Raw genomic sequence first — 144,179 nt, forward strand, 5'->3', positions numbered from 1 at the left:
CTAAAAGCAGGGAGGGAGCAGGCAAGTCACTTGGCAAAAGGCTGAGGCTGCAAAGACTGGGGCACAGATGGGCTTCAGCATTCGGTGCAGCCTGGGGAGAAAGCCACTGTTGGCTATCCACTCAACAAGGAGCTGGGAGAGACTTCCCTGGTGGTCCAGACTCCAAGTTCCCAATGCAGGGGGCCAGGGTTCGATCCTTGGTCAGGGAACCAGATCCCACATGCTGCAAGTAAAGATCTTTCATGCCCCAACAAAGATGGGAGGTCCTGCGACTAAGGCCTGTGCAGCCAAATAAATAAAAATATTTTTTAAAAAAGAGAGACACCTAGTTACTACCTTAAGAAAAGTAAGACAAGGAATGGGGAGAGACTTCCCTGGAAGTCCAGTGGCTAAGACTCTGCGCTCTCAATGCAAGGGGCCCATGTTCACTCCCTGGTCAGAGAACTAGATCCCACATTCAATAACTAAGACCCAGTGCAGCCAAATAAATATATAAAATTTAAACACACACACACACTCTTTTGAGAAAGAGAGAGACCTACTTGCTACCTTAAAAAAATAAAAGAAAAAAAGGAACTGGAATGCAGGGATTTGAGACGGTCTCAGAGATGAACCTCAAATAAAGTCCATTAGCACTTTTTTATTAACAACAGATTATGCTGCCGACACACCTCACAATGAAGACGATTCCCAGGGCACCACCACACCACACCGAGAATGTTCTCCTAGCGAACAGCACAACCAAACCAGCCCCCTCCTTGGAGAAGAGATGGAGCCCACATCCCTCACTGTCCTGTCCCCCTGCGGGACCCCCTCCAGTCTGTCTAGGTCAATCAGTCAGTCTCCATCCTTCTTTAAATCACGGCCTGCAGCTCACACCACGAACGATGGAGACAAGGCACGCTGCACTCGGTTCACACACCACTCAGGTTGCCTTAACCCAGACGCGTGACCTTCATGTTGGGGAGTCCGCGCTCGGGCCCACCCGCCCCCCCTCGCATCCACGTCACCTCCAATACCAGAAACATGGATCACTCGGATCCTTTCCTTTTTTTAAGATGTTCCCAGGAAAATCTGTATTTAATTTATGGGCAATTTATAATGGAAATAGACCATATAAAATGTATACAAATGTGTAGGGCTGTATATAGGACTTGGAAGGAGACAGCTGAGCTTAGCAATAATTAACGTGAAGGGTCTCTCCCCTGCTGCCAGGTAGACGTTTGGATTGCCCACACTTTCATTAAACTTAAACCAGAAAGGGCTCGGGGGCCGAGGTCCAAACATTCCTCAACCCTACAGAGGACGTCAGGACATGGAGCCGACGACAATACATTTCACCAGGATTGCCAGAGCCTTGTTTAAGTTTAGAAGATGCCTGTATTGCGTTACGTGGACAGAGGGAGCCAGCTTGAGCACCACAATCAATTTTCCCGAGACACAGAACCATTTCCAACCAAACCAACCCCAAACCAACGTGAGACCGCGAGGGTCTGCAGGGCGGTCAACAGACACGCAGGACACCTGTCCATCCCCACCCTGGGGCTCCTCAGCCTCCAAAGGCAAGATGGCTGCTGCTCCCTGCCCAGGGCCGCCCTGCTCGAGTCAAAGAAGAGTTGCAGAGAACCTCGGAGTTGCCAAAAGCTATTTCCAAGGGACTTTGATCAACTGATGCTGTAATCTCTGAAGGAAAACATACTTCATTTAGAAGGTATTCTTTGGTGTCATTCCCAAGGAGAAGGCATACTTGTTTTTGGAAAAACAGAACACTTTCTCTCTCTTCTTCTTGTTCTCTCTCTCTGCCCCCCACCCTTCTCTCTCCCAGCCACGAGCACTCTAATTACAATGGTGCACAAACAACCTTGCTGAACACAGGGAGAGATCACAGAATGCGCTGTCGGCCAGAAAAGCGTCTTTTCAACAATACCCCATTAGCAGCCAAAAGCCTAGATGGCAGCCACGCCATAGCCTAAGGGCCAAATCCCAGGCTCCAGCCTTTCCCACCTCCCCTCACTGGCTTCCCCCAGCCCCCACCCACTGAGGAACCCTCCTGTCTGACCCCATCCAGAGTGAGACCCCAATGTCATAGAGGCGGGCCCCCTAACACACAGATGGGTCCCTCGAATCCTCTGGGTGTCATGGTGGGGGGGGGGGGTGGGTACATTTAAATAAGTTTTTCCTGGCATATTCTGACATGGCTTAGATCAACTACCTCATTTTTCAACAATGAAAAGATTAAACAGTTGTTAAGAGTTATAAAATGATTTAATATGCTATTAAGCAGAGATGTAAACTATCAACGTTTAAGTTTCCAGAGAGAGACTTAAATATCAATTATATTCGAATCCAATTTGCAGCTCCCCCCATGCCCCCTCCCAGAAGCCCACATCAGGGGCAGCTCCTCAACACCACCATGGAGACACACAGCCCCTCCGAAAACAGCTTTAAGAAATCCAGTTCCCGTGCGCTGGTTTCCTGAGAATTTGTCGCTGCCGGGGAAACTAGGTTCAGGCTGTTCACCATGCTTTTTCCCCCCGAAATGGAGAATGAAATCAAATTCTGGAGACCTTTGGGGGCTATGTCTCCGTGCTGAATGATGAGAAAGGAGCGTTAAGTACCTGATTTGAAACCAGAGTAGGACTCTATAACTTCTGAACTCTCACTGTTTCAGTGCTGGCAGCTTTTCAAAGGCTTTTTCCCCCAAAATTAACTTGTAAGGCAAAATGGAAAAAAAAAAAAAAAACACCAAAATTCTTTTCTTCATCTGTTTCCTCTCCTCGCGTTCACATTTTAAAATATGGGTTCTTCCGTCTCCCTTTACTCCCCCAAACAACTCAGCCTGAAAACCCACAGCCCCTGCTAATTGACATCCCCTCCATCTGCAGAGCCCAGGTCAGAGCATCCGTTGCTCAAAACCAAATATGCATCCTGCCTCAGTTCACCTCTGGGCCCCTGGACAGGTTCCAACACCCTGAGCCCCATCACGAGGATGATTCAATAACCTGTTTTATCAATTCTGACCTCAAGAAGGAAGGGAAGGCAGACCAGCTTTGTAAGGAGTCCTAGGTCAATTTTCATAGAACACAGATGTGTTCTATGTGTTTCATAGAACACCTTCTGACTGTCTATCCCCTTGTTCCCTCCAACTACTGGAAGTCAGAGCAGAGCCACCACCAGGAAGGCAGGCTCTGAGACCTGCCCTGTGGTCCATGCAAGCTCCCTGTCCCAGCACCTGTCTTCCTCCACCAGACCCCAGGAAGCCTTTAAAGATGATGAAGGAATCTGGGGGTGAGAGGCAGCACCACTCTGCTCTTGACAAGAGCCTGGGGGAATGGGCTGAAAAGAACATTCAAGAACATGTCTTACAGGGTGACTATCTCCTGACCCAGGTGGTGCTAGTGGTAAAAGAATCCTCCTGCCAATGGAAGAGATGCAAGAGACACCCGTTCGATCCCTGGGTTGGGAAGATCCCCTGGAGGAAGAAATGGCAACCCACTCCAGTATTCTTGCCTGGGAAATCCCATGGACAGAAGCGCCTGGCGGGCTGCAGTCCATGGGGTTGCAAAGAGTCAGACACGACTGAAATGTCTAACGCACACATCTCCTGACCCCAAATGGCTGCTGTCCAAAGTCCAGGAAATCAGAAAGTCCTTATCAGAGCAAGATTTTGATTGCAATTATTTAAAAACGCACATTCCATGTTTTTCCAGGAGAAGCCAGACTCCCCAGATTAACAGTAAATCAAAACAGCCCGAGCACGGACTGATGTCTTCAGAAACAACACTGTTTCTCCTGCTGCTGAACTGTACCACGTATTTCACCCCTTCCAGGAAGAGTCTGCCTCGCCAGCCTCTGCAGCGCTCAGCACAGCAGGCCTCGCCGTGGAATGAAGTGGTTTTCAGAGTCCTGCACACAGTTACTCAGGAGAAAAATGAAGCCAGCTTCACGGTCAGTTTGGCCTTTTTTTCTTCCTCGGAGAAAGCTATGCCTGTGCTCCGGGTGAGCACTGAGCCGCTGGTGCGTCTTAGAGAGACTTTCCACACCCGCCGTGTCTGCTGTCAGTGCAACGACTCACCCCCGTGGCCAAGTGTGAAGCCCTCCAGGCTGGCGACATGCAGATGGTGCCTTCGAGGCTTCTCTCCTTCTCTTGCCAGTCTACTGTGGAAGAAGAGACTCGGGGTCCAACTCCTTTATGACTTGTTTGGTTTTCCAGTTGTGCTCCTAGACATCTTGTGATGAGCAGGGAGGGGGGTCTCTGATCCCCTCCTCATCTACCCCCGCTGGCTGCACCTGTCAGGCCTCTGGCTGCAAAAGAGGGCCTGCATCAGGGTGAGAAGGAACCATGGGGTATCAATCACGGGTGTCCCCAGCACCGTCGCCGGAGGCCAAGGAGGATTCTTGCCCTGAGAAGCTCTCCTCTCCTGTTTTTGAAGTGTCGGGTCCCCTGGGCTGCATCTGGAGCAGAAAGAGCCTCTACCCAAGGCAGGGGCACAGCATGGGGACAGCCGCAGTGTGGACAGAAGCTGTCATCTGGAACAACAAGATCTGGCCTCCCTGAAAGGGGCCCTGCATGCATCTCCACTGAGGAAGGCAGACTTGCGTTCTGTTAAGTGAGAGCAAAATTTATTAATACATTAAATGATCCAAATAATGATTTTTCAGTGCTTCAGTCAGTTTCTGCCACTTGAAACCCTTGTTTGGGTCTGAAAAGACGACCCCAGCAGTGACAGGTGATCTGCAGACTCTGCACCTGGGGAGGGGCCCCGGCCAGGCACCCCCAAGCCTCACCGCCACCTGCCCAGAGCTGCCCTACAGCAGAGCACACAGCCCTGCCCAGGGCCTGGCAGGTACCACAGGCTGCAGACGCCCGGGCTCCTGGAACTGCTTCTAGAAGTGGTTGCTTGTCTCTCTCCTTACAGAGACCATCCAGCAAGGCTGAGCAATGAGCTGAGCAAATGCAGATTGTACATGATGGAGCATCGTGTAAAAAGACGGGATAAAACTGATGTTCTGCTCAAACCTGAGGGGATAAAAACTGACCTGGGGGGAGTTTTCCCCTATAGTCCATCTCACGCCAGAAGCACAGATGACAGGAGGGTCCCATTCCCAGCCTGACCATTGTGCACACAGAGCAGCTTTCCCAAAATCCAGGGGAGGGAACAGAGGTGGGCACAGTAACCCCTGAATCCACAGGCCTTTGGCAAGACCCAAGGACACACCTCGGCCCCAACACAGGCGCACCTCCCGGGAAGCGTCTAGAAACCCCAGCAGGCAGGGGAGCCCTTCTCTCCACTCTTCATACACAGATTTCATGAAACGCTCGGTGGCCTTTGAGGTCGGCGCTGCCACCCCCAGGTTAGAGGTGTGGACACTGAGGTGAGAGGTCACGCTGGCAGCAACTGGTGGAGCACACTGGAGCCAACTCTCCTGCCTCAGCCACGCTCTTTTCACACTGACCTCACACACATTCAGGGGCACACCCACACTTTCACACACTCATTCACACACATACACATACACAGCCCTCAGCACTCACACCACACTCTCACACACTCATTCACATACATGCACACACATAGCCCTCAGCACTCACACCCACGCTCTCACACACACTCATTCACACACATACACACACACACAGCCATCACCACTCACACTCACACCCTCACTCGCACTCATTCGCACACATACACACAGCCCTCAGCACTCACACTACACTCTCACATACTCATTCACATACATGCACACACATAGCCCTCAGCACTCACACCCATGCCCTCACACACACTCATTCACACACATACATACACACACAGCCCTCAGCACTCACACCACACTCTCACACACTCATTCACATACATGCACACACACAGCCCTTAGCATTCACATCACACTGTCACACACACTCATTCACACACATACACACAGCCCACAGCAGTCACACCCACACATACACTCACTCACACCCTCTCTCACACCTGCTCACACTCACACACACACCAGAACACACACTATGTGCAAGCTCTCTGAGTGACAGACCCTGGCATGTCTGGAGGCGGCAGGTTACCTGCAGCCTCGTCTTCCAGAAGCACCCCACAACTCCCTGGGTTTATTCCTGGGGAGGGGCTGTGAGGGCAGGACGCGGATCTGGATAATATAAATAACGGACCGCCACGTTCAGATCATCTTGTTTCCGTGCAACCACAATCCCGTGACCCTCCATTACTCTCCAAACCCTTCTTGTCATATAATATATGAACTATGCATAAACAATTCTGGGTTATGATGGGTTTCCTAAAACTAAGAGAATTTCAGCCATAACACTGACATTTTGTTTCTGGAAATTAAAGCCTGGGAACAGTGGAAATAAAGTCCATCGATTTATGAATTGTATTTCCGCACATAGTTCAATTCCCAGCGCTGGTGGGGAGACAGAAACACGATCTGGTTTCTGACGGCGCTGCCACGAGGCCAGCAGGTCTGAGTCTGCTCAGCTTTCCACTTTGTCCCAGGAAGCCGGGCTCTCCAAATAAGGGCCCTGCTAAACCCTGAGTGAAGTAATATCAGGAAAAGACAAGCAAGCAAGGCAAGCAATGACCCAAGCAAGAGGGCCTGTTCACTGCGCCGGGGACCCAGGTGTCCCGGCCACTGCCTGGGTGCGATAGGAAGGGGACCACACTTCAGAGATGCCTGGAGAGGCAGCTGGGGCTTCAGCTAGGACATTCCTCAGACACCAGGTCTGCACCCTGTTATGAACCAGGCCTGGACGCGTGGCGCAGGGATGGGTTGGTGAGTCAGCCTGCCCCCCGGCTGTGACTTTCTGCAGGCTGGGGACACGACTTTCCGATGATGCCCAACAAGATGGAGGCCCGACCAGTGTTCACAGAATGATAACACAGGGAGATTTGAAAATTATTTCAGGAAGGCAAAGAGTGAGTGGTGCCTGGTGTGGAGGGAGGGCTGAGCGAAGCCAGGGAAGCTCAACACACAAGGTGGGATTGGGTCTGGACATGATCGTAGGATACCAGCAACGAGGGCCGGAAAACAGACAAGACGGAGGGAATTCAGGGCAAAGCGGAAGGGCGGGGCCAGGGGTGCTGAGGGAAGGTCACCATGGTGAGCACTTTGAGAAGAGAAGGGAATCGAGAATACAGCAGTTGGGATAAAGAGACCCCTGATAATAGCCAACAGATGTCCATTATAAGATTAAGGAAGTTTTGTTATATTTCTTATATGCTAAGGGATTTTTTAGTAATAATCATAAATGATACTTAATTTTATTATATTATTATTAATTTATCAACATTGTACTGAAGTTACTCGCTAATGCATTTGAGTTCAGTCAGTTCAGTTGCTCAATCGTGTCTGACTCTTTGCAACCCCATGGACTGCAGCACGCCAGGCCTCCCTGTCCATCTCCAACTCCCAGAGTTTACTCAAACTCATGTTCATCGAGTCAGTGATGCTATCCAACCATTTCATCCTCTGTCGTCCCCTTTTCCTCCCACCTTCAATCTTTCCCAGCATCAGGGTCTTTTCCAGTGAGTCATTTGAATCAAGAAATGAGTTAAGAAAAATAAATAAAATATATAATAATAAAATATGTTGAAAAAAAAAGAGAGGGGGGTGCTCCATGGTGATGCTCCCCTGCTAAGAGGCCCTGGAACAGCCTGGAGCAGCTGCCTGATGCCTACGTGTCCCACACCCGCTCCTTCCTGGATGTTCCATTTGCAGGGTCTCCTCAGCCAGGTTGGCCTCCCCGCCCCCTCCTCTAGGATAAACCCATCCATCCCTCAAGGCCCTGCTCAAATCCCACCTCCTCCAGGAAGCTTTCCCTGAATCCCTTGACAGGCAACAATGCCCTTCTTCCTCTCCTGCTCCTATTTCTACTGCACACAGTCTACTCTGCCCGACCCAGCCATCAGCTCAGGGCCGTGATCAGGCAGAGTAAGCGTGTCAGGGTTCACAGTATTGCCACCGTGAACAGCGCTCTTCCAGAAAAAGGGCCACTTCCTACACCATGAGCTGCCCCCACGGCATGGCTTAACCCAAGCCCAGTGCAGTGGACTGCAGCGAGGGATCTGCCAGTCCTGAGGGAGACTGGCTTGTGAGGGGGTGATCCAGCCAGTGTGGCCCCTCCCCGCTTCCCCATCCACCAGGGACTCTTCTCGCCTTCCCAGTCCTCGACCCAGACACCAGGACATCAAGGCTCCTGCAGAAAGAGACCACTGCACCCAGCTCAGGGGGCCACCCTGCCTTCCGCGCCTCCCCTAGTACCCCCGATGCCCCCACCCCACCAGCCCGCCACAGCCGAAGACCATAGGTCACCACTCATTAAAGCCAAGCTGTGTGGCCTGTCCGGTACCAGCACTTCCTGGGCCCCATTACATCCTGCCAGCCTGACTCCCAGGAGGCCAAGTAGGCCTGCCAGCCAGCACCACCCACCCCAGGGGCAACGCGTCTGCTTGGAGCAGCTGAAAACACCCTCACCCCTGTGAGCAATCCCGCTTTTATGAGCTGGTGGGGGAGTGGGGGAAGAAGCAGAAGGGCTGGAGGAGGTCTGATCTCCGTCCTCCCCACTAACGAGGGAGGTGGGAGGCGGCCCGGGCCTCTCCTGGCTGGGTGAGGGATGGGCCTGCTCCCGGGCCTCAGCTGTGAAGAAGCCAGAACCCGTCCTGGGTCCACAGCACTAACACAGACTCCAGGACTCCATCCTCATCCTAAGGAAGACAGCACATTTCATGGCTTACTGACAGGTCAAGCAATCACATGACAAAATTATTCTGCATTCAGTAAAGGGCCCTCTTAGAGAATTAAACTTTCTCCAACACAGATGTTCCTCTGGAAGAGCTAAGGGAGGCCTCGCCCCAAATCATACCACTGAGGTGTTAGTCACTCACACCTTAGTATGAATCTGCTGCCTCTGATAGAATTCAACTTCCTGAAAGAATGGATTCAGGGGAGGACTGATACGGGCTGGTCATTTTGGAGCAAAGTCCACAATATGAGGCTGGGGTGAAGCGGAGGAAAGAGAGGGGACTTGTTCAGTCAGAGCGTCCAGTAAGGAGATAAGAGCCGGTGACCAGTCAGAGGCCCAGAGGGAAGAATCAAGGCTCTGAAACGGCTTCTCAGGCCTGGGCACTGCATTAGTGCACTGGGGGCAGCTGTGACCAAAGACCACACACTGGGAGGCTTAAGCCACAGAAATTTATCACCTCCCAGCTCTGGAGGCCAGGGGCTGTAAGGGCTGTGGGGGAGCCTCTGGGAGCCTTCGGTGGTTTGCTGGGCATCTCCGGTGTCACTGGCACGTGGAGGCATCACCCTGACCTCCGCCTTCACCTTCACACGGCCTGCTCCCTGGGTGCTATCTGTATCCAGGTGTGTTAGCCTCTCAGTCCGGTTCTTTTTGACCCCATGGACTGTAGCCCGCCAGGCTCCTCTGATCATGGAATTCTCCAGCTAAGAGAATACTGGAGTGAGCTGGCATTCCCTTCTCCAGGGGCTCTTCCCAACTCAGGTGTCAAACCCAGGTCTCCTGCATTGCAGGCAGATGCTTTACCATCTGTGCCACCAGGGAAGAGAGGTGTCCAAATTTCCCCCTTTTATGAAAGACACCACCGTACTGGATTGGGGCTCACTCCAGTCCAGTATGCCTCATCTGCAACTGCGTATTTTTAAATAAGGTCACATTCTGAGATTCTGGGTGTCAGGACTTCAGCACATGAGTTTGGGGGCACACGGTTCAACTCATAAGGGGCACCTTTTTCTGGATGGAATTGTGGCAGGAGGGGACTCAGCCCCGACCAGCTGAGTGACCTTGAACAAGGCACTCCCCCATGTGACCCTCGGTCTTGGCATGGAGGTGGTGGATCCCTCCCACCTGCCCCCAGCATGTTGAGAGAGTCCATGAGGACAGGTCTATGTTCTGTGGGGACCAGGGCAGTGTCAAGGTCTCAGCAGTACCTCATCTGCCTGGATCTTCTAGGCCCTTCCATCCCTCAAGTAAGGTCAGGGGCCTTGTGTCCAATGTTTCCAAGCCCCTGGGATAAGGAAGCCGGGATATTGCAGGTGCAAAAACACAGCCTTGACACCAAGAGCCTGGAGATTTCTTAATTGGATAAGCCTTGGGGCCCACACAGTGGAGACTTCCACAGAAAAGTGTTCTATGAGCAATCCCAGTAAATTCCTGATGTTGCCTACAAACAGTTTGCGCTCCCTGGTGCTATCTCTGGCCAAGGCAGGCCCACTACCTTCAAAGCAAAGCCAGATAATGGAACACACTTCCTGGACCCTAAGGCCAGCACAAGCCTTAGACTAAAGAAGACCCACTTGTGGAGCGAGGGCGACACCCAGTGGTCCTTTAGAATATTACATTCTCAGGCCCAGAGGTGGGACAGAGCAGGAAGTCTCCTCTCACCATGTTTACCTAAGTGCCTGTATCAAATTTTCATCCCACATTCTCTGGACTCCAAGACGCCAGGCCCTAGGAAGGACATCAAGGCTTCCTTCACCTTCACAGGGCCATCCAACCGCTTACATAAATACTTAAAGGAATAATACCAGGCACGAGAGTGGGGCAGCTGAGCCTCATTCAGACCATGCTAGCTGTGGACAGTCAGGCTGACCCTCTAACAGGGTTCTGTTCCTCAGGGACACATGCAGCAGGGCTCCCAGGTGCCTTCCAGCAGGCCTGGCATCGGGGAGCAGAGGCCACCCAGCAATGATCGAGCTCCAAGCCTGGCTCTCCACCAGCAACCCCACCAGAACTCATGGACCCCATCTCTGAAGTGGGGGGCAGCGAGATTATAACTAAGCACTTCTGAGGGCACATTGCAGCCCAGATGCCCTCTTGGTAATTGTGAGCAACTTACTTCCAAGACCCTGAGCCTTGGCCTCAGGCAAAGCTGGGTTCAAATCCTGCCTCTGCCCTTAACCAGCTCTGTGGTCTTGAGCAAGTCACTTAATTCCTATAAGCCCATTTCCTCTTGTCTAAAATAGGCGGGGGTGCTGCAGTCTATGGGGCCTCAAAGAGTTGGACACAACTGAGCAACTGAACAGCAAAAACAGGCTTGAAAAGAACTTACCTCACAGGGTTACCAAGAAGATGCAATGATACAATGTATGGGAGAGTGCCTTTCCCATAACAGGTTCTTCAGTTATTACTTAAAATAAGGGTTTTCTACAGACTTGTGGACACAGCAGGGAAAGGAGAGGATGGGACAAACTGAGAGAGTAGCACTGAAACATAAACATTCCCATGCCTAAAACAGATCACTAGTGGGAAGTTGCTATATAACACAGGGAGCTCAGCTCAGTGCTCTTTGAGGACCTAGAGGGGTGGAGGGAGGTTCAGGAGGGAGGAGACATGTGTATACTTACGGGTGATTCACGTTGTTCTGCGGCAGAAATCAACACAACACTGTAAAGCAATTATCCTCCGATTAAAAATAAATTTTAAGAGAAGAGTTCTTTTAAAAAATAAAACAAGGGTTCCTCTTTTAGCTTCAGCTCTGCTGCACGTGTGGAAGACAGCTCAGTATGGAATAAAGTAATCATACTTCCTCTGCCCTTGCATAGAGACTCTCAACCCGGAAGTCTGACCTCCCAGCCCTGATCACTCTCCACACAAGCTGCCCGAGGGTCATGTCCACGTTGTACTGCCCAGCATTCCATCCAGGAACCTCCTTCTGCGGGGGATGGGGAAAAGAGGCCTTCCTGTTGGGCTGGGGGCTCCAACCCTGCCCAAAGCCCAGCCTCCCCATGTGACTAGAGACCACCCTCCCACCAACGTCAGCATCAACCCTCCAGCCTCAAAGTTGGCTGCAGCCTGGGATGAGTCTAGAGGGTATCAACTCAGTAATCTTAGATAAAGGAAAACAGAAGTCAGTTACCTAGAGCCACAGAACCAGTAAGTGGCAGTGTGAGTGCTCAGTTGTGTCCAACTCTTTGCAACCCCAGGGACTGTAGCCCACCAGGCTCCTCTGTCATGGAATTTTCCAGGCAGGAATACTGGAGTGGGTAGCCATTTCCTTCTCCAGGAAATCTTCCCGACCCAAGGATTGAACCTGCATCTCTTGCGTCTCCTGTGTTGGCACACGGGTTCTTTACCAGCTGAGCCACCGGGGAAGCCCAATAAGTGGCAGAAGCAGGTACCATTAAGTTTAATTGTATTTTACTTGAACTAATATATCTAAGAACTTTCCCTGGTGGCTCAGATGATAAAGAATCTGCCTGCAATGCAGGAGACCCCAGTTCAATCCCTGGCTCAGAATGATCCCCTTGAGGAGGAAACGGCTACTCACTCCAGTATTCTTGCCTGGAAAATTCCATGGATGGAGGAGCCTGGCAAGCTACAATCCAAGGGGTTGCAAATTGTCGGACACGACTGAGTGACTAACACTATCAGTATATCTTAAATATGTTATCTTTTTGATCCACAGTCAACATGAAAAATAATTTGTGAGATATTTTACATTATTTTACTGGCACTAAGCTTTTAAAATCTGGTATATATTTAACACACAACATCTCAATTTGGACACTAAATTTTCATTGATAGTACTTGAGCTATATTTAGATTTCAGAAACTTGGCAGTTGGAAAAGTAGATTCACATACTACACATCTGAATCTGTTGTTGCAAACACCCTTTAAATTTTTCCAAGAACTGAATTGAGCATTTTAAAAATTTTAATTCAAAGAAAATTAAAAATACAGTCCCTGGTCATCCAGTGGTTAAGAAAACCCATGCCGATGCAGAGGACACGGGTTCGATCCCTGGTCTGGGAAGATCCCACATGCCGTGGGGCAACTAAGCCAGTGTGCCACAATACTGAAGCCCACACACCCAGAGCCTGTGATCTGCAACAAGAGAAGCCACCGCAATGAGACGCTCATACGGTGCAACCAGAGCGTAGTTCCCGCTTGCCACAACTGGAGAAAGCCTGCGTGTGGCAGTGAAGACCCAACGAGGTCAAAAATGATTTTTTTTAAACTTTTTAAAAAATGCAATTCTTCAGCGGCGGCCATGACATTTCAGGTGTTCAGTAGCCACTCGTGTCATTCTACCAAGTTGGACAACTTAGCTTCAGATCTACTGTAACCCTCCAGGCTCCTCTGTCCATGGGATTCTTCAGGCAAGAGTACTGGAGTGGGTTGCCATTCCCCTCTCCAAGGGATCTTCCCAACCCAGTGACTGAACCTGTGTATCCTACATTGAGGCAGATTTTTTACCAGCTGAGCCACAAGGGAAGCCCCTAGGTTCTTTGAGTAATTCTTTTTTTTTTTTAACTTTACAATATTGTATTGGTTTTGCCATATATCAACATGAATCCTCCACAGGTATATACGTGTTCCCCATCTTGAACCCTCCTCCCTCCTCCCTCCCTGTACCAGCTCACACTCAGAGACATAACCCCCAGAAATCCGTATCTTTTCTTCTAGCTCTGCCCAGGAACTCAGTGAATCTGACCTTCATACATTAGTGGGCTGGCTATGTATCCCAAGCCCCTCCTGATGATCCATGGGTATGAGTGACAGTCAGAGCACCAACAGTAGTATCCATAGAATAGAAAGAAAAATACAGAGCAACTTCCGAGCAAGAAGCCAGTGCCCCAAAGAATCCACACTTGTAGAGAATCAGATGGGTTGGATTGATCTACACATCTTACAGACTTGAGGGACCAGAAAGGGGGTATCACCCAGCTGCCACTCTCTGCTATTCATAATCTAGGATGCTCTCTTCATCTCAAGCTCCTTAACTTAATTCCACCTGCCAAAAGTCTTTTTTCAAATACAGTCACATTCACAGGTGCTGAGACAGGTCATGGGCATAATGGGGGGAAGGGGAGGGGGTATCCAGACCAACAAACTCCAGGTTTCACTCAGTTCTAAACGTCTGACACAAAAATGTCAAAAAGCATTTACTCTAGTACATAAATAATGCATCCAGATAGGCAAAAGGAACATCAACATCGGAAGAGGTAAGTGGACAATTTTTACATACAGTTTGGAAGATATTCCAATTAGTAAGCAAACATAAATGGATAGTCAACTTTCCCAATGTCTGAGAGATGCAAAGTAAAACTAGTCTGAGACGCGTTTAGTCTAAGAAAACTCAAACCCAGGGTTGGCAAAGATGTGATGCAACTGGGACTTACACATGGAACTGCCATTTCTTCCCAGGGAGAGAAAGGGAGGAATGAATTAGATTAAATCGAATTGAACTGGACTGGACTGGATTGGACTGGATTGCAGGTGGGTGTGTAAATCAGCAAAACTCCTTGCAGGGAAAAAAACATGGCAACATATTACAAGAACCTTGAAAATAAAGGTGTCCGCTGTCTGAAACCTGCACAGCTGAGAATTCATCCTAAGGAAATCATGCTTATGTTTCTCACATTATTTACAAGATCTGAATGCTGCAAACAACATACATATTCAACAGAATGGGAACAGTTTTGCAAGGTCACTATAGCCACAAAAGCAACTTTAAAACCAGGAAAGCAGGTAAGGCTGAGTGAATAAATCAGGATGACTGAGGAGGATGGAGCAGGCTTCCAGGATGCAAGCCCTGTTTAGCTGTGGGTGATCAAAAGCATGAGGTGTCTGCTCTAACTATGCCTTAAATTGTGCATCTATTTTAAGCACTTTTTATACTTAAATCACATTTTAGGATGTATGGATAGTTAAACATATACGTTGTTTTTTTCCTTTTAAGAGGTAGATCCAAGAACCATTAGGAGACAAACTGCCCCAGAAGCTGAACTCCATCTGGGACAGAGCCTGGAACCTGACGGTGAAACTGCAGCGATTTCTTCGGACTTCCATGAAGCCCATGGCCACACACGGTCTTTATTGATGATGAATAGAAGGAAGTCCCTAGATTTTAGGTCTCAAGAAATAAAAATGTCATGACTGGCAAGTCTCTGTCCCCAACTACCAGGGTACATCTTCGCCTAGCCGGAAGTGTCCCCCACCCTCCCATGGGAGGCCAGACACTGGGAGCCGGGAGTCGCTCATTGGGGTCCCAGGTCCTGCCTCCCCGACCGCATCACCTCCAGATGGAGCAGAGGTCCGGGGTGGGTGGCACACGGTGCTCACCTGCCCCTCAGGGCCGCCCCCATCGATCGTCTACCACCACCCTTCTATGCCCCACACCTGCACCCTGCCACCGCCCCCACCCCCTGGTCAGTCCACCCAGTTCACCCTGCCTGCCCGGCCCTCCTGCCCCACCTCCCCCGCCCAGGTCATCATACTCCCGGGTAGGTGGTCCTCCCCCGCCCAGGTCACCGTTCTCATGGGTAGGTGGTCCTTCCCCTCCCGGGTCATCGTGCTCCCAGGTAGGTGGTCCTCCCCCACACAGGTCACCGTGCTCCCGGGTAGGTGGTCCTCCCCCATGCAGGTCACCGTGCTCCCGGGTAGGTGGTCCTCCCCATGCAGGTCACCATGCTCCTGGCTAGGTGGTCCTCCCCAGCCCAGGTCACCCTGCTCACAGGTAGGTGGTCCCAGCTCCCCTGCCCCTTTCTCCTCACAGCCCTCCCCACCATGACCCAGACCAGGGGCACCCAAACCACCAGATCTGATGGAAGTTCCCTTGGGGAGCTCCCATAGGGGTCACAGAGGCAGGGCACCTTTGCTCAGGGACCACCCCCCCCAACCGGGTCTTCCCAAGCTTCAGGAGAGCCACTCTGTCCCCAGGATCTTCTGGAGGATGCTGGCCTGGACTTTCTGAAAATCAAAGCCTCGCCCTGAATTCGTTGGTGACAGAGGAAGCGCTCTAATGGGTTCTTATGGCCCCATGTCCCCAGAGCAACCTCCTGGCCCCAACCCCAGCCTCCCTGACCACAGGGTAAGAGTGGCCTGGCTGGGGGTGGGGAGTTAGTGAATGGAGGGTCCTCCCAGTCCTCCCAGCAGAGCTGCCTTCCCCCTGAGCATCACCCGTCTTTCCATCTGTGGGTCTTCCCACCCCCAACATGGAGGTGAGCACACGTGAATGGGGACAGGGAATTGGGAGGAACGCCAGTCAGAATGCATATCTTCAGGCCAGAAACTACTTCATTCATTTCTTCACTCTGTGAATGTGAGCCAAGCTCAGTACTTACATGGAATGCAGTCCCTTAGTACCTAAGCCTTAACTGCCATGGACTAGATCCCTTCCTGGAAGCAAGCTCTGATGAGGTTAGAGGCAGAAAATCGGGTATTTACAATGTAGAAACACAGGGTTGCAGGTTGGTTGGCTGTATGCACTCAGCCAACTACGGTCAGGTGGTGCCCTGCTATTGCCTGGAGCGCAGAGGTGGGGTCAAAGCTGGTGCCCCAACTAAGCCCTCAGCTCTGAGGATGTCTCAGGAGAATCCAGGTCACTAAGATGGACCTATGGGCTTCCCTGGTGGCTCAGATGGTAAAGAATCTGCCTGCAGTGCAGGAGACCTGGGTTCGATCCTTGGGTTGAGAAGATCCCCTGGAGAAAGGAATGGCTACCCACTCCAGTATTCTTGTTTGGAGAATTCCATGGACAGAGGAGCCTGGTGGTCTACCCTCCATGGGGATGCAAAGAGTCGGACGCAACTGGTCAACTAACACACACGTACACCAGAGGGACCTATAACTTTAGGCAGATTCCCTGCTCTGCAGACATAACTGGGTGTGGGTGTTGGCTGGACCAGGTCCTGGGAATGTGTGTGGCCCGTGGAGCCCCACAGAGGAGGTGGCACATGACTGTGGGCCAGGAGGGCCCATGAGAAGCTGGGGAGCTTCTCTGAACCTTACACCCCTGTGTGTACCTGCCACATAAGAAGCCTACTTGTTGACAGGTGTCCATGAAGACGATATATTCTGTAAGGCCACCTCACATGCCAGACAGAGGCCCCTAACATGGTGTTCCCAATCTCCCAGTGGATCTTCATGTCACCTGAGCCCATCTGCAGAACTTTCCAGCCCCTCTGTGCAGTTTCTCAGTCAGGATCTTCCCCCAACTTCCAAGAAGTTTCCTCCACCCCCACACCGGCTTCCTCACATATAAGAACAGTCCAGAATGGGCTGCAGGCAGATGCTGATGGATGCAAGCTTTATCCAGAGTGCCACATGCCTTGTTTGTCTCCAGATTCTTCCTGGCAGCTGCAGAAAAGAGAGCAACCTATTGGAGGTAGACTTTTACCCTGTGTCCCAGAGTGAGGGAGTCATATATGCCCTCCCTCATTGGTCAAGAGGCTGACAGGGAAGCATGTGGTATCCTTACAGTAAGAGGTGACCTCTCCAAGAACCAGAAAGGGCCAAACATGACTCCCAGTTACAGGGACAGCTCGGGGACACTGAGCAAAGACCATGGGAGCCCCAGGCCCGAGTACTCCCTAGGTTCTTGAGAAAAGATCCAGGCTGACACACTTGGTGACTTGGCATCAATGTCCAGGCCAAATCCAACAAATGGTAGCTAGTAACTCAGATGAATCCTGGCAGGAGCAGCCTGGCTTAAGTTGCATCCTCTGATTAGCCGGTTGATAGCGTGTGACCTTGGACCAGTCATTTGTCCTTTTTATACCTCACTATGTTCTCCTGCAAAATAAGGGCTTGAACTATGAAGTCACTGGAGACTTTCAAAGTGATGGTAAAGCCTCTAATTCAAAGATGTCCTGCTAGGGAGTCTCCACTGTTCCTCACTTCTGTTCTCACACATGCCTACACTACCTGACCTGAGTCTGTCTGCACTTGAACCGTAATCGGCGTTGCCCAGACCAGTGTCCTGCGGAGGAGAGCAGAGGTGAGCACCAACCCCTACCGAGTTGTAGAGCGATGACCCTAACATGTTCTGCCCATGAAAAGCTTCATCTTTCCCTTCTGTTACCCAAGATGAGCTCAACCTTCTGAGAGCTGCCTCAAGTCCTGACCAACCTACAAAGTCGCCTTTCTGTTGAGTTCTCTGAACAGCTCTCTGTGAATCACAGCATCGTCTCAGCTGGGCCCATTTTGCTCACTCAGCCTGAGGAAGAGGCCTTGCCTGCAGATCTGCGTGAGTTCTAAAGACTTTGGCCCAAACCACCTGGCCCTCACCCATCAAGCTTGTCTAGTGTCTGTCTATGCTAATTTTCAGGCATTTTATGAGACGTTTAACAAGTGTGGTTATCCTTCTTAAGGAAGGAAGCCCTGGAAGAAAGTCCACGTGAGCCAAGAAATCTTAGTCTTCCTGCCTCAGCGACTCCCCACCTCTACATGCACCTTGAACTTGGGCCAGGAAAGTATACTTAACCATATGGCCTGAGTTCAGTGACAATGGGGCCTGTTAGCCAGAAAGCCAAGATCTGAGAGGGAACTTCAGAACACATTTGTCACCTGAGAGCCCTGCCCACCCTGAGACCCTGCCTTCTTCCTCCTCAGAGGACAGCACCTAAAGGTCCTGGCCACTGTCCTGACCTGCTTTCTGCTTCCTCGTCATGGTGGTGGTCACTGTGTTAGCTCTCTCCAGGACCACCTGTAGGGCATGCCATAAATATCAACAGATTTCAAATTTCAAACACCTTTAACCCCAGGACATGTCAGCCCTGCTGCCCTGTCAGTGGTGTTCCGATTCAGGGATCTTGACCCCTTCATTAAACAGGGAGCATTCTCACGGTTCCACAGCAAAGGCCCTCCAAGCCTGTCGCCTTAGAGTTTATGACATAAGGCGAATTACCTCAGCTTTGCTGTCTAGTCTCCAGTTAGCAAAGGAGAAACATCGGCGACAAGGATACTCGTCACATCTGGAGTCCTTCCATGGAGGAAGACGCTGCTCAGGAACTAAGTTCTCCACAAGGGCTTTCAACAGCTCCAGTTGAACTGTCCCCACTTTCTCACATGTCCTGACCTGTCAGGAACAGTCATGATCTCCATAGCAACATGTATGAAGCCCACTTCTCCAGGTGACGGTGTTTTCCAGTGATGACCAGGTAACCATCTTCACTCCCACAGGGATCAATATTAACTCTTCCGTGGAAGCTGACAGAACGCAGTCTGGCTTTGGAGGCCATCTTGGCCTGGCCCTTTCTTCCTCCACATGTGATCTAATGGCCTCAGATGTAGGCCTACAGTTGTGGGGCCCTTCCTGGCCAGTCCTGAAGCAGTCTCTGAGGAAGGTAGTAAGAATGTTCCCCCCAGGCCCAATTATGGAGCTTGTCTCCCTTCCAGAACATGCTGTAATGGACTAATCCCTCCACTCGGCCCAGTCTTCCCTTCCTAGCCCATGTAATGGTCTCAGGGGGTCAATGTATCTCACTATAAAAATGGGTGGTCCATCCTGTTAACCTAGCTGAACATCATGGTTTGGTTAGCTGTAAGGGCCAGGGTGGGCTGAGTGAGGTGTAGTTCTTGGCCTTGGTGATGAAGAGTTCTGGCCACAGAGTCCCTGTTGGGGCTGGACCCCCGTTGGGCCTCAGAGGCTAGTTCAAGATGCTGGCTTCTCCCCATTGAGGACCTCCAGCCCCTAATTCATGATCACAATTTTAGAAACACCAAGAACATCAAAGAAAAGGAAACACAAAGTTTAAGTGCAAGTATTGGCCCACATAGGAGATGCAGTTTCCATCCCTGGGTCAGGAAGATCCCCTGGAGGAGCAAATGGCAACCAACTCCACTATTCTTGCCTGGAAAATCCCATGGACAGAGAAGCCTGGCAAGCTACACTCCATGGGGTCACAAAGAGTCGGACACGACTGAGCAACTGAGCACAAATAAATACACATGCATTGGCCCACGTAAAGGAGACCCTTAAAGGGCTCCTAAGAAGACAGTATTTGCTATAACCACTGATCAAAACTTGAATTGTTTTGAAAAGCATAAGGCCCTATGTAAATGAGTATAAGCTGATGAGCACACATATTCAGAGAAGGGACAATAGCTCTGAGGAGAGTGAGAAAGACTTCAGGAGGGGTGTAGCAACTCAGAGCCTTCTTGAAAGGGGAAGGGGCTCTGAATGTAAAGAGCAGAGGCTCTAACATGCTGGTAGGATGGATGGTGGCCTGAATCAAGGCAGTTGCAGCTAGACTATTGAGAGGAGAAGAAAGACTATGTCCCCCCAGTCCATCCATGCCTACTTCCATGTGGGTGGAGCTCTAATAGCAAAGACATCTCTCCACCCCTGTACCCATCCCTCCCCAACCTGGGTTAGAGGGACTCCCCTGATAAGTGGAATGAAGAACTGAAACTGTGTAGCTGGACCACTTCCTCTCCTTCCTCTCTGGGAGCAGCCCAGGTTTCAGAGTCTGTGCTCCTCTGGGTTCCTCCCGGGCAGCAGTGGCACCATGCCCCCACGACGTGGCACAGCAGCAGTGGGCAGACAAACTGTCCTTATTCTAAGTCACTCTCTGTAAGCTCCATCCTCCAACCCAGTGCTCCGGAAGAGGTCCAGCCTCCCCCTAAACATGCCTGGCTGCACTACCAGTCGGTTCAAACCCCAGTGCTCTGTCCTGGGCTCCTCAGGACACCAGTGAGGTTGGGCTGGGGGCAGCTGGCAGGGAGCAATGGCTCTCCCCTCCCCACCACCACCACCCCACGCTCAGTCTTGGATCCCATGAAACTTGTATCCTTAAAATAAAGTCCATTTTGACTCGAGTTGAATCTGAATAAGTTTTTGACCCTTGCACCTAAATTTGTCCCAAGAACAAATTTCCGTGCAGAATCGGCAGGGATTGGCTTCCCAGTGGCTGAGGCGCTTGTCTTTTTCGTTTGTCATCCTCTCAATCTGGACTGAGGTAGGACCAGGCTATAGCCAGCCAGGCTCCTCTGTACTTGGAATTTTCCAGGCAAGAATATTGGGTAGCCATGCCCTCCTCCAGAGGATCTTCCCAACCCAGGATCGAACCCAGGTCTCCCACAATGCAGATAGGTTTTTTTTGTTTGTTTTTTTTTTTACTGTCTGAGCCACCAGGGAAGCCCCCATTAGGGTATCAGCTGCGTACCTGAGGCTGTTGATATTTCTCCCTACAATCTTGACTCCAGCTTGTGATTCATCCAGCCTGGCATTTCCACATGATGTATTCTGCATACAAGTTAAATAAGCAGAGTGACAATATACAGCCTTGATGTACTCCTTTCCCAATTTTAAACCAGTCCATTGTTCCATGTCTGGTTCTAACCGTTGCTTCTTGTCCTGTATACAGGTTTCTCAGGAGGCAGATAAGGTGGTCTGGTAGTCCCATCTCTTTATTTCACTGCCCTGAAATTTTCTCTGTGCTCCCCTGCACTGCAGGCGGATTCTTTACCACCTGAGCCACCAGGGAAACCCATATGCTAGCATACATTTGTCTAAACTCATAGGAGTTTAGGATCAACTATGGGCTTTGGCTGTTTGAGATGCATCAATGTAGGTTTATCCTTGGTAAAAATGTACCATTCTAGTGAGTGACAGTACTAGCTGGGGAGGCTATGCATGTGTGAGGGTAGAAGATATATAGGCAATCTCTGTTACTTTCTCTCTGTTTTTTTGTAAACCTAAAGCTTCTCTAAAAAAAAAATTATAATAACATCTTTTAGGGAACTCCCTGGTGATCCAGTGGTTAGGACTCGGACTCTCACTTTTGTGGGCCCGGGTTCCATCCCTAGTCAGGGAACTAAGATCCCGAGAGCCGAATGACATGGCCAAAAAAAAAAAAAAAATCTTTTAAATAAATAATAAACAAAGGAGATGATTTTTTCCAGCTCAAGTGTCATATGACTCCAATGAAAATTATATGCCCATTAAGCAATTCAAAAGTAATTATGTCTAGAAATCTGAAAGCTAGCAGCCAGGCTGAGGAGGAAGAGCACTTGAGGCCACGTTCTGGAACATTCTCCTCCCAACAGGACTGCTGGCTCTGGGGGTGATTGGTGGTGACAGGACACAGCGGTGTCTGAAAATCCTTCTCGCTGACACCACGCGCCAGAAGGGCTAGCCACTTCGACTTGCCCAGATGAGGGGCTTATTGATCCAGAGAAAGGCACACTCAGCCAGCATTGTTTTCCTTGCTCAATGGCAGTGACTTTTTCCAGGGTGGAAAACCCACATAAATCTGCTGGAAACAGAATTTTGAATCAAATCAGGCCCTGATGAGCTATTGAGTCATTATGCCAAATTCCATGACACCCACTTGGTCTCCAATTTGAGAGGAGAAGCATAAAGCCTCCCCATCCCCAATTCGAGTCCTCAGGAAACTCAGGAGAACAATGAGAAATCTCCCTGCAGAGTCCAAAGGACTGCTCTATACATCATCTGTGTCTCTTTTGCTGTCTCGCATATAGGGTTATTGTTACCATCTTTCTAAATTCCATATATATGCGTTAGTATACTGTATTGGTTTTTTTTCTTTCTGGCTTACTTCACTCTGTATAATAGGCTCCAGTTTCATCCACCTCATTAGAACTGATTCTAATGTATTCTTTTTAATGGCAAGAGGGCGAGGGTGGGATGATTTGGGAGAATGGCATTGAAACATGTATATTATCATATGTAAAACAAATCACCAGTCCAGGTTCAATGCATGAGGCAGGATGCTCGGGGCTGGTGCACTGGGATGACCCAGAGGGTTGAGATGGGGAGGGAGGTGGGAGGGGGGTTCAGGATGGGGAACACATGTACACCCATGGCAGATTCATGTCAATGTATGGCAAAACCACTAAAATATTGTAAAGTAATTAGCCTCGAATTAAAATAAATAAATTTATTTTTAAAAAAAAGAAATCTCCCTGCATCTCCCCTTTCATCCTCTCCTCTTCAGCCACCATGTGCTTGAATAGAGGCACTGGTCGGTTACTCTGGACACCAGGTGTGCCATGCCTAGACCTGGCCTTAGAGCCAGAGAGATGTACACAAACACTGATCCTGTTCTCAGGGTCCCCGGCTTGAAAGGGAAGGACAAACACACAGGAGATGAGATAGCATTCTTAGATGCTGGACTGAATGATAGAGACAAGTGGTTTGCAAATTTGAATGTCCATAGAGTACCCTGGAGAAGGGTAGGCCCCATCCTGACTCCGCTCCCAGGGAGTCAGATTCAGAGGGCCTAGGGTGGGTCCAAATGTTACCTTCTGACAAGTTCCTAGGTGATTCTGGTGCTGCAGGTCTAGAAACACTCTGAGAACCAGTGATATGGGCCAGTGCTTCCCACATCTTGGTGTGCAGATGAAGCATCTCGAGAGCTCATGAAGATATTAATTCTGGGTCAGTAAGTCTAGCTTAGGGCTGGAGTCTGCGCTTCTACCAAGCTCCCAGGTGATGCCCACCCTGCTGGCCTGTGGACTACATTCAGTGGTGAAGGTGCTCTTTTGAGGCCACAATGGAAACATGAAGAACAATGAGATGAGTTTGGGCTGATTTGGCAGGGGAGGGTTTGACAGTAGTTGTTGGGACTTGAAGAATAAACAGGATTTAAACAAATGCGGGGAAGAGGGCTTTCCAGGAGAGAACACAGGAGCAGAGGCAGGGAGGTGGGGTAGAGACGTGGCCCCTGGCCATTGTCACATGCGGGCATCAGTGACAGATGGTGGCTCGCGGCTCCATGCGCAGACGCCTTGCTCCATTCACCCAGCCCACCCTCCACATCCAAGAGGCTGTGGCTGTTCCAGTAAGTCTCCCGGCAGCTGGTCTTCATAATGGAAAGGATTATTGTTCTACAGGCCCCACAGACGGCTCCCAATCCTGCCGGCTCCGCCAACTTGGATGGCGTCTCACCTGGCTTGTTGTAATGGCTTGTTGTTTGGCAGCCTGAAGGAACTCCCACTTTTCTTTTCCATTCTCCAGCCAGTGGAGCCTCTATTCTCCAAGAGCTGAGTGTCTCTAAGGCACATGGGTGGTTGTGAACTTCTCTGCAGGCAGCCATGGCAAACCAGCCTGTTTTGTAGGGAGCTTAGTCCTGGGCCCTTTAGGGTCATGACCATACAGGAGAACAAGAGCCCTCTCTTCCCTCCCCTCCCCTCCCCGGTTCTAATGAAATGCTCACCCGTCTTCCCACAGAGCTGGGTTCTGCGGGTGCAAGAACATGAAGGCCTAAGTGTAAAAGGTTTAGAAATGGAACCGGATATATACTGTGTGCTCTTCTAGTTTCCCAGGGCTGCCAAGCGTAACAAAGTGCCACAAACTGGGTGGCTTATGAGAAACCTTTTCTCTTACGGTTCTGGACACTAAAAATCTGAAATCTAGATGTCAGTGGGGCTTCACTCCCTCCAGAGCCTCCTGGGGAGGTCCTTCCTTGACTCTTTCAGTTCTGGTGGTCCCAGACAATTCTTGGCTTGTGGCAGCATCACTCCAGTCTCTGCCTTGTCTTCACGTGGCTTTCTCCTCCATGTCTGTCTGCATCCAAATCTCCTTCTTATAAGGACACCAAACATACTGGATCTTAAAGGAAATCAACCCAGAATATTCACTGGAAGGACTGATGCTGAAGCTCCAATACTTTGGCCACCTGATGCAAAGAGCTGATTCATTGGAAAAAACCCCAATGCTGGGAAAGATTGAGAGCAGAAAAGGAAGGGAGTGACAGAGGATGAGATGGTTGCATGGCATTACCAACTCAATGGACGTGAGTCTGAGCAAATTCCGGGAGACAGTGAAGGATGGGGAAGTCTGGTGTGCCCCAGTCCATGGGGTTGCAAAGAGTTGGATAAGCCTTAGCGATTGAACAACAACATACTGGATTAAGGGCCTGCCCCTCTCCAATATGACCTCATATTATTAACTAATTACATCACAACAACCCCAAATAGGGTCCATATTCTCAAGCGCCATGCATAAGACTTCAGCATGTCAGCCCATAACAGGTCCCTATTATAAAGCCCTATTAAAACAGAAAGTCCTTGCAGAATTTAACCTTGTCTTTTAGAGAGCTTTCTTTCTCTAAATTAAACTAGAACCATGAGCTGTTTCAAATAAAATGAAAACAACTGTATATCAGGCCCTTTCTCAAGATCAGTGTTGAAATGAGATGTCAGACACTTGCTCACTCCACACCTGACAGCCAGGAATGAACCTGCATGATCTAAACAGCAAGTCAATTGACAGTTGATGATCACTAATTCACTTATCCGTTCAACATCTTTGAGGTCGTTCTGTGTGCCAGGCACTGTTTAGTGCTGATGATACAGCAGTAAACAAAACATATCAAAATCCCCACCCTGATACAGCTTACCTTCCCGGGGGGCTAAGAACACAGGGAAACTAAAAAAGCAAAAAACGCATGATGGGGTAGAAAGAGAAAAATAAAGTGAGGTGAGAATCGGGATTTGCTTTTTCTTCAAGATTTTTTTTCTTTTTGATGTGGACCATTTTTAAAGTCTTTATTGAATTTGTTACAATATTGTTTCTGTTTTATGATTTGGCTTTTTAGCCCCAGTGCAGGTGGAATCTTTGCTCCCTGACCAGGGGTGGGACCCGCATAACTACTGGACCGCCAGGGAAGTCCTGGGTTTTGCATTTTAAATGTGGTGGTCAGAGGAGGTGAGAAGGAAGCAAAGACCTGAAGGTCATGAGGGCCTGGCCTTGGGGTGAGGGTGCAGAGGAAACAGCAAGTACAAGTTTCCTCAAGGGAGCTTTTGTGAGAACTCCGCTTCTTCTGTGAGTGATGTGCCAGTGCGTGCTTTCAAACCCTCACATGACAAGTGTTTATTTAATTCAATAACCAGAGAACCACGAGGATGAAAGCCTTCCATGAGGAAGATCCCAGCTTTACTTGGGAATAAAGTTACTGGGTTAAAATCAAACCTAGGTAATGTCCTTCAGGCCAGAAAACCATAACTTTGAGAGTTATCATGTCTACCAGACTGAAATCATTTACATCTTCTCTGGGGGAAAAAAGAAAAATCTTCAAGTTACGTGTAACCTGACAGGGTCTGGGTCCTAATCAAGAATAAACGGGAGGACTTCCCTGGTGGTTCAGTGGCTGAGAATCTGTCTGCCAATGCAGGGGACATGGATTCAATCCCTGGTCCAGGAAGATTCCACATGCCATGGAGCAAGCCTGTGTACGCTAGGGACCGTGCTCTACAAAAAAAGAGACACTGCAAAAAGAAGCCCGCTCATGGCAACAAAGAGTAGCCCCCACTAGAGAAAGCTTGTGCACAGCAACGAAGACCCAGTGCAGCCAAAAGTAAAAGTAAATAAACAAAAAAAAATTTTAAGAGTAAATAGGAAATAAAAGACAGACGCAACCCTGGAGAATTTAGATACTCTGTGGGTGGGTTTGCTAGACTGTGCTCAGTATGATATTGAAAAGCTATGCAATCCTCCTTTTGCTTTCTTTACAAATGTTGGATACTTTTTCTTAACATAAGATACAAATTTACATATTGGCAGCTATGGCTTTCAATTTTCCAAATGGAGTTTCCTTTTAATATTAATCTGCTTTTCACCATCTTGTGTGTCTGTTTTCAATCAGGCAGGAAAATTACCAACAAGCAATTCTAGAATCATAATAATGCTATATAAAACCTAAGTATATTTTAATACTGTCTTGATACCCACCTTGATGGATACTAAAACATTTTATGAGTAATTTCAATTTTGTATCGGGACCAAAAAAAAAAAAAAAACACCAAATCCACATATCTGTTTCGCGTTGAAACCAGCAACAAAAAACTAATTGATATTAACAGCAGTTTTGAATTTCATATGTGTTTGGGACATAACTTTGGGCAAGTTACTGAATTTCTTAGCCTCAATTTCCTCTTGCGAAAAATGAGACGTTCGTCACCTCGCCGACGTGTGCGTGTTCGTGCTGACAGACACAGAGCTGGCATTATGCTGTAGTGCTCTTTTCACCCTGTTAAACGCATATTCACAGGTCATAATTTCTGCTTTTGCAGCTTTCCTGTAGGTTTCTTCTTTTTCATCATGTCTTTTGCAATGTGGACATGTCCTTTCATCTTCTTGTTACTTTAATAACAATTAGGTATTTTTTGTATCCTACCAATTACTTTGTTTTTCAAAAAAAGGTTGTATTTCTCATCCTTCTTTCTTTTCATAAAGGATGAAATGATGTAGTGGTTTGTTTGGTTTTTTTTTTTGAAGTCCCCTTAACATTAAATGTGAAATTCAACAAGTCTCAATCTCTCTAGGTCTTCTCTGTCTCTCCTCAAACGCCATTCTAAACTGGAATCCCTTTCCCATAATTTAATGTCATACTTTTGAGAAATATAGAAAATACGACAATGAGCATTTATCAGGAAGCTTTTAAAATTACACACTTAGCTCACGTACCAACTGTTTCATTACCTCTTCACTTGGCTCTTGGAAAGTTACACCATATGTTTGTCAGTAATTTGTTTTTTAAAATAACAACTTGTTCACCAAAACACATTAAATAAATATGCCATAAGAAGTGAAAGTTCAACATCACAGCTTCAGGCAGAGACATACCTCCTGGTTACTCCACACAAGTTTCTAGTCGGAGGACATCACATGAGCCAAATTGGAATCATGCTACTTATTTGGATGGAATCAGAAGAGACAGCAGTTTTTAAGACTCTTCCATCTGTTCTGTGTGTGTCCTGTTAGGTGTTTTGAAACACTCTCAATGCTTCGCCTTTAATTTGCCCAAAAGTGTTTTTCTGTGTTATAACTTCATGAAATGCAGTTTGCCTGCCAGAATACCATAAGACCCAAAAAGCTTGAAAAAATGTAAGAACAATGCAGAAACTCCAAACATACTTAAAAACCATTGAAGTGTACACTTTGCATCTCAATAAAATGATTTTTTTTAATGACACAGGGGCAGAGGGGGCGGAAATGAGTAAAGGAAACATAGTTTATGTAACTGTTGTAAATGTAGTTATGTAATTTCAAATTGAAACTCATATAAACTTGTCTTTACCACTCAATGGATATATTTTTCTATCTGCAAAAAGCATTTAGGTATCTGGGCTAAAATGGAATTCATAATTTTTCCAACTAAAATTAACATAATTTTTTTTCATTTCATGGCTTTTCATTTAAAAGAAGTATTTTTAAGGACAAATTAAAGTTGTTAAACAGGATGTGGGTTTAATTACTTGAAACATAGAGTTAAATGTTTAAGAGGGATTAGATTTGGCAGAGCTGGAAATACTGATTGTCAGTGTAAACGTTGGATTGATTTACACTGCATGACAGGGTTGAAATACAGTATGTCCTCTGCAACAGGCTAACGTCTGCAAAATGGCAGAAGACTAAGACTATGTATAGTGTGGTGGGTGGGGCAGGGAGAGGCCAGTGAAAGAGGAAAAAACAGGAAAAATCTGGAAATGGGCAAACAGAAAATGACTAAAAGCTGACTTGGAAATTTTGCTTGCTCATCCAGCAGGTAGGCTATGGTTTGCCAGCATAAAGGAAATTCACATGCTTCATTCAGTTCCAGATTTCAGGAAAGAAACAAACAGCTCCATGTTATTTTTTTTAATATTTATCTATTTAATTGGGTCTTAGTTGCGACATGCAGGACCTTCTTAGTTGCAGCATATGGGGTCTAGGTCCCTGACCAGGGATCAAACCTGGGGCCCCTGCATTGGGAGGACAGAGTCTAAACCTTTGGACCACCAGGGAAGTCCCATAGCTCCACGCTTTGAAGAGTTAAAAGTAATTTTCTAAGCTCAAGAGCAATATATATCCACTTATTCTCTCTTACCTTACTTTGTAAAGAACAAACTATAACAATCTACAATTTTCTGCCTTGTTTTCAAAGAGAAAAACTGGAAAACAGCATAGTTTGGGTACTTTCCTGGTTAAAAGAAAAAAAAAAAAGAGCTCAACCGATACTGAAATGTGGGAAATATAAATAATAGCAAACATAAAACAGAATATTTTTTAAAAGGCACATAACAAAGGTATTATTCACTCAATCAGAAATTTAGAATCTGAATGTGTGAGGTCTAAAGTTTTATAGAAAATAAACAAGGAAATAAATAAATGAGGAAAATTTAAAGAAAATAACTGGAAATCAGTTATTTCCAGTAACCTGAGGAAAATAAGTGCTTGGGTTCCAAATAAGCAAGTGCTGATTCTGAACTTCAGTGACTTTTTTTCTGGTAAATGATGAAGAAATGTCAAATAATAAAACCCTACAAACCAAATCAAATTTTTAAGTTTTTTTTTCTTTATATTATATCTAATCCCATTCAAGAGAAAAGAAAAGAGAATATAAGCCAAGAGAAAATAAAGTTACTGAAGCATTTTTCTAATACTTGATTTTCTGGGTAGACTGGCTTTAAACTCTCCCAAGTTCTATGGACTTTGCTTTTTTTAAAATAAGTTTTAAAATATGTTTATAAAACAAGTTTTCTTAAGAGGAATTTTTCTATATTTTAATGCAATTTTATAAATTCTTTAAAAGACATTTCCAACAAATAGAAAGATAAGTCATATTGGAAAATGTGAATCATCCCAGAAAGGGACTTTTTGTTTCCATTCTAATTTCATTTCCGTTTAATAGTCATTCACCTGCAGCCCAGGTTCTTTATGTATTTGGCCAGATAGTATTTATGAACAACAAACGAGGCAATTACGTCCTCTGCTTTATGAGATCACTTAAACTAAAAAAAAAAAAAAAACCCACAAAAAATAAAACCCTTGGAAGGCTGACAATGGCGATGGCATCTGAGAAAGTCACAGTAGTTATGACTTCGTAGTTCTGACCCTCCTCTGGGGACACTGGGCAAACATACTCTTTTCTCTTAATTAGGGCCATTTGCACCCCAGAACCATTTTTCCATAGCAATAATAAACTAGTTTGGGAGATTCACAGATGCAGGATCTGAATTTTTGAAAGCCAAAACTTCAACAATAAGACACACACACACACACAAATGTAGGTGAGACATGGCTGACTCTGGCTTGTTTTCCCTTCAAATTTTTCCCAGTTCAGGAAAGCTTCATCACAGCCTAATTGTTCCCTGGCAGCACCCAAATAGAACAGATTTTCAAAAAGCCCTCTATTTTCTAAGTGCTTTTCATCAGTTTTTCACCTCTCTAACCACCCCCATTCCACTCAGAATTTATTATTCAGAGTTTGAACAGTGCTTGGCTTATATTGAGTATTCAGTAAATGTTGATGATGGTGAACATTACTGTCATTATCCAGAGACAGAAAACTATGCTTGATATTTAAAGCTTAACTACCTTATTGATGATTACTAGAGAAAAAAAAAATTTAAGTTGAATTCTTTCAAATGGCTCTCATGAAAGATGTTTATTGTTAAGCCCAATATTATGTCTCGCTAGCCTAGCTTTATAAAATAAGAGAGCTTTACTCTCAAAGTAAATGCCACGGGGAGAAAATGAGGAGGCAACTATTGTAGATTAAAAAACACAGAGACTTAACAACAGAACGCAGTGTTAACTTGACTGACTCCAGATCCCAGAAACAAAAATCTACACAAGACATTTTGGAAACAATTGGGGAATTCAAATATGGGCTGGGCATGGATGGTATTATAGAATTATTAGTTTTATTAGGTATTATAATGGTGTTGTGGCTATAAAGAAGGCTGTCTCTATTCGTAGTGCACGTCGAAATATTTAAGGGTAAAGTATGGTGATATCTGCAACTTATTTTCAAACAGTTCAGCACAAAAGTTATATATTTAAATACAGAGAATAAGCAAATGTGATACAATGCTAACAACTGGTGAATCTCAGTTAAAAGTTTAAAAGTGTTTATTGTACCATACTTCCAATTTTCTGATGAGGTAAAAATTTTTAAATAAAAAGTTGGGAATAAAAAACAGCAAAACAGTTTTCCTGAAGAAAATACTACACATTTCTTTAAACATTGTACTGTAATAAGATACAATTATACATTATTATTAATTATTTACATTTTATAAAAAGCATACCTACTCAACATAGTTACTCAACCTAAAGTCAATTACCTCAAGTATAGCATTTAACTTTCAGTGCTGATGCATGAATCTCTTTATCTTAAATATAAATCAAAACAGTTTAACATCAGCTTTCAATTAGAGACAAGGAGATGCCAGCCATTAGGATCATGAGTTAAAATTTTCAATAATTTCTTCTTTGCTTTTCTTCTTTGTCTAGAATAGTCTGTTTTAAGCTCAAAACAGCATCTTGAAATCCAGGATTTAAGTCTAATGCTTTCTTGAAATCTTCCAAAGCATCATCAAAGTATCCTGTATAAGAACCCACAGTGGGGTGGGGGGGGATGAAAAAAGAGGAAAAAAAGCTGAGTATTTCTATATATTATTCATAGGAAAGTTTGGATACACATACTCCTGCTTTTATATTTACAAGCTTTCAACCACTCTTACTAAAGGAATTTTTTCCTCTTGATAATGATATACGGATGTGTGTACCACAGTAACTTTGCACACCCTTATAGAACAATATACTTAAAATTAGTTATGGGCTACCTACGGGGATTTAACCGGTAAATACCTTAAATCGACACAAACTTTCAATAAAATATTCCCTATTTAATGTAATAACAGTAAAATTAAGAAATAGGAAATGAATATTATTTTTAACCCTTTAAATGAGAAACAATCCTCATAGTCCCCGTAGTCCCAAAATCTAAAATCCCTTTCCTATATATCGTCTCAAGTGGTGTTCCCTGGTGGCTCAGCTGGTAAAGAATCCACCTGCAATGCAGGAGACACCGGTTTGATCCCTGGGTTGGGAAGATCCCCTGGAGAAGGGCATGGCAACCCATTCCGGTATTCTTGCCTGGAGAATCCCATGGACAGAGGAGCCTGGCGGGCTGCAGACCATGGGGTCCCAAAGAATCGGACACAAAGAGTCGGGACACGACTGAGCAACTAAGCACAAACACAGCATGAGTGCCTTCAAAGGTTGTAACTCAGAAAAGCTGCACAGTGGATCAGGAGCATTACCCTCATTTCACAGCTGGGAACGCACAGGGACAAAGTAATGGGATGGCTCTCACTCCCGTGCCCGGCTGCAATTCCCACCCCAGTGCCCTGCTGCGGTCTCTAATACCCACTGAAAGCCTAAAATAAATTCAGGTACACTTCCTTTGTTCCTGGCTCTAAAACTAAATTTCACCTAAGTTTCACCCTGGATGATTACTCCATCCGTTTTACAACATTTGACAGATCTGAATTCACAAAATACTGTCAAAGACAAAAGGGGGAAGAAAGAACTTCTTACCCAGCCTATACAATATCAAGCCTCTGTTGTAATATGGAACTTCAAAACTGGGTTGGACTTCTATAGCAGATGTGTAGTCGTCCATGGCTTCGTAAAAATCAACCCTGAAGTACTTGATTTGCCCCCTGTTGTTAAATGCAGTAGCCAAATCCTCAGGGCTGCATTTGCTTTAAACAAAAAGTTCACATTAAAAACACAGTGTTACCCCTCGTTTCCACTTTCACTCTCTTTTGGGTATTGTCAAACTTCATAGCCTGTAACATGCAGTGTCGACACTGCAAAACCAAGCGGAAGAAACAGGGTAAGGAAATAAAGCCATGGCGTCAGTTTCTGTTTAATCCTGCTGTCTACTTTTGCAGGGTTGTTTAGCACTACAATGTCAATCTAAAAAGTGCGTTCATTTTACTGTGTGGTCAAAGCCCCTGTTCATTGTCACCGTGTTTTGCTGAATGTAATATTAAAATGATTGTTTAAAGCACATGCCAGTGGGGCAAAGAAGACAATTCAGAATTGAAATGAGCAAGGGGAGAAAGCCAGCCCAAAGTCCAAGTTCACTATGGCCATGTCATAAAATGAATCATCAGTTTTATCCTCAAGTTTTTTAAGGATCTTCAAACAGTGAGATTTGAAATCATTTTCCACCAGTAAAGAAAGAAAAGTCAGCCCTGAGTGAAAATCCAAGACACTGATCCCCAGGTGTGCTGTCTGAGGATGACCTGCCCTCCCTCCAGCCTCAGCCAACATTCTCCGGAGGCCAAACCGGCTTCCTGCTAGAAAGACATCACAGCTCAGGTCCACACTGGGACTCCAGTGTGCAGAACTGGCTCTGCATCTGAGGGTTCCGGAGGCTGCCCAAGGAGCTGTGAGCAAGCAGCCTTTCCTGTGAGGGGTTAGACATCCAGGCAGCTCTGACCAACCACCAGCTCAACAGGACACATCCCGACACGGCCCCACATACTACTTGTAAAAGGGCAACCATCTACACAGAGAACTTCAATGGGCTCTGCAGAAAGATTCTGTTTTCCTTTCTTTTTTGCAAAGGGGACTCTCAAGTTTGAACCAAACAGGGAAGATGCAGGCTAAACTCATCTGTCAGTCTTCATTTAAGCTCCACAGAGCAAAATCTAGTTCTCAGAAAATATTTGTGACTGCAGTTAGTATTACAAAAAGTTACTTCTCTAAACATCCTAATCCTTGAGATCTCAGGCACTGTAACTGCTGCTGCCAGGAGGGGTACTCACAGCCTAGGGGGTCTCCTTCAAGTTGAAGTTTCCTACCAGTAGAGAGGAACCACTGCAATTTAGAAAACGCCTGTTTCTGTGAACTAGGACTGAGAGACTGGGTACACAGACACTTCAGGACGCCACAAGCACCACTGTGAAATCCTAGAGAACAAGGGGGACACTCCAATCACTGATCTCTGTTATGACACTAGCTGAACTGCTGCCCAGTAAAGAGTTTTAAGTAAAATGCAGCCTCAGGACTCAGTAAGGTTTTAATCATTAAATTTCTAAGCTTCAAAACTTTGTGATAGATGTCTTATTATCAGAGGATCATCAGATATTTAATTTAGAATTAGACCTCATTATAACAAATTCTAAAAGCCTATTCTCCATATGAAAATTGTTTCATATTTGAAAGACATGGGCTAACAGTTAAAGCCAAATTTTTTTAACATTGAGATTTTTGTAATGATAGTGTTTATTTTAATGGAATATAACCAAGTTACCTAATCCAAATGTAGTTTTTGCTTTTTTTTTTTTTGCACTTGCTAACTTTAGCAAAGAAAAAATATTTAGAAATAAAGTTGATGGCTAAGGTTGCACTTTTGGATATTAAAAGAAAATGTTATAAACCATTCAGAGTGGCAGGCATGCAAAGATTGCGAATACTGTTTCAAAATGATTCAGTGACTCATTATTTAAAAATAAACGAACTCTAAAAGATATATTTAAAGAAGAAAGTTGAAAATGATAGAATTCTGTTTAACCAGGAGCTCCTAGAAGAATTTAAAAACTATAAGAAAATGTGAAGGTTCATGCAGGCATGCTGAGCAATCTTCTACTAAACCATTGCAGATTTTCTTTCTTATGCTGGTAAGGGGCATAAATTAAATTTGCCACACAATAAATCTGTGCTCTCAGGCTGAGATGCACCAGGGAGAAGCTGTAACAATACTAGATGGCATCAATATGCTTATTGCTGATAAATCCTTTAACTTACTGCTGCTGCTGCTAAGTCGCTTCAGTCATGTCTGACTCTGTGTGACCCCGTAGACGGCAGCCACCAGGCTCCCCTGTCCCTGGGATTCTCCAGGCAAGAACACTGGAGTGGGTTGCCATTTCCTTCTCCAATGCATGAAAGTAAAAAGTGAAAGTGAAGTCGCTCGGTCGTGTCCAACCCCTAGCAACCCCATGGACTGCAGCCTAAAAAAGAAGCAGACTCATAGAGAACAAACTAGTGGTTACCGGTGGACAGACAGAAGGGGGAAGGGCAAAACAAGGAGAGGGGACTACGAGGTACAAAACATTGGGTATAAAATATGCTACAAATGTATACTGTACAACACAGGAATATAGACCATATTTTATAATAGCTATAAATGAAGTATAACCTTAAAAAATTGTAAATCACTATACTGTACACCTGTATCATATTATACTGGAGAAGGAACTGGCAACCCACTCCAGTATTCTTGCCTGGAGAATCCAATGGACAGAGGACCTGGCGGCCTCCGGTCCACAGGGTTGCAAAGTGTCAGACATGACTAAAGCAACTTAGCACAGTCCAGCTAACATATTATATAGCAGCAACTACAATGAAAATTTAAAAATAAAAAAGTGTTTTAACCTACTAGATAAGTCTATTCTTCCAGCTTGAAACAAGAACAGAAAACTAAATTTTCTGTTTAATAATTTTGGGGGGAAGGTGTGGTATCATATTACTGCTTGTTCAAAACTATTAACTATTATTCTGGTGTATTATTGAAATGAGAAAGCCACTTAATTTTTCTGATTTAATTCCATGTGAGTTTAACAAACAGGAGAAGATTCTTGAGCCTCATACACAAAACACAAGCTGGCATCTGGTCAAAAAAAAAATCAAATCCCTGAAAGGAGGAGGGTGACAGAGCAGACAACTCAAACTGTCAAGAAAAACACTGCTCATTATCCCCTTTCTGTTCTTTTTTTCTCATCCTGGACCACTAACAACAAGAACCATTAACAAGAACAACAAAGGCAAATCTTGGAGTACAACAAACGCTTCGCATTCAGGCGTAAATATAAGATGCTTTGCCAGAGCAGGTGAGGTTGAGACAGGCTGAGAGCTGGGACTTAGGACCATTTGCTGCAGTGTTTGCACCTGGACAAATGTCTTCTCCAGCATCAAAATACAAAAACTATAAGGAACTGAAAATAATTGAGTGCATTTGCAGCTGGAGCCAGTTATGGATAAGAAGATACAAACCAAATAAAATCCCAACTGCCACTTCTGAAGTGCTGGAAGCAAAGACAGGGTGCCAGGAGCAGAAACAGGGTACTTCACATGTCCCCTACATTCAAAACCTTGGTCCAAAGAGGTGGGCAAACCACCTAAGCCACCCCACCAGCCTTCAAGACCCCTGGACACAATCCCAACTTCACCCCTTGCTCCAAGCAAGCAAGGGAAACTTAGTTTTTTTGCTCTGCTCTGCTGCAGCAGAGACCTCAATAAAGCTTGCCTGAATTCCGTGTCTGGCTTATCAATTTCTCTTGTTTAGGGAAGGCCAGGAACCCTGGTCAGGATCAAGGTTGCTAATATCACAAAAAGAAAGATATTACATGCTCTCTGACAGAAGTACACAACACCTATAACAATATTCTCACCATAATTGTGGATCTGAATTCGATCAAACCTCAAGATTTAACTACCAACTCACAAGCGATGCATAAGACAGAGGACTATATTAAATGACATGGGGTGGGGGGTAAATCCAGAAGATCCAAAATATGGGAAAGTCTCAGGACATAGGACTGGATATCCTTTGGTGAGGATATCCTTCTCACCAAATAAACTGCAAGGGGAGAAAATGAAGGGGAGCCTTAAAGGCTTAGAAACTTGACGTGCATCCTGACTTGAACCAACCGCGAAAACACCAACCAGCCAAACAACTTTTATTGATCAAACAGGAAAATTCCAAATAATGACACTGGATTAATGACGTTAAGAATAATGATACTGTGGTTGCGTCTTTTTAAATCCTTTAACGGCTAGAAATGTATTCTGAGACATCCCTGGGTGAATAACCTGATCCCCTGGGTGAAGTGACAATGCTTAAGCCCAGGGATGGTCACCTGGAGGTTCATTATACTATTTCCACATATTTAAATTTCTTTTCACACGTGAAAACCCAGAGCACCTGCTGTGATGTCGTGCGGTTTGAGTCGCGACGCTGTGCGCTCACGTGGCACCCGCGCGGCAACTCGCCCTCACCAGGTCTTGTTAAAGTGACAGGTGGGAAAAGCCCTATCCGCTCTAAGACTCCGGGTCAGCTAACATAGAGTCGGGACACCGTTCTCGGAGTCCCGGAGCAACGTGCGGAGGCCTGAGCTCCAGGCACGCTCCCTCACCGCCTTTCTGTAAAGAACAAACGTCCGGCCGCTGGACGGGTGAGTGCCAGAGGCCGAGTAAAGCGGGGCCCTTGCCGTCCACCTTCCGGAGACCCCGCTGTCCCCACTTCTCGCGATACTTACCTCCCGCGTGCTGCTCCCTCCGAAGCTGCACAGGCGCACTGGCGAATGTAAGCGGAGTACAGCGCCTCGGCCTCTGCGTATTCACCTTTCTTGAAATGAGCCTGGGCTAGTGCTAGGGCTGCGGGACTTTCCTGGCCTTGCTGCCCGTCCATGGCGGTTGGGGGCCTAGCTTTCCTTGTGGAACTGGGGGTTGATTTCTGAGCGATTAGAGACGACAACCCACAGCACTTCCGCACCTTGGAATTTAACTCGGCAAAAATCCTTGGCCAGAGCAGCCGAAGAATTTTGTGTCTTCCGAGGACCCGTCGTCTCGCGAGATCGGTGACGCTCCTGGCGGAACGCTCCGGTATTTCAGGAAAGCTTAAGCAGACGCAGCCTTGGCAAGTGCGCTTCTGCTATAGCTGCTGGTCCCGCTTGCCTGATCTCCAGAAAAGCAGTAGCTTGGTAGTCCCAAACTGGTTTCTAAGGCTGTGGTCAGGTGGTGCAAGGAGCTTGCCCTTCGTTACAGCGAATGGGGGTGGGGATGGGGGTGGGGGGGATACATACACACACTGTACATGTATATTTCCAGAATATACAGAGAATTTCTAAACTTCAGTTTTTCCAGAGTGGGTGTACTACTTTGCATTTCCACCAGCTATGCATTGGCCTTTAAGTTACTCCGTATCATCACCAACATTTGTCAGTTTCGATCCTAGCTATTATAGTGGGTGTGTAGAGATACCTCCGTTTTCTTCTAAATTTTACTAACTAAATTGTGAGTAGAATAACCAAATAAATGAGTAGATAAAGTAGTAACTGTTTTAATATCTTTTTCTTTTAGAAAAAATCTTAAAAACGAGATTATGATGAAAATTTACGTAAGTTTCACCCCCGTTTTTTCTTCTAAATTCAATTAAAATGTAAATTAATGCCTTTTTTAAAAAAAAAGTTAAGACTATTTTTACTTTCTCATGTATACTCTTTATGTACTTTTGAAGTTTTCTACCATGAACATGTAAAACTAATACTCAAAAACTATTAAGTGCTCTTTTTTTTTTTTTTAATGAACTGAGAAAATGGTAAGAATAAACAGTAGGGGGCAACATAATATTGCTATTTTCATTTTAGAAGCACAGTAGTAATACTTTGGAGCTATAACATCAAATTAGGAACTCTTAATTTTTCATTAAAAGTCTGGTAACAATTTTCCCCCCATTTCTAAATGTGGACTCTAGATGACCTCTTAAGGAGTTATTCGCTGCAACCTCCAGTCACCAGACATTTGCCTAAGTTGTTTTCCTCTGGGTAGCAAAGGTGATAATCTGTACCTTTTATTGTACCTCCCGTCTCTTTCTCCCTTTATCCACTCTGGAGCCCAATGCCCATCATCCCAACCCCCACCAAAATACTTAAATCAAAAGAAGACAAATTATCATGTTATCATAAATTACAGATAAAACAGGATAAGTACAATTTTACCTCAGCATTTATTTTTATATTTTTCACTGAATGCCACATAAAATCTAAGATCTCAGCTTTTAGAATACAAAAAGATAATTGCAGATTATATGTTAGCAGAAACATATGTATATATATAATTAGCATTTGTGCATGATAGCAGGACAATAATGCTGTGTTACTTATTTGTATAGCTTTGTCAGTCAGGTCCTACCTTGCTACTTTGAAACTTAACGTAATGTTCAGGCCAAATTTTGTAATAAAAAGAAGCATTACTTAAAGGGAGTCAGTTCGTGTTTATTACAGAAAGAGAACATTCATCATAATGCCTCATTCTGTCTATACAAATTCCCTCCACATATTTGTTATATATGGCAATTTTGCTTCTCTTTGCCCCTTTCATCAGAAGAGAGTTATCTGGAAATTTCCTTCATGTTAAATATTTAAAACCAATTGAGTCAATTTGTACTGGGAGTCTTTTTCTAGCACCATTTTCAAGCAGGACAAAGATCTATCTGTCCCCAAAACATTATGACAGATCACTAAAACATTCACAGATATAAATCCCAAGTAGTCATAAGCTCTTAAAACAGATATGTCAGTATATATATATATAAATATGAAGCATGTGGGTATATGTATGTGTGTGCTGCTGCTGCTAAGTCGCTTCAGTCGTGTCCGACTCTATGTGACCCCATAGACAGCAGCCCACCAGGCCCCGCCGTCCCTGGGATTCTCCATGCAAGAACACTGGAGTGGGTTGCCATTTCCTTCTCCAGTGCGTGAAAGTGAAAAGTGAAAGTGAAGTTGCTCAGTCGTGTCCGACTCTTAGCGACCCCATGGACTACAGCCACTAGGCTCTTCCGTCCATGGGATTTTCCAGGCAAGAGTACTGGAGTGGGGTGCCATTGCCTTCTCCAATGTATGTGTGTAAGTATATATAAAAACACATACATTTACATATGTGATAATTACGTGTACAAGGTAGGAGAGGTTGTTTTTAAAGGTTTTGGTTTCTGTGTTAAACAGACCAAGAGGTAGTGACAATAACTCAGAATCTGTCTGAAATAACTAGTTGGAAGAAAAATTTTAGGGCTTAGGTAGCAAGGAATTAGTGGTAAATGAGAAGGCTCCAAAAGAAACGTTAGGAAAAGTCTGAGGAATCAATAGCTGATTTGGAATTGAAGCAAATGGGAATGTAATCAACAAGTCACAGGAAGGACTGGAGAACGACAATCTAACTTAAGAGTTCTCAGCCGATTTCTGGGATGAAAAAGGGAAAAAAGAGAGATTCAGGCAGTAGGACCAAGGACCAAAAATCACAACTCTGAACATGCAGTTCTGAAGGAATCCTTAAACCTACATCTCTGAAAATTTCTCTCTCATTGATGAAGTATAGTTTCATTCCTGAAAATGGAAAATCTTGTGGGAAGATGTAGTTACCTTTAACAGGAGATATATCCTTTAGGGCTGATGTCTTTGTTAGGATGCTGTTTTCTTTTTTTTAACCTAGGGAAGATTTGCTTTTTTAAAAAATTTTATTCTATATTATAGTTTGTTAACAATGTTGTGTTAGTTTCAGGTGTACAGCAAAGTGATCCGGTTATACATATTACATTTATTCTTTTTTTTTTTAATTCTTTTCTCCATTTAGGGCTTCCCTTGTGGCTCAGCTGGTAAAGAATCCACCTGCAATGCAGGAGACCTGGGTTTGATCCCTGGGTTGGGAAGATCCCCTGGAGAAGGGAAAGGCTACCCACTCCAGTATTCTGGCCTGGAGAATTCCATGGACTGTATAGACCATGGGGTCACAAAGAGTTGGACCCAACTGAGTGACTTTCACTTTCACTTTTCCCCATTTAGATATTACAGAATATTAAGCAGAGTTTCCTGTGCTATACATAGGTCCTTGTTGGTTATCTGTTTTAAATATAGCAGTGTGTAGGTATCAATCTCAAACTTCCAATCTATCTCTCACCTCTCCCACCCTTCCCCCGGATAACCATAAGTTTGTTCTCTAAGTCTGTGAGTCTGTTTTATAAGTAAGTTCATTTGTATCATTTTTCTAGATTCTACATATAACAATATCATACGATATTTGTCTTTCTAGGATGTTATTTTCTGATTTGGGGGAATACTATATTTTGTCATAGAAGAAAACAAATGAGATTGATGAAACACACTATGTTAAAATTAGATAAGTTAGAAACTTATAAGATATGTTATACAAAGTAAATACAGCATATTTGTGTGACTCTACCTAATATTGGGCTTCCCAGGTGGCTCAGATGACAAAGAATCTGCCTGCAATGCGGGAGACAGGGGTTCGATCCCTGAGTTGGGAAGATCCCCTGGAGGAGGACATGGCAACCCACTCCAGTATTCTTGCCTGGAGAATCCCCACGGACAGAAGAGTTTGGCGGGTTACAGCCCATGGGGTTTCAAAGAGTCAGACACGACTGAGTGACTAAGCACAGCACAGCATACTTGGTATTGATGAGGCGCTAAGATCCAAAAGGTAACCAAGGCACTAAGTATTCATGGCTCACTGGGTATGCATGAGGCTTAGAACATGCTCAGTATGTGTGAGGTCTCGATTCAGTTACCCACCGATGACACTTGTCCTCTACCCAGGAAACACAACTGAATCCATGACTGCTCAGCAGTCCCAGTGGCACCTACAGCTGGGACCAGGGAAACCTGCCTCCTCCTCAGAGCAAGTGTGCCTCACTGGCCTCAGGCACATTCTACTTGACAGAGTTCCCCAATCTCAACTGCGGTCCTCTTCCTGGCCACACCACTGGGGGAAGCTGGTGAGGAAGAGATAGAGTGAGGACATAGAACAGTACATAATTCAGGAGTCGGGAACTGGAATCCGTGTACCTGACTGGCATCCTTCACTAACAGTGTTAATCTCTCCCATCACTTTCTCCTTGTTCCTCACTGTGTATGTTAAGTTGATTCAGTAAACCATGTGACTTAAGCATCATTTTTTGGTGTGTAATCCTTTGTGTTCCGTGAATGGCTTGCCTGGTACTGTATTTGGAGGCTACCATTATATCAAGGTAACTTCCCACAAGGCACATGAACACAGAGACTTAGAAGACCTGGTCTTCTCGTTTTAACTAGGCACAGCAACCCACTATCTACATGAACTCATTTAAGCTCCAAACCTCTTCTCATAGCTCACTATTCTCTATCTGCTGCATGCCTAACTTGTCTCTAAAGGACCAAAAACATAACACATTTGGATTAACTAACTTCAGTACTGAAGCTGCTATAACAATGTTGTATATTTCTCTTTATTGCCTCTACTAAATGTCAAAGTTCAGCAAATAATCTTGATAAAATAGTGCTAAAGTCTGGTTTGCAGCCACAGAATAAAAAGATGTAAGTTCATGGGAAATAGAGAACATTATTAGCTATCTTTAACAGGTAAGAAATTATGCATGACTGATAACAGTTTTTCTTTTTAAAATTAATGACAGTAAATCAAAACAGGTACTTATTGAGAATCACTTCCCAAACCCAAGACTTGTTTAGATAAAAGGTCCAGCTTAGTGACAATGTTTCAGCTAAAACTATAACTACAAACTGGATGTTTTCTATAAATTTACATCATTATAAATAGAGACAAGTGTTCTGCACAATATTATGAAGAGTACATGCCAATTGCCATCTCTTAGATGAAACTAAGAAAGTGGGTAAAAAGGAAAAGATATAAAAAATAAGCTATTAGGGTTTCCCTGCTGGTCCAGTGGTTAAGACTTTGTCCTGAAATGCAGGGGACACCAGTTCAATCCCTGGTCCAGGAAGATCCCGCATGCTGTGGAGCAACTAAGCCTGTGTACTGAGCCTGCATTCTGGAGGCCATGAGCCACAACTACTGAGCCCACATGCAGCAACTACTGAAGCCTACAAGCCCCAGTGCCTGCGCTCTGCCAACGAAAGAAGCCGCTGCTGTGAGAAGCCTGAATACCACAGCTAGAGAGTAGCCCCCACTTTCCGCAACTAGAGAAAGCTTGGATGCAGCAACGATGACCCAGTGCAGCTATGAAAATAAAAAATAAATTTTTAAAAAGCTATTAGAAACAATTCAAATTGTAAAAACAAAAGCAAAAAGTCTTTAAATGCCTCTTTATCACTTCTGAAAGTAAAACAGAGAACACTTTCAATGCTTATTTATTTAAACATGACTAGAAATAGAGCTCATTTCAGTGTTACAATTGTTTAATCTCCCTCTGGGCTTGCCAGGTGGTGCTGGTGATAAGGAATCCACCTGCCAGTGCAGGAGACAGGGGTTCGATCCCTGGGTTGGGAAGATCCCTTGGAAGAGGGCATGGCAACCCACTTCCAGTATTCTTGCCTAGAGAATCCCATGGACAGAGGAGCCTGGCGGGCTACAGTCCATGGGGTCACAAAGAGTCAGGCACAACTGAGTGACTGAGCACACACACACACCATCTCCTACTACAGGTCATGTCAATTCCCTAAATTCAACTCTGCTCCATTCTCACGCTTCCCCATCCCTCTCCATCAAAAATGTTTAATGAATTAGTAACCTTGACACTGTGAGAAAATTTTTTTTATTTGGAATATTTCCATAGTATAATAACCAGCCACAAAAATAGATAGGCAGATAATATAGTCAATTTCTAAATATATGAAAATCAGCATCATTATTTCAGTTATATTTTTACACAAAATTATATATATACATAACATGTCTATGTGTATATATTATTGGGTTTTGTTTTTTTTCTTCCGTTCCTGATCTCTGTCTTGAACAGAGGTCAGCTTCAGTCCTTCCAACTTCCAGAGCATAGCCTTATAAGACTACTGCTCTTCCAGACCCATGTCTCACTGCCTATACCATTAGTGATCCGAGAGTAGACATCTGTGGTGCACCCTGCCCTTCCTCTTGGACCCTGGGACTGTTGCAGGGATGGGCACTGATCCCAGCCTGGCCATTGAGCAATTTTTTTCCCCTTCATTTCAAACTTGAATTAAGAGTGGGAGTCCCTTCCTATGGTGGAGATAGTAAGATGCTGTATTTCCTGATACATGAAGAAAGCCAGTCTGGTGTTTTCACATCTCACAGCTTAATTTTTATCTTACCGTTTATGAAAATCCAAAAGAATGGCCTAACAGAGTTGCCCCACCACATGCAGATGACCTTCTCTTTACTCATTCTGTCTCAATCATGGATTTCTCAACAGCTGACCCAAAGTTCAGAAGACAGTGAGGCGTAACCAGTTTCTGTCATATATATATATATACATATTTGTATAAAAATACAACTCTGAAATGATGCTGCTTTTTTTACATAAACTATATGGAATCAACCTTATTATATAAACTCTCCCGGTATATGCAGTTTGTCAGTTCTTCATCCCACTGCACTATGGCATAAGGGACAGAAGTTGTAGTTATTTATTTCCTGAGCCAGGACACAATGCTTACACACACTGCACATCCAGAATTGATATTCAGTAATTGGGCTTCCTGTGGCCACACACGTCGGCAGTTTCCCTTCACCTCTGTAAAAATAAGAGGAGAAAGAATTACACTTTAAAATGTCTAATCACTTAAGACCTTATTTATTATACTAAAAAAACCCTGAACAATGTAAAACATTTCAAGGCAAATTTCAAATAAAAACTTTTCTTGCAATGAGAAATCATTAATATACTATTAAGACTAAAGAAAATAGGCTTTGAGTACAATGTTAAGGTGGCTTGTTGTTTAGTCGCTCAGTGGTGTCAGAATCTTTGTGACCCCATGATCTGTAGTCCACCAGGTTCCTCTGTTTGTGGGATTTTCCAAGCAAGAATACTGGAACGGGCTGCCATTTCTTTTCTCCAGGGTATCTTCCCAACCCAGGAATTGAACCATTTCCTGCACTGCAGGTGGATTCTTTACTGCTGAGCCACCAGGGATTTAAGGTATGACACTTTAAAATTTAGTGATTTCATCATTATACTACACTATTTAGATATTTAGATATAAAAATCTATATAAAAATGACATCTACTAATTACAATTGGCCCTACCCTTCAAGAAGGCCGTCCAATTCGGATTTTCTGTTATCTTTCGGAGTATGTTTGGTGAAGATTTCTAGAGCAAGATCTTCATATTGCTGCTTCTGTTCCGAACTGAGGGTCTCTAAAGATTCGAGTTTAATAAAAGCTTTTGAACAAGTACCAAAAGCTCTACTGGCACACGCACAGAGTGCTAACAGAGAGTAGATCTCAACTGCAGGGATGATGTCTTCATAGTCTCTCAGGTGAAGAGCTAGGAAAGAGAAGGCAATTTGGATTGTGTAAAGCAATCACACCATCGTGAACATGCATGGGGAAGAATGTTAGGCTGGCTCAGTTTAACCCACATGAATGTTAGCAAAGTTAACGAAAACAATGGTAGGTGATCAGAGAACTAGTAGGGGAAGTAGACCACATGACCACCACGTTCTGTAACACGAGCCAACAGCTCAGGGCCTATAAAAATTACCACCACCAAATGACGCACATGGCTGCACCACTTAGAAATATACGAAAAATTATTGGTGTCAAAATACACTGCAGATATAAATATAAATATATATATTATAATTGTATAATTTTATATGTTTTATATTTATAAAACATATAAAACATTTATATGTTCCATATACATATGTTAGAAATTTCTGTGGATTCTCAAAACAATATCATGTTTCTTTTTGTTTAAAAAAAAAAAGTGAAGTATGAAATCATATGTTTTCTCTTTGTGTTTCTTTGAACAAATTATCGCTTCTCAGTCTGTCTTACTGAAAAAATAGAACTTTGAGAAAAAAGGAAGTGAAACTGAGTCTCTAAGTTATCAGCTCAGATAATTTATTTTGATTACCATATCCTATCTTCACAGGCTACAGGGCATGGCCAAAAAAGAAAAAAGTGTTATTGAAGTTAATATAAGAGTAACTTGAAGGAGTTTGCCCTTCATCTTCAATTTATGACTTCTTAGACATGTTGCATATATGAGTTAATACACCCACCTGTCTTCAGTGCAGTGTCAACATAGCCCTCGTAGAGCTGTCTTTGTGCTAGTATGAAAAAGTGGTAAGCCTCAGCCCCTCTCCAAGCATTATCAGTGAAACGACTACTTGTCGACAGAACTTCTTCTTCCAGCAAACCAGCCAAAGCAGAAGTGGCCTACAAATAAAGCAGACCCGCATCTGCTGTCAGCACAAATCTAACAACAGTCCTTCCAATAGAGATGATTTCTGAAACTGTTATACGTTAAAATATCTAGGGAAGGGGACTTCCCTAGTGTTTCAGGGGAAAAGAGTCCGTGCCCCCAATGCAGGGGGCCCAGGTTTGATTCCAAATGGCAACCCACTCCAGTGTTCTTGCCTGGAGAATCCCATGGACGGAGAAGCCTGGTAGGCTGAAGTCCATGGGGTCGCACAGAGTCGGACACGACTGAAGCGACTTAGCAGCAGCAGAGGAACTAAGATCTCACATACCACAACTAAGTCCACGAATCCTAACTACTGAACCTGTGCACTACACCACAATGAAGACCCAGCACAGCCAAAATAAATAATAATAAATGAATAAATTAGCATATTTCATCATTACAGAACTGTCACCACAGACTTCTCTATTATAATTCATACTTTGTTAAACTGACATGATCAAATTTGTTCTTCAGTTTTACTGAGGTGTAATCAACAAATCAAATTGTAAGATATTTTAAGTGTAGATTGTGGTGATTTTATATACGGATATATTGTGAAAGGATTCTCTTCCCCAAGAAATGATCAAATTTTTAAACAGAATTGATTAAATTTTATGTTAATACAACACTCATTCACAATTTAAAAAATACACATATTTCTAGGGAAGCTTTTAAAACTCCCTGATTAGAAAGGATTTACCAAGAAAGGAATTAAGCAAAGATTACAGATTAATAAAAAAAAAATCATGTTCAATATTTCCAAGTTGAGATGTCTAAATGTGAGTACTAATTCTAAATCATTTATTCTTTTTCCTCATATCATTTAAGAAAATAAATGCAAAGAAATACATTAAATGGTCTATCCATAAAGATAAGTTTGATCATTTTGGGGTTTTTTTCCCTTAAATGCTTCACATGACTTAACATTACTTAATATTGCACCTTACCTCTGAGCTCTTTCCTTTAACTTTGCCTCGTTGGGCATTCTTAATTTGCTCGTGGTACTGCTCTATAAGTAAAGCTGACAGTACATAGAGCTTCTTCACACGTAAAGGTTTAGTTCTTTTCTTTGCCTCTTCATCTGCAATCTTTAAATATTTAAAGAGTTGGGGGAAGATATTTCTTAATCTATGTTTGTACAAATGTTCTCATTTCTGAAATCTGATTCTCTAAAAAGAGGAGGAAAGTCAGTAGGGTGGAATATAAGTACTATCCGTTTATGACAAATATTTTAAAACACATTTTCTTTTCCTTAGTACTGATAAGTAATTAGTTATTTCCTTAGTATTTAGCCATTGGAATTAGACTGCAAAACAATTTTAGAAAATAACAGATGCTGATAAATAATTAAGTCAGAGTGAAGAAAGCTTTCATTGAAAGGGTAGTATTTTATATAACAGATTTTTTTTTAATAATTTTCAAGTACCTAGAGATAAGATGGCTTTACCATGGTATATCTCCAGGAATTTAAATCTGTTTAAATGATTCAGAAGGAAATTTTTCCTTTGTCATTAAATCAAATGGTAAAAGAATAGAACAGAATGTAAAATTTGCTTACGTTAATTCCAAACTAGTCATGTTCCCTCCAAATGCCTACTATGAAAAGTGTAACATCTTTAAAACTTGCACATTTAAAAGGACTTGATGCTTGGGGCTGGTGCACTGGGACGACCCAGAGGGATGGTATGGGGAGGGAGGAGGGAGGAGGGTTCAGGATGGGGAACACATGTATACGTGTGGCGGATTCATTTCGATATTTGGGAAAACTAATACAATATTTTAAAGTTTAAAAATAAAATTAAATTAAAAAAAATAAATAAATAAAAGGACTTGAAAATTTATTATCAAAGGGATTTAATTTCCAGTTACGGAAACTTGTACTTTATAGTAGCCGAAAATTCTCTAATTGTTAACTTCAGTATTAAGTAAATATACAGTTGTTTAGGAATCAGTAAGGTGCTAAAATTAATAAACAGCCTTTTTAGTAAAAGGTAATACTACTAAGATAACACATAGTTATACTATGATAGTACTAAAATGAGAGGGATCTTGCTATAACAAATATTTGTTTCCAAAGAATGGAAAATATATTCTTTAGTATATAAGAAAACATTGGTAACTAAAACAAATCAAATACTCACCAAGATTATTACATTACCTTAAACATCAGCTTGGCAGCATCATAAAAGTAATTGGCTTTCCGATAGAGTTCTATGGCATCAAGAATTTTATTCTTTTCCAATAAATGAGATGCATACCTTGCTAACAGGGAACCAATTTCTTTCATATTATGACTTTTAGCCAATTCAACAGCTTTGTTCCACTTGGGGAAAATATATACAACATACAATTACCCAAGCATTTACCGTCCGATACGTCTAAAAATACATACAATAAAGCTTTAAATTTATAATAATAAACACTATATCAAAATTTAAAACTGGTATATAAATTTTTTTAAATCAGAGGAATTATAAATTTTAGAAGTTAAACATGCAAAATAATCAAATGATCTAAGATTGATGTGCTTAAGGAGCACATCTGAAAAAGAAAGAATCAAAGTTTATAGTCATATTAATCTTATAATTCTAATTTTGCACAAACTAGGAGCAAGAAAAAGATACATTTGTTTATAGTAAAAAAATATGGAATTTCAGTTAAGAAAATATCCTATCAGATTTAACATTTATTTTTATAAAGCAAATGGAGCTTTATAAAATACTTTAAGAAAATGCTTAAAAGAATACATTGATAGTGAACAATTTCAACAATTCTGCATTTTCATTTCAGTTAAATTCCAGCTCTTAAAAATATCAAATATATGTTTTCTATAAGGAAAAGAAAATAGATTTGCCAAAATAAATATTGATAAAGTAACTCAATTCCTTCCTCTTGCAATGACCATTAACTGGTCCTTCTTTGGAAACAAAACACAACCCTAATAAAATGCAGAAAATTGTGAAATGACTTCCAGACAAAACTTGCCAGACTAAAAGCACAGGGTTTTTCTGGTTCCCATACTGAGTTAGTTATGAGGTGGTCACCCTTAATGGTAGCACTTCAAGAGGTAAATGCAAATTCTGACATTTTCTCAGTCCTCAACCAAATAAACAAATATCTGGCTCCTTTCACAAAATCTGTCTCAAGCTTTCCAACCCTTGTCCTGGCAACAGTCTTTACAACATCACTCTGGTGACTTTCAGCTCCTTACTTGGTTGAGATGCACACAGGTATCCACTGCTGCCTTAGGCTGATTACATTTCAAAAATGCAGTCACTGCTTGTTCACACATTCCAACTCTCACAAACATCTGTGCTATTTCCTGTGGACAAAACATTACCATCAGATTTCACAGACCAAGGAAATCACTTACATTTCAACTTATAAAACTCCATAAGAATATTACAATTACTGGTAGCAACAATAATTTTTCTTTTAAATGGACATAGGGGCAGAGGCTACAAACCAAAAAGGATACTAAGGCATCTGCTCAGAAAGATCCCCTGGAGAAGGAAATGACAACCCACTCCAGTATTCTTGCCTGGGAAATCCCATGGACAGAGGAGCCTGGAGGGCTACAGTCCATGGGGTCACAAAGAGTACAACACAACTTAGTGACTATACAGCAAACAGCATAGTAATATTTCTTTTAACTGGACATAGAGGCAGAGGGTACAAACTAGAAAGGATGCTAAGGCATCACCTTTTATAATATCTGTGCTTCACTGGCTCACAGCACAGATCTGATTTTCAACCAGGTTCTAAAGATACCGAACTCTTGTCTTCTTTCACTTCAGTAGCTACTTTACAGAAATGCCAAGCCCCAAAGCAAGCCCCAAGCTAGTGGGTAAAAAATACCTTTAAAGGATTGATGTGATACTCAGTGTTAGTCATTAACTAGAGGCTTACGGGAAATCTCACACTCACAGGGCTCTCAAATACCTCTATTAAGCAACGTTCCAAACAAGTTGGCTACTCATCTGTTCAGGAAACTAGGCCAAAAATGGAAGAGGGGACCAGAACAAAAATGATTATGCCCATTGGGCTACACTTGCCAATTTCAGACTATCTGGATTGCTTTTTATTTCTTAATGTCTAAATGGTCAGAGTTTTTCTCTCCCCATTAATTATGCCAGAAAGGGCAATGGCAACCCACCGCAGTACTCTAGCCTGGAAAATCCCATGGACGGAGGAGCCTGGTGGACTGCAGTCCATGGGGTCACAAAGAGTCGGACACGACTGAGCGACTTCACTTTCACTTTTCACTTTCATGTATTGGAGAAGGAAATGGCAACCCACTCCAGTGTTCTTGCCTGGAGAATCCCAGGGATGAGGGAGCCTGGTGGGCTGCCGTCTATGGGGTCGCACAGAGTTGGACATGACTGACGTGACTTAGCAGCAGCAGCATTAATTATGCAACAATTAATTTAAAGAGCCCAAAGAAAAAAATTTAGAACAAAGTTACAGAGAACTCTGCCTTTAGTTTCACTCTTTTTTTAAACGTTACATTCTTTGTTGTTAATATAATCTACTAAAGTCTAGCTATCTTTTTAAACTTTTCTTATAGTAAATTTCAAACATACATACACACGCACTACTCCCCACACCCACCTCAAATCACTCTGAAGACAATCTCTGAAAACATATTTCATCTGTAAGTATTTCATGTGTTCAGCTAATTTTTAAAGCAATGTTATGAAACTGACAAGCCCCACACAAGACGGTAATCATGTTAAAATAGTAGGAATATGATTGATTTTTTCCTTCTCCATTTTGAAGCATTCTGTAATACTGAAAATTGTTTTAATAACTAAAGAATCATTTCACATCTTAGAAACTGTGAAGTTATAATTTTTAATTTTCCATATGACAAAGTACATTTCCTCACTATAACAGAAAAGCTTTATAAAGTAACCTAACAACTCCCAAAACTGAAATGTATAATATCCTACTGGAAGCAACTTGTGGTTTTCTGGAAGTGAACTGGCAAGATTCTCCAATCCCACATAATCTTCTAACATATAATAACATTCAGCTAAGCGTTCCTGGTTCCGGCCTTGTACATAATATTGAATAGCATTCAACCTACAGAAAGAAAAGAAAAACTTTTAAACTAATGTGAATCTCCTGATAAATAAGCACTTTCACCAAAAAAGTTCTTTCATTAGAATGGCAGCACTAGTATAATATTATTCTAATCATCAGCTTTAGTTATAAAATATCTTTGAAGCACATAAATTGAAAAACCAAAAAAAGACTGCATAGCATATTTTAGTTACAATATTCTTTGAATATTCTCAAGAAATACTGCTTTACTCTGACACAGTTGTATTTTCAAACATTGACATATATAAGTAAGCATACTGATCAAAATGATAGTTTCAGAATAAAAGCCAATGATTTCTGAAAATAAGCTACTGTAACAAAACAAGCAAACAAACAGTAGAAAGCTACCTAGTGCTAAAGCATACGTCTTCTGAGTTTTGAAATTCCAAAGTCTTACAATGCTCACCTGACAACTGGAAGGATCCCTTGCTCCTCCATGGTAACTAGGGCTATGTGAATTCTGCGACCTGAAGGATGGTCTTCATTTCCCTGGCATTATTTCAGAGGGAAGTACTCTACACAGGCAGCTACAATTTCAAGTGCAGAATGAATGGATGGGGGGTCCAGATAGGTGACGTACCTCTTTTGTCGATCAGCAAAGTAGTCTCCGATGGCATTGTGGGCTTGCTCAAGGAGACTGTCATCCGCGTCACCTGATCCAGTTTTCAGGAGCTGGAGTACTCTAAACCAATCTCCCAACTTCAGCCGCAGGCTAATAGCCAGATCTCTACAAAAAAAAAAAAGATATTCATTCATTCAACAAGCATTTAGCAAGTGCCTGCTATGTGCTAGGTTCAATTCTCTGATACTGAGAATACACAGCAATGAAGAGACAGATAAGGTAACTCTAAACATTTTAGAAATTTAGCCTGACCAGGGAAGAGGCAATGGGGAGAACCTGCAACAGGAAAAAAGAAACACTTTTCTGCCTCTTATTCTCCTAGGCTTTCAATTTACTTGGCAAAATAATCTCTTCAATAATAATCATTTCTTTTCATCAGTTTCTTAGACATGATCAAGCTTATTTCATGTTTACATGTTTAATATTTCTTTTCAAAGCTTAAGTTGTATTATTAGCAATCTCCTGAAAGTACAAATAATAAAAACTAGATATAATGTTCACAGCTGAAATGAAGTTCATACAGTAGTTTATATAAAGAAAAATGACATATAAAGAGTAAAACTCAATCCCTAAATACCTTGGAATTACATTTCATGCTCCTTGACAACAGAAAATTAAATAATGACCTAAACCAAAACAGAGAACCTAAATAACAGTGGTACAATAAATGATAAAGCCCCTGGTCTCTGTAGTTACATGGGTTTTTCCCCTACCAAATGAAAAAAATCTCCCATGGCCAGTCATTAACATTACGTAAAGACAGAGAAGAAAGCTGCCCCTGAATTACAAAGCATAAATTAAGGTCATGTTGAATGTCTGGGTTGGAATCCAAACTGAAGTTATTTTTTTAAAAGAAATGGTGTGATATATTTAGTGTATTTTACAATCCTCATTTGTTTAAAAAAAAAATGCAGATTCTGGGAGCAGTCCAGACCTGCACCTTCCGCACTTACCTTCTGTCCATATCCAGATACATCCTTTCCGCCTCCTCAAACCGGCCGAAGTAGGCAGCCACCTCTGCCTGCTTCATGGGCTCGCTCTGCAGGTTGCCCAGGCGCTTCACAAACTTAATGCCCTGGTAATCTTTGCAACGCACAAACGCTTGCTCTGCAGTGTGCAAATCCAATTTCTGAAGAGCTGCTTCAGCTAGCAGGCGCCTATATTAAAAAGAGAAACAGTAAAAGCCTATGGTGAACTATAGATAAACCAGTCTTGAATCAGAATTCAATTACTACACCTATTGCTTCTAGTGAAACACAGTGGGAAGTGATTATTTTAACAAATTTATAAACTTTTTCTTTTTCTTTTTTTTGCTGCACTGAGCTGCACGCAGAACTTCCCTGACCAAGAATCAAACCCATGGCCCTTGAAGTGGAAGTGCAGAGTCTTAACCACTGGATCACCAGGGAAGTCCTAATATTATGTTGACTATTTTCACCTCTAAATTTCTGTATTTTAAAAAGAAGAGCAAGAATGAAAGTTATTCCCACTAGGAATCTAGTATCAGAGTAGTGGACAACGGCTGAGATTTTACACTTGATACTTTATGAGGTTTCATTTATTTATTTTTAAATACCAAAGTCGGGGGTGTGGATTATCCTCGATGAACTGAGATGCATCCTCTATTCCAACCTTCTCGATCAGTGCTCGACTATCTCGCAGGGACCTGATCTCAAAGTTAATGATATAATCCTTATTTGGATATTCTGGATTCTAAAAGTAAAGACGAAAAGAGAGAAATCCAAATAGTTGCCTTTAGAGTATGTATTTCTTTCTTACAGTCTAAAAAAAAAAAAAAAAAGCAAATGAACAACTGCATCATATTATGAGCAAAACTGGGAAGAAAAGAAATTCCCATGTGTGGGTCTTTTGAATTTTCTGGAAAATACCCATAATCCAGCACTACAGTTACACACACCAACTCTGAAGCTAGAGAGCCTGGAGTCAAATCATGCTTGTGCCTACTGCTAACTGGGTATCACTGGCAAGCCAGCTGATTTCTCCAGGCCTCAAATTCTTCATCTTAAAAAATGGGATGGTAATCAAATTTACCTTCTAGCATTGTGAGGATTAAATGAGATAATACCATATCGAACACTGAGCACAATGCCCAGCTGTGTTATTCACCTTATTCAGTCTCAGAACCAACCTGACACACACTTGTTTCAGACCTTTGAAGAAATATACCTGCTGACTGAACCACAGCAGCTTTAATCCTCTTCTGCTGCCAAGTCACTTCAGTCGTGTCCAACTCTGTGCGACCCCAGAGACGGCAGCCCACCAGGCTCCACTGTTCCTGGGATTCTCCAGGCAAGAACACTGGAGTGGGTTGCCATTTACTTCTCCAATGCATGAAAGTGAAAAGTGAAAGTGAAGTCGCTCAGTTGTGTCTGACTCTTCGCGACCCCATGGACCACAGCCCACCAGGCTCCTCCATCCATGGGATTTTCCAGGCAAGAGTACTGGAGTGGGGTGCCATTGCCTTCTCCATAATCCTCTTTTAGTTGCTGAATTTCTTGTCCATCTCCCCAGCTTCTCTACTGGAGGCCAGGAACTGTCTTTACTTGTTCCCAAACAATATTTGCTGAATCCATGAACAGATGAATTTTAGGTAAATAATTTTATCTACCAAGAACCTTCCTGATCTAAATATCTATCAGGTACAGTTGTAACAACAAATAAACACCTCATAAAAAGCTGTTAATTCCCTTCCTTTTTCTTCTGCACTCCTTCCTCCAAGAAATTTCTCATGTTATTTCTTTTTCCTATCTTATTGACATATAATTGGCATATAACATTCTATTATTTTTAGGTGTACCACAGTCATGTTATTCCTTAAAACTGTATGCTTGAAGGAAGCCACAGTTCAGATAAATATTTCCTGGGTCAACAAGGCCTCAGAGGGAACTATGATATGACAATATTCTTTTCTTTATGGCTTTGCATGTGGTAAGTCAGGCAGAGAACCAAATTGTCACAGAGCAGCTGGTTTCCCTCAGTTTAACAACCCCTACCAGTAAACCAGCCAATAGTACTGCAGTGATTCTTTAGCCTAGTACAAGATATACACAAACTGCCCAGTGTATCAAGAGTTTTAAAGTATACAGACTGAACTGAACTGAATTGAACCAGTTTAAATACGTGTTTTAAAAATTCTTCATAAGTGTCAATATAATCATTTTTAAGCATTCCAGAATTCAAGGCAATCAGCAACTATGAGCCTTTCTTGAAAAATGCTGTAATGATGAAATCCAGCCAACTAAAAGATTAATCAAAATTAAGAACTCATGCACAGAGAAAATACAGAAAAAGGCTGATCAGTAGCTTTCATTTAAACAAATAAAAGACTAAACACCTGGAAAAATAGGGTTAGAAAACAAAATGTAAACATTCTAAATCTTGACAAAGTAAAAATAACAATATAACTAATGAAGAAAGGCGAGAAAGAGGGAGAAAATGTAAGAACACCATCTTTTAGAGTGCACAATCAATAATATCAAACATTAAGATGCAGTTTAAAAGCAGTAGTTTTTTAATTTCACTAGTTTCTTTAGTTTTTCAGTTTTCTTTCTTAACCCAGAAAAATGGCAACATTTGTGGTGGAAAAAAAAAATTATCTGAAGTTCTACAATTTCTTCAGATTCACTGTCGCATTGTTTAAATTAAATTGAACACTAAAAAAGTAGATTGTACAATGATGCCACTTTTATAAAATTTTTCCTGTTTATTTCATCTATCATATCAAATCTATCTTTCCACATATTGGTTACAGTTTGCCAATGCAGGAGACCTAAGAGACACAGGTTCAACCCCTAAACCAGGAAGATCCCCCGGAGGAGGGCATGGCAACCCACTCCAGTATTCTTGCCTAGAGAAGCCCATGAACAGAGGAGCCTGGTAGGTTACAGTCCAAAGGGTCACAAAGAGGCGGACACAACTGAAGCAATTTAACATGCAATCGTTAAAATATCTAGATTACAACAGAATTTCAGACCTTCCTTTTTGATGTTTGATTGCTGAGAGCTTTTAAGCCTCACCCCAACTCCTTCCCCTTCTGCCTCACATCTGGACAAGGTGATAAGAAAGTGTTAAGTGTTCCATCCTTTGGTGCCACAGGAGTTTCAAACCACACATATCTCTACCTACTTATGGGAGCCCTCACTCTAGCCCCACCCTCTAATTACCCAAAAAACCCTAGCCTGTCTCCTTTCCTTGCTCGCAAATCAATTTTGAACCAGCTTAGGAAAGCTGTCCTTTCTCCCCGAAAAACCTCACTATGTAGGTAAGATCTTCTTACCATACCCTTTTGGTATGTCTGTGGTGTTAATACTCTTGACATGCAAACAAAATTTGGGGTGGGAGCCATTCCTGCTGCTTTTGTGTGGTCATCATATACAGAAAAGACTGGATCACAATAAAAGAGTTGCAATTTACATTATCAGACTAAAATATGAAAACATGCTATCAAATGGAACATTTCTGGAAATTTAAAATCTACTATCCCAATTCCAAAAAACATACATAGTACATAGGAAAATAAACACTTTGAATAAGATGAAAGTAAACTTGCAATATATTCTCAGAGTAAAAAATTCTCAAAGACTGTTCAATGAAGGTCAAAGTAGAAGTTCAAAAATTATCTGGAATTTAGAAAGATTACTTTATAAAACCTGAAAATAAAAATGGAAGGAAGGTGGACCTCCAAACAAAAAGTTACTCAAATATTCTAGAACAAGAAAAAGACTATAAAGAAAATTATCAAATATTTCTTCAGTGTTCTCTGTTATTAACATAAAATAATGACAACTAACTACCCTTTCTGAGCTCTTGGTCCTAGCACTCCACTAACTGCTTTCTACTCATTATCTTACAAAATAACAATACTGTAAGAAAGGTCCTATTACTGCCCACATTTTATAGAGATAAAAGCAGGCTCACAAGCAGGAAAGGAAAATGAAACTTTAAAAGATGAAGGAAGCTGTCTAAAGGTTGTGTGAGTGACAGAGCAGGCTGGAACTGCAACCCACACTCCTCACCAGCACCCCATACTGCCCAGGACAAAAATGAATTCCAGTCAAGCCAACAACAGAAATGTAACTGTTTTTTTAATAAGAAGTACCTTTAATATCTCATCCAAAAGAACAGATTTAATTTCTAAATCCTCAAAGTTACAGATATATCCAGAAGTCTGAATGGGTTCCTTTAAAGACAAAAACAAATGTTATGTTTAAAAGTATAAAATTTTCCTTCTTTGACTTATCATGAGTTTAAATTTTATTATAAAAATTCTCAAAACAAAAAAGTAGAGAAAATGTCATTAACACCCACATACCTATCATATAAATATTAACAGTTTGGAGATATACTTCTGTCAATTTTTTGGCTAAAGTATTTTAAAGTAAAGTAAATCTAGAGACATCATGACTTTCACTCCTATTTCAGTATGTATCTCTAAAACATAAGGATGTTCTCTTACATAGCCATATGATGATGATCACACCTCATATAAGCAGTATTAATTCCCTAATGGGGAATACCAGCATCAGCTTCTGAATTAATCCAAAGATGGTTTATACGGTTTGATAATTCTCATTCATTCCATGTAACATTAAATTTAGTTCTTAATGAAATTTGTATCTAAGTATATATATATGTGTATATATATATATTTATATATATATCAAAGAAGTCTCATACCATGAAAAGTATGTTCTCTGTAACATTAGCCCGAGGGTATTGTTGATAGATTCATTTCCTATATGAGATTTAATTTGCCAACATGGAAATACATGAACCTGCTATATGTCTCTTTCTTGTCCTAGTGCTATACAGGCTTGTAGAAATAAAGTAGAGCAAATGCATATTATAATGTAAAGTAGCTGTCCTAAACCCCTAGTGGAAAAAATAGGTATAAATATTATATTAAAAAAAAATAAACTCCCAATATACCTAATACCTCCAAGAACACTGCAAAAAGAATAGGATAATGTCTGATAATGAAAATAACTCAAGAATGAAATTTTTCAAAATATATGTGTAAAGTCATAAAGAAATAGAAAGTAACCTAAAATCCAAATGCAATAATGTATCAGATTTATAACTCTGAAAGTTAGTGCTTCATATATAATAGAAACTTAAAAACTATAATAATAGGAAGACACTAAAAAGATGAAAATAAGTAAATATTGAATCATATTTAGTTTGCACTTAATATGTCTAAGTTTAATACTGAGGCTCTTGCAGGCATATTATATATGTTTATTAGGTTTTAAAATATATATTTTCTTTAAAAAGTAGAAATTGATTAAAATTATATGAGAAAACTTTATAAAATCCCTACACTTCCTCAAAAAATCATATTACATAAAGGCAAATAGTATGCTTTTATGAACAGAAAGAATCGGAACAAAGTTTAACTCACAAAAAAGCACACATGGTGAAATATTCCTTATAGACTATAGGAACCTTTTAGAGGCTTTCTTTTGGTACTACATGTAAACCAAGTATACCTGTATAAAAAGGTTCATCACTAGAAAATTTTTTATTTCTAGCTGGATAATTCAACAAAGCAAGGCAGACAAAAGATAAAGTCATAAAAGATGATCTGTGGATAAAAAATAATACCAAAAACAAAGAGGACAGGAGAAACAGAAAGGTAAGGAGAGTGATCAGGCAGGATCAGGATGGCATAGGAAGACCCTTTGTCCCTTTAGGACAGAATACGATGTCCTAAAGGAGTTCTAGTAAGTCCAGTTTTGAAGAGTATGTCCTCATGTGCTAGAGGCATGGCAAGCAGGGTAACTGACCAAACAGGGACCACAGCCAGCCAGTGTTCTCATGAATGAAAACAACAGCTTAGCATGGTTTATAAAGAAATTCAGTCAGTGGTTAAGTCTTTAAGAAATTCACCTACCTCTGAATCTAACAGAAAACTGAAATACTTGCCAAGCCAGACAACAAACTCCAAAAATAAATAAATAAAAGGTTGTTCTTTTGAAACTACTTAAGAAACACTTTCCACTAAGCAAAGATTTGCCCTGGTCCTGGACTCACCATGTGTGCTGCACACACATCATAAACAGCCAGGCATAATCCTCTCACTTCTCCAGGCACATGATTTCAAAATCAGTGTAAGTGGGGCCAACAATGGATAAAGGACCCTCACATTCAAAAAGTATTTCACTTCCGTCCTCAAGTTTATCCCATGGTTACCTGCCAAACTTCCACACTTGTTTCTAGGAAAGGTCAAGTTTTCTTTAAACCTTTGAAAGACAGCTGGGCTTATACAGGTTAAAGGCAATGCCCTTCCTTTGAGCCACTGGTGGTGGTAACTGCTCAGTCGTGTCCGACTCTTTGTGAGCCTGCCAGGCTCCTCTGTCCTTGGAATTCTCCAGGCAAGAATACTGGAGTAGGTTGCCATTCCCTTCTCCAGGGAATCTTCTGCACCCAGGGACTGAACCTGGGTCTCCTGCATTGCAGGTGATTTCTTTACCATCTGAGCCACCAGGGAAGCCCTTTGAGCCATTACTCAGGGTCTAAAAATTACAAAGATCCATAAGACACCTGGCTTCGCTGGTGGCTCAGACAGTAAAGCGTCTGTGTGAAATGCGGGAGACTCGGGTTCAATCCCTGGGTTGCAAAGATCCCCTGGAGAAGGAAATGGAACCCACTCTAGTACTCTTGCCTAGAAAATCCCATGGTAGGAGGAGGCTGGTAGGCTACAGTCCATGGGGTCATAAAAAGTCGGTCATGACTAAGTGACTTCATAAGACACCTAAAAGCTTTAACAAAGCCTTTGAGGGCAATTTACATCAGGTCATTGGCCAACCCAAAGATCCTGAGTAGGACTCAAATAAGGATATAATTTAGGATATTAAAACTGAAAATAATGAGGGATGGTATGGGGAGGGAGGAGGGAGGAGGGTTCGGGATGGGGAACACATGTATACCTGTGGCGGATTCATTTTGATATATGGCAAAAACAATACAATATTTGTAAAGTTAAAAAATAAAATAAAAATTAAAAAAAATAAATAAAAGGGCAAATAGTTTACCACTAAATAAATTATTACAGAAGATCTTCAGTAGCTCAGAGGCCCCAGCATGTAATTTTTTCCCAAGAAGGAAACTACAGGTCCAAACAAACATCAGTTACTGCCACAAAGCACGTATCAAGTCATCTCTTATTATTTCCACTGCTGCCGCTGCTGCTAAGTCACTTCAGTAGTGTCTGACTCTGTGCGACCCCATAGGCGGCAGCCCACCAGGCTCCCCGTCCCTGGGATTCTCCAGGCAAGAACACTGGAGTGGGTTGCCATTTCCTTCTCCAATGCATGAAAGTGAAAAGTGAAAGTGAAGTCGCTCAGTCGTGTCCAACTCCTAGCGACCCCCTGGACTGCAGCCCACCAGGCTCCTCCGTCCATGGAATTTGCCAGGCAAGAGTACTGGAGTGGGGTGCCACTGCCTTCTCCAACTAGAGGAGTACAATAGGAGTACTGAAAATTTCAAATTGAAAATCCACAGATAATTCAAAAATTGTTTAAAAGATTTATCTTCTTAATTATGTTTTGTTTAGGCTACCACTTAAATTTTGAATTCCCAAACACAATAGCTAAGAATTACAGAGCAGACTGACAGGAAAGTTCAGTGCCTAAAAATCAGTTGATGTGAGTCACAAGTAGAAAACAAAAAATATAACTTTAAAAATCAGTGAGAAAGGAGCATTCTGACACACCAGAGAGAGGAGATTATTAGTCATCATCCACAAGATTATCAGGATGAGAAAAGAACATGAATTACTGGCTGATAAAGTTCATGTAAATATAAATGAGACAAAGGTAGGCACAGAACAGACAAAATAGAATGAAAGGGCAAAGGAATTTCACAACCACTTTTTGGTTAGGTTGCCTTAAGCAACTTTGGTAAATAAGACTACAGATTCTCTTTTTTTTTTTAAACTTTGGCAAGGGAAGAAATAAAGACTATACAGTTAGTGACCATGGTTCCATCTTTTAAATAGAACAGATAAATGCTTAGAAAGTACCTTTCAGTGAAAGTAGAGAATATTTAAAAGATAAACATTAATCCCACTTAAGACCAAATATTTTTAAGTTCCACAGAAATGTTCCTATTTATTTTCAGAATTCATGCAGCCAACACTAAGAAATTTCTTGAAGAAACAAAGGAGAAATGTCCAGGTTTTGGTTTTTGGCTCATTATTTATGTACCATTAATGCTTGTTTCTTGGTTTTACCTCAGGATCCAAGTTTCTGAAAACATACATTCTTGTCTTCTCCATCACTGCAAACAAATCAGGATTATCTTTGGCCCACTTCATATCCCAGACATCTTTTCGCTCCAGTTTTAACAACTCGCCAACGACTTGCTGTCCTGTGCTGTCTGTCACTCGAGCATCCAAGTCAAAGAAGGTTAGAACTCCTAAGATGTCGATGACAGCAAGGCGGCTACAAGTAATGAAATTGGAGGAGGGGGAGAAACAGTAATCTCGCATTCATGAATATAATTACCTGTCACCATTCTTCAAAACAACTTCACCAGAACCCAGGAAGAAGGTAGAAATGGCTTTAAATAATTAACTTGAAACAAACATTTCCATTTTGCTTCCTTGAGAGAAAAAAGTATCCAAGGGACTAAAGCAACTGGTATGCAAATAACCTAAAATATTACAGTAGAATTTCTATATTTTGCCCAATTAGAGAAAAACATCTTTGCCCAATTCGAGAAAAACATATAATATATATATGTGTGTGTATATATATTCCTAGTAAATATAATATTTAAATACAAATATAGCATAGTAAAACCACACTGGACTATACAAGTTGAACACAAACACACGTCTTTGCATTTGTTACATAAATACAACAATCCCAGTGGATGACAGTCTACCTATGGAAAGTTTTCAGACTTACCTAGAGTTGCAATTCAAGGATAATTGGTAGGCTTGACAATTAAGGGAGTATTTTTGAATCAAACCAACGTTAGGAAGACTGTATCTCTGAAAGGTGCCAGATTCACGACTCTACAGAAAATATTTTTGATTACTAAAGCCTATTTACCATAATAACTTTAAATTACAACTACAGGTCTCTCTATATGTTCATACATTTGCTTCAAATCCAAAGTGGTAGTGTCACAGTGAATTCTCAATTCTGATACTGATCATGTTCTGAGTACATATTTACCTCTTAATTTAATTAAAACCTTTTTAAAGTGGCCAAAGATGATCTAATGTTTTTCATGTAATATCCAAGAAAAAAAAGTCGGAAACCTAGTTCTTTTTAATACACCAAGTCTTATATCAGATGGAAGACATATCTAGGGTTATTTACAATTGTCTAGGTTAATATTCAGGGTACATTGAAAGCTAACATATACAGCACCTACTGAACTAAATTTCATATACATGAAAAATAAATATAAGACCACCATACAAATACAGTTGTCACTGAAAGTCTATGTTGTCATCCTGTAGCCATCTATATGATACCAGATCATGGCAAAAGGTGATGATCAGAAAGCAGTGATACAGTGAGTACTATTTCAATGTGTTTAAACACAGAACAGAAGGTAAGTTTCCATGCAACTCTGCAAGCCTTAAGGCTGACAAATCAACAGAGCAACAGACTGAAATCCTACCGTGCCTGGGCCATGGCAATGGGGAAAAACAGGAGGCTACCCTCAGCCCACTATTCCCTCTCCCTTTCTGCCAGGAGCAGCTGTCTCCTCTGAGCATGCTTCTGCAGAGGGCCTGTCAGGAAGACTGGGAAGGGCAAGGGACTGGTAACGAGGGCAGATATTTTTTTTAATGTGCAAAAGACAGGTACAGGCTTTAAAAGATTTAATATACTGAAGTATGCAATCAGATTTTGTTTCTGAAAAAGTAGGTCCTATGACTCTGAGTTTGAAAACGTCATGGTTTTAAAAGCTCTTTATATTTCAACAGTGGAAAGTTTTCAATGCAGAAGGTATTTTTACCACTAAAATTTTTGCTGGTATTAAAACTGTCTGAGTGTTTCTTATAGGGAGACTCTCTCATTTAGGAATTAAGTCCACTTCTATGGTTGATCTGACTTGCATTTTCTTTTTATTTTTTCCTGCAAATGTCAGAATCACAACACAACCGAAAAACGTGCTATGTAACAAAGAATATAAAAAGAAAAGACTCTCCACAGAGCTGACTGTAAGACAAACTGCTTAAAACATACACCAAATTCATTTGGTGAGAAAAATGAATACTATGTTCTTAAGATTTTCCCCCCATAAGCTTAGCTAATGTCTAAAGAATGTAACTAGAACTGGAATATACACACTCAAGGATCTATTTACATAATTCAAATTTAATGACTCTACCAGCTTGACTATATTCAGCATTTATTTCTAAAATCACTATTTTCAAATATCAGAGCTCAAGAAGAGACACTATAACATTGATACACTGATTTTATTTGAAAAATTCAGCAAAAATTTGCCACAGACTTCTTTATTTTATTGGCTAGCAAACACACTACCTCTTCATTCTAAGTCTTACGAAAACAGCTGAGCCAAAGCACTTTCTCTAGTACACAACAAAGCAGGCTACATAGAGAGGAAACTTTCCAAGACCTACTGCCACCGTCCAATCTATTGCACGTTGGCCAATCTTTACAGGGCTCATTCAACCCAGTGACAGACTCTCCCCAGCTGGCCACGAGTCTACTACTTTCACAGTTATTTTTTGCAAATGATTAACAATTTGTGAGGCAATCTTTAAAACTTTATTTCTTTTGTTGGACCTAGTAAAACTTGAGGTGCCCACAAGATGAGATTCAAATCCAAAACATATTGCTTTGCCCTGTTTTCACCACTTAAAAGATTACTGTTCATAGAATAAGTTTTTTTTAACCACTTACCACAATCAACGTCTTATCAGATGCAGTTATGGCACAAATCGGATCCCTTGTGCCCTAAAATAAATCAATGTTACTCTTTATTAAACATTTATTGAATGACTGATCTGGTATAAGGTGGTATGCAATTCACTAAGAAGAATACTTCAGCTATATATTTATTAACTTAACCACTATTTACTTACTGAGCACCTACTCTGTGACAGACATTGAAGCACTGGAGATACTCGGATGTAATCTTTGCCCTCAGGGATTACTCAAAAGTCTAGTGGGGAACACTGGACCCAGCGCCTAACAACAGTACAGTGTGATCAGAGTAGAGGTAAACACGAGAGTTACGAGAACACAGAGGGAGGAGCCTAAACTTACACCAAAATGGGAGGAGAGGCAAACACTTGAGCTTAGTCGTAAAAGATGAACGTTTAGCATGAGGACCAGCATATGCCAAAATAAAGAAGGGGTAAATGGTATGGCACTGTTACAACCTGGATGGATCTTTAAAAAGAAAAGGCCATTCTCAAAAGGTGACATGCTATATGATTCTCTTCATAAGACATTCTCAGAGTGATAAAACTATAGAGATGGAAACAGATTAGTGATTGCCAGGGGACAAGGATGGGGGTGGAGAGTGAGTATAAAAATGAAGAAGTAGCATTAGGCAAGTTCCTTTATGGTGATAAAGTTACACAAAACTACACGTAAAAACTAGTGAAAACTGAATAAGGAATTGAGTTGTAGTCTAGTTCACCGCATCATTACCAATGTCAGTTTCCTGATTTTGATATTACACTACCATTACATAAGACGTCACCACGTGGGAAGCTGGGTAAAGCGGTTTTACGTGCTATTTTTACAACTTCCTATGAGCCTAAGATTGTGTCAAAATAAAAAATTTTTTTTAATCAAAAGAAGAAAACATAGCAGATCTAGAACAAGTTGGATCAGAATAGAAGTTTTTTAAAAAATTACTCGACTAATATGCTATTCACTGGAAATAAATTTTTTCATGTCTCAAAATAAAATCACAGTATTTACAAATCTATGGATATTAACATTTGCTGGCACTAATAAAATCACCTACTTGAATGGCTTTACTATAATCAAGCACACCATCCAATGATCCAGAAGGAGTATCATCAACATGATAAATTCTGGAAAAAAAAAAATTCAAATTTCAATGACAGTGTAAGTAAGGTTTATACTATTTCATGATCTCTAGAACAATTAAAGGATTGGATGACACCAATGAATACTGTTATTTAATATTAATGTCCTGATTATTTTAAAGAGTTCTCGACACAGCTCAACCTTATAAAGGCAGAAACTACCGACCACGTGTTTACTAGTTATGCAAGTTCCATGTTCCTGGAAGCTGGGCCAAAACTATACCTGGACATAGAATCACAGATTTCCAATGAATTTCAATAAGCTGCAAAAGATATTTTCCCTTACTCTCCCAAGGAACATTTGTCAGGAACAACTTCTAAAGCACCAAGTGTCTCTGTTGTTTCTCCGTAATTTCCTTTTTATCGATATGCTTAATAAAAGTAAAACTTAAGTGTATTTGGGAAGCTCTCGTTAATGGGATTTTTGTTCTGAAGAAAAGAACCTTCCCCTGAGCTTCCTGTGTTATAAAGAGGCACCACGTCAGGTGTACTGTCTCTTGGATACCTTTACTGTAACACTTACTCACACCACAGTATCACAGCTAGCTTACTTGCTTTTCCCACTAGGCAGTGATTTTCCTAGAGGCAAAAACTACATCTCTAGTGCCTGCCACACACTGTCAGGCGCTCCATAACGTCTGCTGAAAAAAACATTAAAATGAATGGAGGAACAGAGATACCTCATCACTGAGTAGCTCTGAGGCCCTGTGCAAATTATTTAACTTCTCTGAGCCTCAATTTCTTTATCTGTAAAAGAAGGCTAACAATTTGCCCTTTGCAGGACTTTTGAGAGGCATAAATTAAATGATGTTTGTAAAGCACACATGTACAGAGCCTGATCCATAAAAAGGGGTTTGAGACATTGTAGCTGTAATATAATCACGGGAAATTAAGCCATTTTCTACTTTTAAAATATCATTAAATTTTATCACTGCTAAATTGAAGTCACATTTGTATTTTCATCAATATAATAAGGAGATTGAATGTTAAATAAATACAGGTGACAGAACTGCATGAAACACAGAAAGGTATACCAGTTTAGAGATAACCGTATTTCTACTTTTTAATACATTTCCATTAAGCACATACAGTTAATAACTCTACTTAGTTGTCACAAAGTAAAAGTCAAAGATTAGAATAGGAGGTCTCTCAAGAGATCACCTGACCCAAATCCCTTTATTAAAACAAGTAGGGTACTACAAGAAAGGCTAATCTTGAGTCAAGGGGCTCAGAGCCAGATAGACCTGGCAGGATGTCCCATCTCTGCTTACCAGCTGGGTACCTCTGTCTGTTTCCTGTGAAACAGGAATAATATGAGTACTGACAAGATGCACCAGTATCTGGCACGCAAGAAGTAACAAGAAGTACTCAATCAATGCTGGCTCTTATCACCATCGCCAGCTGTATTTTACAGATGACGAAACTGAAGTTCAGAGATAACTGGTCCAAAGTCATTAAAACTAGCAATTATATTCCAGACAGAAATATAAGGAAATGATGCCTTCTTTATTTAAACAAAAGCCGGAATCGCTTTAGCTCATTCACGGAGGACACTCACTCCGTGGAGAGGCTAGACTTTTCTTCCCCAACCTTGTCCTAAGATCTACCTTCTCCCCACAAACTGCAGGTCTCTCATTATTACCGCTATGTCTACCACGTGCTCTCCTCAAAGAGGCCAGAAGTTATTTGCATTGAGTCTCTCAGGACTACCAAGAAGACAACACGGACTCTCTTTCAACTGTTTTGGTTTTTTTTTTCTGCTTCCACATGAATTCATATATCCAAAATACTTTTACTGGGGTTGTATCGCCTACCTTAGTACACAAATGAGTCATAAAAGGAAGGGAAGACTGCATTAAGATCTCAAGTATGTTTGAAGGAAAATGATTTGAAAAAAGCAACCTGAGATTTCTGAAAAGTCTGCTCGCTGCCCACCAACAACAACACAGGCCTGTGCTTTCATTAAGAATCATCAGGTTAAAATTACTCAACCAAATGCTTTGCTTAAAGGCTCAGGATAACAACAACAGAGCAACAGACATGGAATATCACTAACAGAGACCATGTAACTTACAAAACACAGTAAATGCACTGCAATACTTAGTACAAAGAATCCCTCCATCAGGGCTCCTAATTTCTCCATGTGGTAGAGTCGTCTTTACCCCCACTTCTAAGAAATAGTTTCAACCCCCAAGCCCCTGGAATCCAGGGCAGGAGAAAGAAGGTGAGGGACCAGTTCTGCCCACCTATAGACTTTCTCCATATCTGTGTCTAAGGACCTGCCTCTCCTGTGATGATTATGACAATAGAATCATCCCACTTTCCTGGGAAAACTACCACTAACCCTAGGAATGAAGTTTTGGTTAGACATTTAGATTTCAATTGAATAATCACGTTTCACTGTAGCATTAACAACTGTAATATGACGAGAGTAGATGAGTGAGAATAGCCATTCCTTATAAAAACATAGGCTTCCGGTCTTTATCTCTAAAGGCTTTTTTTTTTATTATACCACATGCTACTTCTCTTTAAACACATAGGGCTTCCCTGGTGGTCCGGTGGTTAAGAATCTACCTGCCAATGCAGTGGACACCGGTTTGATCCCTGTTCCAGGAAGATCCCACGTACCACAGGGCAACTAAGCCCGTGAGCCACAACTACTGAGTCCGCACGTCCGAGAGCCTGTGCTCCACAACAAAAGAAGCCACCGCAATGAGAACCCATGCCCTGCAGTTAGAGTAGCCCCTGTTTGCCGCGAATAGAGAAAGCCTGAGTACAGCAACAAAGACCCAGTACAGCCAGAAGTAAAACTAATTTAAAAAATTTAAACACACAAATCTGAAAGATATTCAGATTAATGGAAAAATATTATTTCTAGTAATCAAAACAATTTATGGTTCTCAAGCATGACAATTTATAAATAGCTATGTCTGATTTAAATGTGATATGGCTGAGCCACTAAAAAATGTGCACTAAAAGATATACCTTTCTCTCCCTTCTTTTCGAGACCGGGTGATCTGATTAATTTCCAATGCTGTAAGCTTCTTTGCCACACGATATTGCCAGATATAAAATGCTTCTTTCGAAGCTGCTATCACATGGGTTTTGGTCATTGTAACAAATAATGGCACTATTAAAAAGAACAGAAAGACAATTTGGTTACAATTAGAATCACAAAAGGTTTGTGCCGCAAATGACTTCAGCAATCATGAATCCAACCCCTTATTTTACAGACGGAATATTCCAAACACAGTCTGAGAAATCAGAAGAGTCAAAAGCCTATAGGACCATATAAAAATATCAACTCAAAAGGAATCAAAGACCTAACTACAGAACTCTTAGAAGAAAACTTATGTATAAACCTTTGTGACATTGGGTTAGGCAATGATTTCTTAAATATGACACCAAAAATGCAAGCAATAAAAGAAAAAAAGGAGATAAACTGGACTTCATCAAAATTAAAATATTTGTGCTCCAAAGGACATCATCTAAAAAGCGAAAGACAATCCACAAAAGGAAGAAAATATTTGAAAATCAAATATATGATAGGGAATTAAATCTAGAATGTCCAAATAACACTTATAACAATAATATATCACAATAAATTGGATAATTTATTATTATCCAATTAAAAATTGAGCAAAGCATCTGAATAGACATTTCTCCAATGAAGATATACAAATGGCCACTAAGCAAATGAAAAGAGGCTCAACATCATTAGCCATGAGGCAAATGCAAATCAAAATCACAGTAATACTTCACATCTACTAGCATGGCTAGAATCAAAATGTCAGACAATAATGAGTATTTGCAAAAATGTGGAGAAATGGTAGGAATATAAAACAGTGCATCCACTTTGAGAAACTGCTTGGTAGTTCTGCAGAATGATAAATATAGAATTACCATATGCCCTAGCAATTCCACTCCTAGGTATACACCCATCATTAATTTAGAAAAAGATATTCTTCAAAGTTCCTTCTCACTAAGAATATATTCTCTTAAACATCTTTTCATCTGTTCCATTTCCTAGTGAATATTTAATTAAATTTCCACCGTGTACCCTTTGATGAAATAGAAAATCCATCATAAACAGATAAAGAAACAGAGAATTAAAGATATAAAATAACTTGCCCAAGGTTAGTCAAGCAAAAATAAACAAAGTAAACAATATAAAATGAAATACACACATTCACACAAAACACAGAAAAACAAAAAACTCATTAAAAGCTCATTTTAGTACCTAATTTCTAAATTCACAGTTAAAATGGTACAAAACATATTTTTCAATTCACAAACACTGTACAAAGTAATCATTAATAAAGTCAGGATAATGGGAAAGTGTTAATAACAGCTACCTTTATGGAGTTCTTATGCTGTGTACTATGCTTGGTCGCTCAGTTGTGTCCAACTCTTTGTGACCCCATGGACTGCAGCCCGCCAGGCTCCTCTGTACATCAGGGATTCTCCAGGCAAGAATACTGGAGTGGGTTGCCATGCCCTTCTCCAAGGGATCAAACCCATGTCTCCCGCATTGCAGGCAGGTTCTTTACTGTCTGAGCCACCAGGGAGTTCTTGCCACAGTCCAAATAAAGGACATTTAAGGCAGTAAGAGACATAGGAACTGAACAAAAAATTAGAAACTAGACTGATGGTATGGTGTTAATTGAATAAACAAGTTGAGATTCAAATACAAGAATTTTTATATGCTAAATACCTCAGTAAGTTGAATTATATTTAAAAAAATTTTTTCATTACAATTGTGACGATTTCTCTATTCAAAATGTGTACCAACTGCTGTCACACTCTAGAGGGAGCAAGAAGCCTTCCTTTAAAGAACAGCTGATTGGAAGGCAGTCCTGAGAATGGTGGCAGAGCCCCAATTCAGGGGGAGCCCTGAGTGAGACGAAGGAGCAGCCCACGTCCAGGTTTTGCTCAACTTTCGCTGATCCCATCTGCACTAAATCATAAGATACCTGCTAAATATTCAGTAAATTCTACCATGGATACTCTGACACAAATAACTATTATGCCTTTAGTGTGATATGAAGTAAGTTCACAAACCTTAACTGCTTTCTAATTTTATTAGAAAGCATATAAAAGCATTTTTAACCAGTGCTTAGCTACAATTAAAAATTATAGTCATGTTTCCTTTTTTTGATACAGCCTAAATAATCACAAGTTTATTATTAGCTGAATTCAAAATTTAAAAGTTAGTGGTTCACAGCAAGTCAAACTTCGGATTCAAATCACAGGCACTTGCTTTAAGTTTGTGTACATGGTCCATCGCTCAGTCATGTCTGACTCTGCGGCCCCATGGAGGCCTTAGATAAATTACTTATTCCAGCTGAACCTTGGTCTGCTTACTGTAAATTGAAGATAATAATATTACCAACCTTATAGAGCTACTTGAAGGATTAAGAGAGAAATAAATATAAGCATAGTATAGTATCTGGCACAGAATACATAATTAATAATAGTAATTTTAAATGCCAGTATTTACTGAATTTCTAAAAATTATGCCAGGTATGTTATGTAATTACATTCACATATAATTAATGTATCACATACATAATTCATACCTACCCTGTAAGGTGGGCACTATCATTATCCCCACTTAGCAGATGAAGAAACTGAAGGATGGAATGGTTAAATAACTCGCTGAAGTCACACGACTAGAAAAACAATAGAAGCTGGGACACGAACACGGCCAATCCGGTTCCAGAGTCTGTGTTCTTAACCACTATGGCAGACTGCTTCTCCTTAAGGGTTAATAACTGTTAGATGTGGTTGCTATTATTTTTGCTTTTTATAATAAAACTATATATATTCACTAGTCAATACAACAAAAAACAAAAATATATATGACATGTGTTCTTCTGAATCATTATGGCAGTAATTTTGGCAAATTCATATGCATAGATAATGCTATCTACATAAATTATGCTAGATCTTTATTTATTATCTATCCCATCCAGGTAGTTTAGTTCTTAAGTTTCCTGGAACTAAGCCTCTAGGAAAAAGTTAGACAACCACATATTATAATAGATACAATATTTTAGGAAAAAAACACAGCCAGAATAAAAGCAGTCCATGTCCTTCTCAACTATTCAATATCTGGAAAAAAAAATTTGAAATCTCTATAAAGATTACTGGAAAAAAATGTTAAAGAAAGTAATTACGCTTCCAATAATTGAACCTTGTTAACACTAACAGGTAGTAGTCAGTAGCCAAGCAACGATGTAAAATAATTTAAAACAATCTAGGAATTCACATATAAGTAAAACCTGCTTGTAACATTATATTTTAATGCCGAGACCTGAAATAAATGTCTACATCATAATGTTCCCCCACTTTCCTACCTATTCATTTCTCGGCCTTTTAAAGAGCTGGTAAAGTGAAACTGCACTGAATGACTTTGATCGTCACCTCTCGCTGAAGAGGTATACAGAAGATTTAGTGCATGAGCTACAGGCCAAGATGAGAAAGCCCTTATGTGCTCTCCCCACCATGGCTGCGGCACAGGCAGCTGGTACTTTTCAGGCACTTTTCATGCCTTCATTCCTCTGCAAATGCTATTTCCTCTTCTTTAAATGTCACGCAAAGAAATACCCACCCTTCAGAACTCAGCTCAAACGAAAGCTTCTGTAAGTAGAGGACGTGTCCCTAACGTCCTTATGCACGGATATCCACTCAGCCAGCACCTTGCACAATACCAAGCACACAGCCGGGGAGAAAGAGTCACTGTTCAATAGATGAACTATATTTTAATTCTGTCTTTAGACATCCCACAGGAAGTGTGAGAATTAACTTCTTATCACTCCTTGTACCCAGTACAGTACCTGAGACAGTATATGCTCATTGGTGGTTTGCTAAATAAATGGATTCTCTTTTAAATATTTTTATACATTCAATAAACATTTGTTACTGGGCAAGCACCGTGGTAGGCAGTGGGGATACAGAAATGAAACACTGTAGACAGATCTTTAAGAAGCTCAAAATCTTGTAGGGAAAATAGACAAGAAAATCAATAATCACAGTGCAGAGTAAGTACTTTGGACAGAAGCACACAGAAGGAATTGAGGGCTTAAAAGAAGAGGTCCCCCAAATGGTATCTGGCTCTTACATGTATAGTACAACAGAACCCTACAAACTAAACTTTATATAATATATAATAATATACAACATTCTTTTTCAAAGTTTCTGCAGAGGCTTTCAGGAAGAGTAGATGACAAAAATTATACTTCCTAGGACAATATCAGTTAAATACTTTTTTTTGCTTCAGCCTCCAGTCCTCATGAAAATTTGGCATAAAAACTTTAAAAAGGAATTTTACAGGATATGTATGAAACAAAAATGTTGAGTCTTTGGCTGGGTTTACTGCAGAGCAGTGAAAGAACTGCTTGTTAAAATTTCAGCCAGCAAGACCGCAAAATAAAAGTCTCAAGACTCAAAAATACAAATAATCATGCCCTCAAGCATTTGCCATTTTTTGAAGGTAAAAGATTTACATCTGGCTTTATTAAAACACAGACTGCCTGTGATTAAAATTACTTTGAGGCTAACCCTATCATCCTTATGATTCTATATTAACACTTTTGATATTAAAAAGAAAAAACATATAATCTGAAGATTGACATAATTTATCCTTTACATTTAAGACTCACATTTTTAATAAATAGAAGATATTCATGTGGTAAGAGTCTGCAACAATTTTAAGCTAAAGAATACTAACATTTACAAAGAATACTACCATTAATGTACATATATAAATATAGAGAAACATATAAACAAACCTAACAGTGAACATAAGACAAGAAGCTGAAAAGTTTCAATGCTTAAAAATGAGCTACCAAAAAAAAAAAAAGAAAAGAAAAATCAGCTACCAAGGCCCTAAACATAGAGTATAAAATCTTTGAGACCAGCTAAGTATTTTTCACTGGTGGCTCAGTAAGTAAAGAATCCGCTTGCATTGCAGGAGACCCCAGTACAATCCCTGGATCAGGAAGATCTTCTGGAGAAGAAAATGACAACCCACTCCAGTATTCTTGCCTGGAAAATTCCATGGACAGAGAAGCCGGTGGGCTACAGTCCATGGGGTCACAAGAGTCAGACACGACTTAGCAACAAAACCACCAAGTGTGTTTTACATTTGCTTGTATCACTCAAAGTCCTTAGCAAAATACTTAGAAGGCAGAGTTTAACAATTGATTGTTAAGGCTCAATGTGAAATCTTAAAAAAAAAAAGATTAATTCTCAGATTGAGAAAATAATTCAATAATTCAATGGGTTTTCAATTTTTGATACCTATTTTTTCTAACACCATATCCAATAAACTAGCATGCTCTTAAAAAACATTATTTTGGAAGTTATAGTGAAATGGCAATAAAATATTTGGTAACAACTTTTGACAAAATACTAAGAATAAGATTTGGAAACTTTTGTGGTTACTTCCAGAGCTATTAGAGGGCATGATAGATCTAAAGCAACAAATGTCTTCTGAAAACAAAAAGTCAGGAAAATATTTTATGTTGTTCCTATTAATAGACTGATTTCATCAGAAAAATCTGAACAGGCAAAACTCTCTTCCACAAGCAGCTAAAGTGTTCTTTATGGAAGAGAGGTATTTACAAGCAGTTTATTAGTAATAAGAGTGGTTTCATGGCAAAATTCTTTCTATAATCCTCAGTTTATTACATACTAATCATCACATTGGATCCAATCCTCATACAATTATATTTCCCATTAAAAGCAAATAATGGCAGTATAGCAGTCATGAGATTATTGTGAATTCTGGAGTAAACTTATGATTATTGTACTAAGCAGGATCCTTCTGAGAGTGAAATGGGACATTACTAATGATTTTACTATGACAACAGGCATAGACTGGTACCAAACCTGAACCAAGCACACTAGGAAGTATGCTCATCCTTGTTTTAGAGAATAACATCCTAGTTAATAATACCATTGTTACATTTTAAAATTAGTTTACAAATAAGACTTGAATAAAGATGGAGTAAACATTAACATTTCCTTACCAAGATCAATGTATTTGGGATCCAGAGGTGTGCCAATAGAATTACACAGAACTAGAACAAACTGAACAAATAAAACAGAAAGTATCAAAACTGCTGCTTATGCACAATAAAAGAAATAACGCTTAACAAAGCATGTTTATTTATTTTTCAAGTATCACTAACATAGAAAGAATTGATAAAAATTAAATACAAAGAATAGCAAAGATAATCTATAGCACAAAAGTAAAGAAATACAAACTAAAATTAAACTAAGGCTGATTTCTAGATATAGTGGAACACTGGTTTTAAAGAGACCATTTAAGAAACACAAGTACACTGACTACATTTCATTATTTATATTTCTAAAATTGCTGATCAGCTGTAACTTCAAAACTCATTTTTATCCTATAACCAGCTATATAAAGGCTAATTTAATTTGTTACCATTGCACCAAATGTTTCCATCTCGTTCTCCTCCTTTGAAGCAATATATAAATGACATGAGAAATTCAGAAAAATTCAGTTAATTCAGGAAAAAAAACATTATCCAACCCACTGAAAATAACTTAAAATGCTATTTTTAAGTTAAATATACACAAATAATTATCAATGATTCCTATTAGGAAAAATAATCAAGCATAATGTATACTTTACATAAGATAATTCTAATGATAATTTCATTTTTTGCTGTTAGCATCTTCTCCATATCTAGTACTAAGAATACTATTTTATACAGATGTTTTTCTGATTAGAATAATATTTTCAAACAAGCCCATTCTCAATGTTCTATTTATGCACAGATGCTTTCTTTTCTCAGTGTCTCAAAACTTGTTTAATTTCATAAACATAAACTAAATGGTAAAAATTATACTAAAATATCATCATTTACTCTTCCACTGCTTAAACTTATTTACTGCCACAAAATACAAGTGCTTTACATGCTTATCATTCACATGCTCAGCTCATAGTTTAAAGAACCAAATAAGACTTCTTACGAAATCCCCCCAACTTCCCATTTCTTGCTGCCAAGAGTAATTACTTTCAGCTCCTGTAATTCACTCGTTCGGTATTTACCTGCACAAGCGTAAGTGACGTGTTTACAGCGCTGCTTCTTCACTCTGTTTCACCTTGCGACACCACGCACCACACCCACCGGGAAAGCTAAGCACGCGCCCGTCTGTCACCCTTCTTGCCCAGCCTCCCATCTCACATTCTCACCCCTCCATCTTTCCACCAGAACTTCGTTATATCAGAACTTAGGGCTTACACTGGTATTATTACAGTTCAATTTTTAAACAACTTTAATTTTTTAAAAATTCAGGGACTACATTATTTTGACTCCATAAATGCTGTTCACAGCTGAGTCAGGTACAACATGATTTTATTTTCCTCTCAAGCATATTTTGCTTTCCCTGTTGTGGATAATAGCCTTTATTTTTCTTCTCTTTGCTTAGTTTTCTCTGTATTTCATACTAACTCAAGTCCCCCATTATCTCCCAGCTACGTATGTCTCCCCTCAGGAGCTCAACCACACTAAATATTGTATTAATTTCATCTTGAATTTCTTCTGGAGCTGCGTGGCCTGCTCTGCTTTGGTGATCCACTCTCTCAGCACGTGCAGAACTGTCAGCTGGTACCACTCCTCACCACGCTCGTCACGTAACCTTGTTTCTTCCTCTTTCCTGGTTTTTCATTTTGGTGAACCATATCCTGAAGTCCCTTCTGAAGTTAAGGAAGCTCAGAAGGTAAATTTTCGGTGATCTCGTACATCTAAAAGTGTCTTTATTCCACCCTTATATTTAAAGAATTGTTTACCTAAGGTATGGAATTCAAGGTCGGAAAACATTTTCCTTCAGAATTTTGAAAGCAATTCTCCAAAGTATTTTAAGTTGACAAGTCAAATGCTAGTATGATTCCTGATCCCATGAAATCTGTTCTGGAACCAAGTGGGAACAGAAGATTGGGGTAGCATCCATTTAACTGCCCTGTTTTCAGCAAGAGTCCCTCTACCCTTCCCTATGCTTAGTGCCCCTCAGTGCAGAGACTTTCTGTATCCTCTCTGGAGAGCAAACCAATCTCCCTGGGACTGAGAAGGGCAGCTGTTCAGGGGCTCAGAGAAGGAGGGAATCTAGAAATCTGCTTCTTTATACACCCTTTTTATTTTCCCCCAAAGTACTCTCCTGCTTACTCTCTTTCTCCTACCAGGTACCACCATCAAATCTCATGTCTCTGGAATTCTGTGATACAAACTGGTTGCTTTTTTCCTTTCTCCACGGATGGAGAGAGGATTCCACTTTCCTGGGTCTGCTAAGGTAATTACCACTAATCCCCCTACTCTCTAAACTCCAAAATTATGTTGCTGTTTCCTCACCCTTTCTGGTCCCTGTGGGCTTGTGGCTTTGCAAAAAATACCTTTCCCTTTGTTTCAGTGAGTTTCAGGAGAGAACAGAGCCAAGTGTGACTGTTCAAATGGCTGCTTTCAACTAAAACTTCTATGCTTTTTAGTGGGATAAAACAGTTTATCAAAGACACTGGTAGTCCTTTTTTGAAAAATGTGCATACTTCTGCAAATATTTAAATGGCTAGCAGGCTTTTTTAAAGGGCATTATTTATATTACATATTTTATGTTATGAGACATTGACTTTTAAAGCAATATAACTCCACATAAAAGTACATTTCTGAATGTCAAAACTACTCAAATTGTTATAAATGGCCATTGTTACATTTCTTGAGCCTTTGTACTAGACATCTGGTTTTTCACTTTTATTTATGGAATTTTAAATTGGAAAAGGACTGTGGTATTTTAAATATATTTCATAGATCAAAAGCTTCAGTACCAGTCAGCATAAACTGCCAATGGATTAATTGATCAGAGAAAAAAAATCAGGGGACAGAGAACCAATGGAGCCACAGAACTCTCCAAACAGAGGTCTAGACAGACCTGGCCAATAGACCCAATACTTTCTGTACCTGCCAGTAGAAAGGCTATGCTTGAGAAGATAGATAACTAGAGCCTAATTCAGCCAAGTACTAAACCCATCTAAGTTTTAAGATATCAAGGAACACCTACCTGAGGGTGATTTTCATCAGCTTTTGTTGCCAAAATGCAGAAGTCCCCACAGGTAGTAATAGAAATGAGACTCTTCACATACTTAACATATTTGTCATTGTTTTTTGTATCCCAAAAGGTAACACAGTACTCTGGACGGTCGCGTCTGGTATAAGCATAAACTACGGTGTTTGAGCAATAACCCCACTAGGAAGAAAGGAAGCAAGAAAGGGAGGGAACAGAAGGAGGGAAGTGGGAGGGAAGAGAAAGGAGAGAGAAATAGCAATTAATGTTGGGAAAGTCACATTATTATATTTTCTTCCTCTAGAAATATTGCAGGTATGTGTTTTATCAGTGCTGACAAAAGTAATCCTTTAGAAATAGAAAAGAGAGGGACTGAATATTCAGCTTCATATCTCTTCTCACTAAAATAACAAATCTAAAAGTAATAAACACAGTTTTAAAAAAAAAAGGCACTGCAAAAATAAATTGGGCTTAACTTTCCTCATTTTAATTTGTAAGATTTAAGCTTCACTGGTGAAAGTTTCAGATTTTTCAATAGTCAATAATAGCCGCGTGGGGGACTACAGCAAGAGTGATCCCTTCTGAAGTTCAATTCCAAGTCCTGAAGCCAAAACTCAAAGACAGTTGCTTTGCCTTTTTTCTCTCATCTACATTTTTATATTTGTTTTTTATCAGAGTAGCATATGCACACAGTTTATAGTCAAATAATTCTGCATGGTTTATTTAACACAAAACAAAATGCAGGACCCCCTCTGCCTAATTTCCTCCTCGGGGTAGCCATTTACAACTCTTTTAGCTGAAAACTGTTTTGGTTTTGATTTCCATATCATATGTGTATTGATTACAGAACTTAGAGCTTTCCCTCTCCCGACAAATTTATACATAATTTTGGATAAATTGATATTCAGTGTCAACATTATTATCATTGTCTTTACTACTGCTTCGGGGAGCACACGGCACGCTGACACTCTTGGTACTCTCTATATATAGTATTCCAGAAAAGTTTACTAGTTTACTAATTCTACGCTGTTCACACTGAAAAGCCTCCTTTCAGCTGCTTTCTAAAACAAAGTGGCTATGAATATATACAAAATACAGAGACTATACTTTCAACCATAATAAAATTATATAATAAAAAACATCTTTTTTTTCACAACTGCTCTTAATACTCACCTTATAATCAGGTCGAATATTTGCAAAATATATATAAGAATCAACAGTCAGTGCAATTTTCAGTCCACCTCCTTCCCAAGATAGTGCAGACATTTGCTTTCCAGGAACCATCAAAGTACCCAGATGCTGAAAAAAATAATTATATTTAACCTAAAGTATCACAATTTAAATAAAATATCACCTATCACTTCACAGAGATCAAAAGTGGTACAAAAATTATTTTATGAAAGGTTGTTACATACTTCAAATCAGTTTCCTTCCATTTTTATAATGAAAAACAAATGTATGATAGGAGAAATTAACAAACTATTGCCAAAGAATTCAGTATCAAATTTCATCAAATCTAAGATGCCAGAGATTTAAATATGCATCTTTATTTTTATGTCCAACTTAGGAAAGAAAAACACACTGCTGCAAGTTAAAATAGGACAACTTTGATTTTAAGATGCATCCCAATTTAGGGTTGGAAAGAATTGTGCTTCTTAGTAAACTCAGTCCTTAAGTCCCACCTCTTATTCGGCCTCCACCAGCCCTCAACAGCCAACCAGACGCCCAGCCTTTTGCTTTCACTCCTTTCCTTCGTCACAACTGCCTTCTTTCTTGACTGAACTATCTAGTAGCCTCCTAACTACAATTTACCTTTACTCTCTTCTTTCATTCCCACCCTTCCAATTCAATCCCTGCTACCATGATTATCATTCTGGAACACCAATCCAATCATATCCTAGTCTGCTTTTAAAAATGTTTAATACTTTTTCAAAATCAGCAGCTACCCACCATCACACTTTCTGGAGTAGTATACAATGCCTTTCCCCCATTTGCCCAAAACTCTGTGGCTCAATACTCTACGAGTTAACCATAGTTACCGTGTTCTCCTCGTGAGGGAACTACTCTGCCTCCATTCCTTTGGCCCATATAATCTCTCTTCTGCCTGAAATCCTTTCCCCCAAGCCTCTCCCATCCAACTATTCCTTGTCCTCCTGGAGTGCTCCTATTCACCCTTTAAGACACATCTTAAATACTACTTCCTGCCTTCTTGCCTCCCTCTGTGGTTCCAGAGAATTTAGACAGTGAGCTACTTGACAGCACTAACTTGCTCATATTCACTTTTATTTCCCTATCCCTTAATAGATTCTTTGGTAAACAAGTACAAAAAAATAAAAAATCTATCAAGTAAATAAATGTATAATGTAATCAAATGAATTTCTTTGTATACTGACAGTATACTTAAAGGTTAAATTAGCAAATGAATAGATGAATACAAAGATCTTTTTAATGTGGCCATAGAAAGAAAACATTTTTAATCTATGTGTATTTCACAAAACAGTATACTCCCCAGAATTTTAATAAATTATACTGGTATCCCTCATTCTTAAGCAGATATGCTCTAAAATCAAATGTAATATATTAAACTCCATTTGCCATGGCATCCAATGGGTTGGGGGAGGGCATAGTTTTAACCTAGGAGGGTGCACTCTATCTGTCCTGCTGCCTGTATGAAGCCAGAGGAAACAAACAGGCTCTCACAACATGACTCTTGGTACTGACACCCACACTGTGAGAAGAAGGCTGCCATCTCACTCTGCCAACATGGCAGGTGGTGGCAGCAGCAAGGACGAACAACTGACTTTTAGTGAGCACTCACAGAGCACTGCGGTAGGCATTTTCCCACTGCTACCTCATTTAATGTTTACAGTAGAGTCTTGAGGAAATAGGGTAGCTGAGTCTTAGAGGTTAAGTAACTTCTCTGAGTGTAACAGCACTGTAGAAACAGAGTTCAAAGCCAAAGCCAGGCCAGACTACAAACCCCACACTCTGTTATCCCCTCCCATAGCTAAGACCACACTGAAAAGACCAGAAGATCCTAGCCCTCAGAATCAAAAGTGAATTCTTCCCTGAGGTTTTCCTTAAGTTGACATCTCTAGTTAAGTTCCTTTCAAGTTCTTCCTAATAACATAGATCCAAAAATAAATACCTTATATATTCACTTATTCAAAAAATATTGTGACCAAATACCCCGAGGACTAGGCTAGATATTTTTAATTACAAGTATACCAAAAGCCACTTACAGTTTTCAATTTAACACATAACACGGTGATTTGCAAGATAAAGCATATGGGCCTTTGAATGCATGTTACCTAGAGAAGACTAAACTAACAAAAATAAGCTGAATAATACAGTGATAAATAAGCCAATGGCAACAGATAGAAATAACCAACAAAGAACATGAATTTAAAAGAAAGCTATAAATACTGAGATAACCAGAATTCAGATTTTTAATTATTTAGGAACCTTGAGAACTGCACTTTTGTTTTTCCTTAGCTTTTAGCATCTACCAGAAATATTATTAGCTGATAATGAACAGAGACCGCCTACACTCTAGAGAACATTCTACTAGGTAACCTTCAGCATCTTCTGACACCACTGTTTACCCTGACAGAAATTATTAAAATACAGAAAAAAAAATACTAACATAGTAAAAACAACTGGTACAGACTTTGGTATAGCCAAAAATAGAAATTATTGAAGTTTGTGATGAATTTATAAAAACCAACAGGATATCCAAAAGAAACCGAGTATAGTCTATGGTTAGAAAATAAAATAGGTAAATACTTATTAATATTAGTGACTAAATTCTTACTTTCTAAATAATTTAAAGTGTATAACATATTAATTCTCCTATTTGATATTTACTACTGCTTTAAGAAAACTCTTTGAAAATTAAATTTATTAATAATAATACTGAGAAGGATCGTATTTATTTTTTTAAATGTATTTATTTTTAATGTAGTAACACCTATGATTCATTCTTAAGATAGATTTTCTTAAAATAAGCAATTATTTCACAACAGATTGAAACAGAAGTTTGGGAGAAGGACAGACTGCAATGTATATTTAATACCTATCCACATTTAATATATCATGTTAAAACCCCCTAAAATTAATCTGAAACAACTAAATTACACTAAAAACAACTCAAAAACCACCTGTGAAAAAGATGCATATGCATATTACGGAGAAAATATTCTCAATAACTATTCCCCAGTGATTTCTTACATGAAACATCTGGTTTTCTAAATGTAAAGATTATAAAATAAATTCCATGATAAAATGAAGGCTTATGAGGATATTAATCAAAGAAATACACCTAATAGTTGATCATTTTTATTTAAAATGTCCCTTTCAAAAAAAAGTGACAAGTGTATATCCCTTCCTCCATTCTTTTTTCCCCTACCTTATTCACTGCATATTTAAATGGAAAGAAAGAAAGACAAAATCTTTAATGAGACATTTACCTCACCAAATGGAGTATAAAATTGCACAGTGTTTACATCTTTATCCTGAGTGATGACCTTCTGGGAGCCTGCCACTGCTAAGACACTGCCAGTATGGTTCCACTGGATACTTACTACATACATGCCAGTATCAATTAAAACAGGATCTAGGCCAAAAAAAAAAGGAATAATGGTAAAATATTTAGCCGAGAGAACTTTTTATAATCTTAAGAACAATTTTTTAAATATTTTTTTAATTCTCCACATTTAAAAAAAAAGAAAAACTACATACTTTGGTCATTCTCATGTCTCATTATTTGGCATCTCCCATTGTCAAAACAGATGGCGAGACAGGGGCAATCTGGCTCCACGTAACCCTCTGTGCCGTGGTACCAATGAATTCCAGCAATGCTGACTGCTCCAGTGACATTCACTAAACAATTCATCTTCATTTTCACCTAAATAAAATCAGTGAGCCAGTATTTTATATTTGAAAACAGTAGTACAATTAGTGTGAATAGAGTATTATCACAGAAGGAACACTGAAATGTGAAAATCTGGTTTTGAATGCAAGCTGCATCACTTACTGATTCACCAACCATGGGCAAATCACTTCACCTGAGTTTCAGTTTTCCCAATTTGTAAAATGAGGATTAAAAGTAAAAAAAAGTTCATAGAGTTTTGTGAGACTCAAATGATCAAAGGTATACAAAAGTGCTTTGAAAATAGCAAAGTGTCAAACAGCAAATAGCAATATGTAGATACTGGTTATTATCACTTCCACTGAGTGGATTCATGTGATGTCTTGACCTGACTAAAAACAAATTGCCATAAGTAAGGTCAGAGGTCTGCCACAGCTAGATCTCACAAAGCCAGAGCTTTCCTTGAGATTCTATCCTAGTCTATTCTATTTTGCTTTCTTTCCAGAACCTGATTTTTGTCCCTTACTGTATAAGCCTGCCATCCTTTTCACAAGCTTTAATACCTTGCTACAAAAAATATCTTTGGTATCTCATGTAAACTTCGGCTTTGGAAATTAGAAGACACAAAGGTTAACTTCACATCATCCTACCCATCATTCCTCAGTTTCGACACACTGCAGTTTTGTCCCTTCCAGCTATCAGAAAATCAGAACTAAAAGCACTAATTTACCTTGAAGCAACACAGAATGTTTTCTTAATAAAACAAATTCAGGAAAAAAAAAACCTGAATTAAAGACTATCTTGATTACACAAATTATCATAATGAATAAATGTGTGTACATATATAAAAATGATATATAAGATAAGCATACAAAGTTGTAAAAACAAAAGTATATATACACATACCATAAAATTCCCTTGATTATCATAAATGTGTATCTCTCCATTGGCCATTCCAAAAAGTAAGGCTTTACTATCTGCAGACCATGCTACATGGCATAACTGCACACCCTTCAGGTCTTTTCCCCAAATGCGATTCCCTAAAACAAACATAAAACATAATTATTTCACTAAAATTTCAAAGTCACGATTCTCTAACAACTGCTCTAGAAATCTTTGTTTCCCTAAAGGGCTCTCACATTCTTCACCGCATTCAGTTGTTTAATTTATTCAGTCATTAGATCCTTACTGAGCACCTACTATGTGCCAAACACCCTACTAAGCATTTGAAATAGCAGCTGTTTCCAACTCTCTCCCTTCTCTTCTAAATTCTGACTCGGAACCTTACTCCCAATTAGCAGAAGAATTCACCTTTTACTTTGGAAAGAAAATAAAAGCTTTCTCCAAAAAAAACCCATTCCTACTTTCAAACATTCAGAACACAAGTGAATCCACACTTATTTTTCTGCTTTGCCTCCTAATACAAAGGAAGACATGTCCCCAACAAGACACCAATCTAAAGTCAATCCCTCTACCTATTCTGATTTAGTCCCTCTGACTGCCAACGCAGGAGACACAGGTTCAGTCCCTGAGTCAGGAAGATCCCCTGGAGAAGGAAATGGCAACCCACTCCAGTGTTCTTGCCTAGGAAATCCATGGACAAAGGAGCCTGGTGAGCTACAGTCCATGTGGTCGCAATGGGATCGCAAAAGAGTCAGACACGACTTACGGACTAAACAGTAAGACTTAAGTGGTTCTTCTATGTCATCAAATTGTACAGCAACTATTTTCTCTTTTCGTATTTATTTTTCTGTCAGAATGCTAACATATGATAACATTTAAACCTCTAAATATCAAAACTTCAGGTAAATCTTGACCTTAGCTCTGGGTGCAAAACGCATTACCATCCACTGAACCAACTATCACAGCCCCATCCTCGTATACAATGCAGATCTTCTGTCCATCAGCATTCCAGCTCATGCTTCGAACCACTGACTTATTTCTGTTGTTGATCATCTCCTCATACCAAGAGCCTGTATTCACAAAGGAAAACAAATGGCAAGTCAAAACTTTCACATCTGATAAATGGTACTTCAGAGTTGGAAACTTTCCATAAAATAGACGATGGGACAAATAACTGCAAAGTTTTCCACAACCTAAGACATTAAACTACAAAATCTTCAAATCCAACAGAACAAGATGAAAAAAATAACTCATGCCTTTACTAATAATTGCTTCAAAGATTATCACAGAAAACACAATAAATGCCTATCCTTTTTCTCTTTTTTTCTATCAATTAAAAAATAAAACTTCATTTGCTTCCAAAGGGCCAAAATAAGTGATTTTTCTCAAAGACTGATTTTTCCCACTTGAGTGCACCTCAGATAATAAGCAAGGAAAAAAACAGAATAACCACAATTACTTCGTAAGTATACCCAAACTCTCCAATGATTAACTGTAGGCATGTTAAATGTAAGCGTATTATGTAAAAACTAGAAGACTGAAAAAAATTTTAAGCTCACGTCACATTAGTGATATCACATCACTAAACCTGAGTGACAAAAACGTTCTTGTATTTACTTACATGGGGTTGAAGTGAGATGTGACTTGTCTCAAGGTATAATCAAATGTGAGGCATATCACAAGGCTATTTTGTTTTCTTTTTGTTCTTTAAAAGGCTTTATTACATTCCCATACATACAAGTCTGGCCTAAAGCCAAGCAAGTAATTAAGTAACATGGAAAAACTAATCAGAACAGGGCATTACCCATCAAGACTGAGGCTCAGAGAGGACCTACTCTAATCTCGTGTACCTTCACATTCTACTCCCCACACACACATACACAGACATAAACTTTAAAAATAAATAGATGAGTTTGTGCACTACAGCATATTTTAATTAAGAATTTTTTAAAGGTATATACCCTAAGCATTTTTAAAACCACACATGAGCTAAGGTACCCTTTTCATTCAAAGATGATGCCTACAGGCCTCAAGAGAACATGTATTATGAGTTATTTTTCTGGTAACAGTGATACACCTAAATTAATCTTTCTCTGACTCTTTCAACTCTGGGCAAAAGGCACAAATGGGGAGCCAGCAGTCAGAGCTGAGATAAAAATCTATATCCATAAAGGAAAAGGAAGCTAATTGACTCATTAAAGGAAATGAATTATTGCTTTTGACTTCTTCATAAATGTGTTTTTATCTACTAAACTAACTCCAGTCACTGACCACAGAGAAATGAATTCTTATTGGAAACTTGAAAAAAAGAGCTATCTCAAGCAGAAACTATTCTGCCAAGAGTCTAAGCTCAGTTTGAAGATAATCAACAGTCACATAATTCACTTTCTTAATGCACGGTCACAGTTCAAAAGAAATAAGGTTAAAGGGAAAAGTAGGAATCCATAAATCTGGAAATATCACCCCCCGTGAACTCCTACTGCTGGTTAAAAAGGGTCTATTTCAAAGATGTTATTTCTCCGTTCAACTACTGTGATCCAAACTCCAATCTGTGGAAGATTAAATAAGCTGTCTTAATATACCTTTATATAACATCCAAACAATGATAAGCCCATTTTGGTCACTGGTAGTCAACTTCTGATATTGTTCATTCCATGTTACAATTTGAACAGAACCTAAAAATTTATAAAAACAGTTTAGAAACTAAAAAAGCAAAAAGAAGCTACAATTAATTTTAAATTTATATTTTTATAATAAATGCCGAGAGTATGTTAAAATCAGTACCATTTCTGGGCAATTAACCAGTCTAAAGTTACTCAAAAATGTTCACAGAACACAGTTAGTATTATCAGTTGCTTCTACAACAATGCCTAATACTAATTTTCATGTTTATTCCTATTTTATGCCGGCTAAGGGACCAATTAGGATCAGCTATAAGAGCTGCCATAGATCTGATGACAGATACAAATGTAAGTAAGGTTTACCCAATTAGCCTGACTCCCAAGGACTATGATGCCCAAAGGACATCATACCAAGTACTTGTTTTTTTTCTTTAGAGGGGGTGGTATTTGTCAAAGAGATGTCTCTGAATCTCTCCCCCTGCACCACACCTTGTTTTCTATTCTATTAGTAACACACTCTTGAGCATATCTTAAACCTCTGGGTTATATGAACAAATGCGTTTTTTTAGTTTTTTAATCCCTGAATACTTTATTGTATATTTCCTAAGAACAAGGGCATTCTCTTTCAAAACCGTTTTACAAATTAGAAATTTTAACACATACACTATTATCTCCAACCCACAGTCCACATTTAAGTTTTATCAAATGTCCAAATAATGTCCATGATAGATAGCTGTTTTTCTCATTTCAGGATCCAGTCTGGCATCATCCAGTACATTCAGGTGTCATGTCTCTTCAGTCTACATTAATCTGGGACCATAAAACATACTCTTAAAGAGGAGGATATCCTATCCATAGACAGATAGTATTTTTAATATATAAAATAATAGCTATTTTTTTCATACCTATTGAAGATGCTATTTAATCATGTGAAAGTTGTTGAATGACTCTAGGCCATGTAAATTATGGCTAAACAGAAATGATTACTTTAAATAAGACCATTGTTTAAAACAACATTTTTGCAAAATTGTGGCTAAACAGAAGTGATTACTTTAAATAAGACCATCATTTAAACAATGACACTTTTGCATTAAGTAATTTCTTGGAGGAGGGCATGGCAACCCACTCCAGTATTCTTGTCTGGAGAATCCCATGGACAGAGGAGCCTGGTGGGCTACAGTCCTGGGGTTGCAGAGTTGGACACGACTGAAGCGACTTAGCACGCACGCACAAGTCATTTCTAAGGCTTCCCTGATGGCTCAGCGGGTAAAGAAACAACATGCAATGTGGACTGGACCCCTTGGCTCCAGGAGACTCTGATTGGATTCCGAGGTCGGGAAGATTCCCTGGTGAAGAAAATGGCACCACTCTAATATTCCTGCCTAAAAAATCGCATGGACAGGAACCTGACAGGCTCCAATCCGTGGGGCCGCAAAGAGTCAGACACGGCTGAGCGACTAAGCATACACACACAAGCGGTTCTAAATAGCTAAAAATACTATTCAAATATGATTTAAAAATTTACATGACTCACCACTATGACCTTCGAGAGTCTGATTCATAGAAAGGTTACTAGGGGCTGCAAGACCCCTCAATTTTGTATCATCTGAAAAAACAAAAACAAAACATACTATGGCAAATATATAAAAGTGACAGATTATAAGATTTTGACATTTCTTGCTTTTTTCCTATTCCTAAATAATATTAGAATAATATTTTAAAGAATGCCTTATTCTGACTTATTTTTCTCATGGTAGAAACATGGACAAACACGTACCCCCTTGCAAGATATTATTCTGGTGAAATAAAGCAAGATGTATAAAAGAATACTTTATTTAGCATATTAAATATAATTAGTAATTATTATTGCTACTTATTCCTTCCCAAAAGACAACAAAAAAGAAGTATTTATGATTTTAGATTGAAAACTCTAAAGCATAAGTGAGATCAAAAAGCAAAGATTTGGGAAACTAGTTTTTATTAGATTTTGCAGAATCATATTCATTCATTCATTCATTCAACAAACATTTATTGAATGTCTACACTCCGCTATGCACTGTGGAAGGTTCTGAATACAAAATGATGAAAAAAAGGCTTTTCCCCCTAGAAAGCTTATAGTGTACTGAGGGGACAGATATTAAGTAGACACTCACACACCCACATAAATACATATGCATATATATAAAATTGGGCTTCCATTGCAGCTCAGTTGGTAAAGAATCTACCTACAATGCAGGAGACTAGGGTTCGATTCCTGGGTCAGGAAGATCCCCTGGAGAAGGAAATGGAAACCCACTTCTGTATTCTTGCCTTGAGAATCCCATGGACAGAAGAGCTGGCAAGCTACAGTCCATGGGTTCGCAAGAGTCAGACATGACTTAGCAACTAAACCACCACCATATATAAAATTATCAACTGGGAAAAGTAAAAGCATAATAAGAGACAAGAAACAGAGGGGGAGTTAATTTAGACTGGAGGGAGGAAGAACCAAGGAAGGAGCTCTGAAGAAATGGTATCTAAGCTGAGACCAAGAGATAAACTGGAAAAAGCCAAGCCAGTTACGGAAAGGGGCAAAGTATTTCAGGCTAGGATGCAGCAAATGCAATAGCCCCTGGGTAGAATTTTAGAGCCTTTAGCAAACTGAAAGAAGGCCTATATAGTTCATAAGGGGAGAATGGCATAAGATGAGGCAGAAGTGATAGGCATAGAAAAAAATTTGAAGTCTTTGCAAGAAGCAGTGAAAAGTTTTTGTTATCCAAAGTGCAATGTAAGCCTTTAAAGGCTGTTTATTATTTGAAGTGACTTTTTCTCTTGGATTACTAATCATACTACAGAGAAGAATATAGTAATATAATTTTATTTTATTTTTAAACTTTACATAATTGTATTAGTTTTGCCAAATATCAAAATGAATCCACCACAGGTATGCATGTGTTCCCCATCCTGGACCCTCCTCCCTCCTCCCTCCCCATACCATCCCTCTGGGTCATCCCAGTGCACTAGCCCCAAGCATCCAGTATCGTGCATCGAACTTGGATTGGCAACTCGTTTCTTACATGATATTTTACATGTTTCAATGCCATTCTCCCAAATCTTTCCACCCTCTCCCTCTCCCACAGAGTCCATAAGACTGTTCTGTACATCAGTGTCTCTTTTGCTGTCTCGTACACCGGGTTATTGTTACCATCTTTCTAAATTCCATATATATGTGTTAGTATACTGTATTGGTGTTTTTCCTTCTGGCTTACTTCACTCTGTATAATAGGCTCAAGTTTCATCCACCTCATTAGAACTGATTCAAATGTATTCTTTTTAATGGCTGAGTAATACTCCATTGTGTATATGTAGCATAGCTTTCTTATCCAGAATATAGTAACATAAAATGTCTTCTCAGTAAATGAATCTTCACTTAGAAAATCTGACATGTGTGTATGTGTGTGTGTGTGTGTGTGTTAGTTGCTTAGTCATGTCCAACTCTTTGCAACCGCATAGACTGTAGCCCACCAGGCCCTTCCGTCCATGGGATTCTCCAGGCAAGAACACTGGAGTGGGTTGCCATTTCCTCCTCCAAAAGGAACTATACAAAGAAAGAAAGTGAAGTAGCTCAGTTGTGTCTGACTCTTGGCAACCCCACAGACTGTAGCCAACCAGGCTCCTCCATCCATGGAATTTTCCAGGCAAGAGTACTGGAGTGGGTTGCCATTTCCTTCTCCCAGAAAATCTGATAGTCACATGTAAAATATACCATTTGAAGCATTCATTTAAAAATACTAATTTATGAAAATCTTAAGAATATGTGAAAATGGGAATTTTTATAAGTTCAAGAAAATTCTCCTTTCAGATAACATGTATCTTAAAATTACTATGAAATATATTCTTTATTCTGAAAACAATCTCAGAGGGAAAAAAATCTGAGTTCCTCTAAAACCATTGGTTCTAACTATCTAGTTACTGTCTTAGTAACATGAACAAGAATACACATATATAACTTCACAATCATTTCTCAAACAATTAGGATAGAATAAATGTTGACATACACATTAGGTTGAACCTTGTTTTTTTAACAATGGGTTCTCTTACTCACTGAATCTCTTTAAAAATGTACCTACACACTTAAGCCTTATTCTAGTTCTAAAAACATTTCATAAAAACATATTTCTTATAGCACTGAAAATCCATTCTAATGCCTATAGTCACAATCACTATAATCAAGTAAAATTAGTGATACGTGATTCTAAGGGTTTGCAAGACCCAACATATTTGAAAGTTTGATGAAGCAGTTCCATCCTTCCATTGGCTTACATGGTCTGAATTCAAAATTCTGCATTGCATGCATGTTTTCTATTTGTTAAACCATGAAGTGTAGCCTCTTCACAAAACATATTCTGACATACATGAGAATACATTTTTTAAATTCTCCTTTACATGGTGAACAAATAGTTTCCACATCTAAATATTGTCTTTTGCTAGCAGTAACTCTAGAACTTTATTATGCAGAAAATATCTGCAAAATCTGTCTGAAAGCTCAGATATCCAAAACAAAAAAACTCAAAAGTTTTCAGTGAGGTCAAGTAAAACCACCAAGATTTCAAGACTCCACGGAGTTACATTACTAAACTCCCCACAGCCAATAAGCAAACAAACTGGCATGGGAACAAGCATCTGTTAATACTGACAGAATTCTTCTCAAAGCATCAATAACCCTTGGATTTGAAAGGCATGATGAAAGGAGGCACCAATAAAAGAAGGCATTTGAAACCCATGAAGGGAAATTTTGGAATGAAATCAGCAATTCAAACCATTCAAAGTATCTCCCACAAGCTCAAAAGATCCAAAGGATTTACAAAGGTTAACGGTAATAAAGTCACTGAGAATGAGAGAGAGAACAGAGGAAAACAGAAGACCCTGCTCAGAAAACGAGGAACCAAGCACACCGAGTCTCTGAGCACTTTCATCTTGGGAAAACCTGGCTGACGTTCATTAACATCAGTTTTCACATTTTGCATTCATGAAAGTGGTCAGCAGCCCAACTGCAAGAGAAATTCGCATTATGTGTTGCACGGTGAGTTTGACAAGCAGGATTGAAATGTGAAGAAGACATTTTTGCAACACTTGAAGAGATGGTGGGATTCTGAGAAGGAGCTGCTATAGGCTCTACAGACTCCCAGGCAGGATCACTCAGCTGCCTGGCTTCGCTGCATGACTGGCTACAAGTGACTATGCACACATCCACGGGTACAGCTATGGGCCCCTGACCTGCTGTTTCTGGAGCCTGGGTTCGCAGCACATTCTTTAAGTATGGAGTTGGTCTGGATTACGAACATTCCTAGAACAAAGGCAGGAAGCTTTGAGTGTCAATCTCACTGCATGGGCACGTCAGAAAGCTGATACTCCCACTGCCTGCAGTTCCTGGAGGGCTGTGCAGATGGCTACACAGGTGGTTTGGATGGTCTTGGAACACTTCTTCTCTGACTCAAATGCCTGCTTTCCGGCAATATTTCTTCTCATGAAGATGAGTACACTGCGCCGTCTGCAGCAGTGGCAGGAAGAGCAAGAGATGCCATCTCCAGTCAGGGCCCTTCTCAAATTCCACCACAAGCAACTCTGGCCCAAGCCGGCGTCCCTTTAAAGACTGTTAGAAAGGAAATGACATGACCTGGTTCTTTTTGTTTTTGTTTTTGTTTTAAGATCACACAAGAAAGAGGCAAAAAACCATGAAGTTGATTCTCAACCAGTTGAGGTGAGAGATGATAGTGGCTGGGACTGGAGGGGCAGAAGAGGACAAAGGGAAAGGATGGATTCGATAATCTGGAGACAGAAGCATAGGGTTGTTGATGAAGATGATGTTAAGGGGGGAAGAAGTGGGCTTCTAGCTTGAGCAAATGGGTGAAATTTAAGATATTTACTGAAATGAAGACAAGTGAGAGAAGATAAACGGGAGAAGGTCAAGAGTTCAGTATGAGATGCCTGTGAAAGATTCTTGAGGAGATGTCCAAGTCTGATAAATCAGGACTGGGCTGGAGAGATATATTTAGGAATCGTCATTCCACAGAGGGCATTTAAAGCCATGGGAATGAAAGAATAAGTCTAAAGAGAATGCGAAATGAAAAGAGCCCAGAAGCAAGTTCTCAGGAACTCCAACAGTTAGAGGAGAATCTGGTAAAAGAGACTGAGAACTTATAAGAAAATAAAGGAGGGGATAGCAATATGTATAACAATAATTTAAAACATTGCAATTCTCTCTTTTCTTGAAAAAACAACAGTTCAAGAACCAGTCAAATGTGCATAAGGACAAAAAAACAAAAAGCTGCCCATTAGCTTTGTAACATGAAAGTGGCTGGCAAGGGAGAGAAAAGAAGGAGAAAGCAGACTGATACTCAAAAGGAAAGAGAGAGAGAATTAAAAAGGAATAAGGGCCCTGAGAAGGCAAGAGGAGGTGGGCTTCAGCAAAACCTGTGAAAGGTGGCCTGTGAGAGAACACTACCTACCTCTCCATCTTAACCTGAGGTAACAAGATGGGGACAAACACTGGTTCTATCGGTTCTAATAGTTCCTTTCCTTCTAAAGCAAGAGTGAAAACTGGGAATACCACTACAGGGAATGCAAAGCAATGCAAGCCTTCTAGAAGGTAAACTGGCTAAACATATGAGGACCTTTATAAATCTACATGACCTTTGATCCAGTAAATTCCACCTCTAGAACTGTATGCTAGAAAGTAATTAAAGGTCCATGCAAAGAAACATCTTTAGCAAAGATCTTTGGATACAAAGATATTGTTGGGACAACTTATGTGGATACATCTAAATATCCAACACTAGAACTGGATATATAAATCATTATATATATCAACAAAATGGAATACTAAACAGCCATTAAAATAATGCTATAGTAGGTATTTTACTGATGTAGACGACTGTTATATTATATGGAAGAATGATAATAATTTAGCTATTCTGTAGCCAACCACCAAAATGGCACTTACAAAGCCACATCTTCAGCATATCACAGTGTTTCAAATGTACTCAGCAATCAATATCTGGTGATGATTACTGGAGTAACAGTAACTTTATTACTTTATTATTATCGTATTTAATAACAATAGTTGTGATACAATAGACTGACCTTTTAAAGACTCATCCAGCCATATTTCTTATATTTTTCTCTTTCAACATGATTTACACTCATTATTAAATTTTAAAACAAATAATTAACTCCATATTCCAAGCCATTCAAGAATCTATTTTTCATCTTGCTCACAAATTTCAAAGAATATTCTAACCACATTTCATCAGAAGTGTATAAAAGGAAAAGAAGTAATTTTTTCTTGACAAGCCTTCAATATTAAGCATAATACATCCATTTATTAATGTAACTAAAACTTCCTACATATTTTAGGCAAAATATGTATATGTACATGCACATATGAGCATATACTTGTAAGTATTTGAGAAATGCAACACAGACAAAAGTTATTTTCCTTTAAGACAGTTAAGAAAGCTAAAGCACTGAGAGATTAAATTACTAAGCAACAGAAGACAAACTCAAATTGGTACATAAGTCTCTACCTTCCAAATCTGCTTTTTTTTCATATAATTAATCTAGCACATCAAAACAACTATTCTCTCTTTGCTTAGGCCGTCCATGAGCCCTCCATGTAGTGGTTAAAAATGAGGTTTGAAATTGAGACAAACTAAGTTTTGACAGAAGAAATTTTCACATATTGCAGTATGGGAAAGTCAAAATGGTTTATACATTATTTAACTTAAACTTCATGCTAACTAGAACAGTGTGTTTTTTAAGCTATCAAACATAACTTGTATATCTGCTTTAACCATCAAAGAAAAGTGTGCATTGTCCAGAAGTAAAGAATGTCCATCCTAAAGACAGAGGTCCATGCTGCCCTTCCTGGGACATCAGTGCTAGTACTCCTTCAATGATGAGGCTCCCTTCCCAGAAGCCAAAGCCACACTGACTCACTGCGTAGGAAGCAAATAAATTCCTCAAAAGAATGCACCCTCCCTGTTGTGTCTGATATTCTTTGTTCGGACAGGAGATAAAACCATGCTAAAAACCATCTTCTTTGGAATAGTTTCTCAGAATCATCTGAGAGACCGCCTCCCTGGCTACAGTTCTCCATTTGGCTGAAGTAAAATTCTTTTCTATTCCTTTTATTAAAATCTCAGCTGTGTCACTTATTTCCCATGTGACCTTGGGCAGGTTATTCATTGATCAGTACCTCAGTTGCCTCATCTGAAATATCTACCTCTCAAGATTACTGTGAGGTCAAATTAGACGGTAAAGGTTAAACACCCTAGACATAGAAAGTGCTTAATAATATTTACAACTATCACTTCAAAGCTGTAAAACAGTATTACTCAAAGTGTGGTCTGAGAACCAGCAACACCAGTAGCACTACAAATGCAAATTCTCAGACCCCATTCCAGTTCTACTCTGGGGCTAAGTCCAGAAATCCATTTTAACAACCTCTGCAGATGATTCCTATACCTGATAAAGCTTGAGAAGCAATGCTGGTAAGAAATCCAAAATGTAACTTAGTTCAAACCCAAATTTTACAAAAGACTGGACTAAAATCAAAGATATTCAGAAACTTGCTGAAATGTATTCAGAAGTCTTACGGCAGAGCCAAGGTTCCAATTCAGGTTCCAATTCAATCTCCTTATCCAGATCTCCTATATAGATCAGGGATTGTCTAGCTCTTCAACCTAGAGCAACACTAGATAATAAAGAAATGTGAAACTGTGTGCTATGATTCCACAGAACTAGAAAAAGAGAAATCAAGCTGTAAAACACAAGAGACTTCTTAATAAAACAATTTTTTTAATCCCATGTTCTGTTCTTGAGAACTAAGTGCGTAATTATTTACATATCTGAAAAGCAGAAAGAACACAGGCCTGTAAATAAGCTGCCAAAATGTGAGATTTCTGTGACCTCACTGAAAAGGTGACTCACGTCATTTTTATTAGACTCCTAATGATACAGCACAATCAACAAACATGGCACAAGACAATATAATGACTTAGTCTTCATCCTTCATTCATTTTCATTTGCCAGCGATAATTTCAGCAAAAACCATCTGAGGTTTACATTCGATATTTTCTGAACTTCCTTACAAAAATATTCTAGAACACCCCAAAATGTTGGGGGTTTTTTTCCTTTTGAAAGAATTAGAATTGCATACTGACAAATACCATAAGCAAATCTCTCTGAACAAATGATTTTCCCTTATGTTCAAACATCTGGGCTTGCATTCATTTACCTGTCTGTGTCTCCAATTTCAAAACTCTCAGTAATCCATCGTCACCACCACATGCTATGAATCCTTGGTCCTTGTTCCAAGATATACATTTCAGCTTCACGTTATTGGACATGGCAACCTGAAAAGCAACCACAGCCACTCACAACTTTTAACGAAGGGGTTGGTAGTGAGTCTACGGAAGATGAAGACTGCAGAAGAAACGGTCTTGCAGAAATGTGAAACTATGAAAATAAGCATAGTCCCTTGAACTGCCCGGGGCCCATTTGGGAAAGAGACAAAGAACTGCCCACAGAAGAAGGGCAGTGACTGCAAAAAGAAACCCAATGAGGATGACCTGATGGATTTTTAAAAGGCAGGGGAGGTAAAGCAGGCATAAAACTCTACCTCCAAATCCTTATTCCCTTTCCACACACACTTTGCCTACGTTTTTATTACTTTTCTCCCCGCCCAGCGGCCCGTGATGATCCAACGAGTTTAAATCATCTGATGAGCAACAGGTGAAGTAGAGAAAGATAGGGACGCACACAGTGATCTGCCCTGCGGGCCCCCCCAAAAGGACCTAACCAGGGGCAGGAATGGGAAAGATCTTGCGAGAGAGCGGCTGGCTCCGCCAAGGACTCTGTGGGCTCAGGGACCGGCAAAGGGAAGTCCGAGGCTGGACCGCGCAGGAAGGTGAAAGAAGGGATGGCGAAGGCTGGATCACTACGCATAGCCTCTCGGGCAGAATGCCGGAATCGCCTGCAGGTTGAGAAACCAGAGGAGGAGCAAGGGCGAACCCTGGGAAACTCACTTTCTTGCTCAAGTAAAAGAACATCCTGGAAACCCCGAGAGGACGACCCCAGCAGTCAAAGCCCGCCACGGGAAACCTTCTAAGCTGCAGATCGCGAGTACCAGCGGCTCTGGGAAGCTCTCGTCGCCCTGGCAACCGCCGCCTCCCGGTCGCATCCGGGGCGCCGAAGGGACACTTCCGGCGTTGCCCTCGCATCGCCGGGCGTAGTACGCCTGCGCGGACGTCGGGGTTGCTGGTAGAGCTCTTGTCGCGGGCCCAAACCGGTGTTGGACCTGGTGGATTTGCTTCTGGGCTTTCCTGCCCAGGGACCCGGCCGGCGCCGCGACTGTTAGTTCCCTGCCTCGTAGCCTCAGGTGTCCTTGGTCCGGACGGGCTCCGAGGACCGGCCTCGACCTCGGACGGTCGCGGTGGAACTCGACTGAGGTTTCAGTACCAGCTCAGTAAGGGCGCCCATTCAAATGAGGTCGTAAGGATGGGGTGTTGTGTAAGCCCCAAATCCCAACATTGTGAAAAGGAAAGGTACTTTACAGGATTTGGTAGGCTGGCGCCCATTGGTCAAACGAAGGTCAGTCAGTTCAGTTCAGTCGCTCAGTCTCGTGTCCGACTCTTTGCGACCCCATGAACTGCAGCACGCCAGGCCAACATCACCAACTCCCAGAGTTCACTCAAACTCACATCCATCGAGTCGGTGATGCCATCCAGCCATCTCGTCCTCTGTCGTCCCCTTCTCCTCCTGCCCTCAATCCCTCCCAGCATCAGAGTCTTTTCCAGTGAATCAACTCTTCACGTGAGGTGACCAAAGTACTGGAATTTCAGCTTTAGCATCATTCCTTCCAAAGAACACCCAGGACTGATCTCCTTTAGAATGGACTGGTTGGATCTCCTTGCAGTCCATGGGACTCTCAAGAGTTTTCTCCAACACCACAGTTCAAAAGCATCAATTCTTCAGCGCTCAGCTTTCTGCACAGTCCAACTGTCACATCCATACATGACTACTGGAAAAACCATAGCCTTGACTAGACAGACCTTTGTTGGCATAGTAATGTCTCTGCTTTTGAATATGCTATCTAGGTTGGTCATAACTTTCCTTCCAAGGAGTAAGCGTCTTTTAATTTCATGGCTGCAGTCACCATCTGCAGTTATTTTGGAGCCCAAAAAAATAAAGTCTGACACTGTTTCCACTGTTTGCCCATCTATTTCCCATGAAGTGATAGGACCAGATGCCATGATCTTTGTTTTCTGAATGTTGAGCTTTAAGCCAACTTTTTCACTCTCCTCTTTCACTTTCATCAAGAGGCTTTTTAGTTCCTCTTCACTTTCTACCATAAGGGGGGTATCATCTGCATATCTGAGGTTCTTGATATTTCTCCCAGCAATCTTGATTCCATCTTGTGCTTCTTCCAGCCCAGCGTTTCTCATGATATACTCTGCATATAAGTTAAATAAGCAGGGTGACAGTATACAGCCTTGACGTACTCATTTTCCTATTTGGAACCAGTCTGTTGTTCCATGTCCAGTTCTAACTGTTGCTTCCTGACCTGCATACACATTTCTCAAGAGGCAGGTCAGGTGGTCTGGGATTCCCATCTCTTTCAGAATTTTCCACAGTTTATTGTGATCCACACAGTCAAAGGCTTTGGCATAGTCAATAAAGCAGAAGTAGATGTTTTCCTGGAATTCTCTTGCCTTTTCGGTGATCCAGTGGATGTTGGCAATTTGATCTCTGATTCCTCTGCCTTTTCTAAAACCAGCTTGAACATCTGAAGTTCACGGTTCACGTCCTGCTGAAGCCTGGCTTGGAGAATTTTGAGCATTACTTTACTAGCATGTGAGATGAGTGCAATTGTGCGGTACTTTGAGGCATTGCCTTTGGCATTGCCTTTCTTTGGGACTGGAATAAAAACTGACCTTTTCCAGTCCTGTGGCCACTGCTGAGTTTTCCAAATGTGCTGGCATATTGAGTGCAGCACTTTCACAGCATCATCTTTCAGGATTTGAAATAGCTCCACTGGAATTCCATCACCTCCACTAGCTTTGTTCGTAGTGATGCTTTCTAAGGCCCACTTGATTTCACATTCCAGGATGTCTGGCTCTAGATGAGGGATCACACCATTGTGATTATCTGGGTCGTGAAGATTTTTTTGTACAATTCTTCTTTGTATTCTTGCCACCTCTTCTTAATATCTTCTGCTTCTGTTAGGTCCATACCATTTCTGTCCTTTATCGAGGCCATCTTTGCATGAAATGTTCCCTTAGTATCTCTAATTTTCTTGAGGAGATCTCTAGTCTTTCCCATTCTGTTGTTTTCCTCTATGTCTTTGCATTGATCACTGAGGAAGGCTTTCTTATCTCTCCTTCCTATTCTTTGGAACTCTGCATTCAGATGTTTATATCTTTCCTTTCCTCCTTTGCTTTTCACTTCTCTTCTTTTCACAGCTATTTGTAAGGCCTCCCCAGACAGCCAGTTTGCTTTTTGCATTTCTCTTCCATGGGGATGGTCTTGATCCCTGTCTCCTGTACAATGTCACAAACCTCATTCCATAGTTCATCAGGCATTCTATCAGATCTAGTCCCTTAAATCTATTTCTCACTTCCATTGTATAATCATAAGGGATTTGATTTAGGTCATACCTGAATGGTCTAGTGGTTTTCCCTACTTTCTTCAATTTAAGTCTGAATTTGGCAATAAGGAGTTCATGGTCTGAGCCACAGTCAGCTCCCAATCTTATTTTTGCTGACTGTATAGAGCTTCTCCTTCTTTGGCTGCAAAGAATATAATCAATCTGATTTCAGTGTTGAGCATCTGGTGATGTCCATGTGTAGCATTTTCTCTTGTGTTGTTGGAAGAGGGTGTTTGCTATAACCAGTGGGTTTTCTTGGCAAAACTCTATTAACCTTTGCCCTGCTTCATTCTGTATTCCAAGGCCAAATTTTCCTGTTATTCCAGGTGTTTCTTGACTGCCTACTTTTGCATTCCAGTCCCCTATAATGAAAAGGACATCAGTCCTTCCAATTTATCTAATTTCCCCCGCCTGAATTCTTTCCCCATCCCCAGCAAATAATGTTCGAATCCTTTGACCTGAGTCTGTTGTCTCAGCATCCTGGGAAATTGACAATAAATCCTAGTGCCTTTCCTGTCAGATCTAAACTGGAGCTAAAATCAGATCTTTCTTCAGTCTTAAATTGTTTTACTTTGGTGCTCACACTTTAAATGAGCCAATATGCTTTTTTCATCCCAACATTCCTGTCTGCTTCCAAGGCCATTTTTATATATCCTGTGATGTTCCTTTTGGCCAATTGTGCCTAGCCAAATGCACAAAATAGGTCTCCCTGAGAAATCCTTACTAAACTTAATATATTTGCGTAATACATATTTGTTTTCAAATGTATGTGTATCTTTTTCAGCACCAGATTACATCCCTATATGTTTTCTGGCACCTGATCACAGGCTCCCTATACTGGACTCAGGAAACAAAAATCAGTTTTCTAAGCCAGGGGGATTCTAACCAACTGGTTAAGTTTAAGGCATGTTTAATTGAAGCTACTGATGGTCACATCCTTAAAAATTTGTCTCTAAATACCTTTCCATAGTTCTTGTACATGAGCTCTCATTTATTACCCTGTAAATACCATTTCTTTGTGATATATTAATATAACTGATTGTGTGCTCAAATAAGTTTGGAAGATAGCACTTGCTGTATGTCAGGTCCTTTCAAAAATGTTGACAAATAACATTATATGTTTCATATAATATTTATTGCCTTTGATGTGTTAATTTTTCATTTCTTCCCTTGACAGTTTAGCTTTTTGTTTTTTTGTTTCTGGGTTTCTTTTCAGGTCTTTATTTTAATGTACCCTCATCATTATTTAATCTGAATTTATGTAATTCTGTTTTATTCCCTCTCCCACAATATTCTTGATCAAAACCTTTCTATTTAACCTGAAAAAATTTTAACTTTGAGAGCATGAGATTAAATTATAGGATGAGTCATGACATTGTTTCATTGACAAGAAAATGTTTCATTTTCAAAATAATTGTAATTCAGCTTAATTTAAGAAAATACATGAGCAAAGTTGATATAAGTAAAAAAAAATCATGACAATAGTATATAGATATTGATGTTTTTATTACAGTAAAGACAACATAAACCAAAAAAGAATGAATCGTCTATAATTTAAAGAACTACTTTCTTCTAAAAGTTATAAGCTTTAAAGGTGAAAACAAATTTTATCAAATATGTAAGTGAAAAAAACAGGCTTATCATTAACATTTAAAAAACATTAGATTATGTTGTTATAGAAATATTTATAAATATATAATTTTATAATTTTATTGATTGGATTCTAAAGTAAAACAAGTAAATTTAGAATTTTTTGTTCTTGGTAAATAGTTTAACACTTAATTCACAACTAAGTCTTTAGCTGTGTGTGTCTCGTTCTAACATCAGAATGAATTAAAAATGGTATGTAACAGCTCACTTAATCTGTTAACTATATTTAGATATATGTATTACAATCTCCTGATCACAGCTTCAACAATACCCTGGCAAAAATGAGAAAAAACAAAAAGTGTTAGCGATATAGTTCTAAATTATATTCATCTCAATTTAATTATATGAACTTTTATGTGTAAATACCCTCTACAAGTTACACTCTAAAGTAACAAGACTGGATTATACTATATCAAGAAAAAAATATAGATGAAAAGTTTGCAATTTAAGTATGGTTATCTTACTAATACAAACATTTTAAAATTAAATGGCTCAATTAGTAAAGAAGTAAAGAAATTATGAAAACTTTTCTTGTATTTTCTACCAACTATTTCACAGTCATAGCTTTAGAGACACTAAAATTTGCACTTAATTAGGGACATTTATTTCCTTAGAAAAATGACACTGGTTCACCAGAAGATTCGGTAGCATTCAAGCATTTGTAATGGCAGATTAGTAGCAGGAACATTTGAATATGCCGAAGTATTTACTACACCAAATGCTCGTTATTTCCAGGTAAAACATTTGAGTAGTTTAACGATGTACTTGTCCATATTCATTTGCTTGCAGCTTCTCCAAAATGTCATCGAGTGACTAGTTGTTAAGGCCAAAACCACATATTTTTAGACATTAGAAAATGTAAACACACTTTAAGACACTTCAATACAAGGTAAAAGAAAAATGTAAGTTCTCAATGGAACAAAAAGAGTGAAATTTTCTCACCAAAAATCTAATGTGTCTAAAACTCAGATATTTTGTTCTTTAGAGAGCAGGATATAAAGTGGCAGTCTTCAAGCATTTTTGTTCATCTGTCCCCTAAAATAATTTTGACGAGTAATACCTTGTGCATATTTAAATTATATGAAAATTTTCATAACTTTTATGTAACAAAGTATGCGATTTTGCTGTATTATAAATATTGATGTTTTAAAATAAAATTTAAACCAATCTTTTAAATGTATCCTATGTAATATTAATAACATACTGAATTCTTACTACTACTGTTCTTCTAAAATAAAATATCTCCTTAAATTTGTATTCCCTTTCTGCTGCTTCCACAGAATTTTATTCTACTTGAATCTTGAAAATCTGTTCTTGATCACTCTATTACACTTTCTGACATAAACTTTATACAGACAACAAGCACATACATGTTTACGTCTAGATCACCTTTAAACTAATTTTCTTTTGACCAAAGGCTCTAATTTTTTTAATCACCTTGGTTGAGTTATCATTACAACTATGATGGGCATACAGTTGATCCAAACAAATAAATTATAAATTTTGAGATAAAATCATTAAAAAATAAAAGGTAAATTTTAATTAGAAAGGTATCTCTTAATGGAACGAATTGGGAGAGATGTGTTTATGAAACCTTAATTTAAAAAACTGTTGAGGGACTTCCCTGCTGGTACAATGGTTGAGAATCCACCACCAATGCAGGGACATGGGTTTTGATCCCCAGTCCGGGAAGATTCCACATGCTGCACAGCAACTAAGCCTGCCCACCACGACTATTGAGCCCACACTCTAGATGCCCCCAGCCACAACTGCTGAAGCCTGTGTACCCTAAAGCCCAGGCTCCCCGACAAGAGAGGACACCGCAATGAGATGCCCATGCACCACAAGAACAGCCCCCTCTCAGTGCAACTAGAGAGAGCCTGTGTGCAGCAACAAAGACCCAGCATGGCCAAAAATAAATAACTTAGGGAAAAAAAAAAACTTGAATTGTCCTTTTATTTGGCTCTCTGGAGATTTTACCTTTCCAAGAAATTCACCTTATTAAAATTCAGGGTAAGCAAGAGATATCCCTTTCTTGTGTAAAGTTAAGAGATTGGTGGCACTGAAGTGAGAGATGGGAAAAGAGACTGCCAACTGACCCCAAGTTGCATTGTAAGCAGATCAATTTACGGAAGTGAAGGATTTGGAAACAGGGTCCTCTAAAATGCTCTGTGTCCCCTCACATCCCTCGAATGTCTCTGCAAGCTCTGAGGTAGCCCTGCTGAACAGCGCTGAACCCTCTGGTCCTGGCCCCCTTACCATGTCCTCTGCCTGCCTTTTGTCTGTGGAAAACTTCAGTCCAAGAATAAGCTTAATCAGAGAAATGAGAAATTTGGAAACGAAAACAGTCAAAGACTAAATAATATAGTCATTAAGCACAGTCAGGGACTTTCAGTTCTTTCTCAAGGGTTATAATATTCTGAGCCATATCCTGTGAACTGTCTCACTGATACTAAAACACTAGGTGGAAGAAGTTAACTACCTGATGACGAGACTGCAGGCAAGACAGAAGCTGCCACAATTCAGAGAACTGGCCACAAAGAAAAGAGAACAAATGGACCTCGGAAGAGAAGGTTAAGTGTACCTAAAACAACCAAGATGATGCTGGTCAAACCACCGAGGACCAATCTGAAGATGACTGTTAGAGATGACTGTTCTGTTTCTGCATTAGCCCTCCACGCCCTGTTTATAAAACCTCTCACCCCTTGACCACCCCCAGTTGCCGGCATCTGAAATAAAGCAAACTTTCCTTTCCACCAACCTGGCCTGTTTACTGACTTTTGAGCAGCAAGCACACACTCTTTCGGTAACTATCACAGTTTGAATACTCCTCAAAGATCCCTGAGAACAGTGTTGTTAACTTCAGCTGGACTAAGAAAAAGTACTCTTCCTGAATTACTCCTTTGGCTAAAGAACTGCTTTTGAAAGTTTCTGAGGTGGTACCATGTTACATTTTGAAACCTGCTCTTTGACCACCTGGCTAAACAAAGTGTATAACTGTGTATCATCTGAGTTATCACACTCCATTCATCAGCTGACTGGTCTTGTACAGATTCTGAGTAAGAAAGTCCTATTAGGGAATCAGGATGATAGCCCTGGTTAAATAGAGCTCAATTAGGAGCTTATACCGGAGAAGGCGATGGCACCCCACTCCAGTACTCTTGCCTGGAAAATCCCATGGATGGAGGAGCCTGGTAGGCTGCAGTCCATGGGGTTGCTGAGGGTTGGACATGACTGAGTGACTTCACTTTCACTTTTCATTTTCATGCATTGGAGAAGGAAATGGCAACCCACTCCAGTGTTCTTGCCTGAAGAATCCCAGGGACGGGGGAGCCTGGTGGGCTGGCGTCTATGGGGTCGCACAGAGTCAGACACGACTGAAGTGACTTAGCAGCAGGAGCTTATACTGCTGTGGAAAAGCACTGGAAAAATAATTACACTGCTTTCACATGCAAATAAAAATGGATGTAACAGTCTCCTAAAATATTTAAAAAGAACTCTTAAAAAATCAAGGCTGTGTATTACTACTGTTCATCTTAAAATTTAATGAATAAGGCCCTTATCCTGTGACATGTCCTCAAATGTCCATTGTAAGACCTAGGTTGGCTTCAAGCAGAAGCAGAAATCCTTCCAAAAAGGATATGTTTGGAGTTCAGTCTCTGCAGATATGAGTTGACCTTATCCTGGAATGCCAGAGTGGCTTCACACGCACAAGCATCTTCTGTGGAGATGAGTCTTCGTGCTTCTTCAATGGCTGGAGGCAGTGACAGTACACAGAACGTTACAGCTAATCAGAAATCATAGGAAATCGGGAAATCGACGATTCAATACTTTTATTTTTAAGACTTAAGCTACATGCGTGTTCTAGGAGATAAAAGGATGTAAGAGCACACAGAAAGAGGAGGAAAGACTGTGGGATGTGTCAAAGAAGAAACAGAGATGTTGAGGAAAAGTTTACAATTGTCAAAGCTAGGTGATGGTTATATGAGAGTTCTACTGTTCTCAATGCTTTTGTGATGATCAGAAATTCTCCATGATACAAAGTTAAAATGTTTTAACAGGATGTAGGGAGAAGCCAAGAATGCAGAGATAAAGACCATCTCCCTGTGATACTGTGTCTTCATTAAGAAATGAAAATGTTCACTAAGGAGAACAGGGTGGAGGTTCCTTTAAAAACCAATGGCAGGAAGGTCGCCTGGTGGAAAAGCAGAAACATTCCATCCTGAAGACATTTGGAAACCACTGGAGGATTCCGACCAAGAGGCAAGACTCAAAACTGTACTTCCGACTTGGAGACAGGAAAGCTCACTCCTGTCTAAGTGCATGGATGAGGCTTAAAGGGACCATCTTTACCTGAACATGTCTTCTTGTCTTCATTCAAAGTGTAGCCAGTGTCACAGTCGCAGTGATAAGAGGCATTGCCATCATACACACAGATGTGTTGGCAACCATGAGAGCCCAGGGCACACTGGTTAAGAACTGGCCAGGATTGGGGCAGGAGAGAGAATATTCACAAATTACAATCAGAAACGACACAGACTTCTGGGAGAAAGAAGCTTTGGTTTGGTCCCAAAGTGGGCACATATGAATCCTTCAGTCATCAGAGTTTCCCATGTTTCAGAAGGAGGGAGCCTCTTCCTGATCCCTCCCCCACAGCCCTTTTCTTGCTATTTCTTGCAAATATTTTGGGTTCTGCCTCTCTTTTTTTCACTGCCACAGTCCTGGAGGGCTGCACTGCATCTTAATTCTATTCCAGAACTTACCTCTGGCCTTTCCATAACACCTCCAAGCTCTCCAGCTACATATGGATCATCTTCACCATTACCAAAAATAAATTATTAGGGACCTACTCACACACGGAGTTAAATTTTATGCTGCACAAAAAAAGACTGTATTGACCGAGGGCCTGTCTTTGATGCTTAAAGTGGTACAGAAAACAATGTCCTGCGAGCTCATGCACACACACAGAGAGAAAAATAATAACGATGATGATGGTGCTGATGATGTGTATGGTTGGATAAGAATGTATTTTTTATCTGTCACAAATACAGTACAAGGAGCAAAGTCTTCCTGGGGTTCATAGGTCCTTCTCGGCCATTACAGGAGTCAAACTATTTGTTCCCCTCTAAATCTCCTCTTAAGTGTCATTGCATGCTTCCAAACTTTCCATGGCTCACTATTGTTGTTCAGTCACTCAGCTGTGTCTGAGTCTTTGCAACCCCATGGACTGCAGCATGCCAGGCTTTCCTGTTCTTCACCATCTCCCAAAGCTTGCTCAAACTCATGTCCATTGAATCAGTGATGCCATCCAACCATCTCATCCTCTGTTGTCCCCTTTTCCTCCAGCCTTGAGTCTTTCCCAGCATCATGGTCTTTTCCAATGAGTCAGTTCCCTGCATCAGGTGGCCAAAGTACTGGAGCTTCAGCCTCGGCATCAATTCTTCCAATGTATATTTGGGGTTGATTTTCTTAAAGTCTGCTTATTTTATCACTGTTTCCATTGTTTCCCCATCTCTTTGCCATGAAGTGATGGGTCTAGACGCCATGATCTAAGTTTTTTTGAATGTCGAGTTTTAAGCCAGCTTTTTCACTCTCCTCTTTCACCTTCATCTATAGCTCACTACTGCCTATAAAAGAGCTTTTCATGGCACAGAAGGCCCTAGATAATCTAATCACAACGTCTTTCCAACTTTCACACTGATATTCCCTTCACTACTATAATTCAGATGTTTCCAGCAAAATGCCTGCTAGCAGAGCATTTCTTTTTCCCTCAGCCCAGCTTAGCAGCGACTCCAGAGATAACAAGGGGACATGCCTCCAGCCCTCAGCCCCCGATCTGGGGCCCCACGGTTAATTTACTAGCTTTCCCACTGCCCAGCGAGGGGAAGGCAAGCCAGTAGAGGGGATCTGCCCCATGCTGTGTACCCCAGTTTTAGCACGGCACCCATTATTGCTGTAAAATATATAAATATTGATTTCCCACCATCGCATCTTTCTTTTTCTATCTCCTTTTGCTGTCATGTGCTTTGCACCATGAGACAGTGTAGCTCAGTGTTTGAGAACTACGAACCACCAGATCAAGTGCCTGGGTTCAAATCCTGGCTCTCCCACTCACTAGCCAAGTGACCACCAGCAAGTAACTCAGTTGCTATGAGTAAATTTGCTGTGATCAGTAAATGTGTGACTGTTGCTAAAATGCCTGGGACAGCACATGGCACCCAGCAGACACTGAAGAACGTGGGTGAACCATTACCTGGAACTGCTGCCTTAACTGAAATCTGTCTTAACTGAAAATCTCCTTTGATTTCTTCTTTTTAATAAAGTGGTTCATTTTATTCCATAATATCTGTTAGTTTACATGTAAATGCATTTTGTTTCCTTTTCGAAGGTCTTCAGAGAAGAGCAGCCTTGAATCCTCTCCACCCAGGGGACTTAGTCCCACCCTTGTGATTTAGTCCCACCCACCTCAACAAATTGACACAAGCCCCTCCCCTTGCCCATACCCGCTCCACTCCTCCAGTCCCAGCCCTTCGGCCACCCCTAGCCTCTCCTTAGTTATGGACTCTCACTACCAGTCGCTGCTTTCTTCAGGTACTGGTTCGGGAGTAATTAAAACAGTGGCATTGGCATATATAGACCACCATGTGTAAAACAGATAGCTAGTGGGGAGCGGCTATATAACACAGGGAGCCCAGATCAGCGCTCTGTGATGACTTAAAGGGGTGGGATGGAGGTGAGTGGGAGGGAGGCCCAAGAGGGAGGTGATATATGTATCCCTATGGCCGATTCACGTTGTTGTGCAGCACAAACTAACACAACATTGTAAAGCAATTATCCTCCAATGTTTTAAAAAAAAAAAAATGACGCTTTTTTGGTTTTGCACCCAACCTGTCGTAACTCAGAGGCAGAAGCTGATGCTTCCTTACATGCTCACACGGCTAAGCACAGTCCTGGGAACAAAATAGGGGTTCAGTACTGTTTTATTGATCTCATTCTTTTTTAAAGGGCGATTGGTGATGTGCCACTTCCTTTAATCTCTCTTGAAAAGGTCACATATTACACCTCCTCAAGGAAGAGGAGAGTATACATAAAATCTAAAAAAAAAAAAAAAAAAATACTGAATATGCCAAAATTAAACACCACCTTGAGAGTTAGGAATTTCTCAGAGGACTGCTTTTACATTATAAATGCCACTCTGTTCTCCCAGTGAGTTTAAATCAAATTAATGAGGATTAGCAGTTCTGGCACGGGCTCCCTCACCAAGTCATAAGCCTCAGATTCACCCAAGATTGATCATCTAGAAACTGTCAGGGAAGGACTTGCTTCAAACTTACTGGAAGATCTGTGTGGGTCTAATTCAGTCATTTACAAAGCCTCCTTCACTAAAAACGATCCAGCTTTAAGTCGAACACTACAGAAAAGTTCCAGGTCTAGTTTTAATTGGAAAAAGATCAGTTCAGCCTATCACACCAAATAGTTACTGTCCCACTGACTTCCTCCAAAGTTTCCTATTTGCTTTTCAGAGATATAAAATTTTCCTGGACCGTACATCCAATTAGCTTTTCTTATATCCCCCACTCCCTGCCCATTACCCAGTAATCTTCTGAAGTGAGCTATGTTTGCAAAACCTAGTGAGCTCATTGCCGCCTAGCAGTGTGTGCCTTGGTCTGTAAGCATGGTAGAATGTCTGAAGTCCAACTGCTTCCCTTACGTTTAAGAATCTCTCTCATGGTGAACTGAAAGTTGGTTTCACTGCAGTAGAAAAGGTCCCATACGAAAGAATTTACTGAGTGGACCTTACCTGAACACGTTTTTTTGTCTTCATTCAGAGTATAGCCCTCGTAGCACTCACAGTGGTGGGACCCAGCTCTGTCATTCACACAAATGTGCTGACAGCCATGCGTGCCCAAAGCACACTGATCTTGAGCTGCCAAGTGGAAGTCCAGAAGAAAAGAAATTAAATGCGGAAAGGTCTTTTATTACCCATATGTAGAAATCTTATTTGCAGCTAGCAATGCAAAAAAGGAGAACTTACTAGAAACCACTCAAAGCCATCAGTAATATTTGCTCTTACTAGAAGTTAGTTGAGTAAAACAAACTCCTACACACACAATACTTAGTCTTCTATTTTCCCCTACTCCTTTTCATAATCTATGCTGAGTTTATATTGTTGGTCTTTTTTTTTTTTTTTTTTTTTGGTTTGTTTGTTTGTCTGGCCTCACCATGTGGCATATGGGATCTTAGTTTCCTGACCAGGGATTGAACTCACAGTCACTGCATTGGAAGCATGGGGTCTTAACCACTGGACTGCCAGGGAAGTCCCCTATACTGAGCTTTTACAATCTAAGTATCTCATAAATACTTTCTAAAGCATTCCTTTTAGATTTGCTGTATTTATGCTGAATCAGAGGGATTCCAACAGTTGTGGAACTAATTATACTAGATTCAGAAAGACACAGAATCCACGTTTGAAGAAACTGTAGCTCAGTCCTCTCCTGTAATAAATGAGAAAATTGAGTCTAAAGGAGATAAACTGACTCAGAACAGCATCAGAACTCAAGACCCAAACTGCACTTTTGTGCACTTCTCTCTCTACCGACATGATATTTTTAAACTATTGTTTATCTTTGTGAACTTTTCGTTTTGAGAAGTCCTACACTTCATCCAATTTCCCCAAATGTAAACATCCTATATAAGCACATCATTATATAAGTAATGACCAAAACCAGGGAACTAATCACTGATACGATGCCCTGAACTAACCAAAGACGTTATTCAAAGTCTGCCAGTGTTTCTACCACAAATGCCTTTTTGTGGCCCAGGCTCCAATCCAGGCTCACATGTTGCTTTAAGCTGTCACATCTCCTTAGCTTCCTCCAACCTGGGACATTTCCTCAGTCTTTCTTTGCCTTTCATGACTGTGACACTTTTGAAAACTACTGAAAAATTACTTCATGGAACATCTCTCATTTTGGAATGTCTCTCAGTTTGGGTTTGTCTGAGGTTTCCTCATGATCGTAAATCTTTAGCAAGAAAACCACAGAAATGCTGTTGTGCCCTGAGAACATGACGACAGAAGAAGCATGACGTCACTGTGTGTCATGTGACGGCAGGAGAAGCATGACGTCACTCTGTCGCTGCCGGTGACATCAGCTCTGATGACTTAGTGGAAGTGGTGTCTGCCAGGTCTCTCCACTGCGGAGTTACTGCTTTTCTTTTTTTATTTTTATTTGATTTTAACTAAATTGGTGGGCTGTTATTTGATTTTAACTAAATTGTCTTCAGCATCTGGAGAGGACAATTAGGGCTGGGGACAGAGAAGGAAATGAACAACACACTCACACAGGTAGGTCACGAGACAACATACTGCCATTTTTAACTTGTCTCATAAGAAATGGGAAAAGCCCAAGATGGCAACAGACAAAAAGATATCAAGTTCCCCGTTGAGATGACCCCCCCAACAGAGAGGCAATAGTAAAGCCCCTGCCCCCACTTACCTGAACACGTCTTCCTGTCTTCATTTAAGGTGTAACCTTCGTAGCACTCACAATGATAAGAGCCAGTTCTGTCGTTCACACAGATGTGTTCACAGCCATGAGTGTTAAGAGCACACTTATCAATAGCTATCAAAAGACAACCAAGACAAATGCCAACAGATGGAAAACATGGTAAGCAAATAACTATGGGCCACACCACACACATCCATGCACACATACACACACACACATACACACACACACAATGCTAATGAAATGGGCCAGTCTGACACAAGAGGATGCCTACTGGATGGGAGGGTTGGAACTCACTTCCTGATCTTGGTTCTTTCACTAACAGACCCCATTACAGGGGTAAGTCTTCTCCCTTCTTGGGGCAGCGGGGACGGATCTCAATTTCATTTTCTATAAAATGATCAGGTTGAGTCAAATGATCTCTTCAGTTTTATTCCTCTCAACAATTATTTTCTAGGCTCTAACAAAATGGACCTAATTTGTACTCTTCATTGACAGTATATGAGTAATTCATACAGCAGACGAGTGAGAACCTCCCTAAGTTTTCTTCCACTTCTAGATTCCATGAGCATCTAGGGTTACAGAGAGGTAAAAGTAGCTTGTATTTAATTAAATGAAATCCAGGAAAAATTCCAAAACCTCAAAAGACCAAGAGTTTTGTCCTTTTCCCCTACTAACCCTTCTCTCTAAAACAAGCCATAAATGCTGTAATAGATTGTTTTAGGTATTATCTCACTTTCCTCCTCATGTTACTTTTCAAGGAAAGTTGTTGATAACAGTAAATCTGCCACAAGGCAGTTAAGAGTAAAGCATAAGGCCAGTCCAAAGTCTTGGGGAGTGAGTCCCGAAATATGCCCCTGTCAGCCACTGTCCCTTAAGCAGGCCTCACCGGAACATGTCTTCTTATCAGCGTTCAAGGAATATCCTTGGCTGCATTCACAGTGGTGCCTGCCTTCCCCGTCACTGATACACACATGCTGGCACTGATGTGTGCCCAGTGCACACGGGTCCAGAGCTGTGCAAAGGAAATTTACAACAGTCAGCGTCAACACATAAGAAGCATTTCAGATACTTCCTCTCTTGTCAAAAAAAAAAATCGCTCTGCACATTCCTCTCCAATTCCATCTTTAGTTCACTCTAAAAATTGACTATTTGTTTTCTGCCCTTGGCTTATTTCTGCCCCACTCTTAGTAATGTTTAAATTAGTAACTAGGAATGCTACTAATTTAAAATCATAGATCTTGTGGTTGAGTTTCTCAAAGGAGAAAGGGATTTTTGAATTTGGAGCTAAAACCAGTTACATGAATCAGACAATTCAGGGTTTTATCCAATGTATCCACCTGGACAGAGAAAAAGATTTTTGCTCTCCAACAGCAAGAAGAGAACAATATTGTACTTCCTGAAGTTCTACAAGCTAGTTGTCCCACTGCAATCAGAAGCCAGTTTCCAGGGGTTTTATAGTGTGAGTCTAAACAGAATTCATCCCCAGGCATTGCACTAGGCCTGGAATCCACTCACTCTTTGGGTACCAATACATGTTTGAACATGCAAATGGTGGAGGGTAATGCAGGTAACTGCCTTTTAAATATATGGTGTGGGTTCCTGAGCCCAAATGTATCTACACGTGACTCTCATATCTGCAAGGAGTCTAAACTCATATGTTGTATGAAAAAGAAAGTGACAGTGTTAGTCACTCAGTCATGTCTGACTCTTTGCGACCCCATGGACTATAGCCCGCCAGGCTCCTCTGTCCAGGGATTCTCCAGGCAAGAATACTAGAGTGGGTGGCCATTCTCTTCTCCAGGGGATCTTCCCAACCCAGGGATCAAACCCAGGTTTCCTGCATTGTAAGCAGATTCTTTACCATCTGTGCCACCAGGGAAGCCCCATTTGCTATATGCTGCTGCTGCTGCTGCTAAGTTGCTTCAGTCGTGTCTGACTCTGTGCGACCCCATAAACGGCAGCCCACCAGGCTCTCCCATCCCTGGGATTCTCCAGGCCAGAACACTGGAATAGGTTGCCATTTCCTTCTCCAATGCATGAAAGTGAAAAGTGAAAGGGAAGTTGCTCAGTCTTGTCCAACTCTTAGCGACCCCATGGACTGCAGCCTACCAGGCTCCTCCGTCCATGGGATTTTCCAGGCAAGAGTACTGGAGTGGGGTGCCATTGCCTTCTCCATCTGCTATATACGAGTCGGTAAAAGAAAAAGAAGAACACAACACATTAGCTAAATGGCATCCTCATCTTTTTGCTCCTGGAGCCATTTTTATGTCAGACTTTTTTCCCAAGCGACATGTTTTGAAAAAAGAATCATGAATTTGGTCATTTCTGAGAAACCAAGGAGGCCTGTTGGAGGAGGCTGGCATCCCTGTGGCAGTTCACCCAGCCCCCACAGTTCTAGCAACAGGACAAGGCTAATATTTTTCCAAGAAGGGCCTTTTCATGGAATAATCTTTCCAGTCGGTTGACTACAACAGCTGCCCCTCAGTCTTTTTTTCCAAAGACAGAACATTTTCCCCCAGAACAAGCAGGTCTCTTGTACCAGGATGAAAAGGTGGCCACTCACCACTTGTTACTTTATGTCCTTCAAGCCCTTCCCCAGGTGCTAGCTTTGAGGCCCAACCTTGCCACAGAACAGCATCTTCATGGAAAAGTTCTCACCCACAAATACAGGAGGGGTTTCCTGGGAGAAAGAAAGCTATTTTCTTTTGGAAAACCAATGACTGCCAAGTTGATGCCACCAAAGCCAAGGACAGCTTGAGAAGACCCAGTGTCCTAAGGCAGGAAACACAAGAGGCCCCCTGCCAGGTCTGGCTGAGATGAGGTCAGAATTCGCTCCAGACTGAGACTTCATCTCCCATTTCCTGACAAACTGTTGATTACTGAGTTTCACTTTCATTTATGTATAAAGTCTCCTTGAAATTGACAACAATAATTATTGGTTCACTTGCTTGTCTCAGCTCCAGCCCTAGACTTATGCTTGATGGTAGGCAGGGATTACCTTTATCTTTGTATCATCAGTGATCGATAAACACATATTGAGAAAACAAATGTAGGATAAATTATATGGCAAAAGTTATCTACACTTTAAAATTCACCTGAACTAGAAATTTGTCCACATCTGCTTGGATAATTCTACAAAGTTTTGAAAGATTATCTCCAAATGACTTTAAAAAAATGAATATAGATAGAAACAAAGGAAGATATAAATTTTTTAAAGAAAAACAAAAAATAAATTTAAAAGTAAAAATTAAAAAGTTCGAGTCCCACAAATTCACAATTCTGATCAGTGACTAAAGATAAAACTGAGCCTTGAATGGATTCATATTCATGGGTTTGACTGTTTCATGCTAAAAATTCTAATTAAATCAGCATTTAATTTAAACTCCATCCTAAAGGAAGAAAGGAGAGGGAGGGCAGTAGCAGAATAATTTAAAACTTAAAACATTAAAATAAAGAACCAAAAAATAGCCTACATCTTGCTATCTCAAAAATGAGCTGAAATCCTAGTCTCCGTGGTTCTTAATCCCGTTCCTCCACAAGGAATAATCAGAGAAACAGCCGAATCTGAAAACTGGAGTATTTGCTAAGTATACACTCCAATGGACATTTATGCTGGACAAGAAGCCAGCCAATCTTTCCAGGGACAGATGCAGTCCCTGTCTTCTGAGAAAAAAAAAACAAGCAGAGTTCTGTTAAATCTAGAGATGGTAAAACTAAAGAAAATATCTGGAAAAAATGCGGTGGGCAGAGGGGAGAAGAGAGGTGTCTGGTTTTTTATTTGTATTTTTTTCTGACCCCATCAGGGAACAGCAGGATCATTTACCCTGGATATTTCCAGAACTTCACATTTCTAATGCAAACAGGAAGATTTTATGAGCAAACCAACTTATACATAAGGCAGCTCTATATTCCTAAGCCAACAAAGTATGCTTAAGTTTAGAAAAAAAAAAAACCGTCACATACCAAAAAAACGTTGCTTATATTTAAGTTTTCCATAAAATTTGCACCAAAGAGAAAAGAATAAATCTCTTTTTCTTCGGACACATGATGTCTGACTATAACATCTTTTCTAACTAGAAGCAAAGACTTACCACAAAAGGTCTCCTGGAATCTAGAGGAAAGTTTCTCAATGACCCCATAGGTCTCCACGTAGAAAACGTGCTCGTCCAGGGGTTCGCTGGCCATCATCTTGAGGGATTCCATGTCGGCCCGGTCCACGCCCACGGCGTACAGCTCAATACCGGACGCCCGGGCCCGTGCCGCCACCTCGTTCACCTGGTCCTGGGGCCGCCCGTCGGTCACGATGATGGCCACTTTGGGGATGTTGGAAGAGGGCCCTCGAGCTCCTGCCTCTACTGTGAAGGCTTCATCCATCGCCGTCTGGATGGCCAGGCCTGACATGGTGCCCGTAGACAAGGGCGTGATCCGCGCCACGGCTCGTTTCAGGGACTGCTTATCCGAGTGGGTCTGGAGATGGAACTCGATCTTCACGGTGCTGGCGTAGTTCACCACTGCTACCCGCGTGTCCATCGGCCCGATGTCCAGAGTGTCGATTATTTTCGAGACAAAGGTTTTCACTTTGGTGAACTCCAGGGGCCGTACACTACGAGAACTATCGATGATGAACACCAAGTCCAAGGGCCTGCTCTTGCAAACACCTGCAAAGAAGGGCATGGGGAACAGTACATGGCTAATCCGTGAGCGGATCACAGTCAGAAGGGGAATGTTGCGACCAGCATCCTTGGCCCCAGATACCCCACTCTCTGCTGTCTTCCTGAAGACCACCCTCCCTTTGGTGGTTGAAAGCACTGAGGCCTTTCAGGATTCCCCAGCGAGAATTCACATAGAGGTGTGACATTTCCTCAAAGAACTCCCCTATTTGAATGTCCTGAACTTTTCACTTGGAAAGTTTCATCCTTCTGCTTAAAGTTTTGTTCAAAGGTTCCTCTTGACGCCCAGGAATGAATGGACTCCAGGCCTCTCTTGGGCACCTTGGCCATCCCTGAACCCTGTCTGAACTGAACTCAGGGCAGCCTCAATGCCCCCTCCACTGCCTGCTCAAGCCTCACAGCCCTTCAGACAACGGCAGACTGTGGGGCGAGGCACTCCGGTGCTCTCCTGGTGACTTCCTTCTTTTTCTCCACTTTCAATGTGCTGAAAACTGCTCCAGCTGCTAAGTCACTTCAGTCGTGTCCGACTCTGTGCGACCCCATAGACGGCAGCCCACCAGGCTCCCCCATCCCTGGGATTCTCCAGGCAAGAACACTGGAGTGGGTTGCCATTTCCTTCTCCAGAGCAGCCCTAAATTCTCCCTCCATCTGGTCATTCACTCATGTTTAGTGAACTCTGAGGTCCAAATAGCCCTGAGTTTAAACCTTGAAAAGTAGAAAGAAGGGTGACCACTTTGTCTGGTCCACGTTGAGATCTGTCTTTGTCAGCATGTCTTGTTTCAAGAAGCAGAGATTCTGACCTGGTATCTATACTACTGCCCCCACCAAATTCTCTTAGTCACCTCTCTTTCATTTTTTCATTCCCCAAATATTTTTTTTTTAAGTGTCTGCTTGCAATGCGGGAGACCTTGGTTTGACCCCTGGGTTGGGAAGATCCCCTGGAGAAGGAAATGGCAACCCACTCCAGTACTCTTGCCTGGAAAATTCCATGGATTGAGAAGCCTGGTAGGCTACAGTCCATGAGGTCACAAAGAGTCAGACACAACTGAGCAACTTCACTTTCACCGTGTATTAAACCAAGGGGCTACAAAAATAATAATCATAATAAGCCAGATTACCTGCCCTCCAGGAACATGTATCATTCCCACACAAAAGGACCTAGCACATTGTAGAGACACAATACAGTTTTGTTTTCAGCACATCCTTCTTATCCTTTCCCCGTCTAATCTCGTTCTATACTCCTCCCTCTCCTGCTGCTGCTGCTAAGTCGCTCTGTGCGACCCCACAGACAGCAGCCCACCAGGCTCCTCCGTCCCTGGGATTCTCCAGGCAAGAACACTGGAATGGGTTGCCATTTCCTTCTCCAATGCATGAAAGTGAAAAGTGAAAGGGAAGTCGCTCAGTCTTGTCCGACTCTTAGCGATCCCATGGACTGCAGCCCACCAGGCTCCTCTGCCCGTGGGATTTTCCAGGCAAGAGTACTGGAGTGGGGTGCCATTGCCTTCTCCATTCCTAGCCACCCAAATCAAATCCAAGAGAGCAGCCATTCCTCCTTCTTTCCCAAAACACACACACACACACACACCCAAGCCCTGAAACAAAATGAGATCCTTTGGCATGAAATGTCACTCAGGGTTCTTTCCTTTTCTAATAAGAGGCTGGCTGGAAATTGATGAAACTCTAAGAGAGCAATTTACTCAGTGTGTAAGGGGAAAAAGTGTAGGTATTTATTTATTCAAAATTAAATTCCTAGCTAAGCAGTTGATGACAGAAAAGCCCTGTCTGCAATAGGAATTATGCCTCCGTATAGTTTAAAAAACAACAACAACTGGTAAATATCCTCTTGCTTTCAGCCTGATTCCTAGAGGTATTAATTAAGACAATAAATAAATCCTACTTTCAATAACACTTTAGATAACACAGGATTTCAACCCAACAACCTTGTCAAGTTAGAGATGCAATTAGAGATGCAAGTTAGAGTTGCTTTTATACCCTTGTACAGAGAGGTGTAGAGCTAGAAAGTGATAGAATATAGATTGGACTCCAGGTTTCCAGACTCCCAGCCCAAAGGGACTTTTCATTGCATGATTACCTCTCTGAGGCAACATTTTCTGCCACCAAAATTAACATTATCTCAAGTACCTAGTAAATATCTTGCTTGGTGATGTTGAGTCATCAGTCTGAATATGCTACACGTCATATATTTAGCTAAGTCAAAAGGAGTTAATTCTTTTTTAAAAAAAAAAAACTTCAGAATTTCATTTCATCCCTGATTACCATGCATTGAGAGCAAAGAAGAAGAAAAATCTTTCCAGGAGATGGATCTGGCTGTATTTGCATAATTTGAGTAAAAGGAAAACTACATATGATATGAACCCTGTATCTGACAGTGTTGTGTCTAACATCCAAATGGTGTCTTTACTCATGTTGAGGTTACGTTCTTGCAAGTAAATGTGCAGGATTCCTTTCCTTCTTCACTTGATTTTTCGCAGGGAATCATCTATGGGGGTTACAGGGGTGTAGTGGGCAGGATAAGATAATACCCTCCCCTCACAGATGTCCATGACCTAATTCCCAGAACCTGTAAGTATGTTTATTTACAAGGTAAATGAGATTCTGCAAGTGTGATTCCATTGAAGATTTGAGATGGGGCAGTTATACTGATGGATCCAGCTCCTAAAAGTTGAATAGGGAAGCAGAAGAGGAGATCTAGGAGATGACATGTGAGGACTCATCTTGCCTTTGGTGGCTTTGAAAATGGAGGGAAAATGTCATGAGCCAAGGAATGAGGGTCACCTCTATATGGTGAAAAAGGCAAAGAAATGGATTCTCCTCTAAGATCTTTCCAAAAGGAAAGCAGCCCTGCTGATACCTTAATTTTAGTTCAGAGAGACTAGTGTCAGACTTCTGATCTACAGAACTCGTAGACAGTAAATGTGTGCTGTTTTAAGCCACTAAATTCATGGTAATTTATTACAGCAGGAATAGAAAATACAGGGGGCTTGGCAGGACGTTCTGTGAGCATCTGCTTACTTCCTGATTCAGACCCCCTTTGCATTCATTGTTTTTGAATCTCACTCCCCTTTTCTAGATAACAGCACTTAGAAATCAAGAAAATGAGAATCTGAATTTCCAAAAATGTTTCCTTACTCATAATAATTGTCAATTTCTGAGAACTCCGCTAGAAATAAAAGTCCATAGCAAAGCCTAGCAATTTCTGGATGCAAAAAGAAAAGAATTTGAAAAAGAGTGGAATATGGTGCTTATTAAAGAATTATCATTTAATATTGGTTTTTATTTCAAGTAATAAAGGACCAATGCTGCTCAGGGGAAACATTGACTACCCCATAAGAAATCCTTCCTTTTCTTTCTAGTCCCTTCCCCAAGGAATGTGGATCAGACCAGAGATAAAATAATCTCTAGGAGAAAGACTTCTTCCCTATCCTCATTCTTGACCTGAAGCAACCCACTGGTCAGGCTGTATATAACCATTGTGACTCCCTGTCTCAATGACAATGCTCTTGCCATAGCAAATCCAGCCCACTGGAGCTGATGCAGGAAAGAATCCTTTCTGTTTTTCCTCAACATTACTCAAAAGGTGCATTGTGGACAACACAAATCAACCTGGGGCGTGAAGCATCACTGGCCGATGAGACTAGACATCCAGAAAATGGTTTGGTGCTGCCTCTCTTTAACAACTCTGATGCTGGACTTTTTGGTAATGAAGATAAAAAATCCTATGTAAACCACACTAAGAGCTTGGTAGCCTGAAGCAGTGAAAAGACACACACTTGGAATATCTGCGCCCCGAGCTTTATTCCTGGCTCTGACCCTGATTTGCTGGATTCTCTCACCTTGCTCGGCTCCCCTGTATGTGCTGTCAGGGGCTGTGTTGGATCACCTTCCAACTCTGCTCTCTAAGAGGTTTCCTCTGCCCCAAGAATCAACTACTGACCCACAAGTGAATTGCGATTGTTCACCAAAGACCCAAAGTGTCCTGGGTATTTGAGCATGTAAGAGAGCACAGGTTGGGGTTGTGGTGCAATCAGCCAGAGAACTGAAAGCAGAATTTCAGGGAAAGATTACTAAGCTGAACAAGAGGCGGGGTCTGGGACAGAGAGCTGTGAGGCACCCCTACCTGTTCCCACAGCTGCCCCATCCTCTCTGCCCAAGTCTCAGGGGGCAGCTGCTGGAGTCTGAGCTTCAGGAGAAGGGAAGTCTAGCCCTGGCTATGAGGGACCTTGGGCATCTCCCTTCCCTTCTCTGGACCTCAGTTTCCCCACAGGATTTGTCCCGCAGGGGAGGGGATCTGTCTCCTGCACCACGTCTGGCTTGGGCTGGGGTGAAGGGAATACTTGGTGGGTGACCAAGGATTTTCCTTATTTGACTCCACATTCGCCTGCCCACCCATCCAGCCCGCCGGGCCCTGGTCCAGGATCTCCCTCGCTCCAAGCGGGTGTCCTTCCCTGAGACCCTCTCCTGTCCCTCTCGGTCTGGGATCCCTCTCCCGTTCCCGCCCAGGCCGTGTACCTGCGCCGCGGGCCCCGCCGGGCTGGCCGGTCCCGGAGTAGGGCACGCTGGCGGGGGCGGCAGGAGCGGGGCCCCGGCGTCCGGGGCTGCCCCCTGGGCCGCGAGTCCCCAACCTGCGTAAGCCCGGGCGGGCCATGGGGCTGGGGGCGGCGGGGGGTGGTGGCAGCAGCAGCAGTGGCCAGAGCAAGAGAAGCAGTCCCGGGAGGTGGCGCGGCATGGTGGGCTCCGCGCTGCTGCCCGTGTCCGTCGGTGGGTCGTCGATCGGTGACTGGGTCAGTGGCTGGCGGGTGACCAGCGCCCGGGCGGCCAATTTAAAGGTCCCGCGGCCGTGGGCCCCGCCCCTGCAGCCTTGAGCCCCGCCCTGCAGCCTGGGGTCCTTCCTCCCCTCGGCCGTAGGCCCCGCCCCTCGGCCTAGGCCCAGCCCGCGAACCCGTCCAGGGCAGCGGGCCGCCTGGTCCAGGGCATACCCGCGGCGGACCTGGAATGTCTGGGGCCCGTCGGCCAGGGGCGCGGTGCCCGAACCCGGCCCGCCGCTGCTCCGGTCTCGACTGGTGGGCTCGGTCCGCTGCCTCCTGGCCAGGTTCTGCCCCTCTCGAAATTTCTGTCTGGCCATACACCCGGGGCCTGGTCGACCCCCAACTCGCCCTCCTGACCCCCAAGCTCCCAGTTCAGGAGGCCCAGGCTTTACGGTCCAGCTCCATCCAGGTTTGCCCACCTCAAGGGTTTCCCCTAGCTCCTCACAACTACATTTTCTTCCCCAGCCAGGGAACCCAAGTTTTGCTGTGGGCTCTCCTTAAAAAAAAAAAAACCTCACAGATGCTAGCAGCGTAAATAGAAATACTTTCATCCTAACTTCAAACATCCTAAACATTTGAACTTATATTACCAGGAATAGAAAGTCAAACATACATTCCCCAGAGAGCCCTCTGTGAGCTGGAAGGACAGCCTGTACCACAGGCTTCAAAGGCTCTTCCTCCATCCCACTTCCTCCCCCAGGGGTGATGGTGGTGGCAGCACAGGGCTGGAGGCCACCCAGGGGACCCTCCAGGAACTCGTAGCCCATGGGTAGAGACAGAAGCATCAATGGTGTACCTGTCTAAGGAAATATACTGAGGTCAAGGAGAGACTGGCTCAGCCTGAGGAAACCAGGAAGGCTTCCAAAAGCAGGTCACTGCTGAGCTGGATGGTAAAACACGGCAATGAACTTGAGTCCCAACAGATCCTGTGTGGTCTTCCTACTTTCAGACTGCTGCCTTTTAATATCTACACTCCACATAGTAACCTTAAGATCACTTCTTAAACCTTGCAACTTCACTTCCAATAAACTCCAAACTCCTTTGCATGGCCACCTCCTTGACCACACTGACCACATCTGAAACTGTACTCTTCTCTCCATGCATCAACCACACTAGGCTTTCCCCTTGTCCTGGGGATGCCAAGCTTGTTCCCACCTTGTGGCCTTGGCATTGGGACATCCCTATATCTTAGTTTTTTCAAACTTATTTTTACTACTATCCACTGTGTTGGTGGTGGTTTAGTCACCACGCTGTGTCTCTCTTGCGACCCCATGGACTGTGGGTTGCCATTTCCTTCTCCAGGGGATCTTCCTGACCCAAGGATCAAACCCCAGTCTCCTGCATTGCAGGAGGATTCTTTACCAACTGAGTCACCAGGGAAGCCCAACTATCCACTGTAACAGCTACATTTTATATCATAATTTGAGAGCGACATAAATATCTAGTAGTGTTATATACAACAGAAATAGTAGTTTCCTGAAACAGTGTTTACCCTTACCACATGTGACAGACTCTAATTAATCTGCTTTATTCATGTCCATTCAGTTCTGTTTCATTTTTTTAAAAAAAGATCTGGGAGGTGGGTCATAGAGGATCCTGCTGTGATGTATATCGGAGAGTGTTTTGCTTATGTTCTCCTCTAGGAGTTTTATAGTTTCTGGTCTTACGTTGAGATCTTTAATCCATTTTGAGTTTATTTTTGTGTATGGTATTATAAAGTGTTCTAGTTTCATTCTTTTACAAGTGGTTGACCAGTTTTCCCAGCACCACTTGTTAAAGAGATTGTCTTTAATCCATTGTATATTCTTGCCTCCTTTGTCAAAGATAAGGTGTCCATATGTGTGTGGATTTATCTCTGGGCTTTCTATTTTGTTCCATTGATCAATATTTCTGTCTTTGTGCCAGTACCATACTGTTTTGATAACTGTGGCTTTGTAATAGAGCCTGAAGTCAGGTAGGTTTATTCCTCCAGTTTCATTCTTCTTTCTCAAGATAGCTTTGGCTATTCGAGGTTTTTTGTATTTCCTTACAAACTGTGAAATTATTTGTTCTAGCTCTGTGAAGAATACCGTTGGTAGCTTGATAGGGAGAGGGGGAGGATGGGGAGATTTGGGAGAATGGCATTAAAACATGTATAATATCATGTATGAAACGAGTCACCAGTCCAGGTTCGATGCATGATACTGGATGCTTGGGGCTGGTGCACTGGGACGACCCAGAGGGAGGGTATGGGGAGGGAGGAGGGAGGAGGGTTCAGGATGGGGAACACAGGTACACCTGTGGCGGATTCATTTCGATATTTGGCAAAACTAATACAATATTGTAAAGTTTAAAAATAAAATAAAATTAAAAAAAAAAAAAAGATCTGGTCATAAACCTCTAAACAGAGTTCATGATTCACTGTTTCCCAGTCAGCAGTTTGAAAAACTGTTTTAATTAGATTCTTTCCTACTCTTTCTTCCTTTCCAATTTATTATGGTATCAATACCTGTGTTTCATGTATATATACATATATACAGTATCAATATCTGTGTGTTTCACATATATATAAAGTGTACTATATACACATGTATATGCTGCTGCTCTTGCTGTTAAGTCGCTTCAGTCGTGTCCAACTCTGTGTGACCCCATGGACTGCAGCCTACCAGGCTCGCCCATCCCTGGGATTCTCCAGGCAAGAACACTGGAGTGAGTTGCCATTTCCTTCTCCAATGCATGAAAGTGAAAAGTGAAAGTGAAGTTGCTCAATCATGTCCGACTCTTAGTGACCCCATGGACTGCAGCCTACCAGGCTCCTGCGTCCGTGGGATTTTCCAGGCAAGAGTACTGGAGTGGGTTGCCATTTTCTTCTCCAATATATGTATATATAGTGTATTTACTTCTTTACCCCACTCAACTATAGGCTCCAGGAGCACAGAGCTGATGCCTGCATTGTTCACTGTTGAATTGCTGTAAATTCTCCCTCACTGTGTGCAGGTTTATAGTCTACAGTGGGACCACGATTTCAGGAAATATTAATAAAAGTTCACGAACAGGGCTGATATTTAGCCCTACCTTGGCAGGATAGTAAACAGGCATGATAGATTACTTGTCAGAGAAGAAATAACCTGGCATTACTTTTTCCAAGAGTCGAAGGATGCTGAGGAAATGGCTTTGCTCCATTTCACTCCGCTGCCTGACAAGAGCCGCTCTGTGCTGGACAAGGGCTCTGCACAGGCCCTTCCTCTGGCCTCCTCTAGCGGGGGAGTTGGTGTTCCTCCACCACAGGCTCCTTCTCTGAAGAAATGCAGGGGGAGAAGCAACATGAACTGTAATGGTCTGTTTCAGCACATTTGCAGGTAGGCATAGGTAGAGGGTAAACCTATTTGGTTAGGTTAGGGAGTAAATTATGGGTTGCTGCTAAGTCGCTTCAGTCGTGTCCAACTCTGTGCGACCCCATAGACAGCAACCTACCAGGCTCCCCTGTCCCTGAGATTCTCCAGGCAAGAACACTGGAGTGGGTTGCCATTTCTTCTCCAATGCATGAAAGTGAAAAGTGGAAGTGAAGTCGCTCAGTCGTGTCCAACTCTTAGCGACCCCATGGACTGCAGCCTTCCAGGCTCCTCCGCCCATGGGATTTTCCAGGCAAGAGTACTGGAGTGGGGTGCCATTAATTATGCATAGCTTCCTTTAAAAACTCACTTTACTACTGCTCTCTTGTTTTTACAGTTCTAAGAAACTATTTCTTTATCACTCCACTCAAGCTCGGTTATGCTCTGGTAACGAATGACTCCAAAACCTCAGGGTCTTCTAGCAACAAAAATTTACTTCTTGCTCTGTTATGTGTCTTTCATAGATCTACATCTTCATTCCAGCACTCAAACTTAAGGGGCAGCCTCAATCTGGAATATGCTGGTCTTGAGATAAAGGGGGAAAAGGAGAGATGGAAGAGCCAGATGACAGATTTGTGATGATTTATTGTTCTTTCCCTAGAATAAACTGCTGGGGTGGGAAATCTGAATGACTAGGGCTTCTTTGGTTATGTACCATCTATGTCAGGAATTTCATCTGATGTGGTTTCAGCTACCACTCCTCTGGTGCTGTGCTTAGTCGTTCAGTCATGTCCAACTCCTTGCAACCCCATGGACTGTAGCCCACCAGGCTCTTCTGACCATGGGGATTCTCCAGGCAAGAATACTGGAATGAGTAGCCATGCCCTCCTCCAGGGGATCTTCCCAACCCAGGGATCAAACCCAGGTCTCCCAAATTGCAGGTGGATTCTTTACCATCTGAGCCACCAGGGAAATTCCAAAATCTGGGTCTCTTGTCCTAATCCTGCTCCTGAGAAGTAGAACTCCATCAATTACCCTGCCTGTGCTACTCTCTGTTCACAGATCACAAAAGTACCCCAAGCTCAAGCATTTCCAGGAGTGAACTTATCCTCTCCTCTTTAATGAACTTCCTCTCCTTTATTCTCCTCATTTCTGCTAGTGATACTGGGATCCTTCCAGCCACACAGACATGAAGGTTTGGTTTCCACTTCCCCCTCTTGAGCTTTTTGTATTAAATAAGTTATCAAGTCATCTACCCCACATCTTCACAGGTTCATATACGTCCAATTCTCAAGGCTTATCTCAAATCACATCACTATAGGAAGTCTATTTTTATCTTTCCAACCAGGTATGATCCTCAAAGGAGAGGGAGGGGAAGACAAGAAGAAATATTTGAAGAAATAATGGCTGAAAAAGTTTCCAAACTTGATGAAACCTATAAACCCACAGATCCAAGGTCAATGAACCCTAACCACAAGAAACACACACAAGGGATAGTTAGGGATTTTGGAAAGGTCATGTACACACTGCTATATTTAAAACGGATAACCAACAAAGACCTATTGTATAGCATGTGGAATTCTGCTCAATGTTATGTGCCAGCTTGGATGGGAGTGGAGTTTGGGGGAGAATGGATACATGTATATCCATGTATATGTATGGCTGAGTCCCTTCACTTTCACCTGAAACTACAACATTGCTGATTAGCTATACCCCAATACAAAATAAAAAGTTTAAAAAAACACACACACAACATAAAAAAATGTACATAATGTAAAAAAAAAAAGTACAATCAAGGAACATCATAAACAAATTGCTCAAAATCAGTGATAGAGAAAAACTTCCAATTACCTGAAGGAAAAAAAAAAAAAAAGAGGCTTTCCATACAGAAGAACAAAGTTAAGGAAGACAGCAATTTTCTCAGTGGAAACTATGTATCCAGAAAGACAGGGCAGCCACATCTTTAAAGTCCCAAGTGAAAAAAAAACCTGACAACCTAGAATTCCATACCCTGGGAAAATAGCTTTTGAAGACAGAAGTAAATTAAAGACATTTTCAGACATGCAAAAGCCAAAAGAATTCAGCAGCAGCAGAACCATGCTGGGAAAAAAAAACAGAAAAAAGTAACACATGTCCTCTGGCTGAAGAATGGTAACAGATTGAAATGTGTACCTATGAACAGACTGAAGAGCACTAGAATTGATAACTAAATGCGTATATTTGGAAGTTTTAAAATTATTTTTCTCTTTAAAAGATAATTAACTGTTGGGGGGGAAAAAGTCATAGAAGGTCAGAGAAAGATGAAATCTGGGCAGTCACTTGTTTGCAAAGTTATTTACTTATTTCATTCAACTGACGGGAGGGCCAGGAATATAAATCAGCTTTCCTGATGCCGTGTTCGGATTTTGAGCTACCTAACTGAATGATGACAGATACAAAACTCCTTTCTAACAGACCAGAAAACAGTTACTCTTTTTCTGGTTTCCAGGTCAAATACTTCCTCTTCAGGCCTTCCTTTACCCATTCCTTGCTCAACACAGCCCCTCATGATAATATTTGCACAGTGCTTTATAACTGCCAACCTTTCCATGTCTGTTACCTCACTTGATCCTAAGAACAACTCCAAGAAGTCCGTAGGCCAGGAATTTGCATTTTCCTGATTTCACAGATGCAGAAACTGAAGCTCAGATCCCAGTTAAATTTCCCAAGATGAGAGAGTAATAGCTTGGTGACACGAGGAATTGAATTTCAACTTTCTGACTCCAGATCCTGTGCTCATTCCACCATTCTGCCTCTCACGTGTCCTTATTCCATGTTAGGTGGCAACATTCTCCTGCTAGTAAATTATTTTCTCATACTTAAAAGTCATGACTTTACTAAAAAAAAAAAACAAAGCAACCTCAGAAAAGCAAAATTACGACTTTTTCTTTCACTCAACCCTTGGGCTTATTTATAACATATTCCTTCTCTCAGCAAAAGGAGACCTGAAAATGGCACATTTAGCGTTTGCCTACAAGGAACATTGGAACGATTAGACTTAAAGAAAGTTCCATGATGACTGAACAAATTAGTCACAGATTGGAAAACAGGGCGATTGGTACACCATCCAACAGAAGGAATAAAATGTACAGTTTATCAATGAGAAGTTTCTTGGTCTCATTTTTAACATGCTTTAAATGTAGGCATGGGGGCTTCCTTGGTGGTTCAGTGGTTAAGAATCTGCCTTGCAATGCAGGGGACAGGGGTTCAATCCCTGGTCAGAGAAGATCCCACATGCCTTGGAACAGCTAAGCCCATGCTCCACAACTACTGAGCTCCAAGCTCTAGAGCCTGCAAGCCGCAACTGCTAGGCCTGTGGGCTCCAACTACTAAAGCCCTAGAGCCTGTGCTCTGCAAGAGAAGCCACTGCAATGAGAAACTTGAGCACCACAACGAAGAGTAGTCCCAACTTGCCGAAACAAGAGAAAGCCTGTGGACAGCAACAAAGACCCAGCACAGCCCAAAATAAATAATCTTTAAAAAAAATTAAATGTTTTAAGTGTGGTGTGGCCACATTTAGATGATACCAAATTTATAGACATGAAATTTGAAGCCATGAAAGACACTTGCTCCCCGGAAGAAAAGTTATGACCAACCTAGACAGCATATTAAAAAGCAGAGACATTACTTTGCCAACAAAATCCATCTAGTCAAGGATATGGTTTTTCCAGTGGTCATGGATGTAAGAGTTGGATTATAAAGAAGGCTGACCTCCGAAGAATTGATGCTGTTGCACTGCAGTGTTGGAGAAGTCTCTTGGGAGTTCCTTGGACAGCAAGGAGATCCAACCAGTCCATCCTAAAGGGATCAGTTCTCAATATTCATTGGAAGGACTGATGCTGAAGCTGAAACTCCAAAAGTTTGGCCACCTGATGCGAAGCACTGACTCATCTGAAAAGACCCTGATGCTGGGAAAGACTGGAAGGTAGGAGAAGGGGATGACAGAGGATGAGATGGTTGGATGGCATCACCGTCAATGGACGAGTTTGAGTAAACTCCGGGAGTTGGTACTGGACAGGGAGGCCTGGCATGCTGCAGTCCATGGGGTTGCAAAGAGTCGGGACACGACTGAATGACTGATCTGACGGAAATTTATACTAAAAATAACCTATTACCAGTGAAAATTTTGTGGAGACAAATTGTTTCATTCAGTGAACATACCACTGCACCCCACCCTCCACACCTCCGGTTTGTGTAGGTCATTGAATTAAGTGCTATAGATGGAACAAAAAAAGGCCTTATTGCCAAGCTGTTCATTAACAGAGACTCAGATACACTTCACATGAACTGTAATGGAGGTAAGTACTCCAGGAAAGGAGGCAGGCCAACTCAACAAGTCATTCTCCAAAGCCAGTTTACTGGAAGTTCATTTGTCAGATGATCAGAGAATGGGAGAAGGCCATGGCAACCCACTCCAGTACTTTTGACTGGAAAATCCCATGGATGGAGCCTGGTAGGCTGAAGTCCATAGGGTTGCTAAGAGTCAGACACAACTGAGTGACTTCACTTTCACTTTTCACTTTCACGCACTGGAGAAGGAAATGACAACCCACTCCAGTGTTCTTGTCTGGAGAATCCCAGGGACGGGGGAATCTGGTGGGCTTCGGTCTATGGGGTCGCCCAGAGTCAGACACAAGCGACTTAGCAGCAGCAGCAGAGAAAATGGCCAATTCACAGAATTTTCCATGTACTAATAAATCTTTTATGGGCTTCCCTGGGCTTATCTTTTTTCAGATGGTAAAGAATCTGCCTGCAATGTGGGAGACCAGGGTTCAATCCCTGGGTTGGGAAGACCCCCTGGAGAAGGGAATGACTATCCACTCCAGTGGAATGCCTAGAGAATTCCATGGGCAGAGGAGCCTGGTATGCTACAGTCCATGCTCTTTCATTACAGCAAACGTGCTTACAATGCACAGAGAATGTATATTCTGGTGAGCTCAGTCTTTGGAACACAGATCTCATAGGACTCCCCTTCCTGGGGGCAATAATTAGGATTAATATTATGACTGTTCTCTACATAAAGTCTAAGCCCTGTCCTTTCCCAAAAGACAAATGTGCCTTGAATGAAGTAGTGATCACAGGCCATAATGGTCCACCATTCCCATTCCAAGGAGAAAAACAACGCCAGGTTGGGTCCACCAAGCTTGGCTATGGCTGTTCTCAAAGTGCCAAAAATCTGCAGCAGTCTGAGTTGCTTATAATGGAAAATGCTGGGTTTCAACAAAAAAAAGGGTAATAGATTAAAAACAACAATAAATATTTAAGAGATTTATTAAAGCATCTTATCTCAAAGATGGAAACACATACAAATTAGAAACATGCAACCATCATCTTCCACAGTCAAGTTAAAATGTTATATATTTTTCGTATTTTCATAGCTGAAAACTTCAGATCTTAAACTGAACTCATTCACCCTGAATATTTAATTCATTCTTCCTGAAAGTATCCAGGGCAGCAAATAACCAAAATGCAAACTATTATATAAAGAAAGTGCAAAGTTAAAAAAGAATATGTGTAGAGAATGCCCCCTTCCCACCCACCCCCAATCAAAGGCAAACAATGGCACTTTGCTCTTGCTTAACCTAGATTGTCTTCAAAAACTACTAAAATGTAACATACTTAACAACAAAATCTGACTTTTAATACTATCCAAAAAGCTTGTTAGTGTTTGAAAATAAATGCTTAAACAAAGGAAAATGAACTTTGTATCAAACAAGTATGATGAGCCCTGTGTTGCAGCATTCTGTAAAATGAACAAGACAAAAAGCTGGTATAGGGTTTATTGAAAAAGGCAGAATTTCTTCAGGCAGGTATGTAAGGAGGTGGTGGTTCTTTCTCAGGCATCTTCACTGCCATTTCATAGGTTGGCAAAACATACTGAAAAGAGACAAGAAAAAATTATATTGGACTTAATTCTCCTTTAAATTTCTACCTTAATAACTGTTTTCAGATTTAATACCTTAAATAGGGGTATACCAACCCACAGAGGAGAGCTAAAGAAACTGTTAGCTAAGTACACCTGACTCTTCAGGATACCTGACCCTTAAGTAATGAGAACATTAGAGGTGCCAACACTGCACAGTCAGCCCTCCGTATCTGTGGTTCCACATCTATGGACTCAATGCAGACTGGGTAAGTATTGTAGTATTTACTACTGAGAAACATCTGTGTATTAGTGGACTCTCTAGTTAAAAGCCATGGTGTCCAAGGGTCAACTATAGTTCTTTGGAGTAGAGATAACTAATAACCTGGAGCTTTACCTGCAGGGGATGTGTCTGATCCAAGATCACTAGAGAGGATAACAGAAGAGGAAGTTAAGAAGGGAAGGCAGAGACAATTTTGCTTCTGAACAGACCCTGAGGCCACCAGGATACCCTGATAGGCAGTATGTACTGCCCTCCCCTAGCTCCACTGTGACTGATAAAGCAGCCAGGCCAAGTCACCTCAAGAATGGAGGATCTCGGTGAAGGGCCCGCTGAACCCTGCTACAGGAACCCTCCAGTACGAGGCTGTATTTTATCAGAATCTATAGTCAAAGCATCAAGCACTTGTATCGCCTGCTCTAAGGTGAAGGGCATACCTAGGTAAAGAGTGGCATTTTTAAGCTAAGTGACTCCAACGTGACAGGCTGACGCTACATGGGCCATATACACTCTACATGCTGGAAGCCTGGAAGACAGTACAGCAGCAACTAGAGGGTCTAAGAAGGAGGCCTCCCAACAGACTCACGGAACGTACTGCATTCTTCTCCCTACAGGAAAGTCAGCTTCCCCTTTGGATCCTATGGATGTTTTTGGAAAACACCACAAGCTTCAGCTGATGGTACCCTATCCTCAGAAGTTCCAGAAACCAAGAGCCTGGCATCGCTCATACTGCTGTTCACTGACTGGTCTCCCCCTCAAAATGCAACACTTGGAGACTGATCATGAGTCAAAACTATTGGCCAGATGGAATGAGATGAGCAGTACAGAGTGTCTCCAGCTCACATACCCAGGATTCCAACTGGGAAATGCTGAAACTTGCAGATTTAAGCTATTCGTGCCCTAAACCACAGTTACAGCACTGAAGAGAAAATCAAGGTTCAGATTATTCTTTTGGGAATTCTCAATAATGGCTAGTGAAGCTTTAATATCATAAAAGATCATTCACCTGTGGAGGCGCCTCAAAGGCTGGGTACACAGCAATCTCCGGCATGTTTCTGTTGTTGATGTATTTATAACAGTTCCAAACACAGTTAATCAGATAAGCCTAAAGGAATACAAACAAAATTTACATATACACCAAACTCAACTGTATGTAAAATTATAGTTTTAATGCGGCTGCACTGTGAAGCCACTGGCAGCGATTGCCTTTTTCTTCTTTTAAGGCTTCCCAGGTGGCTCTACTGGTATAGAACCTGCCTGCCAGTGCAGGAGATGTAAAAGACCCAGGTTCGATCCCTGGGTTGGGACGATCCCCTGGAGAAGGAAATGGCAACCCACTCCAGTATTCTTGTCTGAAAAATTCCATGGACAGAGGAGCCTAGGGGGCTATAGTCCATAGGGTTGAACAGAGTGAGACACAACTGAGCAACTAACTTTATTTTTTAACTTATAAATTTAATTTAAATTTACCTGCTCTAAAATTAAGGAGTCTTATAATGCTCTCCCTGCATTTTCTCCAGAGAAGGGAACCAGCATCCACTTGGACCAAGTACAGGCCAGGAGTTTTCCCTACGTGCCCTCACTTAAATGTCACAAGCTTTATTACCACTATTTTACAGAGAAACCCAAGTCTGGGATTCCAATTCACGTGTGATAACCACGATGCTGCAGAAGGAATTCTATTTCTGAACTTTGGGAATTTTAAGAGATTTTCAATCCCAACCATGAACCATGTCCAAAAACATGATGTTCCTAGACAAGAAGAATCCTGGTTATCTCCAACCACTGCCTAAAAAGGACAGAAGACATTCCCTGGAGCTATCTCTACCATATTAGAATAAGGAGAGCTATGAGGAGACACGGGCAACAAGAAGGTCTGGAAGGACACTCTCACAATCCAAATGCCCCCCTTCCCCACCAAATAGTCGGTAACTCACCTTAAAAATGATGAACAAGGCAAAGAACACAAGAACAATGAACAAGAGGCAGCTGGAGTCCAATGCCAGGAGGTCATCTTTATAGGGAAAATCAGGCTATAAAAAAAAGGCAGGGACAAATAGGCAGAGCAGAAGGGAGTTTTAGAGCCCTCAAGCAGAGTGCCTTGCACACAGGAAGCAATCAATATAAATGTTTTTTCGAATGAACGAACAATAAGTTTGCAGTATGCAAAATGGACTCTCTACAGTAGGTTTCAATAAAATTCCTACAAGACGCATTTTTGAAATTAATTTTCATTTATCTGGATCCCACACCTCCATCCACCAGACCTTATTTCGGGCCACAGCATTCCCCGTCCCTCCATCCCACAGCATTAACCTCTGCTCACTGCCTGCTGTCACGAGACAGCCCTACTTTATTATTACAAATAAGATCTTCATGTCTTGATTCCCCAAATACATGGTTTGCTCCTTGGAGAGAAGGAAGTTATGTTTATACACCATACACCAACAGTTTGCCTAGAATAGAGTGAAGAATACAGGAGGCACTCACATATTTGCTACAGAGAGAAGGTACTGTCTTTGACAGTGCCAATGAGTGCCAATGAGCACAACTCCAACGACTGCCAAACACAGTCCAATTATTTATTTACTTTTCATACACCCAAAAGTTGAACTACTTCTGAAGTTCTATGATATCCATCTTTAGGGACTTTTAATATTTCATTATTCACATGGTATGTAAGAAGATATTCTATTTTCATCTTTTTGGTTTCAATATGGTCAGTAACAGTAGTAATGATACTTTAAAACGCTTAAAAATAAATAAATAAAACATAGTAGATTAAATAAAAATAGTACCCAAAAGGTGATTTTGGTTTTCAACAAAAGAAAAATTTTTTTAAGTTTTATTAGCATACACACTTACTAACTGATCCAGATATTCTTTGATTCTTGGCAAATAAGTCAGAGAACTGATAGCAACCAGGCAGCTGAGAACAAAGTCAAAAAGCCGGTAACAGAAGAACGGAATCAGCCAACCCACTTGATACTGAAGGAAAAAATAACCACAACATCACATCACATATACGGAATGACTAAGGACCACGCAGTGAAGTCAAAACTCGAAAAGTATAGAATACTTACAGAAATTGCTCCGTATACCAGCATTGAACTGATTATAAACATAAGAACAGAGACGGCAAAAAGAACACAGGCATTATCTATGAAAACAGAAGCAAAAATCTAATTAAGCTACTTATATAACAAAAAGCATAAGACTCTTTATGACAAAATGTTATTAAGTAATGAAGCTTATGAAATTCATGCCTTTGCTCTTTCTTATTTGTTAAACTGCTACGACTCATGGCCACTGATTTAGGACAGCACGTGAACCTGGTACTCTGCCAGAGACAGATCCCTGCCCAGGGTCTAAGTTTTGAATATGGGCAAACAGATAATTATGATGCAATGTGGCAAGTGCTACAACAGAAGCAAAAAAACAATTAGTTTTGCCTTTAGCATCAGGGAAAAAATATAAATGAAATAACACAAGTTGAGTCTTGTGAGATAAGCAGGGTTCAGCTGGAGCAAAAGGCTGGTATTTGTTTAAACGCGTAGTTGTACAGACACCCCCTCTTGCCTAAGATAAAATAAATCACCTGAAAGTCAAGTTCTCCCTCAATGCCCCTTTCCCACCTCAACACCCAAACTCCCTGCGCCAAATCCCTTCACCGTGGCTTCTCTGCTACATCCAGGTCTATTTTCTTCTCTGGTCCTCAATCCGTCCTTGAGTTGCTGCCTTTCTCTACATTAATCCACGTCCACTAAACTTTTTCACAAAGTGCTCATGTAATCTCAAACAAAACAAACCAAAAAGCACCCACACTTGACCTGATGAGCTTCTTAGCACTGTAAGAGTCTAAAGTTGATTCTCTGGCTCTGGCTAGATATCAAGAACCAGAAAGGCACTAATAACGAATGATTAGACTACCTGCTCAGTGTTCGCACTAGTGGGTAAGTGTTACGTATCACTGTGTCACTTGGCAATACAAACAGCATCAGTATCTGGCACCGAACTAAGAAGAGCTCTCTAAATTTTCCTAGAGGATATAGGACAACTAAATGTTAAAGACTTAAAGAACTTCCCTGCTGCAGCACACAATGGTTCTCAAAGGGAAGAATTCAGATATAAACAAACTTGAAAGCAAAATGTGTAATTCAAACAATTAGCTTTCAAAAATCCGTTACTGGAAGACTACGAGTTGATTTAAACTTCTTGAAATACTGAAATAATTAAAGTGAAGCTCAAGGTCTTCCACTGGAGCAACAAAGAGCAAAACCGAGGAGAGATGGAGTGGTGGGTGCAAAACACATTTAATGCCAGGAACAAGGGATACTCCAGTAGATGTGAATCAATAAAGCAAGCAAAACATGAGGGACTCAATGCCCAAAGAACCTCAGATTTGCACCATATTCAGAACCTCCTCTGGGAGATCCCAAGTGTTTACCCATCTCCCAGGTGTGTATGCTATGCTATGCTATGCTAAGCTAAGTCACTTCAGTCGTGTCCAACTCTGTGCGACCCCATAGATGGCAGCCCACCAGGCTCCCCGTCCCTGGGATTCTCCAGGCAAGAACACTGGAGTGGGTTGCCATTTCCTCCTCCAATGCATGAAAGTGAAAAGTGAAAGTGAAGTCGCTCAGTCGTGTCCGACTCTTCGCGACCCCAGGTAAGTATAAGTAATGATAAATTCCTATTTGAAAAACAGTTTGCATATGCTGCAGTATAAACTGAGTGTTACAGCCTGTTTGGCTGATTAAAAATAATTAATCACAAACTTCATTTTTTAAAAAATTGGTTATCAGGCCAGTGATCAGAAATTAACTTACCTTTGCAACACTGGGTCTGTGGGAAGGTCAAATTTTACCTTCCAAAGAAATACCAACTACTGTATCACCAAGAACTATGTATTTTTATATTTGCTTACATTCATTGGAAGGACTGATGCTGAAGCTGAAACTCCAATACTTTGGCTACCTGATACGAAGAACTGACTCATCTGAAAGACCCTGATGTTGGGAAAGATTGAAGGTGGGAGGAGAAGGGGACGACAGAGGATGGGATGGTTGGATGGCATCACCAACTTGATGGACATAAGTTTGAGTAAGCTCCGGGAGTTGGTGATGGACAGGGAAGCCTGGCGTGCTGCAGTCCATGGGGTCACAAAGAGTCGGACACAACTGAGTGACTGAACTGAACTGAGGGCTTCAGTAGAATATGGTCAACAAAGATATAATGAATAATGTGATTTTCTATGCAGCAGCGACAGCACTCATGCAACACACAATAAACTTGAGACTAAAGAGCCAGTTGCACAGACCTACAAAAATCTCAGTAACCATAAATCTTTTCTACACCTCAATTTTAAGAGCAATATACATGACAAAGGAAAATGCTGACATTAGCAGATTCAGTAAAATTTTACAGCCTAAAGTTTATAAATACAAAAAAAATATCAACATCAGAAGCTAACATTTATTGTTCTATTCTGGTTTTTAATTAAAAACAGATTTATTCAGGAAAAAAAAAAATCAAATGCCAGAAGGAATGTTTCCATATATTCTTGCTATTTCTGTTATCAATTTGACAACAAAATTAAAAGATTATATATGTTTGAAAGTAAAACTAGGACACTCATGTAAAAACAAAACAAAAACACTTTAAAAAACACAATATGAACAACTGTTAGTGTCATCATACTATAATGTATTATTGATGGCCACAAAACTCTACCTGCTGTAAGAAATAGGTTAGGCCTGAGGACAGTAATCATTTGAATTAATAACCATTAAAAAAAAAAAAAAAAAACTTCATTAACAGATAAGAGAGGATCATAATGTAAAAATGTGTAGAGTTTATAACAAAAGCTAATCTAAAAATATAATTAAGATCCTGTAATATTACAAATATAAAACACATGTGAACTGGGAACATTTTTCTGAAGAAACTGTTCACACCGAAAAGTCTGAAGCATAATTTTCTATTCAAATATTAAATTTTTAACATAAAATTAAACTTGCATTTTAGAGAAAGATAAATAATAAAAATACTATTGGGAACAAATAATTTTAAAAAAGTAATTTCCATGAATGTTCTAGGAATACTCTAAATAAAGTCCAATGTCAAATCTTCATCTAAACAATAAAAATATATTAAGAATTGAGACCCTGAGCAAAAGATACCACCAAATATTCAAATAATTCGTATTCTATATTTTACTGTAGGATTGTGCTCCATGAGCAAATGTCTCATTCTCTACTACACTTACCAGCTGACCCTCAAAGACTCAGTCTTCTAATTTCTTCTCCCCTCCTCTTTCCACAGTATTTCAATGCGGACAATGCATATTTCTCAGAAATCTCCTAGCAGTCCACTAGATCTTCTGGCTACAAATGCTCAAATTTAATTCTGAGTATTTTTGAAAAGCCTGCAAACACATTTCGTGCCTCAGCAAGTATAACAACAATCAATCCTCTACCTAACAGGTGTGTGTGTGTGATTAGCAGGCTAAAGTTTCAACCAAAAACATACCAGCCATTCTCTCAGACGAATAGTAATTGCCAATGACTTCATACTGAATGTTGACAGCTGGCATTGAGTTTGGGTGTGTTACCTCCACAGTCAGCAGAATTGCCATCAACAGGTTGACCACCTATGAAAGATAACATTTTATCGACTATATTATTAATCAGGAAGCAGTCCCCAACACAATCTTCAGACGTCCTCTGTTTAACTAACATCTTCCCTGAAGTAATAAAGACATAAAACGGGGACTACCTGTGAGATAAAATACACAATATGACTTTAAGAATACTTTAAATATTTCATAAAGTATAAACTTAATCATTTCAGAGAAAAGATGTTGGACTGATCCTATATTAATAAAACAGAATAAAAAGACACCAAAATGAAAAATGAGAGATCACAAATTGCTCATTTGAGTCACATATTTATTCATACTCCTATCTCAGAATTTCTGGATTTGAAGAAGCTGATCTATCAGATAAATATAATTTCCATGTCTAGCTATGTTAATGATCCATCAGGTAAGTCTAAGGCCTCTCCACAGTATCTCCTGTACAGTGGTAAGGAATTATTTCCTCTTGAGCTACACTCAAATGCTTAAAAAGACTTTGACTACATCACTTAACTTCCGCCTGCTGGTCTTAGTCTATGGTTTGAGATATTTTGTTATCCCTTCTGAATAAGTACTCCTCTAACACCTCAGTTCAGTTCAGTCGCTCAATCGTGTCCAACTCTTTGTGACCCCATGGACTGCAGCACGCCAGGCTTCCCTGTCCATCACGAAATCCCAAAGCTTGCTCAAACTCACATCTATCGAGTCAGTGATGCCATCCAACCATCTTGTCCTCTGTCGTCCCCTTCTCCTCCCGCCTTCAGTCTTTCCCAGCATCAGGTCTTTGCCAGTGAGTCAGTTCTTCAAATCAGGTGGCCAAAGTATTGGGAGTTTCAGCTTCAGCATCAGTCCTTCCAATGACTATTCAGGACTGATTTCCTGTAGGATCCAGGTTGGATCTCCCTGCAGTCCAAGGGACTCTCAAGAGTCTTCTCCAACACCACAGTTCAAAAGCATCAATTCTTCGGCACTCAGCTTTCTTTATAGTCCAACTCTTACATCCATACATGACTACTGGAAAAACCATAGCTTTGACTAGATGGACCTTTGTCAGCAAAGTAATGTCCCTGCTTTTTAATATGCTACTAGGTTGATCACAGCTTTTCTTCCAAGGAGCAAGTGTCTTTTAATTTCATGACTGCAGTCACCATCTGCAGTGATTTTGGAGCCCCCCAAAATAAAGCCTCTCACTGTTTCCATTGTTTCCCCATCTATTTGCCATGAAGAGATGGGACTGGATGCCATGATCTTAGTTTTCTGAATGCCAAGTTTTAAGCCAACTTTGCTCAACAAACTAGTAAAATGAGAGAAGAGCAATCTGATCACAGCACATCAGAATCTCAGTTCCCACATCCTAACTAACAAATTTCAATCAACGTGTCTGAAACAAATTTCAATTAACACAGTCTGGTTCTTTTATGCACTGGCTGCATAAATCTTTTAAATGTCACATGCTGCTGCTGCTGCTAAGTCGCTTCAGTCGTGTCCGACTCTATGTGACCCCACGGACGGCAGCCCACCAGTCTCCCATCCCTGGGATTCTCCAGGCAAGAACACTGGAATGTCACATGAGTGACTTCCTAAAACTCCCAATTCTTTTTCACACTTGATCCTGCTAAGCTACCACCTATATCTACCTGTAGAGCTGGATTCAGGGCCTAAGTGTAAGCCCTTATACATTATCTGCAAATTTCATCTTATAACATTCTTGCATATCAATATTTTCTCCGTTTGAATTCTGACACCCTATGGATAGATTTACACTCTCTCAGCTTCCTGCATTTGAAAATATGATTATCATTTAATGAGATTCTCCACCTAAGTCACTAGCAAGAGAACAGGGCTGAGGACAAGCTGCCAGATAGAGGCTCTTCTCTTCCCATTGGTCAGCAGCTTTCAAATAAAGTCTTTATCTGGTCCAAAGTAACATCTAGAGACTTTGTCAAACATCTTGCTGAAATCCCATCACCAGTATCTGGTGAATTTCCCTGGTCTACCAGGGTGTAACTCCAATTCAAAAAGGAGATTCTTTATGCCTCTAGTTATTAGTGAATTACACAGTTATCCCAAGAGGCACCACTTCCTTTAAGTGCTCAAAACAACCCTGCTAATGATTTAAGAACTGGAGTAGGCTTCCCTATCTAAAGTCCACAGCATCTGCCTTCCTTCCCTTCGTGAACATGGGATACTTTCAAGGGACATCTGAGCTTCTTTATCAATAGTGTTTTAAACAATCTCTATCATGGAGCTCTCTCCTGTCCACCCTGAATGATAAATACGTTTATCAGCTAAAGGCATTTCACATTCTCGAAGACAAGCAGCCCAAGGTTTTTAAAAAAGATAAATGTCACAATACCTAATTCGGAATCAATTGAGATTTCTAAAGACACACTATAAATCAAGTAAATTTACGTATATTATTTGACTTTATTCTTCACAACAACCTTGTGAAGAAAGTATGACTTATGCTCATTTGCTGACGGTTAAACTAAGGTTCAGCAAAGTGAAATACCATGTGTTAAGCTCACTGAGGTGATAACAGGACAGAGTTAGGACACCAATCTGGTTCTTTTAAAAACATCTTTCTTCTTACTACTACAGGATCACTTACAACCATTCCTAAGCAACTCTTGTTTTGAGATCTTTCCAAAATAAACCATAAGCTAAGGCTACAAATAGCTGTGAAAAGAAGAGAAGTGAAAAGCAAAGGAGAAAAGGAAACTCTGAATGCAGAGTTCCAAAGAATAGCAAGAAGAGATAAGAAAGCCTTCCTCAGCGATCAATGCAAAGAAATAGAGGAAAACAACAGAATGGGAAAGACTAGAGATCTCTTCAAGAAAATTAGAGATATCAAGGGAACATTTCATGCAAAGATGGGCTCGAAAAAGGACAGAAATGGTATGGACCTAACAGAAGCAGAAGATATTAAGAAGAGGTGGCAAGAATACACAGAAGAACTGTACAAAAAAGATCTTCACGACCCAGATAATCACGATGGTGTGATCACTCACCTAGAGCCAGACATCCTGGAATGTGAAGTCAAGTGGGCCTTAGAAAGCATCACTACGAACAAAGCTAGTGGAGGTGATGGAATTTCAGTGGAGCTATTTCAAATCCTGAAAGATGATGCTGTGAAAGTGCTGCACTCAATATGCCAGCACATTTGGAAAACTCAGCAGTGGCCACAGGACTGGAAAAGGTCCGTTTTCATTCCAATCCCAAAGAAAGGCAATGCCAAAGAATGCTCAAACTACTGCACAATTGCACTCATCTCACATGCTAGTAAAGTAATGCTCAAAATTCTTCAAGTCGGGCTTCAGCAATACGTGAACCGTGAACTTCCTGATGTTCAAGCTAGTTTTAGAAAAGGCAGAGGAACCAGAGATCAAATTGCCAACATCTGCTGGATCATGGAAAAAACAAGAGAGTTCCAGAAAAACATCTATTTCTGCTTTATTGACTATGCCAAAGCCTTTGACTGTGCGGATCACAATAAACTGTGGAAAATTCTGAAAAAGATGGGAATACCAGACCACCTGACCGGCCTCTTGAGAAATCTGTATGCAGGTCAGGAAGCAACAGTTAGAACTGGACATGGAACAACAGACTGGTTCCAAATAGGAAAAGGAGTATGTCAAGGCTGTATATTGTTACCCTGCTTCTTTAACTTATATGCAGAGTACATCATGAGAAACGTTGGACTGGAACACAAGCTGGAATCAAGATTGCCGGGAGAAATATCAATAACCTCAGATATGCAGATGACACCACCCTTATGGCAGAAAAGAGAAGAGGAACTCAAAAGCCTCTTGATGAAAGTGAAAGAGGAGAGTGAAAAAGTTGTCTTGAAGCTCAACATTCAGAAAACGAAGATCATGGCATCTGGTCCCATCACTTCATGGGAAATAGATGGGTAAACAGTGGAAACAGTGTCAGACTTTATTTTTGGGGGCTCCAAAATCACTGCAGATGATGAATGCAGCCATGAAATAAAAAGACGCTTACTCCTTGGAAGGAAAGTTATGACCAACCTAGATAGCATATTCAAAAGCAGAGACATTACTTTGCCAACAAAGGTCCGGCTAGTCAAGGCTATGGTTTTTCCAGTGGTCATGTATGGATGTGAGAGTTGGACTGTGAAGAAGGCTGAGCGCCAAAGAATTGATGCTTTTGAACTGTGGTGTTGGAGAAGACTCTTGAGAGTCCCATGGACTGCAAGGAGATCCAACCAGTCCATTCTGAAGGAGATCAGCCCTGGGATATCTTTGGAAGGAATGATGCTAAAGCTGAAACTCCAGTACTTTGGCCACCTCATGCGAAGAGTTGACTCACTGGAAAAGACTCTGATGCTCGGAGGGATTGGGGGCAGGAGGAGAAGGGGACGCCAGAGGATGAGATGGCTGGATGGCATCACTGACTCGATAGATGTGAGTTTGAGTGAACTCCGGGAGTTGGTGATGGACAGGGAGGCCTGGCATGGGGTCGCAAAGAGTTGGACACGACTGAGCGACTGAACTGAACTGAAGGCCACAAAATGTTTGTTACTCTCTAAATACATTCAGGTACATGCTTTTTCCTTGCACTGCTCAAAAGCAAGGTATTCATCCTTCAACACTTGAAAGATCTTGTAAGAGACAATCATATTTTCAAGGTGACTCCCCAGTTGATAGCTGATGTTTTAACTGCCCATTTTTATTGCAGTGGGTTTTGGACAGGGTAGGTGGTTTATGAGCTAATATAATTAGGTGAATTAACTATTGAACATATATCTCTACTAAGACACCGTATATTCTGTGCATGGAAATCAGTTCAAAAACAATTCAGCAAACCCTTCTTTACTAAGCACAATACTGTCATAGTTTAAAAGCTCTGTACGGGAATGAAAAATATTTATGTGAAAAATAACATGCAAACTCAATTACTAAATGAAGGAAATGACACATCAAAAATATTCAGAAGTTTATTTTTCCTTTCTTAAATATTTGCATCACATATAGGATTTATAGAAATCTTTTCTTCTCTTTCATGGGTAAGTCACAGACTCACCCACTATTATCTTCTAGTATTAGTGACACTTCAAGTTTCTTTTCATTGTGAGTCATTCTCTGAATATTAAACAAAATAAATCATAGGTCTAATCAAAAGAAGCAAGAAATGATAAATTTCAGCACTATTTCATTACAAGCTCAAAGGATTTTTCAACTCTTCACTGATTAATTATATTTCATTAGCACCTCAATGTAACATTTTAAAGCACTCAACTGGAAAACTCATCCTGTGATCTTATTTTCACCCCTGAGCACCTATCCTATGCTCACAGACTCCATTCTATTTACTTCTGATTACCACTGGTATTTCTAAGTTCCATGCAGCATTTTTCAAAACATACATAAGATGAACTTTGTGATCTTGTAATATAAAATCTGAACAGAACAACTACATACAAACAACTCCAGCATATTTATTCCTGATTCATTTTTCCCTTTTACTGCATTCAGGAAAGAAAATTTGCAAAAATGTAATTAAAATAATGACTGACTTCTAAATCTAGTCACACGGAGTGGTACAGAATGCAGCCAATATGCACATATGTCAACAGCCAGGGCAATGGACACATCCATGCAGAAGGGGTACTGCATTTACTGGGATAAACAATATGGTCTGCGTTATAAGACTTTTACACACTTTATTTAAGTAAACAAACAATCACAAAGAACAGATGTGTCACATTTCACTTGTTTCAAAGGAGTAGGATCAGATCCTTGGAAGCACGCAGCCCCAGGAGAGTAATTCCTCTTTGCTTCTCATTTCACAGCCACACCCATCCTAGAAGATTCCTGAGGACTGGTTGTTTTTTTTTTTTTTCCCTTTAATCCTTATTCTTTAGTTTTCCCACAGTATATTCTGCCACAACCCAACTTATGCTCAGACTATAATTAGAACAATGTCTTAGGGCATCTTGATAAGGGTCTCAGGCAAGTCAGCAGACAGCTGTCATCAGATAAAAACCAAAACTGACTGTCTTTAAAAATGCTGTTAAATGTATATGTAGTTAAATGTACACATACAGTTGTTTACCCTTTTGTGCGGTTACGAATGAGATATTCCTACTATTTTTGGAGGAGACAATTCATTTAACAATGGTCTAATGAATACTTCAAATGCTCTAATAAGTTACTATTACACACACATTTTATAGAGAAAGGCATAGCATCTTTCTCCCTCAAAGAGGATATCATGTTGTAGGGAGAAAAATTCAAATGTGTAATTAGTATTTTTAATAAGCACACACAAGAGGTATGCAGCAATTCTTCCAGATAAACAGTGAGGAAACCAGCTTCTTCTGGCAGGGAAGCAAGGAAGCTTCGCCAAGGAAACTACTGAACTATTACAAAACTAACTGTAATTGGCAAAATGGCTGTTAGTACTTGAAGTTGTATAAGTAAAAGAAAGGCTTTTATACTATTTCACTATTTTTGTATATTTGAGATTTCTGTCAATGAAGTTTTTAAAAAGTCTGGGGAAACATACTAACTCTGAAATATAAATAAGCCATACTGATTTAAAGGAGTCAGGAGTGAGGACTGGGAAGGAATACAGCTTGAGGAGCCTGTCTTCACTTCTTCCCTAGCTACCTCACTTTTAGACTGTTTATGGTGAAGATATTCATAAAAAATTAGCCATATATTATTACACCTTTCCAAGACCTACAATTTTAACCAGTGCTCTAAATGCCTTCTTGTAGTACACCATCAACCATGAAGGAGGACACTGCTGCTGTAGACTTTAAAGCTCATTTTCAACCATTCAATAAACATCTGAACTTATATCTCCTTCGATTGCCAGGATCCCAAAGCCACACTTCTGAACATCACCAACAATACTATAATCGACAAAACCAATGGCCTTTTCCAACCTAAGAAAATGTTGTTTAAAAATCATCTGGCTTCAAATTTTTCACTAAATGATAGAAAAAACAATTTATGAACACCAGACTTTAATCTGGAACTCATTCTGAAATTCCCTATTATTTAAACTAAGCATTAAGCTAAACATGCTTCTTTAAATCTAAATGCCAAAGGCTAGCATTTCAGGGCTGGTACATATAGTAACTGACTCTGGCTTCTCTGTGTCTTCTGCACTATTTACTACCATATAATTAACCCTTTGGAGAAGGAAATGGCAACCCACTCCAGTATTCTTGCCTGGAGAATCCCATGGACGGAGGAGCCTGGTGGGCTACAGTCCACGGGGTTGCAAAGAGTCGGACACAACTGAGCGACTTCACTTCACTAATTAACCCTTTGGTACACAGTGTGCAATCACCTAACATGACCTCAGCAGAAGCAGATGCTAGAAAGCAGTGACACTGTATCCAACAGAAAGTTACTGCTACAGCATCTGCAACCAACAGGAGCTTGAGGACTGCACCCAAGGTTCTAAACAGCACCGGGCAACCTCAAGGAGAATCATAAATATTCTCCCACCTGGAATATAGGAAGAAGAATATCCTGACAAGGTACTTGGACTTCACTCACTCTTAGTAAAGAAGCTTCTGGCAAAAAAAAAAACAAAAGTGCTCTGTTTGGACAAGTCCTCTTTGTGTCTTGGTGGTCTTGGTTTTTAAATGTTGTCTCCCCAACTAGGCAGAAATTATGTCTTTATGTTGCCAGGATCCCGAAGCCACAGTTTTGAACATCACCAGCAATACTATAATCAACAAAACCAATGGCCTTTTTGAACCCTTAACCTAATTTGAATCTGTTATTACTGATTAGCTTCTCGTTCCTTGACACTGCACTTTCATATCTTTGCTCCAAACTTCATTGCTATGCCATCAGTATCTTAAGGGCAGATGCCACGGTCAAGATAAGAAAACACTTGAGAGCCTCTGTGTAGCAGCTGATAGGAAGACAAAAGATGAGTAACACACGTCCCTGTAACTTCGTTTCTATGTGCACCACAGCCATTTGCACTGTAGATGAGCAACAGATCTCTTAAAGCAGATGAACTGATGTAAGCAGCATTTTATATTCCATGAACTAGAAAAATTCATGCAAAGAAAGAATAGTTTATGGGATCTTTTTATGAAACTAAAAGCATGGAAAAACAGAGCTCTGTGCAAAATGTTTTCACATCAAGTCCCTCCAGTGGGAAACAGATGTAAAACTCCCTGTTCCCTATTTTGAGAGAATAAATGCCCTTACTAAAATCCTTCTCTCTGCATTTTGAGTTTCATGGTTTATAACTCCCATTTTTGCTTGCTATTCCTTTCTTTTTTATGAACAGAGTCCAGAGCATCAAAAAAATACCTGCCTTGGAAAGAAACACAGCCAATTACATTCAGATGGCTGAAACTGAGATGGTGCTTATTTTCTTTTCAAGGAGTTAGAAATCCTTTGTTCTGTGAATGGAGGGAAGGATCTGAGAAGAAACAGGAAGATTAAGTTTGCATGGAAGAGTCCCAGGTTGCTGGACTCTTTCTCAATTAAGTAAAAGGGAAGGTCATCTTCCAGGGATGGGGGAAACAGGGCTGAATAAGAGGCTTGAGGACCCTAAAGATCTGAATTATTCATTTAGGGAAGGCAGAGCTAAGGACAAACAAAAGAAACATAAGACCCAGCCCTTTAAAAAAATGAAGAACAAAATTAGAAATATAATGCATGTCCAGTATTACAAATCAGTTAAAATACAAAAGGGGTGAGGGTCTTTGTGGGGAAAGGTGACATAATTATAGCAATGTTTCTGAAGATAAAAGTAGAGGAAATATTAAAATAAGCTTAGAAATAAGCAAATAAGCCCACCCATTCAAGTTTTGTTTTTAATGCACATTAATGAAGCAAGATGAGTAAAAAAAAAAAAAAATGTAAATAAGGAGTAACGTGGAGTTCAGGTCCCCTGTGAGTGGGCATGAAACTATATCTGCCTAACTGAAGATGATTCTCATCAGCTGTTTACCAAACAGTAATAATTTCAATGGAACCTCTGGGTTCAGAAGAAATGAGAACAGAAAAAGGCAAAAAAAAAAAAAAAAATCTGATAAAGTTCTTCCTTTTTTGCAGTTCACAAAGTTATCAGAAACTGCATTATCACTTATGCCACAACCTCTCAAAACAAAAACAAATAAAAACTTTAAAAATCACAAAGTCATTAGCGAAGATGACCAAGCCGACAATATGAGTAGTTTTTCAAAACTTCTGTGAAGTCATCATAACCCCAGACTACCTAAATGGAATCTTGTATTTACAAATCATGAGCTTTAGTGAAAATGAATAGTAGTGGAGATGGTGCTAAGAAATCACAACAGCATTGCTAGTGAACCACCAATCAGTAACACTGTCAACCTGGTTATGACACAGAATCACACAAATCCTGCCCCCACCCCCCGGGGAACGTTAGCACGTTACCAAAACACAGCAGGTTCTAGACAAAGGTCTCAAAAACCTGAATGGGTCTGTGGTGAAAAGCTTCTCACCAGCGGGCAGGAGAAAACCTACTGCATTTGGAAAAAGGCAGATAGTAAGTAAATACTGGCCAAAGGTATTACCTCCAAGAGAATTTCCAGACTCTCAACAGAGACCTGTCTGCCTACATCCCAAACACACTGTAACAAATAAGCTCCAGAAACAAGAGACAACTGTGTTAAACTGGATCTCTTGCCTTCCCTTCAGGTAAAACAATAATGTTTAAAACCAGGCTGCATCTCGGAAGGTGCGTTCCTAATTCTTTCCTTTAGGGGGGTAAAAAGAAAAAACTCCCAGGAAGCACTGACGGAGGGTGGGGAGGTGGGGGGCAGTTCCTTCAGATCACGGAAGCACACATAAAGATCCCGCAGCCTGGTCATTTCCAGAACTGACCACACCAAAGTCGAGCTCTCTCCTCCCGCAGGCCCCCTCCACACTAGGCCGCAACGCCTGTGCCTTCCCCAACC

The 144,179-nt window shown here is 41.0% G+C and overlaps 4 protein-coding genes, 2 long non-coding RNA genes and 1 pseudogene across 17 annotated transcripts in view; 1 reads left to right on the top strand and 6 right to left on the bottom strand.

The window, feature by feature from the left end:
- Positions 1-2,248: 2,248 nt before the first annotated feature.
- Positions 2,249-11,581, bottom strand: LOC147362776 (uncharacterized). Its single transcript, XR_015136421.1, has 2 exons — positions 11,380-11,581; positions 2,249-4,603 (listed from the first exon to the last, which is right to left on the bottom strand). It is a non-coding gene; the product is annotated as an uncharacterized LOC147362776 (long non-coding RNA).
- Positions 11,582-30,603: 19,022 nt separating this feature from the next.
- On the bottom strand, positions 30,604-36,979 carry TTC32 (tetratricopeptide repeat domain 32). The gene is made up of 3 exons (XM_086325644.1): positions 36,828-36,979; positions 32,095-32,261; positions 30,604-31,097 (listed from the first exon to the last, which is right to left on the bottom strand). The coding sequence occupies exons 1-3, from the start codon at positions 36,977-36,979 to the stop codon at positions 30,970-30,972; spliced, it is 447 nt and encodes a 148-aa protein (XP_086181770.1). The 3' UTR covers positions 30,604-30,969.
- LOC147362778 (uncharacterized) lies at positions 36,540-42,352 on the top strand. Of its 8 annotated transcripts, none has more exons than XR_015136433.1 (4): positions 36,540-36,743; positions 37,651-37,687; positions 40,547-40,785; positions 40,902-41,256. It is a non-coding gene; the product is annotated as an uncharacterized LOC147362778 (long non-coding RNA). The 8 variants fall into 8 exon arrangements; XR_015136430.1 differs by lacking the exon at positions 36,540-36,743 and adding an exon at positions 36,860-37,211; XR_015136425.1 differs by lacking the exon at positions 36,540-36,743 and adding an exon at positions 36,863-37,271.
- Positions 42,353-42,834: 482 nt separating this feature from the next.
- Positions 42,835-96,873, bottom strand: WDR35 (WD repeat domain 35). Of its 5 annotated transcripts, XM_086325642.1 has the most exons (28): positions 94,840-95,009; positions 94,050-94,167; positions 86,307-86,378; positions 84,734-84,826; positions 83,093-83,221; positions 82,155-82,288; positions 81,119-81,284; positions 80,848-80,993; positions 77,552-77,677; positions 76,376-76,561; positions 73,749-73,781; positions 73,327-73,387; positions 67,277-67,421; positions 64,207-64,276; positions 63,129-63,182; positions 61,149-61,258; positions 60,470-60,680; positions 56,336-56,416; positions 52,793-52,929; positions 52,170-52,373; positions 51,175-51,321; positions 50,441-50,573; positions 48,700-48,810; positions 47,647-47,811; positions 46,436-46,576; positions 45,304-45,460; positions 44,321-44,561; positions 42,835-43,807 (listed from the first exon to the last, which is right to left on the bottom strand). In XM_086325642.1, the coding sequence occupies exons 1-28, from the start codon at positions 94,861-94,863 to the stop codon at positions 43,657-43,659; spliced, it is 3,546 nt and encodes a 1,181-aa protein (XP_086181768.1). In that variant the 5' UTR covers positions 94,864-95,009; the 3' UTR covers positions 42,835-43,656. The 5 variants fall into 5 exon arrangements, 4 of the variants coding, with proteins under 4 accessions (XP_086181768.1, XP_086181766.1, XP_086181767.1 ...); XR_015136423.1 differs by lacking the exon at positions 73,749-73,781 and having other exon boundaries at positions 46,436-46,657; positions 94,840-96,873; XM_086325640.1 differs by lacking the exon at positions 73,749-73,781 and having other exon boundaries at positions 94,840-96,873.
- Positions 89,195-91,764, bottom strand: LOC147362780 (E3 ubiquitin-protein ligase RNFT1 pseudogene; annotated as a pseudogene).
- Positions 96,874-99,724: 2,851 nt separating the features above from the next.
- On the bottom strand, positions 99,725-118,560 carry MATN3 (matrilin 3). The gene is made up of 8 exons (XM_086325645.1): positions 117,823-118,560; positions 112,714-113,280; positions 109,509-109,634; positions 108,608-108,733; positions 106,912-107,037; positions 103,464-103,589; positions 102,754-102,864; positions 99,725-99,919 (listed from the first exon to the last, which is right to left on the bottom strand). The coding sequence occupies exons 1-8, from the start codon at positions 118,433-118,435 to the stop codon at positions 99,864-99,866; spliced, it is 1,851 nt and encodes a 616-aa protein (XP_086181771.1). The 5' UTR covers positions 118,436-118,560; the 3' UTR covers positions 99,725-99,863.
- Positions 118,561-126,723: 8,163 nt separating this feature from the next.
- Positions 126,724-144,179, bottom strand: part of LAPTM4A (lysosomal protein transmembrane 4 alpha) — a 17,987-nt gene continuing 531 nt past the window's right edge. The window contains exons 2-7 of the mRNA XM_086325646.1: positions 134,143-134,263; positions 130,695-130,771; positions 130,477-130,599; positions 129,549-129,644; positions 128,618-128,716; positions 126,724-127,345 (exon numbers count right to left, since the gene is read on the bottom strand). Of these exons, the coding sequence (XP_086181772.1) occupies positions 127,271-127,345; positions 128,618-128,716; positions 129,549-129,644; positions 130,477-130,599; positions 130,695-130,771; positions 134,143-134,263 (591 nt within the window). The 3' untranslated portion in view covers positions 126,724-127,270. The remainder of the gene's footprint in view (positions 127,346-128,617; positions 128,717-129,548; positions 129,645-130,476; positions 130,600-130,694; positions 130,772-134,142; positions 134,264-144,179) is intronic.

Source organism: Bos grunniens, chromosome 11 (assembly GCF_055505025.1).
Source record: "Bos grunniens cultivar Pamir isolate PY7600 chromosome 11, Bosgru_T2T1.0, whole genome shotgun sequence".
In the NCBI taxonomy this organism is placed as follows: domain Eukaryota; kingdom Metazoa; phylum Chordata; class Mammalia; order Artiodactyla; family Bovidae; genus Bos; species Bos grunniens.

Bases quoted from the DNA above. Each gene is read 5' to 3' on its own strand.
- TTC32 (XM_086325644.1), bottom strand. From the start codon at position 36,979: ATGGACGGGCAGCAAGGCCAGGAAAGTCCCGCAGCCCTAGCACTAGCC. The intron at 32,262-36,827 runs GTAAGTATCGCG...TTTTGTTTAAAG, and splicing joins GAGGGAGCAGCACGCGGGAG to CAAATGCAGCCCTGAGGATT. The intron at 31,098-32,094 runs GTAAGAAGTTCT...GTTCTTATACAG, and splicing joins CTTGATATTGTATAGGCTGG to GATACTTTGATGATGCTTTG.
- WDR35 (XM_086325640.1), bottom strand. From the start codon at position 95,034: ATGCGAGGGCAACGCCGGAAGTGTCCCTTCGGCGCCCCGGATGCGACC. The intron at 86,379-94,049 runs GTAAATGAATGC...TTGTTTTTTCAG, and splicing joins GAAATTGGAGACACAGACAG to ATGATACAAAATTGAGGGGT. The intron at 77,678-80,847 runs GTAAATGTCTCA...TATTTTTTTCAG, and splicing joins TTTATACTCCATTTGGTGAG to CATCTGGGTACTTTGATGGT.
- MATN3 (XM_086325645.1), bottom strand. From the start codon at position 118,435: ATGGCCAGACAGAAATTTCGAGAGGGGCAGAACCTGGCCAGGAGGCAG. The intron at 109,635-112,713 runs GTAAGTCTTTGC...TCCTTTGCACAG, and splicing joins ATTCCAGGAGACCTTTTGTG to CTCTGGACCCGTGTGCACTG. The intron at 103,590-106,911 runs GTAAGGTCCACT...AATCCTGGCCAG, and splicing joins AGACAAAAAAACGTGTTCAG to TTCTTAACCAGTGTGCCCTG.